The sequence below is a fragment of the Trachurus japonicus genome, chromosome 10 (assembly GCF_045865225.1).
Source record: "Trachurus japonicus isolate A0001 chromosome 10, Traja_1.0".
Classification (NCBI taxonomy): Eukaryota; Metazoa; Chordata; class Actinopteri; order Carangiformes; family Carangidae; genus Trachurus; species Trachurus japonicus.
The window spans coordinates 23,716,888-23,861,066 of record NC_140916.1 but is presented as its reverse complement, the minus strand read 5'-3'; the positions used below and the strand labels follow the sequence as shown (position 1 = coordinate 23,861,066).

Sequence of the window (144,179 nt, the reverse complement as noted above, 5' to 3'; positions counted from 1 at the left end):
TTAGTGAATATATTCAGTATAGTATATAGGTTTTATGGAAAGGGCCTTAGTTCACAATTAGAATTAGCCAATAGGTAATATGAAAGTAGACAAAGGGAGGAGAAAAAAAGGGCAAGAAACCAGTTGATTCTTTGCTCTCTGCTTAATGGGTCGATACTGTAGATGATACAAGCTCCAATCCTCTAAAAAAAAGTCCAAGCCTAAGGCTCTCTTAATGGCTCGTACAGCCACCCAGTTTAAAGTGGTTTAACCAGACAATACTGACATCTTATCACATCATTTTATTTTGGAAATTGCAAAGACAAATTTAGGTTGCTAGTACTCGAGTACTTTGTCCGTCTTGGTCAGTCCATCTGCTTGATAATCCAGTTTTGCAATGATTGAAGTGAGATGAACAGAGAGCTTTATCTTATTAGGTAAAAAAAAAAAAACACATGTTGACAAAGTTTAAGAACAAAATTTGCACTTGTTAAAAGGTAATAAATCACAACATGTCACAACATATTTTTGCAATACTAAGGATATCACAAAATGTTGAAAAATGCAATATTGAATTGTGACTTCAGTATCGTAATAAGACTGTATAGTGGGGCCCCACAGGTTTACTACCAAAGTTTAAACAGTAATTTTGTAAAAATCACACATGTACAGTAGGACGCCGCAGTGATGTGATGAAGTAGCCCACAGTGGAAGGACAACATCCAGCCCCAGACAAAGTGACAGCAATCGAGCTGAAAATTCACAGGGCAGTCCCCGAAGCATGGGGCTCAGGTAGATACGTGGACTTTGAAGGAAAATTTCCTACCAGGCTTTCAAGCTCTGCTCAGGAAGCTTATGCCTACAGTCCTGTACATCATCATACATCAAGGAGGTGAAGCACTTCTGGGACAAACCCTGCAGGCTGTGGAGATCCATCAAAGTGCTGAAGTCAATTATCTTTTATATCCTTCCCAATATCATTTAAACATACTGTAATTTAAGTTATGAGATACTTTAGTGTATAGAGACGGTTTCTACCTCCCTCAGTGTATAATGGTAACGCTGAGATGTGAAATAATCATTTATGATGCACCTTCATGTACAGCTCTGAGGTTTTGTTTTTTGATTACGACTGGTTCACCACATGCATTATTAATTAAAAGGGAACATTAAATAAAAAATTACTTCAACTATATCTGAGTAACAGAAATTACATTTTTTAGATACCGAAGAAGCTTATTTTTTAAGAGCATTGCCAGTGAAAAATCAGAGGGAGGCTACATAAGCCCATTTACAGTATGAACAAAGCACAATGTCTCTCATTCTCCTGTTGTGTCACATTGTCCTTATCCTGATGGTCTGAAAGAATTCCTGCTAACGCTCCACATAACGGACACAAAAGAGCAGCTCCTGTGTAGGTGATAACTGATGAGAATCCTGCAAAGATTGCATGTACCAAATTTGTCCAGCACACATCTAACTAGGCACTTCACCTAAATACGCTGTCTGAAGATATTAAATAAAATTGTTTCTGTTATTTCAAATAGAATACTTGGAAGCAAGCTCTTTATTTCGTGCAGTGAAACATGTCTGTGAAATCTGAATTTCAAATTGGCATCCTTTGAAGATGAAGAAAAAAAATCCTCTTGCATTTGAAAGAAGTAGGATAGGAAGAAGGATATGTCCCAGTGGAGACTGTGTGGCGTTGTGTAATACAGCGATTCTCTGTGGTCAGACGGCAACACTGGGTCAAACAGGTGCACACAGACTGTGCTCTGGAAGCGGATAATGATCACAGGGTCGAAAGAGTGTTACGATGTACGCCAATTGAACAGATGGACGTCGGTGATTGAAGATGTGGCTTCAGCGGCAGGCAGAGTTGTCGTCTGACAGGGAAGCTGAAGACTTCTGGATGTGATTGCGCACTAGCCTAATAGAGCTAGTTTCCAATGCAGTGGCCTCCAAATGAAAACATTATTAAAGTTACAATGGGAACATCTTTTACATCCAGCTTGCATGGAGCCATTTCCATTTTCCCTGACATCACCGGAGATGCTTCACGGTAAACAACACTCTGAAATATTGGGGTCATTTTATGTATAGACTTGTTGTCCTTTCGTCTCCGACACCTTTTCTTTAGTTGAGTGGCAGAAGAAATGAGAGTGAACAGGGAGTCACTATGGGTGTGTTACTGCTGGCAGTATCCGTTTTATTCTGCTGTAGGGTTGAGCACTGTCAGGTTAAAAGATAAAGAAAACTTCATTTCCGGGAGAAAATTGTCATATCTAAATTAAAAAGGTAACACTTTTAGACTAAAATAAAAAAGAGGAGTCTAAAGTGAAAATTAAAGATCCAAGTTTCCAAATTACATGTCTGGTGATACAATGGGCAGTTAATAACATGTTCAGGATTACTAGACTGCATTCTGATTCATAATAGACTCCAATTTTTTGTTACTCAGAGAAAGGGACTGCTCCTGACCCGAGATGTTCAAAGAGAGATTTAGAGCCAGTAGAGGAGCAGTGCATGAGAGAACATTATAATTAGCAGCTCAAATGTCACCGTCACCAAGGAGCAACCAATTTAGCATGCAGACATCATGTCTCAGCCTCACTCTATTGAGAGCAGTGGCAAGAGAGGAAGATTCGCTCCCCGAGTATCATCCTCTGTAAAGTAGAAACTATCACGGGGAACAACTATGTCTGTGGAGGATGTGGCCGCCACTGCCAGTGCACTCCTCCCCTGGGGGTTTTCCAGCCTGCCTGCCTCCTAGAGGGCTTCCAGTTTGTAGGCATGGCCAGAATCTGCCCACCCTCTGGGGGGTAAGAGGCCACACCTGCTGCTGTGCTCATCCTCTGGAAGATCTCCATGAGGCAACAGTCAGCCTGCAGCTCATTTACAGTCAGAGCCACGGGGGCCGTCATTCTATTACAAAAAGTTTGACAATGCGATGTTATCCTAGTGTGTCTGCAGCGGCACGTCACCCGTTTGAAGTGAGGACTTAATGTCAGTATGTGTGGCATGTGGCGTGTTGTAGAGAGCCATCTAGGAGTACAGCTAGGCAGAGTAAACTGCACTCAGGTTTCCACGCAGGGCTCTCATGATTAGATTCTCTAAAGGCTTCGGTAAAGATAACACTTGTGAGGATAAGCCTTTGCATGGCGTGTACAGGGTGTGTGTGTGTGTTTGTGGGGGTCACACTCCTCGCCTGGTGAGCGTGTAATATTGTTGTCAAGGCCACAGACACCTCCACAGAGCAAAGGGAGCACAGAGAAGATGAAGGCTGACGCTTCTCTCCCGCCATTTCTAAGCAGATTATTTCTCCTCTGTATTCAGCTCTTCCTGTGCGCTTGTTGAACCTCCACCAATAGACACACACAGACAGCAAGTAATGCTAATCTGGAAAATTCATCACAAAGGTTAAAATGTCACCGTCAATATTAAATGGAAGCCTATTCAGTGACTGCTGCTGAATCCTGCTGAGGCACTTTGTGACATCAAGCCTGGAGCGCGGGCAGGATATCACACTGCCACAGGTTCAGACTATTGAAGTAACTATTTTTATCACATTAATCAGCTGTGGCCATGAGGAGCTGCACCTGGTATTCACTTCATATATTAGGTAGCAGCAAGATGAGGCAGGCAGCGATGGAAGAAAATGAGATACAGGCACGAGTGCAACTGAGACAATGCTGTTGACGTAACAGTAATGAAGTGAACACCGTTTAGCTGGACCACAACAGCGAGAGCAGCATTATACGTAGATGCCGGTGCCATGTGCCTGAATAATAAGCTTACCATTGGTAATCATAATTTTTTTTTTTTTTTTTTTTTAACTCATTGAGTGCCAACCACGTAATTTCTCGTTTTTCGTTCCCATGCGTTGAGTGCCAAAAACGAAATTTTTCGTTTTTTGCTTTTTTTTTAAATTATGAAAATAGACACTTTAATACACATTATATGTAAATTTGGGGACTCTACGACGAGGAGAACTGAAATAGATGACGATCAAAGTCACATGACAGCTCATGATCTGGAAGTTTTTATCATAACTCAGCTTCTGCAAACGGAGTTCTGCATGTGGATGCAGCAGCTGCTCCGCTCTCACCCGCGCTGCTGCAGCAGCTGGGAGCTGAACCAGGAAGCTCTCAGCCCACTGTCCCGCCCGGTCTTCATCTGGAGCAACACCGTGTCCTCCCCAAAGTCCTCCCGCGGTAAAATCTGATGGTCTCTGGGTCAAAGCAGACCGGCATCACCGACCCGTACCACAGACGGACCGCGACCACCGGCGGGACCGGTGTTCGCGAGCCGCTGTGGCCGGCAGAGCCTCACGTTCCGCGGCGAGAGGCTGTGACACGGCACGGTGCGTCTGTGTTATTGTTGTTTAGTGGCGCCCCCCCCCGCCCCCGATGGTGGTTTTGTGAATAGAACAACAATTGTTGTGTATATTTATCTTATACGAGCCCTTTGATCCAGAAATGCGAGTGTCTGAAGAGCGACAGGCACAAACAGCGCACCTTTCATAAAAGACGCTCTATCTCCTTTTCTAGAAAAAAAGGAGGGATTTTGGTGAAACCCAGCCATGTTTAGCTTGACTTTTCTCAGGAACGGAGGCACGTAGAAACAAACGGTTTGTGGCCATTTGAAGGATAAAGTTAAACCTTTCAAATGAGCTACAGTATGTGTTGGTGGCAATAATATAGAATACACTATGGCTCTAAAATAAAAAGTCAAATATGGTCTAATTTGCCGGTACACTTGACTAAAACTTTGGAAAGGAGCGCGGCACTCAATGAGTTAATAAGCACAAACAACAAGCAGTATTTGCCAACTTCGCACCTTTTCGTCAATAGATTAACCAACTTGTGTGACCATTCAGAGCAAACCTTTTCTTCAACATTTGGTAATTGAGTCACCATCTCAGCAACTTGGAAATGGCTTGGAAATAATTGTGAGTGGTGATTAGCATAGTAGTCTTAATGGACTGTGTTTGAGTCATTATTTCAAAATGTTAATGGTCCCATATTATGCTGTTTTTCAACCATTTCACATGGGTCTAAGTTGTCCAACCACATTGTATTCATAGTGTATTGTCCCCAAATCAATCTGCAGGTCTGAATCTCAGCAATCTAAACGTGGCTCTCCAGAGCTCTCCTGAGAACGAGCCGTTTCTGTGTCTGCACTTTGAAATGCAAGTAAGATGTGTAAACCACGTCCAGTCCACAGCCGTCACAGGGAGAGGGTGTGGTTTTTGCTACAGGTGCATGTGTCAATGTTGACATTGGAAATAGGGATGGGGTCAGGCATTGATTTCCCAATGATCAAATAGATGATCAGTTAAAAAAAAAAAAAAAAGTTTCCGAGACTCACTTGTCTGAAAAAATGTAAATGTTCCTTTTTACTGTGGCAGAAGAAGGAGAAACATGGAGAGACTCAGAAAGTTCTGTGTGAAATTGTCAAATAAAACAAGTGAAACTGAGCAGCAGCACAGACTGTGCACGGTGCGACTGATGAGAAGCTACCGGAGAATACTGACGTGGTTTTACGCCGGGAGAGGAGACTTCCTCATTCAGATGCGCTCTCATTTCGTGATGAGGACCACTGCGTTGATGAGAAGCGATACCGTTTCAATATTCTCCGGTACCGATTCTCGTTATGGTCCGCGATTTCATTTTTAAATGACAGATGGCGGTTTTTCAGTCGGTGATTTAAAATGATCGTCTGGCGGACGCAATCCCGCTCCTCCCTTACCTACCGCTTCATGTCAAATGACGGACGGGAGAGAGAGTGAGAGAATGTGTGTCGCTGTTCAGGAAAAGTGTCAGCGGGCAGAGCTCACGTTTTTCCAGACTGGCCCAGGGGGAGTATAAGGAAGTACTGGGAGGTGGAGTCACTCCGAGTTCGGTGCCTCGTGACATCAAGTCTCACAGCACTTCCAATTAGCCCATTTGGAGACACAATCTCAAAAAAGTGTAGCAATCAATTAAGGAAGTGAACAGACTTTTTTCACCTCCAGGCATCATAGAAAGGCCACAGGAACACACAGGACCGCTACAAAACCAGTATAAAGTGGATTTTGCATAATATGGGCCCTTTAACAGGAGCACAAACAGCTGTATATGAGAACTGTGTTAAAATACCGTACATGAGAGAGGCAGATAATGAACAGAAACTCTCTGATAAAAAGCAAATAGCCTCTGACGTACAGTCCAGCCTCGTCTTGTTTGACTTCTATAGTCACTTTGTTACACCATCTACCATCATCTATCTATTGATCTGGTTCTATTCTATGGTGTTCATTACAACAGAAGTCATTTTCCTTTTCCATTCAGTTAAATTTTGCAGGTTCACAGGGCAATATGGAACAAAACAGAAACTAAAGTACATAGATTTTCCAGTGAGAGTCTCAAGTGAAAAACATTCCGATTCCAGGGCGACTCTGTCCAATTTAACTTAACAAGGTAAAAGCACAACACTTCTACAAAATGCAATCCATTCTCCTTTGTGAATAACATTTTGGGACAATGGTGTCCATCAGCTGCACACTCAAAGAGAAAATCAAATTTAGAACAAATACCGGCACCTTTAAGTGTACTGCATTTCATCTGTTCCAGTGCGGGTTAGGGTTTTGGCAGACATTTTCTCTGTCTCCAGCGTTTTCAACTGATGATGATAGAGAAAAGTTCTTCTGTTAAAACTAATTTTGATTGTCCAGCAATTATATTTCACCTAAGCTCATATAAATGCACGTTAATTTGTTTTCACATATTTCAGCTGTGGCTTGGTGCTCATTATTCTCTACTGGAAGGAAACAATTGGTGGATTTGCTGCTTAAAAATTACATTTTACCTGGTAAAATCTTCAGTATCAGCCGTGCTGTAGTAAAATGACTACATCCCAGAGTGAAGAGCCCACACCTACAGACAGCACTGATTCAGCACAGGGGAGCCAGGCAGGTGCTTAACACAGTATTCTCACCGTTGTCACACACCATCAGCTGTGGGTACCCGCGTGACCACCGTTAGAAGATGTGCAGGCACAGAAGCATCCCCAGTGGCAAAAAGAAAACCCTCTCTGTTTGGAGATCCAAGTTACTCAGCTTTTGTAAGCACACCAACAATACTCTCAGATATACAACGGAATTAATCAAAAGTATGTTCATCTTAAATTCACACTGATGTGCATCGTGTCTCAACACCATGCCTGAACTTCTGAACTAACTGTATATTCTAAGAGGCGTGAATTGGACTCGTGCATGCTCCAGCGGTTGAGGCAACCGGCGCTGGTACATCTACACACCACGTCACCATGCTGAGGCCCCAAGGCAGCAGTGTTAGCAGTAAATTGACAAAGCAACTAGATGTGACAGGAGGAGTCATAAAATTGCATTTTGTAGGATCAGTGTTTTCTCCTCCTCTCTTGTCCCTCAGCACTTCAAAAATTAGATCATTGCTCAATTTAAACTGATATGATTTATCTTAGGCTGGATCCACGTTACCCACTCGTTGAGCTAAGATGGAAGAGGATGAACTGCAGAGCCTCTGGGGACAGAGCATGTAGATTTGATGTGGTCGTAGTCACTGCACAACATTGCAATTTCTGTCTCCTCTTTGACGAGTACACATCATCTTTAGCACTGTGACTGTAAGATGTTTCATCACAGCTGATATTTTGAACAGTGCCATTTCAGGCCATTTGCAGCTCTCTGGTACAACAATGAGCTTTTTTCCCCCTTTCATATTATAAAGGTGAGGTAATGACTGCAGTAGAGCCGTACTGACAGCAGCGCACATCCATTTAGAGAGATTGAAAATGTTTGTCATTGGCATCAGATGCGTTCACAATATGGAAAATGGTCATGCGGTATACCACAGTTGTACATGCATTCATTACAATGGAATAATTGTTGCTTCGCAAGGAATAACCTATAAAACCCAAATGACCTTGCAAGGATACATATCTCTTTTTCGCTCACCACTCTGGCTGCTGGGCTCCAGCTTTGTGATTGCATGGGAGAGACAGCCCTCTGAGCAAAGATGAAATGTATCAATGCTACTGTAGCCCCCTCCCTTCCCTAATTTCATGGGTACTACAGTGGAGTAGTATTGCAGAGAGGCTCAGTGAAGCATGAAGCATTGTCTGAATACTGGGTCATCTAACAATCTCAGACCATACAGATATAATATAGTGGCCTGAGTGGCCCACACCTACTGTCCAGCAAGCTGAGATAGAGCTGAAAACACTAAGCTGAAGCTTCATGACTCAAAGCCCATCCTACAGTCGTCCTGTCACTGGTTTCCAATGTGCACTGATGTCTAATTTCCTGATGCAATTTTTTTTAATCATCTTTTTTTTAAAGGGAGCTGCGCCACCACTTAAAAAGGTTTTGACATGCATGTCTTTGAATTGCTTAAACAGCTCATGGTGTAAAAGGGCCAAGACCTCCTGCTGTCAACGATCAATTATGCTATAGTCTGATCATGTAAATTATCTGCTCTTTATGCAAATCCACATCCACTTAATAGCTGCTGATTGTTGTGCCATTACCGATTGATGATGTTTAACATGATCACAGTAAAATACTGCAGCATGCAGATGACATTGTCTTCCATAACCACCACCTCTGCACAATCACATACTAGGGCAAGGGCATTTTGAAACATTACCATCACAGGTACTAATAAAAAAAAATAACAATGTGATAAATATGATGTCCTCACATTTGCTGGGCTCCGAGACAAGAGGACAAAGCCATTTCCATTTGCAGTCAGATTCTCCGTAGCTGCAAGCATACATGAGACGGATGAAGTAACATTTGGCTGCTCAATTAATTTTAAAGGTTTTTACACTATTAAGCACAATTTATCCAGCGGCTATAACATCCTTCGCTCTCTCTTTCTTGTTTCTCTTTGATATTTTTGTTGCACTAGCAAAATTCCTGTATTTTAATCTTGTGTATTAATATTCTGGTGAGTGTAAGACTGTTTGTCAGCACAGTCCATTTGCAGGAGCAGAGCAAAACTACATTTTCTTTTAATTTCAGTGTTGTGCTGGAAGCATGGCCTCTGCTGCAACAAACACTTGCTCCTCATCTACATGATAATCATGAGTGTGATGATAAACATGTCAGAGATTAGACTGAACAACTTTACTGTTTGTTTCTGGGTAAAAACATTTTGATTGTTAAAAACAATAAAAAGGTTATTATCTAGGCTTTATCTCATTTTCTGCTATGAACCGTGATATTTTGAAGACATTTTAACAGGGTAGCCAAAGGGATGAAGCTGATTTTTTTCCAACACTGATCCTTTTATGAGGATCCTTTCAGTTTCTCTGTTACATTATCAAACACTGAGCATATGCTGCCGAGGCTGAAAAATGCATTCTATTCATTTTTCACTGCTATTAGCAACACAAATAAAATCTCAAATTCAATGTGTTGGGTCTTGCAAAAATAAATGAAATAAATAAAAAAGACAAACTTTAATCTTGTTTCAACAGAATTCAGAGAGTAAAGGAATATGGCCTTGCACCCTTTGTACCTGCCTACTGCCTCAGCATCTGGTTGTAACTACTTTCCTTTTTTCATCTAAAAACAGATTGCTGTCAAAGTAAATATCAAAAATCACCACCATTCTGTAGAGTAATATCCGGTAGTACTATTTATCTTGGGCCAAATAAACATATTGACAAGAATGCAAGAACTTTTGTATTCATGCTTTAGAAATGTGGAAAAATGTTTCTGAATTGTGCTTGCTGTCATTTTGAGATTTAGCGAAAATGCATGTGTACCGTAAATTCTCAAATAATAGCCAAGTCTCAAATAGAGTGTCCCCCTGTTCTGGCCAGGTCTGCCGACGGGTTAGAAGCTGGGTCTATTTTCTGTGGAAGTTCTTGTGAATTAACAAAACCTCTCAAAGCCCACTAAATGGGCGTTTGAGCAGTTTCTAAGCTGCTTAATTCGTGCATACAATAGTTAGACGGCACTGCTTAACTCACTCTTTTTCCCTCAATGCCACTCCTTTTGTCAATGTGGACTCGCTACACATCATTGTCTGCCAGTCTGTGGAGGAGTACCGAGGAGTACTGAGTGTGTTAGTTAGTTAGTTACAGATTTTTAAAAAAAAAACGTCTTTTTTTTTAACTGGTATATTATTTTGAGACGGGACTTCTTGTAGGCGGTGAAAATACGCTGATTAATTGTCCTTCATTGACAACAGTGTTTTTTGTTTTTTTTTAAGTATATTTTGGGGCGTTTTTGCCTTTATTCGACAGCACACAGTGAGATAGACAGGAAAGGGGGAGGCAGAGAGAGGGACAATGACATGCAGAAAAGGTCTGCCCGATGCGGGATTCAAACCGGGGACGCCTGCGTTGAGGACTGTAGCCTCTACATGGGGCGGCCGCCTTAACCACTGCGCCACGCACCGCCCCATTGAACAACACACAACAGTGTATTGCCTGTGTCTTGGTCCAGCACAATGCACCGGTGTTTCTCAGTTGGGGAGAGCAGAGACCTTTCTACTGCATCTAGTGTACTTAATGGGCATTTGTAGCTCATACAACCCCACTTCAAAAAAGCTGAACTATCCCTTTAAAGGTTGGAAAAATTATTTTGGAATTAACTGAACTTTCACATGCAAATACCTGGGACCACCTGGGGATAACTGACCCTTCAATGCAACCACTTTATAAATGCAATGCTGCCAATGAGCCTGTTTGAAGGGTTAGGTGCTGTGTGTCAACAGCTGCGAGTGTCGTCTATGAGGTTTAATGCTCAAACCTCAAAGCAGAGGCAAATGTTTAACAGGCACATCCTTGAAAGAAAATGTCATCTGCCGCCAGCGCACACAGGCATGTCAAAACAGAACATACATTATTTATCACATCTCATGCTCCCATTCCACGTGTCTCATGTATTTCAGCGAAGAAAATAAAATCCAACATAAAACATTTCAGACTTACATGTGGCTGTAACAGTGGGCGCCACATTTCATCCACAGATTGAGTTTATTATAAGGCTGCTGCTTCTTGCTAGGCTTCCTATTCAGCTCTGCAGGGAAGAAAATGGTACGCTCATTCACACCTGTACTCCAGAACTGTGATAGCAGCAGGATGATTGGGAGGGTGATTTGGTTCCATTGAATCTGGCTTATTGGCAGCCATTTAGCCAAGCATGTCTTCAAAACCTTGACAGAATAATTCATCAGTCGGTCGTATGCAGCGGTATTCTCACACAGATACAGTGCCGAACGAAGAAAACGTGGTAGTGGTGCTAGTAATGTCAGGAGATTCCAGATACATACGTATGTGGACATGTGGTTGTGACACTGGGGATTCAGCTTCATCCAGTTTTTGTGGGAAATTCTATTTTTTTTTCTGGTAATGACATGTAAGATAGAAGTGAGATGAATAGCAACTTAATCAATCCATACTTGCTGATACAAACACGTGACTCTAAGCCACTCTTTCCATTGCTTCCTTCATTCGTTTCTTTCTTTTTTTACATTCTTACTTGAGATATCACATTTCATTAGTGAGGACCCTACCCCTAATCCTAACAAAAAAGCCCCATAATGTGAAGTGGCCCATGTTAAGTGCTGCTGAAATGTGAAGGGAAAGATTAAAAGATGAATCCTGCTTCACACAGTCCTTTTGGCTTGTGAACAGTCCGAGAGCCAGATTAAACTGGAATCCAGGAATCAAATGAACTTTAGTAACACGGTGTTCATCTGTGCTGAGGCTCACCACAGGTTCAATGACAGGAAAGCTGGAACATCACTGAGCAGCCATGTCAGCTCTGCAACCCCTGCATCATTTGCATACTTTAATGTGAAGTGGTGCCAGCGTACAAATAAAAAAACAACAACATCAACAACTACACTTCACCATCATGTAACATCTCTTTGCTCGAGAAAACCTCACAACACCCTGCATGTGAACACATAGCATGAATGACAGTGTTTCTATTTACAGTTATTTACAATGTGCCATAAGACGACAAATCAAACACCCATCCTGCCCCGTGGCACATAAACAACAGAATGGATTTTATCTACTTGAAAAAAAATAAGTGAAGAAATCTGACTTTCCATCTTGGACTTAATCTGTTCATGCTGCCTGAGGGGGTTGGTGTCCAACCTCAGGGGAGCCCCGGCAATCCCCCGACTCTCTCTGGAGACCAGCAGAGAGAAATGTGCAGCAGAATGGAAATCTCAACACTCTCAGCCCTCCCAGATTGCTATTGAAAGCATTTACAGTACAGTGGGTAAGACACGCAACCAAGCATTGATAATGAGGGAGAGGGAGAGTGTTACTTGGGCAATATTTGCAGGCAAATACAAGGCATCAGAGTCGACTCTTGTTTTTATTTACCCCTTTAGTGGAGTTGGCCATCAGCTGTGGCCTTTGTGCTGCTGATGCAGTGTTAGCGATCTCATGACCATCACAAGGCAGGTGTGGAGGGATTTCAGATGCAGCAGCACTGAGAGAATAAGAACTATGTTTCAGTACGTCTACCTGAAACATGCAATCATCTACTGCAGAGAGGGGCTCAGAGTCAAACACAGAGAGAAAGGGAGAGTGCCATCCATGAAACAATTATCATAGACAGGAGTGACATGCATTATAGGGCTGATTGCCTCCCAGTGCTGATACCAGGGGGGTTTCAGAGGGAGTACACTCTGCAGATGACTACATTATTTATAGATGAAAGAGGATCCAAAACAGAACGATCAATGCACAGATGAGACCGGCTACCAAATGACTCCAACCTGGGCATTCGAGTGCACAGCAGAGTGAGATGTGAGCACTGCAGAAGAGGCAGGTGCAGGACTATTTTAATGGCTCCCTGCCCCCTTTCCCCTAAAACAACCAGCCATTAAACGACCACTTACATCATTCTGACTGTAGAGAGAAAAACTCCAGTCTTGTCCTCATTTGGGAGAACCAGCAAAAATCGGGTCGGCATGACCACTGAGGAGTTACAGCCATTGGGGCAGCTCCATCAGAGCAGTTTGTGGCCATGTTTCTGCATTTGAACACGTTCCTTCTCACATCACCAAAGTGGTTGCGGTGAAACCACTACGCCGTGTTTGATATGGACTGCTCATACTAGCCAGGGAGGTGCAAAGCGATCAGAGGTAGGACCTCAGAGAGAGTACATTAACCTGCACCGATCTGCCAAATACAGCAGCAATTTCACACCTGAGTGGATAAAAACATGACCAATCATTTTTGCTGGTGACAGGGAAAACCTCACGGCTTAAATTCTACCATCAGACATATGCTCTCCATCATTCAAGAGATGCAGCAGCTGGAGAAGACATGTTTACTTCATTACAGTTATCTATTAACTTATTTCATCAAATTAAGTGTCATCATACAGACCTCTAATGTGTTTAGATGTCATAATGCTGAGTGAATCTTTAAGGATGACTGGCTAATTGGCCATGTCTAATGTGTTGGACGGTAAAGCGCAAAACAACAGCTGATAGACAAATCACTCCTGAGTGTTCATGAATCCAACAAAAAAATCTCAGCTTTTCCCTGTTGATTGAATAAAATACGATTTTTTTTGGAAACCCTTATTTGATTTGAGGATTGCAGTTGTCGTGCCAACGCTGAACTACATAAACACTGTCTGCTGTACCATGAACCATTTGCCCTGAGTGGAGGGGAAAATCTTGTTTCTTCCAGGATTAAAGGGCATGTGTCAGGTCACATTGGAATAATAAGTGATCCACAGTTTTCTTACACAATCTGTGTTTACATAGAGGCTCTAAGCCACTCACCATGTCCAAGCTCAATTATAAACTTATTGCTTTCACAAACAGTTCACAATGATGCCATGGGACTATTGTTTTGCATGTTTGTTTGTTTGTTTGTTTTTACATTTTTATGTTATTTTAAATATTAAATATACATTTTCTTTTTTTGGGGGGGGGCGGGTGATATCAGAACATGATTTGACTAAAGGGTTGAGAAGAAACTATTATATTAACATAACATTGTGCTACATTATACAGCCCATGCAAAACCATCATAAAATACACTGCCTGTAGTAAGTAAGTCACACACTCTAATATTTCGTTGGACCGCCTTTAGCTTATTACCGCATGCATTCACCATGGCAACGTTTCGATAAGCTTCTGCAATGTCACAATTTATTTCCCTCCAGAGTTGCATTAATTTTTCAAAGATTCTCAGTGGGGTTAAGATATGAACTCTGTGGCTACATTGGACCACATTTCTTCCTTGAAGATGATGGTTCCTCACCATCTTTCCAGTTTTTAATAATTAGTTGGACAGTTTTTAACCAAATTTTAGATGTTTTATTTGCTTGATGCATGCCAATAGTTTGACCTTACTGACACATATTAACATATTTTCCACAACCACAGGATGTGTCTTCCGACATGGTTGTAATGAGACTACATCAGTTAGGGTTAAATAAGTTGTTGCCAGCTGAAATATAATCATTCATGCAGTAACTATCCAATGGGAGGCTCTTACCCAAAGTTTGACTTGATTTTTTTTCATGGATTTTTTAACAATATACAAACACAAAGTGTGTTTCAAGTCACAGGTTTTAACTCATTGAGTGCCAGCCCTTTTATAAAATGGTCAGTGCCCTGTGCCAGTGTTTTGGGGCATTTTGAGTAATATTTCAAGACCCAGAGAATATTTTGTACTATGACTCTGAAAACTGACAGACTCTCTATTTAACTAGGGAAAAAACCATTCGTTTGTACCTTGTTCCATTCTTGATATATCTTAAGTTGAATAGAGCCTGGTTGCACCAAAAAGACCACTTTTTTTCTAGAAAGCTGAGAAAAATACATTTTTGTGAAAGAGAGTCTCTCAAGAAAAACAGTGATTTATCTGTTTTAATTTTGGCTTCAAAAACATGTAAGACATCTGAAAATTTAATTTCACATGTTTTTTCATTTAACCCCCCCCCCCCCCCCCTCCCTCTCCTACTTCTCCTCCTGCTGCATCGTCTCTGAAGTAGGGAGGGAGACGTCATGGCGTCTTCATCCTCTCTGCTGGACGCGGCAGCGACTCACCGCGCTGATCTCTCGGTTCGTCGTCACGTCGGTTTCAGACAGCAACTGGTGAAACTGACTCCGCGATCCGCTTTCGCTTCGGCATTTTGGTGCTGATCATCTAGATGAGTTTACCTTTCCTGCCTCCTCCGATCACTTCATGCTGGAGCTATGCTAATAGCATCCGTGGCTAAGCTTTCCTCCAGCTCCATGTTACACTTGTTCCAGGCTCTGCCCGTCGTTTTTCTCTAGAAATAGAAACTTTTTCCACCTTTTTTATCTCCGTACCGATCGCGCTCGTCTTCTCCTTCTTCTTCACTTCTTGCTCTGATCTACAGTCTTCTTCGTTCTACGCATCCCAGAAGCCCCAAAATTACTCACAGTGTGCGCAAGAGCGTCCCCATTTACCAGCCGCAGAAAAGTGCATTTGACGTCTATGGACGTCATTGGCACTCAAGCGTTGGATTTTGATTGACGTCCATAGACATCAATGGCACTCAATGAGTTAAAGATGATCTTAAAGGGCCCATATTATGCAAAATCCACTTACTACAGGTTTTGCAGTGGTCCTATGTGTTCCCGTGGCCTTTCTATGACGCCTGGAGGTGAAAAAAGTCTGTTCACTCCCTTAATTGATTTCTACACTTTTTTGAGATTGTGTCTCCAAATGGGCGAATTGGAAGTGCTGGCAGACTTGACGTCAGGATGCGCTGAACTCAAGTGACTCCACCTCCCGGTACTTTCTTATACTCCCCCTGGGCCAGTCTGGAAAAACCTGTGCTCCGCCCGCTGACCCTTTTCCCGAACAGTGTCACTTGTTTTTTTTATTTGACAGTTTCACACAGAACTTTCTGATGGTAGTAGGAGTCTCTCCATGTTTCTCCTTCTGCCACAGTAAAAAAAAAGAAAGAAGGAACATTTACATTTTTTCAGACAAGATGCCAGTCTCAGAATTTTATTTTTTGGGGGGGAAATCAATGCCCGACCCCTGTCCCAATGTCAACACTGGCACATGTACCTGTAGTGAAAACTACACCCTCTCCCTGTGACAGGTGTGGAGTGGACGTGGTTTACGCATCTTATTTGTATTTCAAGGTGCAGACACAGAAATGGCTCGTCCGCAGGAGAGCTCTGGAGAGACACTTTTAGATTACTGAGATGTAGAGCTGCAGATTGATTTGGGGACAATACACTAGGAATACTATATGGTTGGACAACTTAGAACCATGTGAAATAGTTGAAAAACAGCATAATATGGGACCTTTAAAGAAATGATTTAAGTACTGTGTACAGTGTACTATGTACTGTGGATATAATGCTGGCTGGCTTCAATTAGCCATTTTCTCCTTCTTCCCTTTACGCAAATTTTTTGATGCCCAGCTCCTATCAGGTCCTCAGTGATATGAACTTTAAGCTAGCACTGCAGGAGATGAGATTTTAGATCATTTGATGTGTGATTTCTAGTGAACAAAGGCGAATGTGATGTACATGCGAGAAAAGACACCAATTAAGGAAGGCGCCACACTCCAAGGGAAGTCACACCATTATTTCTTTGAGACCCACTCAAACTCTGACAAAGGGCATGAATCAAACCAAACCCTCAGGCGAGGGCAGGAGTGGAAAAGTGTGTGTGTGTGTGTGTGTGTGTGTGTGTGTGTGTGTGTGTGTGTGTGTGTGTGTGTGTGTGTGTGTGTGTGTGTGTGTATAGAACATATCTGGCACAGTCGAGCTTTGAGACTGGACAGTAACAAACAAGATAAGACGGTCAGTGAAAGAAAAAGGGGAAAAGAGGGGAAATTTTCCAGGGCAACTTGAACCAGAAGAAGCTTGTGAGATGAGCCAGGTGACGCCCGATTCATGAGGCACAGGGGAGCATTTTCACACCAAACTCTTAGTGGCTCTTTACTTGAAATCTGGAGTTTGCTTCTTTTAATTGGCTATTAGGGTGGGTGTCAAGAATGCCATTATTTGGTGCCTATCAAATAATTGCACTATACTATTGTCTATGAATGTGTGTCTTGTGCCTGCACAAGATCAACCACCAAACATTTGTAACTGTATTAATAACATGATTGACTAATACCTCAATGTGATCTAATTTCTACATGACAATCATTCACCGAGTGCATTTTTATTGGAGTCATCAGGTGCTCAACAAAAGACAAAGCAACATTACATCATGTAATGCAGACCAGAAGATATTAACATAAAAATAATAATAATAATCTCAGTGATAAAAAAGGAGGTTTGAACCAAACATTTCAAAATTCAGACCAGGTGACAAAAGTAAAAAATAATACCAATCATAAGCAGAGCTTATTGTAATAGCAGTTGCAGGGTAGCAAAAATGTATATAACCACTGAAACCAACAACACTAGCTGTAAGATGAAAAAGGTCAAGAAAATGGCATCACAAAACCTATCGCATGCAATAAGGATCCTCATACACATGCATCCTCATGCACCACAGCCATCAGGTTCAAGGAGGTTACAGAGGCTGTGTAAGTCAAAGACGACACAGGTCTGAAGATCATTGTTTCTATGTCCAGTGGCACATTCATGAAGCTGTAGCACATAAGCTAAAACACTGTTGATGTGACAGTTTCATATAAGACACTGGCATGTTTATATGGGAGAAAAAGAGAATCATGATATAATGAATTGTGATTCTCATTTCATCAAGAATCATCCACACTCGATTTCTTAAACCGTATTTTAACCAGAATGAATCACAGGGGCAAACTCAATCAATTGCATCATGCTTTAGCTATGATAGTGGTTCAATAGCCTTGGGACGTCTACTGTGGTTGTTTATTTTACCCTTCACCTCAAAAATCTCCACATTTTGGTTTGACAGTTCACCAAGAGTCAGTCCATTAAAAGGAGTGAAAGTAGGTTACACTGACTTCCTTTTGATTCATCTTCGCCTTGTTTGGCTTGTATTTTTAGAGAACACATCTATGCTGCACTCTGTTCCAAGGAGAGCTGTTTTGTCCATGAACAGCATAAAATAGGGCTGCACAATGATCAAAAAAACAGGCTGCCATTCTATGGACAGATACTGTTCTCATAAAATACACACCTGTATCACTTGTTGCGCTAGGAAACATTTAAAAAAATTTTTTTAAATCAAACAGAGCTTGTTCTGACACTTTTTCATACGGCAACTTTCTCTCGTGAGAGTAAGCGCAAGGTTTTGACTGGTCCGGGTGTTCATTGTATCAATATGTAATGAGGCGCGCATTGATTGGCCGCAGGAAGGACAGAGCCGGAATGGTGGCTGGCCCAGTGGGCTACATGTAGGCATTGCTGTATTGGAAACCGCATACAATGCTGCTCTCTGTCGTGTACCGTAACCATGTTATAGGCTATAACTTAATAAAATAAACAAAATTTAATCGGTTCATTGTAAAACATGTATTTATTGATGCAAATGTGGTGATTTCTGTACGTAGGCTACAGAGCCCCAGGGCAGAGCTGCTGCTCTGTGTGAAGCAGCAGCTTCACTTTTCATTCAAACAAAACTAATACGACTGCCACCATGTTAGATTTCATCAATGAGACCAACATTTATCTCCTAAAAAAAATGTAACCCGTCGGCGGTAAACCTCTACAAACCTACGGGTAAGTTAATTAGCGATCGTTTCCTCCCGCGGCATGACGACGTAGTTTGGCCGGTTAACGAGCGCTGCAGGCGGGCTGCTGACAGTGACTCCTCTGCTCCTCTGGTGCTCGCTGCAGCTCGCTGGAGCTTCACTTCTCCCAACGTCGGAGCAAACTTCTAAACAGCCGTCATTTGGATAAACTAACCGCACATTGGGGATCTAAACCCTTACTTTCTCGCATGAAAAATTATGAAAACTTAATAAAGTGACGAAATAACAGCGCTACAGTGGGAAATAAAACAATAAGTAATGGCGGCGCGGCGGAAGTCGGAGTGGTGGAAGAGAGGTGTGTTTATGAAAGCTAGGGATGGGTACCGAAATTCGGTACTTTTTTGGTACCGACCGAATTCCCACCAAAGTACCGAGTATCGATTCACATAAAGTCAATCGGTACCACATTTCGGTACCTGAACGCACCTTCGTCGTGCGTCAGCAAGAGTGCAGTCTGCATGAGCACCGCACACTCACGCCCGCCCCCCTCCTCTCTCTCTCCCTCCCTCTCTCTCTCTCTCTGAAATGAGTAGGGCCCGACCGATTTATCGGCGAGCCGATTAAATCGGCCGATTATACCCCGTTTGAGAATAATCGGTAATCGGCCAAAACTCGCCGATTGTCGCCGATATTTTCAGAAATAAAATGCAGGGAATAAGACTTGGGGGAACAACCATTTGAAAAGCTCCCCCGACATTAGGTTATTTATCCTGTAGAGGGCGCATCCAACTGCATCCACTAACCACCTCACAGCACACAGCAGAGTGACTGATCTGCAGCAGGACACGCTCCGCCATAGCCTTGTCACTCACACACATCACACAGCTTATTAACAACTTGATTAACTGTTAACTGTCTCAAAACCAGTGTTGCTGCTGGCTTTCTTTTAACTTTTTTTTTTTTTTCTTTTTTTTACACCGCGGTCGGGTTGTGAATTAATTAATTAATGCTCGTGACTCCGGCCGTGTTGGGTCCGAGATTCAACAAGCCGGTCGGGTTTTACAGTTATTACCGGCAGTAGCTACGCCCGTTTATCAATAAACACAGTGGATGAGGAGGGTGAGTGACTGAGCTCAGGCTGTGTAGACTGGGGGGCGTGGGGGCGGCGGCGGTGCGGGTTTCTGACTGCAGCGGGACAATCATGTCTCTGCTCCGTGACACACTGAGCGCTGTGGGACCGGGGCTCGCGGCAGCACCCGCTAACAGCGGTGATACGTGCTTCCACTTCGAGATCAACAAACCAGAAACGTCTGGAACAACACTGGAAAAAGTCGCTTTTCAAAAAAAAAAAAAAAAGAGAGAGAGAGACCGCCGTGCCGTGTAAAAACAACAACAACAACAAAAAAGTGTCACGTGTCATGACTTCCTGTATCTGGCCCTTCAAATTAAAAGCCCTATAGCCTTTCACAGTTCAGTCATGATTTTGACTTAATTTTGACATGACAGTACTCCAAATGTTGTTGTTTTTTCCTGCAACCAATTGACCAATGAAAATTTGGCAGCCCTAATTTATATTTTATATAATATATGTAGATATATTACTTAAATTAATAAAATTGTAAAACTTTATATAAAAAAAAAAATAATCGGCCGATTAATCGGTTATCGGATTTTTTTCCCCCTAATAATCGGCATCGGCATCGGCCCCAAAAAATCCATATCGGTCGGGCCCTAGAAATGAGACGTGGAGAAGCGGTAGAGCCAGCCCGTCGTTTAAAACCACTACCTGAAAAACAGCTGTCCGTCATTTAACGTGAAGAACGGACTGTTGTGACAATCCGTACCGAAGCGGTCCGGTCCCGAGTCCCGCTTCTCATCACAGCGGCGCCATTCAAGTCCTCGTCACGTAATGAGAGCAGATCTAAACGAGGATGAAGTCTCCCCCTCTCCTCTCGTCAAAACGTGAAGTCCACATGTTGCAGAGTTTACACTGCAGTTTCAGTTGTTTTTTTTATTTGACAAAGTTTCACACAGAGCTTTCTGATGGCTGTAGGAGTCTCTCCATGTTTCTCCTTTTCCCACAGTAAAAACGGACATTTTTTCAGACAAGATGATAGTCTCATAAACTTTTTTTTTTTTTCCATTGAATGACTATTCCATTATGTGAAAATCATTGCCCATCCCTAAAACATGAAATACTCTTAAAGGTGGGGGGTTGTGATGTTGTTAAGAGGTAAATATTAAAATTTTAGATATTTTGATTTTTTTTTTTTTTTTTTTTTAATTACCACACACACAAAAAGTACCGAAAAAAGGTACCGATTGGTACCGATATCGGTTCCCAGGTACCGAGTATCGATACCGTATCGATTCAAATGCGAAAGGTACCCATCCCTAATGAAAGCAGAGTCAAAATCTAGTAATTTTGCGGTGCGCAGCCTCAACGAAAAAAACTCAGCCACTTTCAAACCCCAGATTTTCAGGCAAGTTTCCACTGAGGTCCAACACCAATATACATGTTTTAACAAGGAAAAATGTAATTTCCGGGTGATGACTCCTTTAATATCACATATTGCATTAAAAAATATATCGCAATCTTAGTTTTTTCCAATATCATGCAACCCTAATAGACACATATTAAAATGCTCAAAAAAGAGACAAAATAATGATGTATTGTCTCTTTTCTGTACAAGGGATTCATTTTTATTGCCAGCTTGCAAGTATGTGCAGTGACAGGTGGGTGAGCGTAGGCCTGCCACAAACCAGCATGCACCGAAGCCTTGGCTCCACACATACACTTGGCACACCTTGCTAGATTAGCCAGCAGTAAGATGGAGCCAGACACTGCCATGATGGCAACAATGGAGCAGCCCACTGTGAGCTGCAAAACTGTTCTTCAGAAACCTATGGGTTACATCACAGGGGCAACGGCCATCTTTAGAAGGTCTGCACACACCCAGCTAACATTTTTCACAAACCACAGGGTGATTGCAATACTATGTTAGTAGTATACTCTTAGGAGCTTTCAGCAGTAAAGTGTTTTAAAAAGTTGGCATCATGAGAACCAACTTCAAAAAAGAAAACAAGCGCGCTTTGTAAATGAGCTGTGTCATGGTTAGCAATGATTGGCTTGTGCAGTGGAAGCGACAGCCCATCAATAACCTCAGCTATGGCAGCTGGGCTGCTGTTATCCGTGTGAGTCCAATACATCAGTGCTACTAACCAGGTGTTTGTCTTGTGCTTATTCTGCATTAGTAAATAACTGCAATAAACCCTATACAGTACATTCAGAAAGTTTTCAGGCCTCTGTGAAGACAGGATTTAGCACATTCATTAAACCGGCTCGTCTGACTTTTCAATAATAAAAAGTCTGATACTGAGTTTTGGTGTGCAGGCTCTACGTCTTTCTGCACTATTAAAGGTTAAACCCAGCACACACGGCCGATGTGCGTAAAACCAAACCCAACTTTCAGGTTCAATTGACAGGACATGATTTGGAAAGCCACACACTTCTCTAATTTCTTCCACTGTGTGGTTGTTTTTGTTGCCATCCCCAGATCTGAGCTTTAACACACTCCTGTCTCTGAGCCCTGCAAGCAGTTCCCCCCACCTCATGGCTTGGTTTTTGCTGATATGCATTGTCAGCGGTGAGACCTCATATAGACAGGTGTGTGCCTTTCCAAATCATGTCCAGTCAGTTGAATTTATCCACTTCTGTCTGCCTCAGATGTCATGCTGTTCAGCTGTGAAGCTACTTCAACACAGACACGATGTAAGTCTGTCCACAAAGGGTTGAAAATCGGACTGAAAAAAAGAAACGTTATCAAAATACACCAGACCGTCCCAACTGTCCACCATGTTGAAGTCTGAGGACTGATTGCTGAAACCAATCTTTTTTTTAACCTTTAAACTTAAAAAAAATACACAACCCAGTGTATGATATTGATGTAGCATAGAAATAGAATATACGAACAGAGAGAGACCAGGAGCTTGTATGAAATTCAACTCCTAAGTACCATTTCCCATATTAATTACCATGCTTTTTGTATGAATGGTCACACTGGATGAATGTCTAATACGCTGTGCGATTCACAGTTTTGTGTGTCGAAGTGGTATAAGACACATCTGCTGAGAGAGTGTCACTAGTTGTCAGAGAGCCCAGAATTCATAGTGGCTCTCCTCCAGACAGTGCTGCATGGCTGTGCAGAAAAGACATCAGATATAAGTCACTTCTACATTTTAATAGCCTAAACCTTAATGAAACAATGTACTCTCTGTCTCTTACATGAAGTTACAAGTCATTTACAAGTCAGTCAAGTCAATCATAATGACTTCACTTCATTTCTAACAACCTTAAATCAGCATATCACAAAAAGGATTTTATGAGTCAGGGTTCAGGGAGAGATGGGGAGATAGAAATTCACAACAATGAAGCCACTGCTGGGTTTCCTTCACACTTTCCGGAGTTTGATTGGATAAATAGAGAAAAATAATGACATTTTTCTAAACCTTTCAAGTGGAAGAGGTTTAGCAATTGCTAAGTTACGGTTGCTATGGTAAAGAATAATGAGAGTGTGAACATGAGGGTGTGACTCAGCACTATCAGTGTACGAATGGGAGTCAGTGAATAAACATTAAGAGGATGTGAAATAAAGCATTGTTTATGCAGCTGCTGCCTCCGTCGAGTAAGTAGCCAATGGCAGCATCTCAATTCTATTCCTGTTCGAGACTGTCCAAAGAAGAAGGAAGCAAAAAGAGCAGAAACCAGCTTTTATGGTTGCTTATATAAATGCAGATGAGGGGTCCAGAGTCCTTAAATCTGTGGAAAAGTGAGCACACCCTCCAGATAAGATGCAGGGGTTTGTGCTTTGAGCTCTGAGAATGCAGCGATCTGTTCACAGCGTTGGTATATTTAGCAGAGATTAAAGAACCATGTGATGCAACAGCAACACAAATGGTTGAAAGATGCACTTTCTGTTTTTGTGATTCTGTAAGGTTCAGTGCGTAATTCAGTTAAAAAGAGGACGAGTCGATTCCACACAGTTGCAGGTAACATCAAAAGATGAGTCATTCAGCACTTGTCTGCGACAAGGTTCTCTCTTCCCCGTTTCTTTTTATTAGACAATAATACCAATAGGTAGCCTATATGACGCTAGACCTTTATTTCCTAACTTACATCGTCTGTATTTTTCCGGCTTTCATTTTCGTATAAGAATATCCTCTCTCACATTACATTTCACTTAATGGTATATGTGAGGATGTATGTCCCTGAGGATTTTTCACACTGGAGCCATGTCATAACCACACAGTGAAAAAGCTGCTGCAAAATCCATCTTTCCCTGCTGTGCTCTGATCCAGTTTAAACACTACTGGTCTTTGGCAGAAAAGCAGCACTGAAATGAACCTGACATTGCACACTGTCACATGATTCCCTGCTTAGTGAATGTGAGAGTTCAGGACAATGGGGATGAATCTGAATAAGCATGGCAAACTCTGTGCATAAAAACTTCTGTGTTAATGAAATTTCATGAGGCCATATTTTAAAATCAAAGTTTTGTTTCATCTTTGCCCCACGTTCCTGTCATGTAGACTGTATAAGATCTGAAATGTCAGGTACTTTAGTTCATATCTGTAAATCCTCAGGGTCATCCTCAAGAAAAAAGGCAGCATGTACTTTAGTGGAAGCAAATGGAGATCTACCGGTGCGTGACCCAATCAATAAGTGAGACAGACTCCGAGGGTGGGGCGTTACAGATTTCTTTGTATTTATCCATTTAATTCTGCCAGCAGCAAAAAATGCATCACTGTCAGTCTGTAACTGTAAGCCTGCGATAAATAGTGAGACTCGGCCAGTTCCAGGTCACATGCAGCGATGCGCTGGACTTCACAAAACTCTCTGAGCAGGACGAGCACAAACTGCCATGGTGGCGTTAAGCAAAGCCTGGAATCACACCCTGCTGGAGAAGCTAATTGGCTAGTAGTGGGTTTTAAGTCTAGTCTGCTCATGATTTAACTCTCTCATTAATTGGTGCTTGCCTGTGTGTCTTCTCCGCAGTCGCAGGAAACTAAAATTAAAGTGTCTATGGAAATGATGCATTTACTCACCCAAGAACCTTGTTTATGAAACACCCAGTTGAGTAAGCACATTGTGTGCTGTGGCAGGACACAAACTTAAACTGCTGTCCTCTGAGCAAACACTTCATGCTCATGTTGGTACAAAAACACAAGCATAGATTCAATTTAGAGAGAAAAGTCTAGTGGGAAATTTGAATTAGCAGATTCCTCAGATGTGCAGGTTTGGTTGCAGAGATGCATAGTGAGACATTTTAACAAGGAGCGCAGGTCCAGATATCGACCAAACAGACATTGTGTATTTATTTCAGAGCATGGTTGTCATGTCAACCAACAGATCTCAAAAGGAAACTCATCCATTGCTCTTTGAAGGCCAACACTTATTAAGGGACAAACTAACAAGCTTTGGGGATGTAGTGCTTTACTGTTCCCCATTTCAAAGTTTTTGCCCTGAACAGATCAAAGGAAAAAAAAAACAGGACAATGCCTACGTCTATTTATAAACATGGCAGCTTTTCAGGGCATATTTGGATTTGTCTGACCATGCAGGGAGGCAAAGATGGGCCGCTGACCGGAGTTACTGCAGGTCAATTAACCAATAATTTTTGCAGTCATGGACACTGAGTTCAGCACAACATCAGTTATGATGTGCAGTGACGGCTGCCAGTGCAGCTGTCACACTGAACACCAGTGCACTTCAGGTGGCCACTGGCCGGCCATGGCTGACTGCTACACAACATTTCATTTTACAAACAACACTATCACACCTCACTAAAAAGGTAATTTGGATAGATAAAACCAGATGGCACAACAGTGAATGCATTCAAAGATTAAGCAGACCGTTTGCTGTTATTCACGTCCCGTCATAAGGGCGCAACTTTGTGTCTAAAGTAAAGTACACACTTATGCAAATGGTTGCTTCGTGTAACGTTTAATTCCAACTGGTGACTGTATCCTTATCACATATTCATGGGGCCACTCAGCACGCTATGAAGTATTTACATTGAGGCCCTTTGTAAAGGATTCTACATACTGAAGCACTTCAAGTTAGTTGCACCGCCTGGGGCAAGAGCAGAAGCAGCAGGCCTCTGCCACCGTCTCACTGATTACCAAAGTCCAAAAATCACTGCTGCCACAGGAAAACAGTGAGTGCTCTTCATTTTGCTGCACACCTATTACTTTGCACTCTGTCTGTCTGGGCAGAATCTATAGGGCAACAAAAATTACCCACACGCAGATGTTGGAGTGTTTCTCCGAAGCGTTTAAGGCTTGATGTATGCCATTATAAAAGCAGTGTGACGGCGGCTGCATCGTCAGCACTTTGCTGTTCTACTGGCTGATGGGGGCTGGGGGCTGTTTGAGAACAGGCTGACTGAGGATATGACAAGATAAAGAATATTAAATTACACACTTCCAACAATAATTACATTTTTAAATTAAGCATGTACGTATTAACGGATACTAGTTAATTTTTGATGAGTCTCTTTAGACAACTTATATTTCTATTTTTTATTTGACATGGTAATTTTAACTTCTTTTTTTTTTTTTTTACAAGTTGATGGCTAAAAAAACAATCCATATCCAACAGGTTTAATTTGCTACCAGAGAAGCCCTGAACATATTCATCAGGGGCCGTATTCACAAAGCCTTTTATCTTACCGCTAGGAGTGCTCCTAACTCACGCTAAAAGTTTTTACGTAGGAGTTTTTTCTTAAAAGCTATTCACAAAGCCGCTGAGACCTACTCTTACTAAGGATAAATCACTAAGAGCAAACTAAGGCCTTGGAATCCGCTACCAAGTGACGCAATGCACGTGTGGAAGGCTGTTTTAACCAATCAAAATACAGTGGAAACCGCTTATGGATCAAAAGGCTTGGGATGGAATCATTTCTATACAAATGCTGTTTAAATAATTCGTTATCAAGAAATCCACTTATAGTGTTCATTTTTGGTCATTTTATGGATGAAAACATGCGCAAAAACAATTTCAAAACTACGTGTGTAGCCTATTTATTTTATTTTCGGCGGTGTCCCTTTGACGTGCACTGCTGCAGCAGCCTGCACATGTTGCTGCGCTGTGTCTTGACTCTTGTGCTGTGTGCGTCACCTGGCTGGCTGAGCTGTCGGTGCGGCGCAACTCATTATCACTGGCTGTTGTGTTGTCTGTCAAAACATGGATGAATGAAACATATCCACGGACGTCACGAATAAATATTCGGCTTTTGGCTGGTTCCGTTCATCTCCGCATAGGCTCTTTTTATCACTGCATGGCAGTGCGACCCCCCTCCCGTCGTACCCGGTCTGACAGTGACATAGGCTATTGCCTGTTCATTCATGAAAATCATCCCGAAAAGCTCTCAATCAAACAAGGTGGGGAATAAGAAACTGCGGCGCTACTGTAGTAGTTCTGTCATTTTAAAAACACACCGGCAGCAGCCCCGCTGATCTGTAGCGTCCCTTCTTACTGTAAATGATGCTGTGTGGAAAACCAGCTGTGGTCTGTGATTGAGGGTGAGTTTGGAGCTGACAAGAGGATCGCCCTGACGACCGTTTCGTCTCATCGAAAAACTATACAAATAGCAAAGATGATGTAAAAAAAAAAAAATTTTTTAAAGTGAAATAATAAAAACCCACTTTGTCACCTCCATTTTTGCGAGCTCACGTCAACTTCTGCAAACCGCTGCAAACAACCTCTGCGAGCTGGCATTGTTTACATCAGCACATGTGCAGCTACTGTGACGTAAACGAGAAAAACAATCACGGTTGCAGTGTCCACACGCACCCGGTGAAACCACCCCCGGCCGAAAACCCCACCCTGGACTCCGGTTTCAAAAAACCACGGTTTCAGGGTTCCAAAAGCGCGGTTGCGTGTGGACAGGACATACAACCGGGAACATATGTTCACGGTTTCAAAAATACCCGGGATGGATTACATCAATTCTTGTGCACGAATTAGAGGCGCTCAACACGGTGATTGGTTGTTGAGTGCCAGCTCACCCAGACTTAGGAGCTACTTTTAGGCCTAAAATACTTTGTGAATTACTCTTATTTTAAAAAACTAGGAGTCCTAAATTTAAGACTGACACGCCCACTTTTTTTAGGAGTTTCTCCTAAATTCGGCCCTTAGGAGCTACTTTTAACCCTAAGATTCTTTGTGAATACGGCCCCAGGTCTCCTGCAAGAAAACACAGAAAAATGTCTGTCCCATTAGCTCTGAAAAAAAAAAAATCCTATTTGTTGCTTTTAAATTGAAGATGTCTGCAGCATCATCCTCCACGAACCACTGTGAAGTGCCTCTAATGAGGCAGAATCATGCTGTAATATATGACTCCATCCTAAGCCTATTTCTGTGCAACGGAATCAATCTTCAGGAAAAACAGGAAAGGACTGCCAGTGCATGCGTGTGTGCATGTGTGTTGCCATGACAAGTTCACTCAACCCTTCGACAAATTTAATAGTACTGCCCCCCTCTACTTCCATATTGAACTGCCGTCCATATTACAGAGCCTTCGAGGAACACAGAGCAATCAAGGCAAGAAAGCAGAGACTCCCGGGGCAGTGCTCCAAAGCAGAGCCTCATTTCGTGGTGTCCTGTGTTCTGCTTCAGACAGACAGACGTGCAATCACCCTGATTCACTCATCCTGCAAGGGGTTGCTGTTAACAGGAGGGGTGGGGGGGTGGGGTCACCAATCCAAATTGAATGTTAGGGGTGGTTTTCTTAGGTGAGATAAACACTTCCCGTCTGATAAATAGAGCTTCTCATGTGTGCATGATGATTGAAATCAGGCGTGGAGAAGAGTACCAGGTCGCACAGCGAGGCTGAGCCGAGTTCACGGCGTGATCACCACAGAGAAATTATTTAACATCACTTCTAATTAAGTCAGCCTACACAGCAGCTCATTACAATAGAAGGTTGATTTACTCATGTATTTCGAGCTCGGTGCAGTTCAGTGGCATTTACGCCTGTGTCTCTGTCCACTCGGACTCGCCCCCACGCTCGCTGGTGCTTCTGCAGGCCTACAAACATTACAGCTTACTTGACAGCAGTAGTATGAGAACTGACAGCAGAATAAGAACAGCACTGGTCTTTGCAGTGCATTAGTCTATATGACCTCCAAAGAGATGCTGAGTAAAGGCAGAGCCATTGTTTTTCTGAAGGTTAAACCTGCCCTTCATGGCATTAATCCATTCTTAATGCACCAGCCGGGATCTCCAAAATATTCTTGAATGATGATGTATGTTCCACGCGCAATAAGTGAGAAATTTTACTCAGCGTTAAAAGGAACAGTGCTGCAGACACTGGACGACAAGTGTAAAACAAGGGCGTAGTGGTTGGAGGCATGAATCAGTCTGCTTTCATCTTCAGCTCCAACTCCCAGCGTGTACCATAAGTATTTCATTATGCCCGAGGCTGAGCTTTTTTAAATTTATTTATTTAACACTGTCCAAAACCAAAACCCATCTTGGTCCAAATGTTATAATAATATAGCACAATGAGGATCATTGTACAATAACTTGGGCTTATCACTGGCAAGATCTTCATGCAAGTATTGTGATAGCCGGTATTTCTAATTATCAAAACAATAACAATAAACGAATAAAGTAAAAGAAAGAAAAAGAAAGTAAATTGCCTGTGCAGCCATGAAGCTCAAACACACCAATAAGCCACACTGGTGCACTGGGTGACACACTCTTTCATTGTGGGGAACGCGGGCACCGTTTCTTATTTTGAGTCGATCCCACACACCCAGTTCAGCTGCCATAAATGCTCACCAGCTTACTAAATCTTGAAAACAGTCCCCAGCAGATGCAGTATTTACTTCCGTTTGTGTAACATTTGCTAAAAACTACAGCACACAGCTGTTTAGGAAATTATTTGTGACTTGTTTTTTAAAAGATTTACATCTTCAGTAGGAAAAAATGGGCTTGGAGCTGAGAGCCAGAGATATGCACAGCAGTTCATAAAGTATAAAGACTCAGATTAAGGCAGTGTTGGTTTGGGGCTTTTCATGGGATTTGTTTAAAATTACAAATAAATAAAAATAAAGCAATCTATCATTTAATAAAATGAAGGAAAAGAAAAAAAAAGTTCATAATAAAAGTTAATTATTCTTTGATCAAAGTTTAGAGGCTCAAATTAAAACAGCCACTGAAACCACAACTGTTTTCCGGTTGCCTACACTTGACCACTAGCTAACACTTCCACATGTCGCACAGATGGAAATAGCTTGTCCAATCTGTGTTGTTACCAGCATCCAATTTGTGGTGGAGGAACATTATCTTCATATAATTTCTGTCCACGAGAACTAATTTGCATCACAGGGCTTGTGCTCATTTCACAGACTTTTATGAGACTCTTTTGGAAGCATTGGCATTTAGCTCATTAAATATTGAAATACACATAACGTGTTAACTCCTCACCTGAGGGCTGTATTAGGCCAACACAGCAAAATAGCTGCTTATATCGCTGGCAGAGAAAGCACTCTTAGTGGGGAAAAATACATAAACAACGCCAGTGCAGAGGGACAGGTTTCACAGCAGATAAAACTGAGAACTGGGGAGGGATTAATAACTGAAAAATAAGCTTTGCTGCTGGAGTTGCTGTTGCAACCAGGTCTCACCAACAATAATTAACATTTGACACACGCAGCAGACAGCATCACAGGAAAAGAAACGGACCAATTAGTGATGTATATCTTCACTATCCCCCATCCATCACTTATAATTCCAGCTCTATCAAGAATAAATCTGAACTAATAAAGTGGTTATCATGCATGTTCCTGGCCGAATGGCACAACTTTCAGAGGTAACCATGGCGACAGAGGAGACTGGCTGATCGGTAAATCATTTTTTTTTTTCTGAGATGCCACAATGCTGCTCTCCCCTTTGGTATAGTTACCACACAACATGCTGGTCTTTTCATCTGCAGTCTGCACTACATTAGACAGCCTTCGCTCCCCGTCTACAAAGGAGATGTTGTCCCGCTGTGCATCGTGGCCTTTGTTTCACCACCAGCCAACTCGCTGCCCCCGAGCAAACACAAATTTTTGTGGTCTAACTAACTCTCGCCCTAATTAGCCACAAATCACTGAGTGCATTTGAAAATCATCACTAGCCTTACCTATAAAGAACACCAATAAAAATGAGCAGGTCTTCGATTAAAGCATTTAAAGCCCATATGTAGAGTGGGGCAGTAGAGTACATTAAGTGATTGTAGTGGATTTCTATTGACATTGTGCTATGAAGAGAGAGGAACGCACCCACACCCACACAATAATGCATCCATGACCCATCGGGTCCATGGTTTCCCTGCTAAATTACTCCATTATGGAGGGCAAGACTCCAACTCTCAGAGTATTCCTCGGTCTTCCTCTTTACTTTTCAAGGTCCAAACACATATTTCTTAACTGAGGACCAGGTATAATTCAAACCCCTGACTATTTACTCTACAAACAAAAGAATTGAAGAGTAATGTGCTTTCAGATGGAGTCTTGACATAATTTTTATGCTTTTCAGTATTGTGTGAACACACTGCAATAATACAAAACCAAGACAAATGAGTGTGATATTAATATAATTGATAGGTCACAATCATGTCTCCCAGCGCTATAAATAACCTTCACGCTGGCTCACAGTCAGAGCAGCTCACTGAAATCCTCTTGCCCCATCAAATCTGTGTACAGTATTTGTGAGTCGCTTACTAAACAAATAACTGCTGCTTCACAGCCTGTTACCACAGAGGAAGACATGTAGGACACATTCCCTCAATCTCCAAATGTGGAGAATATGTCTGGCTATTTGATTAATGCTGCAGCTGGGAGCGAGATCTAATTGTAAAAGCAGGATAAACACTTACTCGGAGAAGGAGGAGAAGGAAACGGTGCAAATCAGACCACTCCCCTGAGTATTGGGGAAGGAAATTGGTTTAAGGATGAGACACAAGCTTGCGTACCAATGAGGAGCCCTGTCACCCCTCTCTTAGTCTCTCCATCTACCCCTCTGCACCCCTACTAAGGCACCTTTGATTCAAATTTTCACTTAAAAAATGGTGGTGGATGTGACACACTTCTTTTTCCTCCCCTCTGTATTAGCTATGCTTGTCCAGAAAGCACCAAGTCAGATCCTTGGATCTGATTGTAACTGATGACTTGAGAAGATATAAATCACAGTTGAATTGCAGCCCTGAGATGTCAGCCATTAAAATACAGTGCTGGCTAAAGTGGGTACCCAGAATACATATGAGATGATTGGTAGTCAGCAACGATGTATGACACTGCTGGATTACCTTATGTGGAGGTGTTCGACTGAATATTTATTATCAGATCTGTTTAAATAGCTGTCAGAATCTATTTCAAGTAAAGCACCTGATCGTATCATTGTGGAGATCTTAACACACGTGTGATCTAAGAAATACACAGTATATTCAAAGCAGGTGCTCCTCGGGGTTATAGAAATCACTTCCACACAAGCGAGAGCTCAAGAGCTGATCGAACGAGTCCAGCTCAAGAAACTGGATTTAGGTGTTTGCAAATAATCCACTGGCCTTGACTGAAGACAACACCGTGCCATGAGGGAAAACCTGATGGCAACAAATCACTCTAGCCAAAAGTCAATTAAAGAGCCAGCTAAAAAGCATTTTACATCCAATTACATCACACAAATCGTCCCAGACAGCACACACACATGTTCACCACAGCCATTTATTTGCAATACAATGACAGCGGCCCACACTGCGAGGCTCATACTATTAAGCTTTCTCTTCCTTGCTTGCGTTGTGAAAGGAGTTTTTAACATAATTACCTATGTCTGTGCCACTGCTGATTCTATTACTTTTTACTGCCTTTTTTGTGATTCCTTGGGAGCTGATTATAAAAGTGACTTGAAATGAAAAGATAGTGCTCTTTTTAATGCTGGCACCATTTCACTGGATTACATAGCATGCAGCTCGGGTTCTGTTTTCAGACTTACAACCCCAGGGGTAAGTACTCTGGGCCTGCACTCACATTAGAAAGAGGTGATTTTAGGATATAGATTTTATGTAACTGGTCTCAGAAGCCATGCCATGAAAAGGTGAAGGTATGAAATTGTGTTTAGTGAGACAGTTACATGTGGGGGTGGGCGGGGGAGCGTCTTAATGCGGGGGAAGGTAATGGATTTTATAGCTAGATGAGGCATTTCCACCAGTATTTACTACCTGCAATCTACTGTGGAACTAAGATTTTCAGCCTGAAGTCAATATTTCATTTTCAGAATCATCACAAATATCAAAAGCACCATCACAATTCTCATTTCATACTGTAGAGTTCAGTCACTGTAACTAATGCTGACAGGCCGTGTAACAGTGCTGCACATAATGCTGAACTCCTCTCTGGCTTTAGCTAACATGGCTCACCATGGGCAGAGTCATGCCTATAAACAGACTGACCATAAGACTCAGCAGTCACAATAAAAAATCTCTGACCAGCTTACAGGGGAGGAATTTTAAACTTTATGAGATGAACGCCAAGGAGATTGAAAGCCCCGTACCACATCACTAATTACACTTCCACAAAGAAGAGCAAAATGAAATCCCCCAAAGGACAATACTTCCATCAAACATGATAAGTGGGTTACTGTGCTACTATAAACCTGACACAGACAGGCCAATATACAATTCAGTGCCTTACAATACTTAGCATTTCTCCTGCTGGCCCTCAGCTAATTAATGTTCTCCCAAACTCCCAGCCCTCAGCCTGTAGCTGTGGCTCCAGGGGACTTGCAGGAACCTTTTCCTCCAGACAGCTCCTGGCCAAAAATGGTTATTAATGTGAACGTGTCGTTATTAATGATAATCTGGTCAGGGAAACTGTCGGGAGACCGACACTCTGGATTAAAAGCATCCTACTTAAGGTTTCGACTGTGTTCAGTTACCTCTATTGTTTGTTAAACAGAGGAGAGATTTCGCTGCCCGCGCTATGACTGTTAAGTAACTAATCTGAATAAGCAGACTGTGATCCAATATCTCATTTGGTTTGATATTGCACATCTGAAGCCTTTTCCAGTCAAATGACTACACAACAAAGCAGCTCAAACAACAAACAAGAGCCGCCCTTGTCTCTTGTCTGAAGAAGCTGAGGAATAGAACAACTTCACCACAAAGGACAGTCTCCCTGGGTCCTGCTGGACTCACTGGACTCTTGGACCCTGTGGAAAGCTATTGACATTTTAGAAAGGACTACCTTACATGCACTCTGGCATCTGTGTGTGTATCCATGTGGTTGACTGTTCCATTCAACCAGTCATATTTAACATTTATACTCCAACAGAGCCAAGTCTATCTATCTAGGATGTCAACCTCGCCACTGACAGCCCAGCAGCTCGTGTTTATAGCCATTTCTCAGGGCTAATACTTCAGAAGCTGCTCTATGCCTGTGTTTATGTACAGCAGAGCCTGACAGCTACAAGACAAACCCACCCCTTTCCCGACAACCCACTCTCTCCATCCACTCCCTCCCGCCCCCGTCCAGCTCCTTTAATTTTAAAATAATGGAAATCTCTGGCAAAACTTACTCTGTTGATTAAACTGTCACACTTGGCCACTGTGATTGATAAAACTTTGTTCAAACATGTCATGTTATGACATCAGTTTGAGTGACACAGCAAAAAGCACAAACAGGAGGACGCTACAGCGAGGGTTTTGACACGAGGGGCCGTTTGATACCGTGACCTTTGCATTGTATCTGCATTAAAGGTCTCGTGCAACTACACTGTACAGTATCATTTTACTCTGCAAGGTCACAGTTGATTTAGGTCTCCAGTTTCACATCTGAGGAAAACCCGTCCTCTTATGGATGACGGACTTAAGTACCCCTGAGTGACCAGCCATATTTACAGAGATGTCTGCGTCAACAACTGTGGTGGGCTCCATCTTAAATATGAGGTGGGGTTACCCATAAACCTCATACTGAACCCGGATTAAACCTAGCCACATAAACATTCATTACGTGCACACTCTTATCATACCTGACATTCTAGTTATGCTTGTATAACATGAAATGCAGTTGCTTAATGGTCATGAGTAAAAAGCATTCAAAGTGCAGTAACACTGTTTTGATGAACCCAGATATAGTAAAACTGTATGAATGCAATTTGAATATAATTTATACTAGTTACAAAAAGGTATAAGTACCACAACATAGTTAAGAGCTCCGACTCAGATTAACTACCAATTCTATTGAAATTAAACAGTGTTTAACATGTAAGTGTAGCACAGACTTTTATTGATCTGGGATTGAAGGCAGCGTTTGTGTCAACAGAATGTAATCTCAAATAACCCTATATAGTAACTGTGACAGTTTAGCTGTCATATTAATATTACTATAATACAGCCTCATATCAGATCATAACTGAGTTGTAATTGGACCACGGGGATTTGTGTTTGTACTGATAAGGACCTGCACAATGATAGTAACATCAGTCAACTCCGGGGAAAACGTCTTGCAAAAGAATGCAAAGCTTTTTGGAGGGAAGGCACAAACTATTAGATGGGAATGCAATAGTTATTTTCACAGTTCTCTACTATGCCCACGAGGGAATCCATAAAACATGAAGGTGTATGTTGTGGGTGTATGCAGACATTTAAGGTTGTTTCCAAGTGAGACAAATCAATAATATTTCTCAGAAGGTTTGCTTTTCAAACAGTGGTTGTTTGAACAATGTGCACAATTCAGTCACTGATACTACCTAATATACTGGATTGGGCAGAGGAAATTTTGGAAGTTTATGCACAGATTAGATACTTCATTATTTAGTCAAAAACGTTATAGTTTCAGCATAGTAAATTGGATGTGTTTTTCTAGAAATCAATTCTCCCTCACCTTAAATAAGTTTTTGAGTGTTGCTGAATATGCAGCTCCCTGTGTCGGGTAGGGCTGCCACGATTAGTCGACTAGTCACGACTACGTCGACTATTAAAATCGTCGACGACTAATTTAATAGTCGATGCGTCGTTGTTTTGTTTTTTTTACTTTGTTTTTCTCTCAAAACTGCTGCAGCACCGTCCACACACGCACCCGCCGCCACAGCCGCGCATCACACACACGTGCACTCACTCATTCAAGGCGAGTACACATAGGTGTTCTCTCTCTTTTCTCTCTCTACCTGTCTTGTCCCTCATCAAGCGGCACCGGTGTAGCCCCCCTCCCTCCCCCGCCGCCGCCGCCGCCACTGCCGCCACCGCTCCTCTCCCTCTCTCCCTCTCCCTCTGCCTCTCTCTCCCTCTCCCTCTGCCTCTCTCTCTCTCTCTCTCTCTCTCCTGTCATTTTAAATGAGAAGCGATACTAGCGGTACCGCCGCTCCATCGTTTTAAGTCACGGACTGAAAAACAGCCGTTCGTCATTTAAAAATAAAATCGCGGACTTTGAGACTCGGTGTTGGAGAATATTGGAACGTTACCGCGTCTGGTCACAGCGTCCTCGTCACGTAATGAGCGCTCTAATCTTAACTCATTGAGTGCCAACCACGTAATTTCTCGTTTTTCGTTCCCATGCGTTGAGTGCCAAAAACGAAATTTTTCGTTTTTTGCTTTTTTTTAAAATTATGAAAATAGACACTTTAATACACATTATATGTAAATTTGGGGACTCTACGACGAGGAGAACTAAAATAGATGACGATCAAAGTCACATGACAGCTCATGATCTGGAAGTTTTTTTATCATAACTCAGCTTCTGCAAACGGAGTTCTGCATGTGGATGCAGCAGCTGCTCCGCAGCTGCTCTGCTCTCACCCGCGAGGCTGCAGCAGCTGGGAGCTGAACCAGGAAGCTCTCAGCCGACTGTCCCGCCCGGTCTTCATCTGGAGCAACACCGTGTCCTCCCCAAAGTCCTCCCGCGGTAAAATCTGATGGTCTCTGGACCAAAGCAGACCGGCACCACCGACCCGTACCACAGACGGACCGCGACCACCGGCGGGACCGGTGTTCGCGAGCCGCTGTGGCCGGCAGAGCCTCACGTTCCGCGGCGAGAGGCTGTGACACGGCACGGTGCGTCTGTGTTATTGCTGTTTAGTGGCGCCCCCCCCCCGCCCCCGATGGTGGTTTTGTGAATAGAACAACAATTGTTGTGTATATTTATCTTATACGAGCCCTCTGATCCAGAAATGCGAGTGTCAGAAGAGCGACAGGCACAAACAGCGCACCTTTCATAAAAGACGCTCTATCTCCTTTTCTAGAAAAAAAGGAGGGATTTTGGTGAAACCCAGCCATGTTTAGCTTGACTTTTCTCAGGAACGGAGGCACGTAGAAACAAACGGTTTGTGGCCATTTGAAGGATAAAGTTAAACCTTTCAAATGAGCTACAGTATGTGTTGGTGGCAATAATATAGAATACACTATGGCTCTAAAATAAAAAGTCAAATATGGTCTAATTTGCCGGTACACTTGACTAAAACTTTGGAAAGGAGCGCGGCACTCAATGAGTTAACGAGCAAGTCTTCTCTACCGGTATAAATCTACGTCAATATTTTCCGGTAGCTTCTCATCACAGTCCACACCTTGCAGAGTTTGAGCTGCACCTCAGTTTCACTTGTTTTCATTTGACAGTTTCACACAGAACTTTCTGTTGAGTCTTTCCATGTTTCTCCTTCTGTGACAGTAAAAAGGCACATTTACATTTTTTCAGACAAGACGATTGTCTTATAAACTATTCAATTTTTTTTTTAACAGAACGACTAGCCTATTATTTACACTGAGCACAAGTTATATTTGAATAGGCCTACCAAAACTTTATTATTGTGAATAATTCCTTAGTTTCAGGTGTCTACCTTATTTTATTTAAATGTAGCTATGTTTAATGCCAGAGACAAATGAAGGAAAGAAAAACCTATAAAACCTTTAAGTATTTATTTTGGTGTTGTTTAGGCCAGTGCCTTATCTTTATTTTACTGAGCTGTTTGCACTTTATGCTACAGTTAAAGCTGCATATTTCATTAAAAGTTTAATGAACTATCATCTTAATTGTCTTTATTTTTAGTTAGCATACCTTAAACACTTCAAGCTGAAAGCTAATGATGGTATATAAGAGCAGCTGCATGCTGGTGCGATAAGCTGTATGTTTTACATTCAATTTATGTATGATCCGATTAGTCGACTAATCGAAAAAAATAGTCGGTGACTAGTCGACTATCAAAATAATCGTTTGTGGCAGCCCTAGTGTCGGGTGTCATTCATGAATTTGTTCATGTTTTTAAAGGGACAACAAGGAGTTTGAATTTGGTTTTAAAAAAGTCTCATATTAATGTGGATGAATCTACGTTACCCACACTTGTTAATGGGTCCATTTTCGATAAATATATTGTTTTGTCTTTATCGATTTAGTTTTTATTATTAGTGGTCGGCTCGCCCAGCATTTCCTACATTCGGTTTCATGGACGCTGTCCGGTGGGTCATGGGAATAACGCCACCGAATCGCCGTTTATGGTCGGAACTACGAAGGTATCTGATCGTCTTCGAACCTCCGACTTTCATTCTTGATTTGAAAATATTCTTGTCAAATGTTTTCGCTTTCATCCGTCTTGCGCCGGTCCAATAATTTCACCGTGCGCATGGAGGCTCATGAGAAATGTGTGAAAACACTGCACTTTCCAAAATTCCTCGTTGTCCTTAACCTGTTTATGAAAATCATATCACATCCATACAGGGTTAGAAGTTTACAGCTGTTTTTTTTTTTTTCAAAGCAATGTTATCAGATCAGTATCAGCAGGTATGATAAACAATGTCAGCTATCAGAAAAGAAAGAAACACATTATCTATTTTCCCTTTTCCTTCCACTGTGACTGTCACAATGTTTTCGCCCACCCTGGAGGTACAAATATTAGCAAGGTTTCCCTTGTAGTTTTGCGTAAAAACTATTTTTTTGTTGTTATTTTTCTTTTAGAGAAGTTGTTAAAATGCAAATGCAAATTATCTGCACTGTCTTCTAGTGATGTTTTACAAATAACGCTGGGTTTCCTCCTCTCTTGATGTTATTCCAATTAAATGTGCAATGGATTTCCTGCAGGCTGCCTCTCAGTTGGAACTGGCTCCCTGGGGCACAATACGGCAGACGCAAGGACTTAAATGCGAAAAGTGCCAAGAACTGCTTCATTGACAATTCTTAAAATCCTCCTTATGCAAGCGGATAATTTTTCGTGACATTTGAGTTCTTTTTTTTTTTCCAAAAAAATTCCCGTTTCCATTACTCATTCTTGGGGTCACAATTTCAAATTGCACATTAAGCAAGTTAATAAAACCGCACCTATTGTAGGGAGAAGACTTACTCTTAACATGACCACTCATGAGAGTGAGGGAGTGCCCTCTTTACACAAGGATGAATTGAAAGATTTACATTTTCTCTATTCATAATAATGAATAAGGATCATATTAAATTGGCCATTATGGAACTCCAGTCGTACAAAGCTTTAAGGACACAGGCCTAACTACCACTGAGAAATATGCAGCTCATGTGGACTAAGTCTACCCAGGCAGTTCTTCCCCCTCCTCTTTTTCCATTTTTCAGGTGGTGAAAGTGCTTTGTAAATCATTTAGGCTACTTGAGTTGCAGTAGCAAAATAAAAATTAAAAAGTCGTGACTTAAAAATCTTGTATTCAAATGTTAACTTTTTGTTGGAAAAAGCTGAATTTACATGCTTTACCACGAAAAAGCAGACAGATACTCAGACTTCTCAGGTACACAGTCCTCATTCAGATGCCAAAAACTGTATGCCAACACATGCACCAGACTGTGCAACAAGAGCACCCCATTGTTTTACATTGAGTGCATGATTTATGGTCAGGCTGCCTGCAAGGCTCCTGAACACAGAACAAAAACCACACTAGACAAGGTAATCAAGGGCATTCAAACCAAATCAAAACTAAATTTGCAGCACTGTGCAAAAGTATTTTAGATGTTTCAACTATTATTCATCACAAAAGATGACTGATTGGCCCCCAAATTATTCCTGAAGCATGACAACACCACAAGCCCAAACACACAGCCAGAGTCACATCTTCTGACACAACAGGAACAAGGGGTCCCACAACCGATGGTATGGCCCCCACAGGAGCCCTGATCTCAACATCATGGAGTCAGTGTGGGATTACATGAAGAGACAGACAGCCAGAGACAGCAATAAACCCACAGGAGGGCTGTGGCAAATTCTTCAAGATGCTTTGAACAACCTACCTGTCAAGTAGCTCCAAAACTGTGCTAAGGTGCATCAGTGTTGCTTTAAAGGCAAAAGCATAGTCAGAACAAAAGAAACAAAGAAAAGACTATAGGCCCCATTTCTGACAATATTCTTGAAAGCATCCTCCTTTTGCTTTCAGTCCCTCCAACTATTTAAGTGTGTGTGTGTGCGTTCAATGCCATGCTGTGTTTACATCCAACAATGACAGATATAGCAACATCAGCGTTGACAGCAGAGCAGACAGTAGCTAACACGTGTGCGCGGTGTGGAAAGTAATCAGGAGAGCGCAACAGAAGCACAACAATAACAGCAGTGACGGGAGAAGAATAAGTTTCACTTGCCGTTAAGAAGTGCTGAGGGTAGCAAGTGTAGGCGTTGAACTCATCTCCAGATAACAGCCATCCACTCATTAGTGCAGATAATGTTTCTCTGTCAGGTCAGCTGCACTGGTCCTTCAGACTGCAAAGCACGGCCTGCTGCTGCTGCTGCTGCTGATGTTATCTGTGGCTTTACAAGTTGAAAAGGAGAGTTGGAGCCATGGACGGCATGATGAGTCCAGCCTGGGTCCAGCACTGAGCACTGAGCACTGAGCTCCCGCCAATACACAAAGTTATTCCCGCCCGGTGTGGTGTCCGCTTTCTGGCATTAACTTTAAATTAATTAATTACTTGGAACTGAGCGTCCTTTACCTTTTGTGAACACACAACGGATAAACTCACTGGGCTTGGTTTGTCAGTCGGTCCCATACAGTAGGTCGCTCCTTTAGGTGGCTCTCCTCCGTCACTACTAGCTAGCACAGGTGTACGAGGGGGAGGGGGAAAAAGGCGGGGGATAAATAAAAATGGCGGAGGATAAATAAGGAGACATGTGGCCCCACAATCCCTTGCCGCTGCAGCCTCGAGCATCAATCATGTTACAGACATAAAAACAGTAGCTGTGTTGTTCCAACATTTACGTGACAGGCATCGTTGTCGTGTCACGTAAATGTAGGAACAACACAGCTGCTGTTTTATGTTTTATGTAACATGGTTGAACTGATGAGTCCTTAAAGAAAATAACTCTTGCTTTGGCCAAACAAATGTATCAGTGCTCTCAGCACAGGACAAAAAGACTGAACCCTATGAAAGGAAGCTAGAGCACTTGATAAATTCTGAGTCTTCATCAACTAAAGCCCAAATCCATGGATTTATTCTCTAGATACCTGATTAAAAACCACATCTAAACACATAGCCTAATAGTTAATGACAACAGTAATAACCTGTGTTGTTGTGTGTTGTTCAGTAGGGTCTCAGTCCATCAGTGCAGTGAGATGAGACTTTGGCTGCAGCTGTAAATCGCTCCTTTACACAATGTGTAGCCATATTAATTATAGCGACCATTATAGACACATAGTCCCTCCATTACTTTACTCTTTGTCATATCATTCAAAGAGCTGAATTGAGCAATGCTGTTTTATGGCACCTACTGCATCCTTCCAATTCACTACTCACTTATACTGTATGTTTTTCTGCAGCTGTGCACCCAGTCCTTATTGTTTGCTCGAGTCTAATTATAGTTAAAGTATAACACTAGGTCACAGGGGATGTTATGTCATATAATATAACCCAGGGATTTTTGTAACAATCTCCCAGAGCACATTTATTATTATGCAATTGCAAACCATGTGGAAAAAAACAACCACAATATGAGATGAGTGATGTATACTCCGGTTATAAATTCATAAACCTTTCAATTATGGATGTAGTTTTAATTTTTACTTGAGTTTATGATCAGGGTTTCCATATATTTCCTAGCGATCCCAAATTACACTTAGGCACCCTGAGTGATTACCGAGCACCTCTGGTTTAGTAATTCATCTCATCCTTATTTATCAGCATCAATGTGTTTACCTCTGATCTCACAAAGCAATCTGTACTATATCCTAAAGTAATTCAGTGTTCAAGAGGAGTTCTCTCCAGTTTCACATCAGTTGTCTGTGGGTTGTCTATTTGTTCTGGGAAACTTGATAAATAGAGATCTTAAGTGGATGTAGATAATGTGGGGTACACGGTCTACGTAATCAATGCAATAAATAAAAACCATCACAAAACATAGGGATACTTAAACTGCGTTGTGTTAGAATATGAAAAGGTGGATTTGTCTTCTCAGTGTCCTCTCAGTGATTTACGACAGACTCTGATGTGCGATTAACACAGCACTTTGTGGGTAAAATAGACAATTCATCCCAAAGACTTTGTTGCTTTAGATATATTTATCTTCTCCCAGAACACTTAGATCTACTGCTGCATTTTCTTCACAGGGTATTGTTATAAAACACCACCAGAGGACTGAACTGTGTGTTTGATGTTAAAGGCTGCACTTACTTTTCTAAAGGGAAAATAACCCACAATAGTACAGCAACCCAATTACAGGAATTACAAGAGCATATACTGTATATAGTCCTCGATTCAATAAAACAGGCTATATGATAGTCAGGTATACAAAATATAATGCCTTAATAATGCACATCTGCACATTTGGGGTGTGTATTAAAACTTATTTTACATTTTAGAGTGAAAATGACTCCTTAGGGCTTTATCTAAGCTTTTTACTACAACACAAATCTGGTGTAATGGCAAAACAAAGCTTGTAAGGGAACCATTGGTTCAAGTGAGAGCAGGAAACATGACTGCAGTTCACATGAAGACACGAAAACCATTTTGATTCATTTCAACAGTTTATTAAGATATAAAGCAGGCACATGAATATAAGAAACGTGTGCACTAATAAGTCAGCTCTCAATAACAAAAATCCACAGCAAAGTAGTTTGATATCACTTCAGATTCAAATCCAAACTCTAATACAGCAAAAGATGAACTGTGAGGAGAAACGTACTGAAAACACTCCAACTGCTCAGTTCTACAGTAAAAAAAAAAAAGTCCACCTGTCAAATATCCATACTTTGCCCATCCTGCTGTAGTTCACAGATGTCAAACGAGCAAAACAAAGATTCAGCCCTGAGGCCAAAGCAGCAGAATTTCAAAGCCTCGCTGTACACCAATGCACCACTATGCAGCACAATGCTACGTATGACTGGAGAACAGGCTGCAGAGTGTGCACCCCGCAGTTGTTACCTGAAGTGAAAAGTAAAAAACAGTCTCCCACTTCATTTTAAAGCTCCAACACCCGGCAACATGTTTGTAGGATTCGTATAAAGATTGTGCATGACATAACAAAATCTTGATTAGTGTTTAAGCCTAAAGACAAGGTATAGAAACACAGACAGTTTAAAGTCAATGGAGTCTCACCCATTCCTCGCCTGCCTCCAAGTTGAGAAGAGAAAACATATTGATCCCTCAGTTTGGACACATTCTTAAGATTGTGGAGGCGTTTGGTCTCAGTGACAGTTAAAGAAGCCTGTCAGCTTTGGAGAACACAGACACATGGTCTACTCATCGTTTAGCTTGCTGGGCTCTCCCAGACCCAGAGGCATCAAGGCTTCTTTACAAAGTTGGACTAGGTTATCTGTGTGCCTTGAGTGTAGGATCGAGCAGTCAATTAGCAAAACAGAAGGCTGAGAAGAATACTCTGTCTCCTTTGGTTTGCTGCATCATGTGAACATGAAAAAACATATATCAAGAAAAAAAATAATGTGAGATGCTTAAATTATTAAGGAATGACATTTACCAGACCAAATGTTACAGAGGGTACAAATCATTAATTATACAGCACTGAAAATAGCATTTAACGTCAGTTTAACCATGACTGTTTATAGTGGCATCATAACAATGTATACAGTTAGAAAAGAGCAGGCACACATGGAAATATAATGACTTTGTATTTTTTAAGGCTGAGCCAAAACATGCCTAAATGTTAGCAGTTGAACCAGCACAACCAAATCAACTACTATTATTGCTTGAGTTAAAATAAGGCAGTTGAGATTTTGCATAGTTGATATTAGCAGTACAGACAGTATTTTGCTATAATCAAACATTATTGTGTAAAACACCAGAGTCCCCACAGTATTACTATAAAACTGGTTAGAATACAAAATAATCAAAAGCCTCTTGGAATTAATTCTCATAATATCTATGAAATCCACTCCCTTTCCTCCCATAATGATGAAAGAAAAAGGAAAATATATATTTTTTAAAATGCCTTTGTCCAGTTGATTTCCCTCTAACTGTATTTTCCAGATAAGAGACAGTTAATGGTGCAGACTAGAACACATCTAAACGCATGGAATAGAAATGAGGCAGTGTAGAAATATAATGGGTCAAACAAACAAGCTGTCTATGCAAAGATACAACAAATATGTTAAAACCTTTTCTTTTTGATAGAATGATGAGCTCAACCTACATGGAAATTCATTGGTCAATTTTTTTGTGTTCTCTTGAATCAAAAGTCTAGATGCTATCCATGGCTTTAAACTCACTCAGAGCCTGCACAGGGTTGATATGTTTCTTGTGTGAGGATCTCTTGACTCTGTTGGTTTGGCCGTCATCCTGCTTCTCTCTCTTCACCAGAGGTTTCTTCTCAGGAGCTTTCATCCTCCAGGAGACAGCTGGCATATTGAGGGACTCCATGCCTTTGTTCTTCTGGTATTTAGTAGATGCAACATAGGAGGCCTTGACAGTGGACACCACTGTGTTCATCAGGTTCTTTGCAGCCTGAATGAGGGACATTGCGCTGTCCAACTGAGAGAGAGACATGAGAAAAGAGCAGGGAAACAATTAGCCTTGTAAAAATGGTGAAAGCAGAGCCTTAACATCCTTAAAGAATTTGTTGAGTTAAATTAAACTGCTCTCGCACTGTTTCATACTGCAAGTTTTCCAGGGGAAACCAAAATCAAAGTATTTGTACTGAGGAATTAACGACCTTTCCAAGTTTGTCTGGCATACAAACAGATGTGAGAAATTGGAGAGTATGGAAAAAGGTCACACCAATTTAATCTCCACAGTATAATAGCCTCAGAGACACTGGTGACACTTGACTGGAACTTTTTGAAGAATACTTGGCCCAAGAGAAAGGACAGATGAATTAATTATTTCCTGCACGTTGAGGCACTGTGTTTTAATGTGACTGGCGAGGAAGTAGTTAATTAATGCTGAGGAGGTCTTTCAAACGTTACCTTCAGTACTGAAAAATGTTGGAAACATTAATGCAACATCAATCCCTGCTATCTCTAATATATATATGAAGCTAGTGCCATCAAGTCCTGGTATTTTTCATCATTTGGCCAACACTGGATAATAAAAGTATCGGGTGCATTTTATTGATTTATTAATCTTTCTAGTCAGGAATTACAGGTATCCCGTTGAGATTCTGCTAAAAACAAACAGTTCTGTTTACATTCATTGTTTCTCACCAAAACAGCAATGTCTCTCTATCCTTGAGGCTTCAGACAAACACTGCTTTTTTTTTTTTTAACTCTTTTGTATTATTGTTTGAAACCTACACTGTCCTCTTGCCCTCCCCTCTAATGCTGCTAACTTTATACCTCTATTACTGGCACCAATGAAATAGAGAAAAATCTTTATTTTTTAAAAGCTCAACTGCTCTTTAGTTACCGTGGGGCCTTTGCATAATGAAGACTGCAAATCGTAGACAATGTCCACGGTTAAAGTGAGGTTGAACTTACCCCCGAGACAACCAGCTCTCCTCCCAGGTTCTGAACCTCAGCCTTGACTTTGCTGCAGATGTTGAGCTGGTGACAATAAAGAGCAATACGCTGCAGGTAGGCAAGCAGGTCCTGCTTACAGGTGGAGTCAGGGCACTGTGAGAGAGAAAGACAACATGTGTCAACTAATGTGCACATCGATTAGTATCTAAGCATAAACAGGTTTGTGTATTATAATACTAGGTGCTTGCAGGTGGTACAATGAATTATTTTTTGTCACTTATTCATTTGCTGCTACTACTCAATCTGAATATTTATGCGATTCTACAGACAGAATGATCTTGCACTTTATCAAGATGAGTTAGTACCAGTGTGACAGGTAAGGTAGACACCCACATTAGGGACGTGCTCAGAGCCAAAATGACAAACGCACGCCCACAACCTGGTAGACTGATAACTCATCCTCACAGGGTTAAGCACAGTCAAGTCACACAGAATGCAAATTCTATTACGAGCCAAATATTGCTGTCAATCAATTACTTTTGGGTGGTGGTAATCATTTTGTGTGAAATCTTTTATACATAAGTACTTGCTTTTCAATATGAACAGCAGCCCTGAGCATTGTTGAAAATAAAACATGTGTGTCAACATCCTAACTGTTGTGACACATATCTGAGAAAGACTCCGCCCTAACAACGTAAATATAACTTTAGGTATGAAGGTGCAAATAAACTGCTCAGGGCTGGAATGGCACTCCAACAGGTTTCACTAAGTCCAATTAAATATCTGGGGAAATAAATGGATATGAGGTAGCATACAAAAAACAAAACATTTTTTTGGACTACACGTTCAGTGTCATGTTGAAACGCATCTTGTTGTTTCCAGCGACGCATAACAATATTGTCAAAAGTCAGCTAGGAACACAAAAACAAAATACATTGGAGCCATAAAAAATCCATCAACCTCAAGAAATCAAATAAATTCTCATAAAGCCCACTTGAAAGTGGCAGGATGTGAAGAGCCCCACAAGTGCATCTCATTTAGAATTGGCAATCTTTTTGAATTATTTCATCCCATTATAATCAGACGTGGACTCTACCTTGGAACACCATTTCCAATCCCTTTCCTAGTTTGCTAAACAGGTCCCTTGCCAGCATAGTAATTAGGCCACAGTACTCTTAGTTACTGTTCAAGTGAGGGGCGTGAACACCTTGGTAGGGCCCTGACACAGTACTTCAGAGCATCACAGTGACCTGACACAATCGAGGTATGTCGCCAATGATCACTGCACAGCTCGACTGACTCTGTTGGGCTGGCAGCTTTTCACATCACTAAACTAACTATACCCGTGAAAAGCACTAGCGTGACCATGAGAGTGAGCGACGCCAAGAGAAAACACTGGCTGAAACTCCAGCATTTGCAGGTGCCTCGCTGTCTGAAGAAGGAGACCATTGGCAGCTGTTAATTCTGAGTGCAGGGAAAAGGTGAAAGGGAGAGAATCACAGCCAATATTTTAATTGATGGATTCTCTACAGGAAGGAGCTGGCGAGGTCAGCACTGTAGAACTTAAGTGTTCAGTGTGTTTGCATGCATCTAGATGAAATGGAGAGGCATTTTATCTGTCTATAAGAGGGTAAATGACACAGGGGTTGGTTATCAGAGTTTTACCCCCTCCCCATTTTTCAATCATGGCCACTACCACCATTAAAGTGAACTAATTCACAGACAGTGAGGAAATCCCCTGTTTACCTTTTCTCTTTGCAAACAGAGGAAGAGGAAACATATTTGGGATCGTAATTTTTGGACACATCAAACAGTCTAGGACTTATGATGTGTCTAATCCTGCTGAGCGTGCCAGTATCCCTGGGAGTGTAGAGCGCTCTGCTGAATATAGTGCACTCACTCACAGACATACAGCCATGCACGCATGCGTTTACACACCGCCCCAGCTAGAAGAGCTATGCTTATTCATACAGTGTAAATCAGAGTGTGGGAGACTAGAGCCGAATAAGGACACCAAGAAATTCAGCAACACATCTTTTTATCATACCTACAAAAAAATCCACTCCTCTTATACACTTGAACACCAATTAAAATGTGACACAAAGAAACAAACCAAACCCATAGCAATCATGCTTTTCCTTACTGAGAGCTCTATAGATGCACTCTACTGCCAATATTAATAAAATGATCGAAGCTATTACTACCATCCACTCCTGATTAATAGAAGGATGAGCTAAGTAGAGAGGAGGGAAATGTAAGAGTTGGCATTCTATTAAAGAAAGGTATGCAAGAGGTGATTAGGGGAAAGGGAGCTGGAGGGGATGATCATCATACAGGAGAGGACTAATACATGACTGAGACTGGAGAAAATGGGAGAGGGAGGGGGGTGAAAAAGAGGAAAGAACCAGAGAGAAATAAGTAGTTGGAGAAAAGACGAGGATGAAGAGTGAGCCAGAGGGGAAACAGTATGGAGGAGTAAATAAGGGGGAGAAATCCAACTGGGGAAAAGGGACGCAGACAGGAGGATTCAGCTGTAGTGGGGAGGGGGGTATAAGTAAGTAACAGTGTGTGTGCGTGTGCTTGTGTGTGTGTGAGAGAGAGGGAGAGAGGAGAGTGTGTGTGGATGCACACATGCAATAGCAAAGACCTGGGATGAGGCTGAATGCAGCAGCCATGCTAATGAGGGCTTGGGGAAGTATTCAGACGGCTGAGAGCAGGGCACTGTGAAAGCATCACTTGTGCTCATACTCAGCTCAGCTGCTGGCTTCACTCAGCACTCAGGAAACTCTGTAAGGCGGCTCTGACTGTGACATGTGAATACATAAGTTGCACAGAGAAGAGATAAGAACACCTTAGATTGTTTTGGAAATCCAAACAAAAACCCTGTGTCAGTGGCTAAAAAACCCTCACTGACCTTCTTCCCTGTGGTGCAATAATGTTTGCAGAAGCCACATACGAGTAAATAACTCACTCACAACTCATCAAGAAACCTTTTAGATTACTGCTTTTTCACTTAAAAAGGTATGAATAATTAATAGAGCAAATAACAATTAATAAATGGGGCATGTAATGTAGGTGTATGCACAACCTGCGCATTAACGTTTAAGTTGAGCAAACACCATAACGCAGCAGTTATGCTGAAAATCATGTATTAACAATTTATTTCCATTTCACAGAACAAGATTTCCTGGTGTGAAAAACAAAGGGCCCCATCATTCTTGTTCGCACTGAGCAATTCTCTCCTCTAATAGTGACTCCAACCATTAGAGTCCATCATTGTAATTTTTTTTCGTCTGGTCTGAGTGCTGCATTGAAATGTCCCTCAAGCCTGATGAAATAGCCTTTTTCCACATGCTGTGTGGCCAGTTATGGAGTGGGACAGTTAACCTTGCTTGGTCAGCTATTACTGAGAGATGGCAAAGCAGGAAGAGGGGCACTGGAGACTTTATCACAGGGGTGTGAATACCTTTTCAGGGCAAACTAATACGAAAAGGTAAGTCGCCATATTTCAAGAGGAGCCTGGGGACAGGAGGAAATGTCAGTGATTCTTGTGTAGTTGTTGTCCCTTCACTCATAGCTACATCAAAGCCGTGTGAAAAGGTAGATCATTATTCTAATTAGCCAATTCTTTTAATTTTTCAAGTAACAAACCCAAACATGATTTAGTATATTCCATATTCATAAGGGTCTCAGTCTCCAAGTGTGTGGGTAGCTCTTCCTTTATTTTTCATTCCTTAGCATTTCAGCTGTTGCTCTAGTGAAGGTTCAGAGCACAGCACAAACAAAAGCATTAAGATTCCCACATAAGAAAAGCGAATGAGGCAGCAAGAATGACAGAGCAGGATGTTGAACAAAAGGATCTCACTGTGCTACGTGTTGGGTAATGTCCATGATATAAATGATGATCAGGAAGGTCAGGTCCCATCATTGGAAATGTCATGCAGTTCCACTGAATTCCATTATACAGACCAGAGACAGTGGTAGAGCCACTGTGCTGTGCCGCCCAGCACTGACCTTTCAGGACGCATCACCCACAGGAAATGCCAATTTACAATATTTACTGACACGGCAGCATTCTAATGTGGGGCTGCCAGCAACCTGTTGGGGGGTGTCGCAGGACAGTGTACAGAGAGGGTGCGTTCTGATATGGTTTTGATTAAATTGATACTTACACTGTTCTCAGATCGAAACAAGGTGATTTAGAGTGTTTCTCTGGGGTGTCGGTTTGTGTTTGTGTGTATGTAGAGCCGGAGAATATAAAGCTACATTTTCTCACTTATGACTCCTGTTCCATCAAGGCTATATTTAATTAAGCTGGGAAACTAAATGGAAAAAGAAAAACAGACAATGTCATTTCTAAAAAAGGTATACTGATAACTAAGTCTTAAATCCATAAATCACCCTATATCATAACATACTTAACTCAGGCAAGCTACAGGGTGTGGTGTCCTGGCTAAATCAAGGGGAGTTCAAGGGGAAGACAGATCCAAAACCTTACAGCCAGCACAATTCAACGTGATGCTTTACTGCTCTACCATAAAAATCCTCGACCAGGGGAGAAAACAAATATCAGATATTTGTGTTCCTGTGTGTGCTAAAGGGTTGTGGACAATTAACTGTACCTAACCTGTGATAGGACCTTCAGTGCAAACAAGTCACAGGGCGCTTTTATCCACCATTACACCTAAAACTGCCATAGGGGTTACAGGGAAGGACATGCGCATATGTGTGTGTTTTACAGTGTTCTGTGTGTGCCGCTACAAAAATACTGATGCACATCAGACTTGAGGCTTAACAGTTTAGGCAGACATGAAGGGCCTCTGCAGGTATAGGAAGTGATCATTTCCTGACTGTAGTCCATAGACACCACAAGATGAATGTTCTGTTGCATACAAAAAGTAAATGTAAATGTAAATGGAATCCAAAAATTTCAAAAACAGCGGCGCCTGATGAAAAAGTGAAAATGTCTTTAAAGTATGAGTAAAAATAGAATTGAGGGCTTCAAAAGCACTGGAGGAAATTAATTACAAAAAATCCAGCAGTGAGATTTTTTATTTCTGGATAAAACCTAGAGTATACTTCCTATTCACAGGACATGTCCTGAAATCTAGAGTTTAAAGTGTTTTCTGTGTACAACCTTGTTATAGGGCTTCACAGTTAATGTGCTGTACATTAGATTTCTACTGTCTGTAGCAGATTATATTACTGTTAATGGCTAAATATAAATCTCCCATGGGCTACCAATATCAATCAAGATCTATTTCGAACAAAATGATGATAGCCAGATCTCTTCTGCTCACTACATGTGCTAAAAAGATGCGCCATATTTGTGTGGGGCCAATTCAATCACACTGGCACTTAGGACTGTTAATGTGACATTGAAGCAGACAGTCTGGGTATGACAGGAGAAAATCAAGCTGGGGGCAAGCCAAAAAGACCAACTTTAGAGGTAACCACAGGGACCAATTAAATGGCCCTCATCAATTTTTAATGTTCACGCTGCACCTGTCACTCAGGCATTTCAATGTAGCACTTGTAAGCAAAACTGATAACAACTTTAACACGGCTTCTACAGAATAGCTAAGTGCAACTTTTGACATTGAGACATTAACTTTAACTTGGTCTGACCTATAACGATTTTTGTCTCACTTAATACCCAGCTGCTCCAAAACCTACGATTTGCAGCTGGAGGTTGAAAGACAGAGACCTTTTTAACTTTCAAATCTATCAAGTAGCTATACACCATTTAATCTTACCAATACTGATCCACTTCTCTTTCCGAAATGCCAAATGTCCTGCACACAGGTAAGGAGCCGATGACTTAATGGAGCTATTTCAATATGGTGTTTGGCTATTGTGAATTCTCCACCTCTAAGAGCTCTGTGGTTACACAAAAGTGGTTGTTACACAGTCAAACTTCAGAACACGCACACGCAGATATTACTGAACTACCCAGGGTAAATGCCTTTCAAAACAATCCACCAGGAGTTTATACATTTTCTCAACCAGCAAAAAGGTGGGCTTGGTTGGACTGAACTGCAGTTGGCTGAGGGCTGACCCTTGAACTGCTGAGCTGAGAATTTGTGGGTTCTCTGGGTGATTTTGCCTCTCCACTGCAGTAGGTAATTTACTACCCTGTCTGCTGTAAAGCGTCTAGGGCCAGAGCTGGGACTGTGACCAGCTACAGAGCCCATGGATCACCATAAATCTCCACTGATTGAATGCAAATTGGAGAAGTACACTATGTATGTCAGTATACATCATGAGAATAAAGCTTGCACAACAAACACACACACAGCAAACACATGCCCATTCTCTAAATATGCAAGCCTTAGTTTATGTGCATGTGTTTGTACGTGTACATGCAAGTGTTTATGTGGCGAGCAGGAAAGCAGAAGAAATTTATGGGCTACATAGTGGCTAACACATTTGCATTATAAATCTCAATTACATAGCATTATTTGTTTACCAGCCTGCTCAGATGGAATTCTCATAAGGTGCCCTGCAGAGGAGGGTCATAAATTCTTAATAAACTGCAGTGCAGACCTTTGTATGGCACTGACCTAAATCCTGCAGCTCATCTCTGCACTACACTCATTTTTTTAAACTTTAATAAGGCTCTATTACACATATTTAACTGTTTTTCTCAGATACCCCAAAGTAGACCGACCATGTCCACCTGCTAATTTCTCTTTAACACAATATGCACGTACCAAAACATGTCTTGACACAGTCTTGCAAAGGAAAAGCGCAGGGTGAGATACTGTGCTATCAGTCTGGGACCATCTGCCAATGTGTTTTATATAAGGAATAAACCCTCATGGGCCCCACAGGCCAGAGGCACGGAGCACAAGTGATTAATATGCCTAGGTTAATGAGCAGTCCTAGCATTGCCTTTTCTCCTCTGACTCTGTCAGTATGTGTGCATCTTAGTGGTGACTCACTTAACGACTGCTGCTCAAGTATGTGGACTATCCCAACATGCCATGCCTTGACTGAAAGTAAGCCTGTGGCATCTCCTGCTTTGTTAGAAATATGGCCCTAAATAAACTGCCGTGTGAATAATTAAATAAATAAATAAAATCTGCCACCTGGCAATTATACTGCTAATTAAAAGGCGAAGCACTCTTAATGGATTCATCTCTCAGGAGGGATGTTCCTCTCTCCACACAAATGCACTGCCCTCTCTTTTTACCTCTCCCATCTCTCCATCATTCTCCTCCCCTCTACCCCATGTCCATCCCTGGGAGCTCTGGCTGATGTGTTAGGGGTGAGTGTCGCCTGGTCTGCTAGTGTTTTGGTCTCTGCTGTGAGAGAAAGGCTAAAAGGGACAGCTGGATGGGTTCAGAGGCTGGAGGGGTCTTCACTCCTGGCAACGACTTGTGTTCCAACAGCCAAAGCTCTTCATTTATTCATACTTTGAGTGCTTCAAACCCCCAAATCCCCTAATAGTGTACACACACACACAAACATACACATTGGCATAAAAAAAAAGATAAAGAAACGAGTACCTACAAATAGTTTAGGATGGAAGAATGAAACAGTCAACTACATCCAAAACGTCTATACACATGTGCCTGCAGAGAGGCAAGCTAATCAACGGACATGTTTGTATGTTGGAATACATATACACAAACACATGCACGCTCACACACCTACACAGTTTCCCATCTGTTTTCTTTGGGGGATTACACTGTTTTCATTAAAGTGAATAAGCATCTTCAAAAGCGGCAGTGAGGCATAAAAAAAGTCACTTTCCAGAACAGCTTATTCCCTGTTCAAATGATTCGGATGCAATTAGGTCAGTACAGGTAAGACTTTTACTTTGTGATAGACATAGGCCTGTAATATTAAGGATCTGAGGGCACCTTAAATAAAATATCAGACGTGAAGGGTTGTGGAGGCCAGCAGCTCATTATGTCTCACTAAGAGGGAGTCATCTCTGCTGAAAGCTAAATGCAGATGTTTCAAGCATGTGTTGGCATAATTGAAACCCCCGGTTGTGCAGAAAATCGGACAAAGGTAACTGACATACCTTTTACAACCCCCTTAAATCTGAGTAAAAATTTATGGAGAAGTGTTTTATAAGCATGAGCGGTACATGTGGAATATACTTCACATGTGGCCCAGCAGCCCTAACACATCTCCTTTCATTACACAAATAACTGGTAAGAAAAAAAGCTATGACATTAAAGTACATGATCCTTATATCAATTATTCACTACTGCCTTGTGCAGGAAACACTTGACTATTTTAATGTGGTGCAAAATAGACTTAACTGAACTGATTTAAATGTGACTGATGCAATGCATTTAAGTCTACAGTATGTGTTGTAATCACCACTGAAAGTTTATATCTGAATGAACATATCAGCTGACTTACAGAGTACATGCTGTTATGTTTTGTCAATATCATATCAGTAGAGATGTCAACAAAACTGAGTAAAACAGAGATTGACAATGTAATCTAAATTCAAATCTTACAGCAAATATCTTAAGTCAGTGTGTGTCTTCTTGGCTGTGTTCTTGGGCAGAACTGTGAGAAAGCCACAGATGGTACATCTCAGCTACAAAAGCAATGTCTTTACTAGGGGCGGCCATATCTTGTTGCAAACATCGCAAACTAAACTCTTTCATGATTTAACAAAACATATACATATTACAGTCACAGAGGCAATGGGCCACTGCTTATGAGATGGCACATGAATAAGTTGGGGGATAAATCATGTACAGTGTCTCCCTGAGGAGTAGTACAGTGCTAGTATTTAAGTGAAATATGAGGCCATGGATAATTGAATGTGTGTTTCCCTATGTCAAGGACCATAGTCTCTAGGGTAAGGGATAGATGTGGAGGGATGATGGAACTGGGAATTGGGGAGTGGGAGATGGAAGGATGGGTGAGGGGGGTGGAGTGTTTGATCCCGAAAGAAATTGGTAAAGACTGGCAAGGGTGTCTCATGAATAACACAAATCATAGCAGTTGTTCACATTTGAGGGACTTTGCTGTGCAAGCCTTTCACTTGGATTCAATCCAAATGTGAAAGAAAAAAATGAAATAATAAAATTTAAAAAACGTGCACAAAAAAGAAAAGAGAATGTGTACCAAATGCCCTTTTGTTTGTTTAGCTTATCTTTTTACAGGACATGGCTTTAAGTAACAAGTGCCACTAGAATATTTCAAAATAAAATCTTTAAATCCAGCTCTGTTAAGGACATCATTTAAAAACAAAAGCAAGGCTGTCAAAATTCAAGGCTTTGTTTCAAACCCAGTGTGAGCGCTAGAGTTGTAGCAATATCAGTTCCTTTGGCAACAGGAGCTAGGAATAAGTTGTGCATGTTTGCTGGGGGCACTGAAGCATCACATTGACACACGTTTTCAGTGTCATGTCTTCCTGAGGATCAGGCCACAAAGCTTGGCCCATCGTGGTTGCCTCTCCTGTGTTGTCTTGGCTGTATGCAGAGGCTCATTGTACCGCTGAGAAGTGAATCTTCAGTCCAGTCTAATTTCTTGACTGCTTTGAACCAGGTTTTCTTAAAGGATATCTCTGTTCTTTGCTTAGTTCAAGTTGCACCAGTACTGACCAGTCACCTTGTCCGCCCAGCTGCTAAAATCCCAACAGTGCCATGCGGCCATCAGCATGCCTCCCCTAGGGGATAGTCTTGGGCAGAGTCTCGTTTCCTCAGGGCCATTTCTTTTTTTTCTTTAGAAATGAGGCGAAAGAGTTCAATCTTGGTTTCATTAGACCAGAGAATCTTGTTTCCCAGTTTAAGAGTCCTTAAGGTGCTTTTTTTTTGCAAGCAGCTTTCATGTGTTTTTCACTAAGAGGCTTCCGTCTTGCAAATCTTCCATAAGGCCCAGATTAATGGAGTATTGCGGTGATGGTGGTTCTTGTGGAAGTTTCTTCCATCTTCACATTCAGCCCCTGGAGTTCAGTTAGTTATCATCAGGTTCTTGGTTGGGCACCAATCTTGCAGAGATCCTTTTCAGTTTGGCCGTGCAGCCAGCTCTAGGTAAAATCCTGGTTGTTTTATTTAACAATTATGAAGGCCACCATCCTCTAGGGAACAAACCTTTTTTGTATCCTTCCCCCAATCTTTGCCTTAACACAGTCCTGTCTCAGAGCTCTATGCACGCAGTTCCTCTCATGGCTTCATTTTTGCTGACAGGAATTGTCAGCTGTGTGACTTTATATAGAGAGGTGCATGCCTTTCCAAAACGTGTCCAGTCAACTCATTTACCACAGGTGGACTTCAATCAAGTTATGGAAACATTTCATTAACTCATGTCAATGTGATATCTTGGTTTTACCTCGTAATACTACATCTGCAAAAATGTCTAAAATTCTGTTTTGCATTTGGTAAAGAAAGAAATGTGAAGGAAAAAAAGCGTAGCGGTCGGAATACTTTTTGAATGCATCTATGTAAAAAGGTTGGCGTTGTGAAAGCAAATAACTTTACTGGGTCCTGACGGTGTCTATTTGGCAGGTTGCTCCAATTCGAATTATACATTGAGGTCGCAGGCACAAAGGTGTAGTCTACATCAAACCCTTGGGGACAGTGGTTCATTAATGACTTACATTGTCAGCGATGGTGCGGCCCAGCTTGTCCATTCTTGATCCTGCCTCTGCAATTTTCTTGGCAGCGCTGATGACATCAGATGTATTCTTCAGTGGCCCTTTCCCCCTGGGGAGACAAAGTCAAGGGATCAGTGACTGTTTCTGATCTGATCTGCAGCCTCATTCAATATACAGAAGCTGCATCTCATTCATGGTGCTGTTTGTTTTGGAATGGGTGTTTTTCGGTTAGAGGCAAGCATGGATACTGGATAGAGTAGCATGTCTTATGGGAATGGTTCATGGCAGCTCCACAGAAATACATGTGTGCGCTGATCGGCTGATGGACAGATGATTCCACACGCACAAAATATGAGGACACTGACACCATATTGTTCAGCCAGAGTTAAGGGTGTTTTATAATCCATTAAATGCACAGGGGCAGCTTTCAATCTCTGCTGTGACCAGAATGGGATCATGGAGCTGGACTATGACTATCCTTTGTAACACCAGCATACCTCTTACAAACTAGGGTAATAAACCCATTTTTCCCAGTAGTTTAGCATATGATGGACAAAATATATTGATAATGGGCTTTTAAGAAACTGGCAGCACAATCATACTCAGGAATCAAGAGGCCATTGTATTATTCACCACTGACACATACCTTCTCTTAAAACAGAAAGTCTTAGTTTAATCTATTTGGCACCTTTTATTCAAGCAGCTTTGAGTCAGACTGGTTTCCTGACGGTTGGTTGAGAAATATTTGTTGCCTCAAAAGACTCACACCAGGGGGTCTAACACAAAAGTGCAGAAATGAAGATAGACATCACAATACAGTTCAATTTGCAGCACTGGTTATTGTCTTAACATAGCACACCCATACCACACCCTTCTTGAAACAAACAAAGCCAGTCCTAACATGGGTCAGTCCAGCCCTGACCTGACCCACTGTAAAGCTCGTCAGTTTTTCCATTTTTTTTCTGCCCCCACAAGGGACTCTGGGACACAGTTGGCAAGAGGCATAAATTGGATTCAAAGCTGCTCTCTTCAGGCTAAAAAGTGAGCCATCCAACACAGAACAGATGGAATTTTGTGTTCTGTTCTCTCGCTTCCTCTTCCCTCCCCTCCCATCTCCAACCCTTCCCCTGCCTCTACTGCTCTGCTGTAAAGCAAGTCAGGGGCCTTGTGGAAGAGGCCACGCGTCAGAGCACATACTGGAAGCTCTCTGGGGACAAGTAAACCCCTGGAGACAGAGTTGGAGGCGCTGCGATGAGTTCTGGGAGAAAAAGCCAGCAGAGTGGTTTTAATAGTGTTTCTAGTATAATGCTACAGTTTGTCCCAGTAAAAGAAACCATCACATCACAATGTTTAAATATAGCAACCACTGATTTCCCCCATACCGATGACTTCTAGCAGGAAGACAAGAGGAGCTAGATGCTTATTTTCTTACATTTTCCAGCTCTGTTTGGGTGGCCAAGTGCCGTCTGAGAAAAGCACAAAGACGCCATGAACATAGGCAGAAGACCTCCTGACAAGGAGACGCTCTTTCATAGAGGATTTATACATGGAGATGGGTCTTAGGACTTCAGGTCTGGTGACAGCTGCAGGCCTCCAGATGGGTGTAAGCCACATTGAACTGAGCACTCCACAGCACAGAATGCTCTAAGACAGGTGGCTCCCAAATATGTTGCATGTTTCCAAGCCACACATGCCTTATTCATGAGAGCCGCCATACAGCCATAAGCGATGAAGGAGTCAACACGAATCTCTCTCATCTCCACAGATTTGTCAGGAGTGAGGTTCAGATCAATTACCTCATACAGCATTAACCTTGGCAGGGCTTTGTGCCAGCTCAAGGTTGCAGGGGCAATAATTTGGGCGTGGGCTGAATTAGCCAGCTACTGACCTTCTATGTGCTGCTGCTGCATACAAGAGTGAGGGCATAATATGAAGATATATATTCAGCCCAACAAACATCCATATGTGTTCTCTCAGACACACACCAGGATACAGAGTACAAACCAAGGTCTGAGTTTTGAAAGTAACCGGACAAAGTTTTGGTATTAACCTCTCAATTTCGCAGTGATGTCACTGTTAACACAGACAGGCAACTCTTTATTTTACAAATGGCAATATCCAAGCATAGATAATATAATGGACCAAATTAAGACAAAGGTTTGACCATGATGACATTTCTTAGTGCTATCTTTAGTGCACTTAGGGTAAATATTGTTGTTCTTTTGAAAGGCATTAAAAAACTGTGCTTAAAAAAATCTGTGTACATACAGTACAAATTTAATGAATCCTGCATTATTTATTATTTAACAAACAACTAACTCAAGGAATGTCATCTTAGTTAGGTTTCTAAAATGTAAATCGAGATCTGATCACATGTGCTGGGTGAATCTCTAAAAACCCTGTGAATAATGCACATGTGATGAGGTTGTGAGATGTAGCCCCAGTTGCTAGATGACAGTGGTCAGCCATGGTGAATAATTTCTGATACACATTTAATTTGGAAAACCTTTGCCGTTGGTGAGATTCAACAATGGAACTGCAATTTCAAATTTAAAACATCTTGTTCCTCAAGCCGATTTAGGCTGGCGGTTTGTTATTAAATCCTTGATGAAATATGCAGGGGATAAGAAGCTTGGGAGTTGTTTTTTTTTAGTTCAAAATCCAGCCACTGCCTATAAAAATGTCCCATCAGGCATCAAATGCAACATAGATTCTATTGTATCTCATCAAGGTTAAACTAATGTGGAGGGGTCCACAAATTATCATTCTCTTTCTAATGAGTAAAACTCAAATCATGGTTGTTGGTTGTAAGCACCTAAATTGGGACATTGACACCAGATGTTCAGCCGCAACTAAATTTTTTGATGCTGTAGTATAAACAGCTAAAAGCTGCCTAAATATTCACATCTTTCTACCTGTCTAGCTGAATTGTTTTTGACTGGAAACATCCATGTTGATAGTAAGCCTGTAATTGATTATTATATATTATAAATTATAAATGGAGAAAATCTCTGTAAATTCTGTAGCTGAAAGGGATTCAGTGGTCTGTTGACATTTTGGACACCTTATTATTTATTTATTTATATATTTATTAGAATTCTTTGGGGCAGTTTTATAAGAAAGAAACTGGTGTGATGTTCTATGTTAAGATGTCACTGCAAAAAAACAAGCACAAAAAGGCCTACAACATGTGTGCTACTTGTCTCTAACTACTATCTAATGTACTGTAGTAGTACATATGTAATTTTTACAGTTACCATTTCATTTACATATGTGTCTAGTTAGTATGCCAAGTATTTTTCTTTGTGCTTGGGGTGAATAGGGAGTAAATAAAAATGATAAGGTTCTGTGCAACCTCTGTCAAATCCTGGATGTGTTAATATTTTCAACTCTGCTACAGCTTTCCAGTATTGTACCTCTTTGGCCAAGGAGACGGGATCTTTGAACCATTTCGAAGATGAAGGCAGAGTGGCAGCATTTCATCATCATTACGGACGTGACTCAGAGTTAGGCACAAAATGTCCTCTGAGTAATTCATTCGAAAATTTAAAAAGATAGTCATACAAATATAGTCAGGCAGTTCAAATGTCCCCTCACATCCTCCTCACACTAACACTCAGTGGTTGAGCTTGATGGTCACAGAGAAATAGAAATGCTATCCATCTCTAATCAGAAAGTGCACCCACCCAAATTCCAATATCAGGTTCTATGCATTCATACTATGATACACACAAAGCTGAATGTTTAGACCATCTGTAAATGAGGTTATAAGCAGCTTCTGTCTGATTAAAACAAAAACGTTTTCTGGATTCCTTCGGGATTTTGTGTCAGATTGGATGGAGGAAGTACAAACCATGGACAATAATACTATGACAAATGTAGTGCTATTCAAACATACAGTATACACTCACATGGATTAAGTTCATACTTGTGCAGCCAGTTTTTGTTTTTTGTTTTTTAATTTAGGTGGTGGTCATACTATTTTGTTTACATTTGGATCACAGACTTTGCTTGAACCATTATAAACCCGTGGGCCGTTGATTAAATAAATACATTTTTCCTCTCTTTTAAGTAGTCATTTAAAATTGACAAGATTCGCCAAACAACAACAGCTTTTCTGGAGTAATTAATGCTTGTAAAGTCTGAACCAAGTTCAAAATCCACAGCCACAGAGAATCTTTCACATGTGCACCAATTTTAGTGAAGTCATATTTTCTGCAAAGATGTTTTGAACTCTTCCAGGGCACATCAATACTTAACTTTGTTTTTTGTTTTTTTTCAGCCACTTATCCACCATCTTTGTCTCAGCAAACCACTGACAAGGGTGAATATGGCCACCCTGTAGCAGCTCTGCATTTTAAGATTTACAGTACACATCCAGCTTTATTCATGAACCACAGAGAGGGAGATTTGACGCACTGCTTATGCTTGTGCATATTAAGATTAAGGAAGGATGGAAAAATAATCAAGAAGAAAATCCTACCTACAGTGCTGCTTAAGGAAAATGAAGAGCATTGATGCATGAATAGTGGTGTTAAACTGGGTGCATAGCATTGTGCAGACACGGGCAAATGCTGGGAAACAAATGTAGGCTTATTGGGTGATGTTCGGTGTATTTGACACAGGCTTAACTTAAACACGCATTCTGTCTTGGAGGCATTTTGCTTGAACTGCACAACTACTGGAATATTAATGCGAGGAGAGGTTAAGATGCCATATGCATATCTGCCCTGTGAATGAAGAAAGTGCTACAAAGACTCAAGGACAAAAACATAGACTACAAACTTTGACTCACATTGATTTTCAGTCAAAGTGATCATCTCACATCTACAGCCATACAACAAATCATTCATTCATATCCATTCTGAAGCCCGAAAAACATCTATACAGGGGTGCAAACTCATCAGGGGTAAAAAAGGTGACAAGATACCGACCCCCTAGGGGGGTCCGGGGGCATGCTCCCCCGGGGATTTTTTTTTAAAAACCAACTTTAAAGGTGAATTTACAGTCAATTTTAGCATGAGACTAGGGTCCAGATTTACTCAGGTTTGCACAGCTTTTGCTCCTGTTAAACCTGCACAATCTGTCTCACTGTGTTTGGTTTTGAAACATGTGAAGGGGGTCTTCAGCCTTTGCAGGTTTAGCATGAGCAAAAGCTGTGCAAAACTTGGAGAATCTGTCCCTTGATGTCCATCAGATGAACCTTGCAAACCTTGCCTTCAAACTAAATAAAATTTAATACAGACTGATTGGTTCATTGTGAAACATTTATTTATTGATGTAAATGTGTTTTCTGTATGTAGGCTATGCTCCAAGGCAGCGCTGCTCTTTCTGTCCAATAACACACATGAAGCTTAAAAATGCCATAGGTTACATAAAACATATTAAGCGGCAATATGTATTTAAAAGATGTTCAAGCAAACGGTTCGGTTCACGGTTTTGTGGTCATGGTTTTCGGTTCGGTTTCGTTTACTTTGATCGTTGGGAAAATCAATCATGTCTCGTATATTCAGGTTAAAACTGAAAGAATGAGGCAGTCTGACATCTGATACATCATTGTGACAGTCTGAGGTTAAAAGTAGGTGAGATTCTGGCTGCAAGAGAGGAGACATTGATAGTTCCAACATGTTTTAATTTATTGGGCAAAGAAAGTTATCTAACAAATGCTAAGAACAATTAGATATTCACTGAAATATATAACCTATATTTATTAATTGTGGTTCTTACAAAAAATATATCTTATAAAATATAAAAGCTAAATGTCTCTTGCTCTGCCCCTTTAATTAGTGCATACAAAATAATTTAACTTTAGCCTACTACTTTTACAACCACATTATTTACCAGCAACATAAAGTGAAACAGAGGCAGAGGTGTCCTGCCACAGTCAGTCAACCTCCTCCTGCTCCTCCTCCTCCTCCTCCTGCTGCTGCTGAACAGGTCGCTCTGGAGCTAGTCTCGCTCGCCAGACCCTCCTCCAGAGGAGGAGACACTGGAGTTAATAAATGCTAAACGCGCTAATCGCTAATTGGCCGCGATCGCGATCATCACACACACGCGGTTCCATACAGCACCTATACAACGCTGCTGGCGCATCTTCTTGCTCCGACTCTTTCACTCGCCAGGCTCAAAAAGTCGCGTTAGTTAGTCTGTATTAAAAGTGAAGCTTCAGGTGTGTATTGCTGGACAGAAGAGCAGCGCTGCCACCACTCGTTGTCATCCAGATAAGGTGCACACGCCTTAAAGAGACAGGTGCATTGCTTCGCCTCGCCGGACCCCCCCCCCCTCTCAATTTTTTTTTTATTGCGGATTTACACGAATCACACAAATGACCAATTTGGGATCCAAAACGGCGAATTTCGCCGAAAGGTGACAAGTTTGCACCCCTGTCTATAATTACAAAAGATGCCATATTTTGCTACAGAAGAAAAAAAGCTCTGGTTGTGAGCCAAGCTGTTAGTCCAAACTCACCTGGTGAAGTCTGTCATCTCCATCATGATCATGCACATCTGCTTAGCCAACACAATGATGTCGTTGCCGCTGTCATCCCACTTGGATACCTCAGCATCCAGCTTGCTCTTCTCCTCCTGGAAGCTAGCCACCTGCTCTGCAATCTTCGCCTTCTGTTCCTGGGGCAACTGGGCCATGATAGCCTGAAGGAGGGTTATGGAAAGAATAGACTTAGCACGCTAGACTTCGACATACTGTTAGTGAGGCCATTTCTCTATCTCCAGGGCATTGTGTTTTACATCATCCCCTATGGTTTCCATGGATGCACAATAGTTTTCTTGCCAGGGAGGAGCATGAACCACTGTGCTAATGCAGTGCACTATACTACAGTGTTCCTATTTTGACTTTTTCCATGCATTCTTACATTTGTACACATGCTTGAAAGAAAGCTAGACATTACTATTCCTTTTGTCCAGTCTTATGCAATCCAGTGGTGAACAGCTTTGCCATATTCTTCCCTTATGATCCTCCCCATGTTCAGTTTAATTTAATACATCGCAGGAGGTGTTAATAAAACTATGATGATTATTATTCCTGAGGTTTTAGTTGTTGGTAGCACATAATGAATGTGTCTCTAAGGCTGGAAATATATATATATATTTTAAGCTTTATGAATTGCAATCTCTCCTCCTCCTCCTGATAAATAAAAGTTAACGCTGTAAGATTGTATATCTATGACTGGCCCAGGTTATTTTAATACAATAGTTGGGTTCAAAAACAGGTTCTCTGCCACTAAGTAATATTGTGTGTCCTCGCCTGAAAAAAAATCTTAATTTATTGAAGTCAGTGCTAATGGTCACTGCTTTTGATCTACTGAAAAAGATCAATGTAAGCGCATTTGTTTAGCCGTAGTTAATATCATGTGCAAATGTGTTTAGCACCATTTCTATCCATCCTCTTAGACTTAGACTGGTTAAAGGGCCGCTTCCAATCAGGCAATCAGACATTCAACGAATGAGCTTGTGAGGCCGAAGTCGGCAGACACTTAAGAGCAGGAAATCGAATATCATCGCAAGGGCGTCCATTCCATTACTGGTAAATAGGACTCTCCCTCTAGAGTCTCCTAAGCTTTAGCAAAGCTGCCCAGGGAAGAGCAAAGATGAAAAGCTCTTACCTATCAAAGCAGTCAGGTAATCTTCGTAGAACAAAACAAACATCACAGGAATGTACTGGGGGATCACTTCATCAATTATTAAGATTTTGAGATCAAATCATTACTTTGTATCTTTAAAGTCATAAATACAGTTAGCATCTTAAGTTCTGGTTGTTTTTTAAAGCTAAAATGGACAAAAGCTGTTGGTAAAAGGAGTAGAAACAACCACAGATTGCAGTTGCTTTCACACATGTACTGCAACCCTAAGCTCGTCCATAGAAAGCTTTAGCTAGCCCTATGTGAAAACGCAAATGCCTGAATCAGCTGGGCCAGACATAAAACAGACTTTACCCTGCCAGCTCCCTTGTATTGATGATTTGATCGAGGTGTGTGACTAGAGAAGTTCATTGTCCGGAGAATTCACTGGGAGCACAAGGACAATGTTGATGTCATTTCTATTGTGCCAGTAGCACAAAACCGGCAGAAAAAAACATCTGAAAGGATCTGAGAGGATGGATGATTCGTTTTTTCTGGAAACACAAAATTGCCTAAAGAGAGAGACAATGAGATTCTGAAACCCGTCAGTAAGGACAGATGCCAAAATCGTCTGACAATTCTGGGAAGGGCAATACACGTTTTTTGAACATTGTCTAGAATTCAGAGGAACCAGCTAATGACAATGCTGGTCTATCAAGTCCATTACTGTGCAGAATAAGCACTCAAGACAAAAAAACAGATTAACAATCCAAGCACACCAGAGCTTAGAGTCCCTTCTTTTATAAAGAGAACAAACAACAGCAGACTTATTATCTGCTGGGAGTCTTTTCAGGTAGTGTCTGAAAAGTGAGCAATCAACATGATCAACATCAATCGCCACCATGAATTCGCTGGTTCAGAGAGCTACGTCATATCTGAAAAAACAGTGTACATAATCGAAATAATTCTAAAATATTGAAAGGTGTGATAGGCAAAATATTTAGTCACTGCATTTATTCTCTTATGGCTACTTAAAGCAGAAGTAAGTGATATATTTGTGTTAATATAAGTCTTAAATAGTTATATCTTCCGACAGCAATCACTTACATAGAGTGTTTGGACCGAAACACGGGTCTCTCAGTCCCTCCGCTCTGCTCTGAGCCGAGGAGAAAACATTTATTGTATCCTACAGTTTTTATCCAATGAGGAGAGAGAATGGCATGCAGGGCTGTGTGTGTAGCCAAGGGACGCCGTGAATGTGGTGACGTAGGGACGAGGACTGTTATGGTGCGTTCAAGGAAACTCGTAACTCGTGATTTTCCGACCTGTGAAGTCATACCAGTTCGATCTGGTACGAGTTCACGGGTCGGAAGTTACGAGTGGCAGTTATAGTGACTTTCAGGGGTAAAACAGGTCGGAAAAACACGAGTGGGTTGCCTGGAACGCTACAAAATCGTAAGTTGTGACTTGAAGCTGTAATTTACGGTTTCAAAAGCCTGCCTGGAACGCAGCATTAGCGAAAACGACCGGGTCGCTTACTTCTGCTTTAAGAGCCACAAGCAAGGAGTAGACAGAAGAGATGACATAATGTAAATAAGGATACTTCTATCTTCTCTCTCTTTTGTCTTTAACTCACTTCACATGCAGGTCTTTGAACTGTGGCACTTTTTCTTTTTTTTTTTCCACAACAGACATGTAGGAGTTGTAAAAGGAATAACTTCATACAAATACTTGGGTCACATCTTCTGAGGTTGCGTCATGCCGACTGTGCATAACCCTTCACCATCATCGAGTATGAATGGGATGTATTGAAAAGAACAGAGGCTGGCACACTAACATCTTAGTCAGTTCTGCAATACATCTACAATGTACTGAGGGACAATAAAAGAAAAAAGGATGGATATTACTATGTACTGTAATGAAACAAATACATCTGTACCGTTATTCTCTAAAACCACTGTGCTGGGCATGAGGTATCAAACTGATGCAGACTGAAATGTATTTCTTTGTACGAAGAGATGACATTTTTCTTCTAATAAATTGTCTAACATGCCATATTAATTAAGTTGGATGGCAATATTCAACTCAACAACTGAAGCATATGAGACAAGCTTGTAGGTCAATTTTTAACCACCTTCACGTATGTGTCTGACTCTCTCGGGCAGTAGTGAATGCAGATTTCTATATTGACATCATTCATCAAAAATCATCTTATGTGTTTTTAATCTGTTTGTGTCCTTTGCAAAAATTACCCTTTTCTCACAGGGTGCTGTGGATGCCATTTGACAACTTAACATTTTCGGTGTGTGATATCAGACTCAGAAATGTCAAAATACTACAAAAGACAATGTATAACTTACACGTGCACTCTGGCCAGCAATTAGTTGGTCATCCTCTGTCTGCACACTGGTCCTGCTGCGAACATCAAAGTCCTCAGTCTCAAAGTCAGAGTCATCCAACTCCTCTGGAGTCTGTAGGGGTACAACAGAGAAAAAGTGAGGGAGAGAGTGGACAAAGATCATAAGGGTGGGGAATAAGAACAAGAGAGGGGTAAAGTAGGAAGAATGGGTTACGAAATAAGTTTTGTACAGCGCACATGAAATAATATTGGCATACTACAGCTATTGAGCACGATTAAATAACCAACCTGCTTACTGTCAATGAGAAATGCCTTGGCGCTGCCAGCCAGGGCAGTGTCAGATAAATGTCTTCCTCCTCATAGCTTGGTACAAGAAATTGTAAACTCTAGATGAATTTGTAAATCAAGTGTAATGTGCTGCCTGTGCATTTTGAGAGGGAAAATGAAGGTACGAGCTGGTATGAAACATATTGGGAGCAAAACGCTTCAGAGTTCCATCTGTCGCTGTTGCTGTAATATGGTGGGTGACGCATGAGTTGTGTTCTCCTCAAGTGTTGCTACTTCATTTCTCTTTCTCCACCTCTTCCCTAGCACTGAATGCAGAACAAGCCACAAGCAACAATTTTTTCCATAAATATTAATATTCAAAAGAATTTCTATCGCAACAGGTCATGCCTACTGCAAAATACAATACTGACTGACAGGAAAATGTATTTGTTGGCAATACGGGCAGAGGGAAGATGATGTGGACAGATAAAGGTGCATTATCACGCCCGTGCCGCTACTTGTGCTTATCCAGCTGTCTCAATACCTCCCTTCTGTAATGGATTTGGAGCCCTCACATCTAAAAATAGCTGAAGGTCTCTGAACAACCTTACACTGCTTTATGGAATGTAGAGATGCTCTTGTTCTCAAGGGAATAGGGGTATGGTTTCAGATACAAAGCTGTAGTGACTCATAGGCATCTCTTTCAACCCAGACAATTCTGTTCAGTGGGGCAGAGATATCACCTGCTGTGGTCTATGCAACAGATAACCTGTGAATGTGGGAGGCTCAGAAGTGATAGCTCATTGTGCACACCCAATGGGAAATAAATATGAAGATGCAACAATAGCCCGCAGTTTAATAAAACAAAGGTTTTGACAAGGTAGTGGTGCTTTCATCGTTACTTAATTGCCAATAAAGTTTTTCATGTCGTGGCCAAATAGATTAGTAGATATTTACTCTGGTATTGTTCGGCATCTCAGGGCGTCCGAAAACTGTAATGTACAGTTTTACCTCTCTGGGGCACATATGACCAGATGGTAAATGATGTGTGATAGTTAATAGAAGACAGAGGCAAAGTTGAAATTCCCTTATATTCATCATGACAATGCTAGGAAGTAGACCATAGCCTTATCTAATATTTCTGTCTGCTGCTGCAGATATGAACAGGACAGTCCAACACTAAAATCCCCCATTGTTATTCTTTTGTGACATTCTGCTCATTCTGCCTCTATGAGTACAGCATTTTTTTTCTTCTTTTTTTCCTTTTTGAGGACAGAGCCGGTAAAATCACCTTGGGCTGTGACGCACTGCACAAATCATAAGGTAACGACAGCTGCCCCCTGTATCTTGCTTTCAGCGACTCCCTGACTTTGACACGGTTTGATGTCTGGCATATTCTATGATGTGGCTGTAGGTGGGGAGAGGATTTTACCCACCTGTCAAATATCCGAGGAATGTCCAACACAGACTGCATGTGCACCACTTACAGAGGTTAAAGACTTGTCTATCTTAAGTAGCCCCAACCACACACTTGTCTGTTCTGATTTAAGAGGAGGCGACTGCGCAGCGCATGCATGTGAGGGTTTATAGAAAGATGCCTAGAGAGTGTGTGCTTGTGCGGGTAAGTGTGTGTGGACATGCCCGCTAGAAAAGTTGTGTCATAGTCCTATCATGCTGATTTGCAATATTTCCTATTGCTTTGGACTTTAGGGTTGAACATGCCTAGTTTCACGTATAAACTGTGCCACTGTGGGACAGTTTAGCCAAGCAACTGGCTGTTCTGGATTGAAATTAATGGACCTGATGCATTTATCTGACCTCAATACAGACATGAGAAATTAAAGGTAGAGTCTGGAGGGTTTTGCTCAAAAATAAACGCTAGACTTGTACAAATGAAATCCAGCTTAATCATCACCTATGGGCTTCTAGTCCTGTGTGGTGGCCCCCTCCCCCCACCTGTATTTTGGTCTTTTGCTTTGTTTTGTTGTGCACGGGTCGGAGAGTCGTGTTTTCTCTCCAGCCAATGACAGATCTCAGGTGAAGTAGGAGTGCTGCTAGCCCCACTAGCTGTCCCAGATGCTAGCACTCATCCAGGAGTGAGAAAACAGGTCAACAGAGGATGCTGTCATGATGGCGCTCCACACAGCCCTCACTCACCTGGACCAGAGTAACACCTATGTGAGGATGCTATTTGTAAATTTTAGCTCAGCATTCAACACAGTCATCCCCCAAAAACTGGTCATGAAGTTGGGCAACCTGGGTTCAGGCAGTTCACTGTGTGCATGGATATGGGACTTCCTCAGGAACAGACCCCAGCACGTCAGGATGGGAGACGGCACTTCCTCTACACTCATCCTGAACGCTGGAACACCGCAGGGGTGTGTCCTCAGCCCACTCCTCTTCTCCCTCTTTACCCATGACCGTTTCCCCATCCATCCCACAAATACCTTTGTTAAGTTTGCTGTTTACCTTGTGCTTAAATGCCAATCTCCATATTTATGGAGACTTGTTTTTATACTGTTTATACTGTATTTTTATATATTGTATACTGTCCTGCAGCCATGTGGAGCTACTAAAACAAATTTTCACAGTAAATGTTGGTGAAAATGTTGATAGTGACAATAAAGGATTCTAATTCTAATTCTAGCGGCGGATGCCATCTGCCACCTCTAACACCAGCTAACTCGCTGCTAACTTCTGCTAGCAGTGGCAGCTAGCATCCCCTTCCCAGCTCACCACAGCGGCCGGCCATCCTACTCATTGCAGCGTAACACTTGAGGCTCCCATTGTTGTGGATTCCAGCGCTTCACTCAGACTGCATTTCCTCTTCTTTGCAGTCCTGACAACTGCTGCTGCTGTCAGGGGCAGGAGGCTGCACAGTTGAGCCCGGGAGGAGGGGCTCAGTTTGAATGCTTTGTTTACAAACTGCAACGAACAAACCTCCAGACTCTAACTTTAAGAGTGAGCTAAAGGAAACTGCTGTGTAGATGCTGCTAAAGATTCAGTATATATACATACACACACACACACACACACACACAGTATATCCTCAGCTGAATAATAATAACTACAAAACTTTTTTTTAAAAAGTGAATACTTCTCAAAACTGATCAAAAAATCCTGGCAGACCCCGGGGGAGATGAAAAGAAGAAAATTGATAACTGTTTTTTAAGTCATTGCTGTTTCCTGCTCTCAGTTAATGTCAGTATGGAGCTGACAAATGATAAATAAGCAAGATTTTCCATAAATCCTTTTTACCACACATGCATACCTACAACACAACCACCCACCAGGTTGTGTTCAGTCCACCCCAAAGGCCCAGCGTTTAAAGCTTAATCAATCTGAATAACAAGAGTGTAGCTGGGGTAGATGGAAATTGAATGTAGCTCTCAGGTTTGTAGTCTGACTTAAGAATGCTAATTAAAACCTCCATCTTAAATCAATTTCTTATTATAATGCAAATACTGTACAATGGTCTCTCTCTCATTTGGTTTTTGTCCATGTCTGTGCAGCATTATTAATGAGAGCCCAGGCACAGTTTGGGAGCCACCACGGTGAACACAAAATGTGCTGTCAAGACTAATGATTCCAATTCTAAAGATTAAAGTGTTGGAAAACAATGACATAATACAACCAGCTAGCACATTGTAACTCAATGTAGTAAATAAACTATTAGGTATGTTACACATAAGAGGCTGTTTAAAGAAATCATGACACTTAATATATGAGAAATTAGATTTGGCCATTTGAAATAGTTAAGTAGTTAGACTATAAAACCTTAAGTCCTATCAATTTCTCTTTACAACTGGAGTGGGTTTTGTTTTCAGCTCATTGTCAGTCAATTAGGTAACGCTTGAATGGTACCCAACTACCATCTGTCTCAGTTATAGTTCTACTCAAGCAAAGGCCATTAACCCACAGACAACTAAGGATGTTGTTACACTAGATTGCGAGTCTGGTCAATTAGGTCAGCTCTTGCCTGAGACAAGTTAATCATTGGCTTCTAGGACTGCACGCACATACCGTTTCTCACATACTATTAAAAATAGCATCTGGTGTACAGACTAATAGCCATATATTTAATTACATTACACTACAATAACCACAATGTGGAAAAAATGATTCTGTTGAAATGTTTCAAATTAATCCACATCAAATGAGTGCTGCCCATGGTTAAGGATTTGTATTCTTTTTGCAGGGTTTGTGTTGTGTTTGGGGTATGCACTGCAGCTCCTTAATGTGAACTTAAACCTTTCTATAAACTCAGAAACATCTAGAAATGAGAGGGTATTGTTAATGTGTGACATCCAAAAAAGGCATACAATACAACTCACAATGTCAAGACTTAATAAAGATGAAGGAAGAGTGAAAGGTGTTATTTAAGCTCAATAGTGATTTTAAAAAAACAAAAAACAGTGCAACTTACTCTGATCATGAGGACAGCCTTGCGAATGTCACGAATGCCATCATATACCAGCCGAGATGCGTCAATGAACTCATTCTCATCCACAGGTAGTGTGGGGTTTGCACTCAAGGCCTCTACTGCAGACTCCACTTGTTCTGTGAACCGTGGCATGACTGAAGGAAGGAGTGATGAAGGGTGGCGGGTAGAATAAAAAAAAGAAAAGAAGGAAACATCAGTAAAACTTAAAACAAAAAAACAACTGAGCAATCACACATTAGTAAAGACAGAATGGCATAAATAACAAACAATAATCACACACCTTAAGTGAGACATTGCTTATGTAACATGAATATTTAAATGGAAAATAAAAAGAGTGATTTGATTCATAAACCAACTGTCAGCAACTACCAACACAAAACCTAGTGAATGGATTTACGCATTAGAAATGTGATTAGCATTTATATCTCTTCCGGTTCAATACTATTCTCCTAACACTACAGGTCACCAAACGTAATTGATATAAACCATCAAAAACAGTCAGTCTATTCAGGAAACTGCATTTGTGATAATTATCATTATCACTGATCCCCTCAAAGATACTAGTAAGATGTCATTCTGTTTTGTTGGGGAAAAAAACATATTTCTCTGCCAATGAAAACAGTTGCCAGAAAACAGAATAATTAATTAAAAGTTTTGGACCAGAAACCGAACAGCTCACATCATTGCACCATCTTACAGAAACATAAGCTTCTGAGTTGGGAGGATATCATAAAATATAGGAACATCTGTCTGGTCTTTAAAATCCTGCATGGTTTAGCTCCTCCACCATTGAACTCATTCATAAACCAACGCAATAACACTGGTCAGATCACTAGAAGCGCCACTCGTGGTGACTTAACAGTCCCATTCAGGAAAAGTACATTTGGCCAGCTATCATTTTCTGTTAAAGCATTACAAAATTGGAACTCACTTCCCACCCATATTAAAGAAATACATACATACTGTACTTTTACATCCAAACTAAAAACATGGCTCGCTCATAATTACACCTGTACACACTAAGATATTGTGCTATTTGCGTTATGATCATGCTGCCTGTCTGTGTTCTATCTGTCTACGTGATGTCTGCATGCACCCCTGTCTGTCTGCATCCCAGAATGTGTAGTACAGTATGTGCTGATGTAGCCTATTGTGTGTGATTACTGGTATATTGCATGTGCTGCTCTTGTATGTTTCTATGTGCTGTCTTTGCATGATTGTACTGATGCCTACCTGTTCTATCCTATCCCTAGTGATTATTTTTAATCATTGTGTTGTAATATATTGTTGTTGTTGATTTTTAGGTTGCCCATTGTCATCTGGCCGGGGACTACAGCAGGATATTAGCCATGCTGGTTAAAGCTGCCCTTTTTACTGTATTTAATGCAGTTGATTAACTGGGACTGTCCATGTACAATAAAACCCTAATAATAAATAAAATAAAATAAAATAAAAAGTGCAGAGATTACATTACAACTTTGACAGATGTAATGTTGGACCATTGATCTACGTACTTACTCACTGCCGTATGTGGTTGCAGGAAAAATATGTAACAAAATGCTTGAGGGAAAAGATCCCAGATTTGGTATAACAGAATTTTCCAATAGAAAGTCCCAGCAGACATGTATTTTGCTCCACTGATGATATAATAACAGCCCCAGAGGGCTCTCCAGCACATCTCCATTAATAGTATTTCAAATTCACTACTTAGGATTCAGCTGGGCCTTCATGGGAGAGGCATGGATGTCAGGATGCAGATGTGGTAGCAGAGAGCAGCAAGAGTTAGAAAAAAACAAACAACCAACCAAAAAAACCAAAAAGCTTCTGTGTAAAAAATTATGTTAAAAAGAAATGTTAAAATGTGGTCATAGTGGGATTGTCACGGTCACAGTGATCATTCCCCTCAGCATGTTACTGATGGCATATTTAAATTCACGCATGGTTCACCATGTCAAATGTGCAGCTAATCAACTTCAGGGGCTGCAACCAAATTTCAGTCACATCATTTTTTCTGTCCTACAATCAAACTCAATATATTATACTGAGTTCATGCATATGTATTTTTCACCACTTTATTGGCAGGACAAGAAGGAGTCTGACAAAAGGTCTCAGAGCAGTTGATGTCTCTAGAGCTTCTCACCCCTGTAAACCAGAGCAGAAATCCTGCTTTCACTACAACTACAACTGAGCAGTGCCTGCTGTGCAGATTAGTAGTGTCGTGTGAGTTGGTTGGATTTCACAATGTAGCATCCATAATAAATAAGGGAATGGCTGAAAGCAGTCTTTTCCACACCAGTTATGGGTATACCTGAAAAACGTTTGCCCTTCATATTCGTACTTGAAATAACAAAGTTGAAGGTTCAAATAATTTGATTAATTTTGGGTGTTGGATGTGTTAACTTGTAAATGAATTCTGCTCTGGATCCGACTCTTTTCTACAATTCTTACTCTTTTAAACAGTGACAATAAAACGATTTGAGAGGATTTTCCTTTTTTCATTTAGCGACTTTTAGTACAGCCATTAGCGACTTTCCTTACTGAGGAGACAGCAACACTGTATGAGAGATGAAAATTTGCGCACTACTTTGAATTTTCAGGAAGAAAAGAATGTGACGGTGAAATGTAAGCTGTGCCCAGGGCAGAAACAGTTACCCACCGCTGCGGACATGATGATGTCATGGAGTAATCCAAAAGTATTGTAACTAATTAATGTAAACTGTGAGTAACAGAGTAAAGTAAGGCATTAGGCAGTTTTTAATAAGGCAGATTGCTGTTTTTTATTTACATTATTATGTTTCTGTAGTACCTGTGTCAGTCAGTAGCTTGGTAGCCTCCAAGACCTTCTCTGTGTAAACTCCAGGTTCATAGTTGTCCATTTCCGAAGTGACCACATGGACAACTCTGGCAGCTCGGCCTCGAATAGCCCCAGCTGTGCGGTCCAAACCATCAACATCTTTCTCTTGCAGAGCGATGACGCACTTATTCACATCCTCCAGGATGTGGTTCTCTGGGGACACAGAATCCTGATGCAGTTAGTGGTGTATACTTTTTATTAGATCAACACAAACATGCCATCAGCCTGCCTACACAAGGTTTATATTCAAGTTTAAGTGATATTTTCATTCCCTTCATCTATGACCACAGATTTCTTCCATGTTTGTATGTGTTAAAATGAGAAAATACATATAGTCAGGAAACCGTCAGCCCTAATTCTGTGTTTGTACAGTGCTGAAATTAAGAGGGCCGCTGGGAGGCTTAAGTGTAGGATGGGGAGGGCTGAAGACAAATTCTCAGATTGCTTATTAATGGGGAGCCTGTAAAATGCAAATGTCCACTGTGTAAATTACAGTCTGTCCTTGGCTGGAGGTGAGAGAAGTCACTCTGCTTAATGCTTAATGAGAACTCTTTAAGGGTATGCCTGACAAACCATTTGTGTGCTTTAACACACGTGACAGGATGTCAATTTCAGACGTGGTTGTGCTGATGCTTCAGTGCTTTCCTCTGTGGAACCCACTCAACCTTGGTATGTATGGCTCTCATCAGAAAAGACTAATACTACCGACCCTTTACAGCTGTTTTAACTCCTCTTAAATTATTTGTGCAAATCTCTGTTAATTCTTACCAAAAGTGATCCCCACCAATAAACTGTTGCACTTGTTCACATTGTAAAACATCACAAAACCTGATCATCCCAGCAGTACAACACATTCTTTTGTCCCTTGACATGTAAATGGACACCACTTACCAGACACACAAAGGAAGTCGTCAATGGATGTTATGTCATCAACGGCGTCAGTGAGGACACGGACCTGCTTCTCCCACTGCTCCTTGAACAAATCCATATTGTCCTGGGCCACTTTACTGTTGGGCTTGGCAGCAAGGGCTAACGCTGCATTAATCACCTGTAATCACCCAATTATAACCATTAAAGCTCCATTACAGCATAGCCCTCAGCCACAACATTTGCATAGGTTGATTGCATGAAGCCCCCCACTCTTCCACCTCGGTGTTGGGGCTGCAGCATGAAGCCAATTCATTTCTGGCAGTGATTATAGACACAGGGTGTTTTGAAGGATTGAATGAAATAAAACTAATAGCTGCTTGTTTTTGGGGAAGAAACATCTGTGGGTATCAAAGCTCAGGATGAATGGGAGTCATTAGATGAGATTAAAAAGAGCAGTGGCAGCTAAGTGGAGAGAGCTGGTGCAGCTCAGAGCTATAGATGAGAAGCTGGTAGCAAGCATGGTAAAGATATATGATAAATGGGCTCAATGGTGGACACATGGTCAACAACACTTCAGGTATTCATGTTTTGATTAATTCGCCTTGCTTTACCTGGCTTTTTCTACTCTAGTATTAATGAAATCCACAATGTAAAAGGTAAGTGTGTATTTTTGTATTGACAGTGTTACAACTGCAACTGCAGTTTTACGTATATTGTTTTTGAACTTTTATTTGTTTAGTGTGAACCCTAGCAATGGTTTGAGAAGACAATGTGGCATACTCTCAAAGAGGCACACAATCAATGAAGTGGGTAGAAGTTGAAAGTAAAACTGCATAGGTACCTGGGGGCACAGAGTTTCCAGTTGAGATGCTGCCATGCGGACCAGTTTCACCCCTTCCTCATTGTTGGAGATGGAACATGCCAGGTTGGCCACCTAAGCAGAAACAAACAAACACACAAATCTACTTTTTAGCCACATTTCAAGAAAAACAAAGAGCAATACATAGATACATAATTAAACTTAGCTAAGTTCATTATGGGAGCCTGGTTTAGAGATTCTTCTCTATCAGAAATGGAGCAGCTCTACAACATAACTAATCCCTGTGGAATACAAACCCACTGCTGAGGATTAATTTTTAAAGCTGCTAAAATGATACAATATGATGCACAGAGGGGAAGAGGCAGAAGTAGGAGGGAAAACAAAAGCTATGCTGCTGAATGAATAGATAAAATAAAAGTTTTGCATTTTTATCCCAAAGAATAATAATTTTTTTTTTTTTTAAATCCAAATGTAAATTGTATCTAGTGACTCAAGGACTCTCGGTTATTCTCGGTGACTAAATAACAAGGCTGCCAGATTGCCATTACACCCCTGGAATCAGAGAGGGAAATATTCCTGACACTTTCAAAAACCATGCAGTGGAGCGAGAGCTGGAGTGCTGAGGTAGGCAAGCCTTGCTTTGTGGCTGCCAACATTTATGGTTTGTGAGTATATTTTCATGTACTGACCAACAAATCAAGCTCTCGAACAATCATTTCTAAATATTCTTTCATCCTCCAGAATAACATTATGCATCTACTTGTATTGAGAAAAATTTAGGTCAGATACTCATGAAGATTCCCATTGGGTGGTTGGGATGTGCTGGCAACAATACTGAAACAGAATGCCTGGGATGTGAGGAACTGTGCCAAAGTAGGATTATGCAATACACAGAAAATGTGCTGAAACATAATCAATTACAAAGGCAAAAAACAACTGCTGATTCCACTATAGCAGGAATAAGGACTCAAGGGTTAAAAAAAATAGGGTCATTTTGGAAGTTGAAAACATTTAACTGTTACAATCATCTTCACAAATTCAAATCCTGGATCTGGGTCACACTGCAACATAAACAGTGATCAATATCTTATGTGTTATAGACAAATCCCTAGTTTGACCATAGCATCAAAAACTGTCAGTTATGATCATATGCTGCATTCAAGTTCTACATAGCTTGTCAGTCAGATTGGGCAACGCCAAAGCAAAACTTTCCCAAATCAAATGAAGGTTTAGTGCTGACAGCTTCATTGTTAATCTTAATAATTATAATTATTTTCATTTCAAAACAAGGTTAAATACTACTTTTTATTCAACTTGTGTGCTGCACTGATTACTCATGTTTGCCCTTCTGAACTCTGCCGAGTTCTAGGGTCTTAAGATTTAAGCTGGTACATGCTACTATAAAGGCATAGAAATGTGGGGCAAATCTATGTAAATAAGACTCTGGATCACAGAAAAAAAAGAGTTGGTTGTGGAATGCCTCACTGGCTCCAAGAGTGGCAGAGTGGATGAGTATGCCAAGGATCCTCTCCTCCTCAATTGCACAAGATTTGCTTGTAGAATTCTACAATTGTGCTGATGAGGAGCACTTACTCCAGTGTGCTGGTGATGCACTGAAACATTGATATAAACACATCCCACATCAGTATGCAAACACGTGCAGAGACCAGAGGGAGAACCTCCAGTGGCTTTGGAGGACGGGTGAGAGAGCAGGTACATCATGGCAAACTGGCACTTTGCTTTTACTCCATGGCCTTTCATATAGGGTTTTCTCTTACTCTCCCATGAAACCACTGTGACAGCAGCCATTTTACAATAAAGGGACTGGAGGAAGCCAAACAAAAAAATTCGATCCAAGAGTCAACTGACACCATCACACTTTTTTTTTTTTTTTTCAAGTATTTTGGGGGGGGCTTTTTTGCCTTTAATGTGTAAGAGAGTCAAGAGAGAGACAGCAAATGGGAGGCAGAGAGGGGGGAATGACACGCAGGATAAGACCGCTCGGCACGGGATTCGAACTGGGGTCGCCTGCAGTGAGGACTATAGCCTCAACACATGCTAAAGCTAAACACCACCCCACACCATCCCACTTTTAATTCTGCATTATATGATTTAAAGTGTCAGGGGGAGTCAGAATTTTTGAAAACAATTATCTCAAGTCTTAATACCTAGTTAAATTCCAGGGTAAAAAATATGAATAACATGCATTTCATTCAGTGACAACAAAAATGAGCAAGGACCAGCACTTACATTCATGCTACCTAGGCAGACACACAAACTTATGGCTGCCTGACATTGTACCATTTTTGTTCTAGCATCTCTTTCACTACAATTCAGTGCACACTGGCTTGGTAGAAGTGCTGTGTGCAACTATGTATAATGTATTGTATTTTATACAGATTAAAATAGATGAGATGACAGAGCTTGTTGTGATCAGAAACATGTACCACCACTGTCTCATTATTCCAAAATTATGCACCGACAGCACGTTCAATGAATCACACTGTGTTTCACATATCATGCAATATAATTTGTTTTCTTCCTCACAAGAAGACTTTAATGCTCAGAAAATGCAGGCAGAAAGCTAAGGAAGTACAGCCAGACGGGGTAGGTACCACGTCGTAAATACTTCCCCTTGCTTGCCAGAAGAGGAAGGAGGACAGGAGGAGAGGAGGGGAAAGGAGGAGACTGTGTTTTGGAGGCTAAATACTTTATGCAATGTCATGATTGTGCTAAAGAAAATTAGCGTTAAAAATGTGTTGCTGCCTTTCTTTTACCTCTCTTAGTAAAAAGGTTAGATAAAAGGTCAGTTATGCTTAAAAATATCATCATGTCATTTCTGTTTTGCCTTATTTTTAACCTTGTGCGTCTTTCATAGATGTACAGTACATATCTGCATGTATGGAAAAAAATTTTTTTATCCAGTTTAACATACAAAAAAGTACACTTCCAGATTGAAAGAAATATCTGGCACAAAAAAAATTACTTCAAATGTATTTTTGGTATATGATACGTACTATGGATTGCTGTTTACTCAGCTGCCTTTCCAGTTTACTTTCTCGCTCTGCTAACTAAGTGCTGAAATCTCCACAGCATCCTGAGCACACTGGGACCTTTAAGAAGATGGCCTTGAGGTAAAAACACTAGGCTTGGTCTATTTTTTTCTCCTGCTCTTAAGATGATGAATTTCACTGCTTAAACAGCCTACAAACATGGGAAAACCATTAACCCACAAAATTTGGCAACAAATGTCATTATCAACATTTAGTGTCATAGTTTTTTTCCCCAACGTGACTACATTTGATGAAATCTTGCAATATGGAGTCTCTCAGCCCAACTCCAAAAGAGAAACGGCCCCAGTGTCTGTCATGTAAATAATCTTGATCTAAATTGATCAGACATGAGTAGAATTGTATCACTATACAATTTCAAGCCGTTGTTTGATAGCTTTCACAAAGGCCATCAGTAAAATTGTTACGCTTCCAGTACATGAAACCTCTAATTCGGCTTCATTTAATGATATAGACACTAGGTTTCAAAGAATGATGCTCTGACAAATAAGTGTAGAGAAGGGGCCTACAAATGTGGGTCATTCATTATGTTGCTTTACAAGTGTGTGGATGTGTGTGAACTAATGGACCATTTGCCTTTGGGCAGTCTACACTTGCACAACTCATGTCATACAGAGCCTGAGATTGGTGGCACTTTTATGTTCTTACCTTGAATAGACTAATAATACATATTCAGTGTCTTATCTGATAAGTAAAAAAACATTTTGTTACTTTCTATTGTGGGCCTTGGAATACCAATCATTTACATTTGTTGTGTTTGGCCATGGCTCTTTTCTTGAGCAACTTACAATCCATTCAATACTCTCTTTGCACAATGCATTTGATGGGAAATGTCAAACATTTTCAGTCAGAGGTGAAAGCCGAGAGTCCTACTGTGACTTACCTCTTTGCTTAGCTGACTGCATTCATGTTGAATTGCTCTACATGAATATTTTCCATTAGAAATGCACCCAATTGATCTGCTGGCGATTACACAAGGCCGGTTTCCAGCATGATAGTCTATGATATGTGACTGGCCAATCAATCTCATGTCAAATTTACAATACTGGTCAAATTTACCCTCCTGTGCCACACAGTGGTTCACACCACAAACCACACACAATGGTTACAGGTACATGTGTACACACACACACACTTTTCTACAATATGTCATATGCCACAATGACTGCATTCCAGCGTCAAACCTTTGCAATTTTATCACAAACAAAAACATAATTTGGAAGTAATAAGCACTAAATCGGCTCACCTGTAACTGACAGTAGTGCATGATTGAAACTGTATTTTTTAAAACACAATGTGTTTGTCGATTTACTCATAACGTTCTCACTACACTCAACTCACACAGTCACATCCCTGCCTCAGTTTGCAACAGCAAGAATGAATCAGTGCCTGGCTGCATCTGCTCTGCCTCTACATCGCCTTTGGATGCAATCACGCCTCCTCAGGAATTCATTTAGCATCCGAGCATACCTTAACATTAATTCAGTTGTCTACATTCATGTCCTTCCTCGTGTGTGTGTGTGTTATTATTATCTTGAAATGTTATTTAAATGTGATTATGAATTCTACATACAGTCTAGTGGGGCCATAATGTGATTTGACTGTTGCCACTGAGAAAAACAAACATTTAATAAAAACATTTCAGATTCCTGGAGGGTTTTTAACCATCAGCAGTGAAAGATTTTAGTACAGTGTTTTGAGTTTTATTAATTACAACATTGTGGTAACAACTACACTAAGCCACCAAGCAGTTTTGAATGTAACCAACTATCAGAGATATGCAGGGATATTTTTTATCTATAATTATAAGGTAATATTCTAGAATCTAAAATTGTGTTAACTACTTTGCCATTTGATATTGTGTTTTGTTATCTTAACTTGATTGTTTTCATCAGTGACTTTTTTAAAATCCTTGTTTCAGTTCACTGAACATACGTATCCTCAGTACGGCCATGGGTTAGGGTTAGGCCATAAACGATCTGAAGTACTGTATATATTTTTCCTTCGATTTCAATGTTTATATTTAACTGCCATATTGAGGTTAGTAGTCCGACACTGACTAAGACTGTCCTTTCAATGCACATGTCTTCCTTGTGAGAGGAACTCATCATATCCAACCTCATCCGAGGAAGCATTTTCTTTTAATGGCATTTATGTGTCACATGAGTAATTTTTTTACCATAGCTGTGCAGTTTCATATGATCCATCCAAGTGTTCTAAGCAAAAGTACTATGTGAGCATTAGGGAAGTCCATCAATGTCATGCTCTAGTGCCACTACTGACACTCTGGCCTTCAGGAACTACTTAAGGGTCTTCTCCCCAGTGTGGCCCCCTTTTCCCTCTGATGCTTCAACGGTTTCACCAGTAAATGCTTATGCTGCCCTGCTCTTTCTAAACTAATAGATCCAGCCACACTCATGGTCATCTGCCCATGGGGAGAAGTCACATTCAAATGTCAGCACATTAGGCTCTAACACAGGCATTCTAGAAATTGAAGGAAAGATCACTAATGAGGACAGTGTTTTGTTTTGCGTTTTTTTGTTCGTTTGTTAGCTTGTTGCTCGTCACTTTGCCGTGTGGTTGCATCTGCATCCCTGTTGCTATGTTCACAGCATGGGTGGCATAAAGAACCCTGTCATTAAAAAAAGCGCTGTTTAGATGTGAGAGCAGCTGCAGTAAGGGATAAAAAGCAGGATGCAGTAAGATTTTAAGTATCATTACAGCACACATGGAGTTGGTCAATAAGAAGTCACTCATTTATCAATCTATCTGTTGTGACAAGGATGACACTTTTTCAGAGCCAGCATTTATCCTCGAGTTGTGGGTCTTTCACAGTTTTAGTTCTGCTTAAAAAATGTGATTTGTTGCTTGCTATAACCACAAATGTGGCCTGTTGTCTGTTCACAATAGCTTCACAGCATCAGATTATAGTCAGCATTGCCTTCAATTTACAAAATGCTGCTAGACAGTGTTGTGTGTGTGCCTGTGTGTGAAAGACACACACGCACAAAGTGAAAGACAAAGACAGAAACCGCAAAAAATAATTTCACTGTTTACAGCTTTGTTTTCATTAGGGAAAAAAGATTCCAGATTGCTGTTAATCCTAAAGTTGTATCACAAGGGATTCTGTCAGAACAGAGCCACAGAGAGAAAACAGACGCTGGATGAAGACTGACGTTTACTATAATCTAAAAGTTAAAATGTCCATGACCAATGGGATCAAGGGGAAACATATGAGGTGTGTTATATTTAGGTCATATCAGATTTTGACTGTGACGTTCTCAAAATCCTACATTACCTCGATCAGCTTGTTGGCATGCTCACGGAACACCTGTGCATACTCCTTGACTTCTTTCTCGTTGCCATTCTTGGCAGCTTCAATCAGAACCAAGAGGGGAACATTGGTCTCCAGGAATGAGTCAGAGACATGGTCCATTACAGCTTTACGCAGCTGTGAAGTACAAAAAAAAACAAAAAACAAAAAAACAGCACTGTTACAATAATCCACCCCCTAGGGTATAAGTATTGACATCTTACAGTTTGCTGACCTGACTACATAGCATAACTTCCATTCATTTATCAGATAAACACACAAACTTCAACAGACAATAGCTGGTAAACTATATTAAAGAAGTTGAAGATATAATGGACAAATAATTCAGGTAGAAAAAAAAACAACCAAAAAACCAAACCAAAACAAACATAGCACAAACCTGTCTGCGAAGGTCTCTGGTCTTCTTTGTCATCCTGTCGATGGCTGTGTTCAGAGCATCACTTCTGTCCTTTCTTCCTGCCTGAAACATAAACATGAAAGAGGAGTTAGCATAGTGGCAGCAGCTTCAAACATATCCACTGTGGATACTTACGGACATTCTGCTGAGAGAAAATGGCAATGTATTGAATCAATATTCAGCTTTGTTTTTTAAATAAAACAAATGTTATGCAGATAAACGACCTGATCCATTTCTGATCCTTTTATTTATTGTAAACCATTGTGCTCTTGGTGGACCAGCTGTCAAAAGTGCCCCAGTGCTCTCTGTTAAAACACTGGAATCATTTCGCAACTCGTGGCATTGCGAGAGGACCATGGAGCACACAAACAAACAAAAGGCCAACAGTTTCAATTAATAATATACACACACTGAAAGCATGTATCAGTAAAAGGAACAGCTGCTTTGGGTTATAAAAAACAACAATAACAACAACAACTGATTTGCATCTGTATCAGTGCAATATTCCATGGGCAAATGTTAAAAGTGCTGCTGTTGTTTGCAAACTGCATTTACATCTGGAATGTAATGCCATAATTAATTCATGGACAGATAAAGAAAGGGTATCTAAATCCTGTCCAAGCCGTTTCATTACTGCAGCTCTGTTCATCAGTCAGTGTTTCCCATACATAGACCAATGTGTGGCGCAGCGCCACAGAAACAAGACCATGCGCCACAAACTGATTCCATTTTTTTCCTCTGAACACAATATCGTCGGACGGTACCTATTTGCCTTATTATTCTTAATTAATTTGCCTATCCACTTGCGTAACTAATTTTGTAGTAAGAAGTAAGTTATTTGTGTACGTCAGTAACATCCACATTTTTATGGGCCCTAGAGACAAAGAGCTGAAAAAGAGAAAGAAAAGACAGAAAGAAGAAAAGACCTGACTTCCTAACATTATTACCAAGCAAAAATACTCCAACCGTGTTTGCAGAAAGGTTGACATGCTGACAATCATGTCCGAATTTTCAAATACCTCTGTTCTCTCCTTCAACTCTTCAATCTGAGACCACTGTTTTACCACATCTCCCTTTATGGCTGTGAAACACACTCACTTGTAGACCATTTGTGGATGGACACTCTTAATAAAATGTAGCTGTACAAACATTAATTGCTGTTGACACCAATGACAGTTTATGGTAAAGCTGAAAGTATTCAAATATCTTCTCCACATTTACATTTTTCTTATCTTCAATGTGGTTAAATGTGTAATCTGTGTACAGTAACACTTTAACACCACTGGCAGTTGTCATAGTTAAGCACTAGGCAGGAGTTAAAGCTCTAACCACTGCTCCCCACTGAGAGCAGAGCGATGTTCAGTCACATTCTGCAAACTGCTCAAGCAAAAATTGAACATCTAAAACTTTCAGGAGGGGTGGAGTGAACAAGAGGACGAGAGGGTGAGAGAGAGACAGATAGATGGACGGACGGACAGATACTAGAGAATTTTAAAATTAGATGAACTGGCAAGAGAAACAAAAAAAAGGCAAAGATCCAGCTGGACTCTGGGCTGTTCATCTCCCTTATAATGCTTAAATCAACTGCGACATAACGCCATGGACGGTGGTGGCACTGACCTACCCCATCCCCCACTGCCCTTTGCCCATTGGGGGGTTGTGTACATAGTTATGGGCTGGGGAGCTCCAACGGCACTAATCCCCTGTGATTTTGTGCCGACTAGATGCGGTGGCGTGGTAGGGCTTTAGTGTGCTCTGCCCCTACTTTCTCAATCCTATTTCATTCATGCCTAGCCCATATTTCATTTCCATGCCAGAGGGTTCTAAAGCACTTCTTCAGGTGCTTATTATGGAAGCAGTTTCTCTGCGGCATCTTTTATGATACTCAAGTGAGTCTCTATCCATCTCCTTCAGGACAGATTTAGGAACATCCCTTCTCTACAAAACCACTAGTCCACTGGATTATAGAAAAATTCAAATGGAAATAAAGTATGCTCCAAAACTCAAATGATCAGTGAGCTCAGTGATATTGCTTTTTGATATTTCTGCAAGTTTAGTTAATTGGATGTCCATTTCTAATTTTAGATTTTTTTTTCTTCTTATTAAATGCTTTTTAAAACAGCTTGAATCCAGCCAGCTAACACCCATCAAAAGGAAAGAATATCCATCATGCCCCCGGAGAGTTAAGCATTTTTTCGCCATGTTTTCCACTCTCACATTGTACAGAGGAGTCCCAGTGAGACATGTAGTCTGCCACAATAAATGTGGAGAATGACAGCAGCATGCTGGTCAGCTGACCTGGAAAATCACAGCCAGACGTATGTTATGTTACACCATCTTACAGCCTGAGAATTATGTTAGAAAATTAATTAGGGGGACATATTTGGTAATAAGAATTTTCAGGTTCTTTTCATAGTTCAGTGATTTGTGATGCTAGTTTGCACTTGAGTATAAATATTTCAATTATAATGAATAATAAATAAAAAAAGTTGCAGTCACAGGGAGAATTTAATTATTTGCTTTTGTTAAGCACAACTGTAAAGGTGCAACAACAGTTATAATCCAAATCAAATAACATCACCATGAGTTAATCAAAGCAGGGGGGGGGGGTTCTGCTGAGGTCATATTCAAGTAAAAGGTGCTTAACAAAGTCGAGATATGGGGTGGATCAAATTTACAGTACAGATCCTAGAGAACGGATTAGATATGTACGGCTTTAAATTTAGTGCATTGCAATTACCTTCACATCGTCTCCTCCCACGTTAAATAATTAAGAAAAAGTCTGCATTTTCATGCAGTGCAGCACAGACATCACATTCTGTTAAGCACTCTAAAGGGTTCTCAAAAGCAACCTCCATTTAACAAAACCACAAATCATATCCATTTGCTCAATGTCAAAAAAAATATATTGTTAGCACCATTTTAGTTACTTTGATCTCACCTCATGGACCACACCATCAAGCAAGTATTCAGCCCTGTCTATTAGATTTTAAAAGCTAGCCTAATTTAACTTCTGAGCAGCTGGCCATACATCATATGGCAGTGCTCAAAAATTAAAGCACTGCACTCAGGATATGTAAATTATGAATATAAGCCAGACACCCTATGTTAGCACGGCAACAGCATACTCCTATGGCAATGCAACACACCTTTGTTCATCACTCCATGTCATCTTGAGCCACATGTTACAAACTAAATTTTGTTTTGTTGTGGTGTTTTGTTTATTTCTCAAATATATTTTCTCATATATATATATATAGCACGTAGTGTAGAACAACGGCAAGGCGAGGCTAAGATTTACAGCTGTGGTTAATTTCAACAGCAAGCTGCCGCAACACGTTCAAGATATCAATATTCCGATGGTGACGAGTCAGTGGGAGGGAAGGGGGGGGGGTGCCAGAGGGAGGTGGAGGAAGACTGAGGTGCACAAGCAGTGTGTATGAGGCAGAGAGCAAGTGACTGAGGGTGTTTGTGTGAGTGGGAGGGAAAAAGAGAGAGAGAAACAGTAGTGATGATCGACGCCAGGCTGCCACCACTCTGTAGCAGTGAGTGGCTGCAACAAAAAGCTCAGAATAACATCCCTGACTCCCTGCTCTGCTTTTTTCTCTCTCCCTGCGTCTCAGCTAGCAGACGAGGGCTCCGCTCACAGCTCTGCAGAGGCTATGCTGAGACTGAGCCGGCATCGGAAGCAGGATCTCTGGCTGCCATCAACAAGTTAGGGTTGGAAGAGCACAGCCATGAAACAGGAACGCTTGATCTTCAATTAACCATTTGAGCTGACATCATTGCGGTGGAAGGGAAACAAAAGGGTAAAAAAAAGAAAAAGAAAAAAAGGAGAGGGGGGGGGTCTGTTCACTGGAGTCGCTCTGGATGCAACTGATCAACTTAAAAAAAAAATATATCAATATTTGTTTCAAGGATCCGTGGGATGAAAGAAAAGATTCAACCCTTTCTTTGAGCTTGGATTTTAAAGGACTCTGAGCAAAACAACAGGAATAAACATAATCTTGGGACATGGAATTTCATATTTTGTTTCATTTGGGTGGACTCAGAATTGCTTTATTTCCAAAGAGGCTGATTCCTTTTGTGCTTACTCAAAAGGGTTTTTTCCCTTTGGATTTTTCTTCCATCTGGTTGCTCCAAGAGTCTGCGGAAAAGGACAGTTGAATGCAGCCTCCGATGTGCACAAAAGAATGGGTAAGTTAGCCCCTTTATAAGGCAGGTCGGGACATGAATAGGGAATACTAAGAGCAAGGGAGGCTGAGGACTAAAAGCTCTTCAGCCTAGTCTATTTACTGCAATTGTCCTTCATTTTTCCTTCTCGACTGACGCATGAGTTGTGATTATATACTTTTTAAATATCAGCAGTATTCTGTGGCAGATGTCTTGAGTGATGAAAAAAACTTGATTGTTATTTTAAGAAAGAAAGTTCAAAAATTCAAAGGATAACAGCATAACCAAGCTTCCCAAAAATGAAAAAGACACAGCATAAATGACCAATGACAGTAATCAGCAGAAATGTAGTATTTAAATTATTCAATTACAGAGCATGCAAAAAAAAAAAAAAAGACCAAATACATGCACCAAAATTGAGACCAGCTCATGATATATTTGATCATTAAATGCCAAATTAAATCCACGACGATCCATTAAACCTAAAGCTCGAAGCAGTTATGTTTGTCAAAGTTGTCGATGTAGAATTCTTAAACTGGCGTATGTATGGAGAACAGTAAGAACAGCCAAAAAAAACAAAAAAACAACACAATCACCATCATGAATTAGTAATAAGTGCTCTGCAGAGATTAGCTTTCCCGCCCCACAGTTCATTTTCTTATCTTTGAACCCACCCAGGTTTCCATTCAAGGTGGCCATTGGTGGGACCTGCACCAGCGGCTCTGTGTCTGTGTGTGATCAGCATGCTCCTCGTGTGCCTGCTGCCTCCTGCATCGTGCACAACCTGCCCTCAAAAATGCCGCTGTGAGGACCTGCAGTTCTACTGCGACACCCAGGGGCTTCAGGCACCCCCAGATGGCGTGGACAAGGGGGCCCTGGGGTTGTCACTACGCCACAATAGTATCACTGAGCTCAGCCCTGATCAGTTCTATGGATTCAGCCAGCTGACCTGGCTACATCTAGACCACAACCAGATTACCACCGTACAAGAGGATGCCTTTCAAGGGCTCTACAAACTAAAGGACCTCAACCTGAGCTCCAATCGTATCACCAAGTTGCCCAACACAACCTTCATCCACCTCATCAACCTCCAGATACTGGACCTGTCCTTCAATCAGATGACTTCATTGGAACCAGAACTTTTTCATGGACTGAGGAAGCTCCAGATACTCCATCTTCGCTCCAATTTACTTCGCACCACACCTGTTCGGGCATTCTGGGACTGCCGCAGCCTGGAATATCTGGGCCTGAGTAGCAACCGTCTACGGAGTCTGGCTCGCAATGGATTTGCTGGGCTCATTAAGCTTAAAGAGCTCCACTTGGAGCACAATCAACTGACCAAGATCAACTTGGCCCATTTCCCTCGCCTTGTTGCCCTGCAGTTTCTATATCTGCAATGGAACAAGATCAGCAACCTCACATGTGGCATGGAGTGGACCTGGACCACTTTAGAGAAGTTGGACCTCACAGGGAATGAAATTCGTGTCCTGACCGCAGATGTGTTTCAAACGCTGCCAAATTTAAAGATTTTGCTGCTGGATAACAACAAACTAAGCAGTCTGGATCCCCAAGTCATGGATATGTGGCAGTCTCTGGGCACCATTGGGCTATCCAGCAACCTTTGGGAATGTACCAAAAGGATTTGCTCTCTGGCCACTTGGCTAAGCACCTTTAAGGGAAGGTGGGAACACTCCATTCTCTGCCATAGTCCTGAATATGCCCAAGGTGAGGAGATACTTGATGCCGTTTATGGATTCCAGCTTTGCCAGAATTTTTCAGCACCAGTTGTTCAGACCATTAGTACAACCACAGACGCTACTACAGCTGCAGAGATCACAAGCTCCTTGTTTGGGATTATGCAGCCAACCCCCACACAGGACTATGCAGAGTATTTTGGGAGCTTTACCACAGTCACTACCACAACAACCACAACACAAACACCACGCACTGCTCCAACAACTACTGCTACATTCGAAGAGTCAGCTGTAACGGACGACTACGCAGCAATGGACAACACTGTTATGACTCATAGGGTTATCATTGGAACTATGGCCCTTCTATTTTCATTCTTTTTCATCATTTTTGTTGTGTATATCTCACGGAAGTGCTGCCCTCCCACCCTGCGTCGGATACGCCACTGTTCGGCTATACAGAACCGCAGACAGATGAGGACCCAGCAGCGGCAGCCTATGGCAGATCTAGCTACACAGGTACCCTATAATGAGTATGAGCCCAGCCATGAAGAAGGGGCACTCGTGATCATCAACGGCTATGGGCAGTGCAAGTGTCAGCAACTGCCTTACAAAGAGTGTGAAGTATGAACTCTTATTTATTCCTAGAGCATAGGGTTTGCCATTTGACCATTTCAGATGATACAGGGTTTGCTTTTTTGATTTTTTTTTTCCAGTTAATGTAAAAAGCATAATTTCTACAAGTGAGATTTGAGAATATGTGAGAAATGTTGAATGCTACAATGACAGAGGTTGGACATGGCAGTTTAGGGATGAGGTAGAGATAGTTACAAATTTATTTTTCTATGAATGCAACGTTGTTCATATCAGGCAAGGGGGCAATCATTTTAAACAAAAAATTGTAAACTGTGAGATTTGTCTCCACATTGTCTCTATATTCTGCAGCCCAGAGAAAATACTTAGCCAAATGGCCCTCTGCTAACAGAATACATTAAGTGGAGAAATGTGATTTATGTCTTATTTCTTTTACAAAGTAAATATTTGAAATTATGTGTCTAAATGCACCACAGACACTGTAAGCCAATCACTAAATCACTGGGGCAAATGAATTGGATCAGTTATCAGAACGTCTTTGATTTACAGTTTCATTGTTTTAGAAGTACACATTATACATAATAATACATTAAAGGAGACTGAGACCAAACTCAAACCCTGAATATGAGTGGAAAATAAGTGTCATTATTATTATTATTATTAGATTACAAATAAAACAGATCCCCTCTTGAGGAAGGAGGAACCCTAAAAATGTATCTAGTATACATTAATGGAATTACTTTTGCCAAATCAGAAATCGGTCAACTGGGCAAGCCTATAAACTTTCATCAGATCAAAGGGCTCTGAGTGTTTCCAGTTTTAGAATTTATTTGGACAGCTCACCCCACAAAAATGCTGACCTTAGTATGAGGAGGATTTTTTTGTTTTTTTAATTTTGGGTTTCTTCCAAAAAAAATTCTCACTGCAAATGCAAGTAAAAGTGTATAATGATTGAGGAGACTGTCGGAATGGTAAATTTATGTTCAATTATATAAATTGGAAAAATGACCTCTTTAATCAGACGTTAGCTCGTAATTGAAATGCTGTTTTGCAGCTGACTCTCAAATGTCGGAGATTGGGGCTCCAACCCATGAGGGCCAACTGACACAGATAGATTCTCAACCTATGAAACACTGAGCACTGGTCGCCTGTAGTTAATCTTCAATATGCTACACTGCTTAGAGAAACAAATAGATGTCCTCCTCACCTTGGGCATCACATACAAAATTATTAAATGTTCCATGATTTGTACATGGATTCCCAGCATCCAAATGCAATGCACACTGTGACCATATTATTTCCGACAAATTCACCTTGTAAGTACAGTTTGTTGATCTGCTATTGTAAACAAGGATCGATATACAGACAAGTTAGTGTGAGATGTGAGGGTTGTGAGTGAAAGGGTAATGAACAGCGCAAATGCCAGATAGGAGAGCATTTCACTCTGAAAATAAAACCTTTCTCGGTAGCCCAGGCTCTTTACTGCTTACACTCTAATCAGGACTGACAGGCTCAAGATTGAACCAATTAAGGCAAGGCAAAAATAATCTAATATTCTGTCACCCACACCAGTGATCCAGCAACATTTAGCTTGTTCAGCCACTCAAAAATAGTTCTAGTAGATTCATCCTCCACACCATACAAAATCACTGAAGCCTTTATTTTGAGACACTGTTCTTGTTAGGGATACTGAGTTGTCATTTACGGTCTTAAAATGTAGTTAGGGTGAATAATAAATATCAAAGCAGTTCCTTGGTAAGCAGTCACAAGTGACAAGTTAAACTGTGGTCAATACCCTGAAAGCAAATGGAGATTCAGTGATAAGCAAACAGCAAGCCTGGGTCAGGGCACATTTGTATGCAGCAGGGAGAGGATGTGCATTAGCATCAGACTAAAGCTGCTGCCGCAGCTCCGCACTTCTTTGTGTTCAGTTTGGTGGTGGGGGCAGGGTGAAAGAGAGAGGAATTGATGGGACGATGGAGAGGGGCAACTATGGGGTAATGTCATAGTTTATCAAAACCAATGAGCATCTCTCTGGCTAAGTAATGGTAGTGGAGAATAGAATGAAGAATATTGACTGATAGCACATTGGGCTTGAAATATACACTGACCAATAGCAGCAGCAGTTTTCCTACTAGAGAAGTGATGAGCTGCCCAGTGTTATAAAAGTAAAAATCCAAGTAAAATTCTTTACATCGGAAATCAACTTCTTCAACAATGTTAAACAAAGTCCATTCAGAAGACAGCAAGATGTTTATGAGAGCATAGCATTTTAAAAGTGAGATGTTTGGTTTTGAGCAATTAAAAAGCAGTTGGTTGGCTAGTGCCCCCTAGAGGTAGCCAGAGGGTACACTTTCTGGCTTTGTCTCACGAGAGCCTGCCAAATTTGGCTTCAAACTTCTAAATGAATGTTTGTGTCAATGTTTCTCTGCACATGCTCCTAGGATGCCTACAACATCATCTCAGAAAGCGTGTAAACCAAAAATTGTTCCACCTCACATTTTAATTAAATGGAAAAACATTTCAGACACCGATCATACTTTTTTCCAAAGCTAAGCACCTCCACTTTGTTTCTAATTTTATTTTCTTCCAGCTTCGCACTGCTTTTACTGTTGCCCTTCTAATCTGTCTTGCATGTTCAAAAGTCAAATTGAGTTGAATATTTCTTGTCATACAGTAAACATTATGGAGAACTCATCTTTGATAACACAGAAATGGGGATGTATGTGAAATTCCTATGAAGTTCTGTCAATCATTTGACATTTCACTGTTTAAGACAAAGGTTGTACTAAGTGACTGAAAATCCACAAAATTTGTAGAAATATGCATCCCTTTGCACTCTGGCTCTTTGTAAACTGTTTTTGTTTCCTCTTGTCATCCTCTAGTCCTGGTCCCCACCCTGCCTAAAAATAAAAATAGAAAAAACAAGTGAATCAATCCCCTCTCTCTTACCCAACCTCTTTGTGCAAAATGGATGCTTTTCTCTTCCCATTTTCCTTTTGTATTGTAATATGTACAATTTCATATCTGTATAGTGGATAAGATGTGCCAAACTGAAAAAAAGAAGAAAAAAAAACACCCCCTCCCCCCTCAAAACATATATTTTTTAAATAAAATGGTTATAATTTACACACTGTTTGCTAAATGATGGGTGCTCACAACATGGTTTGGTCTTTCATCACATTTTGGTTCAATGTTTAAATCCGTAGCTCAACGTTTAAGCCCAACACTTGACATACAAATAAGTATTCTGTGAAACTTCATGAAGTATGTCAATTGTGACAAATATTAATTTTCTATAATGTGTGCAGAAAAAAATTTCATCACTATAACTAAAATGATTTGTTCAAGTCCATTACTTGTCTCCCAGTAGACAGCAGTAGCTACATCGATGAGATCATCAAGTCAATGTGATTTTGAAAAAAACAATCTTTCATTGTTCCGTCGAACTCATGTTTCACTAAACCTGGAAAGACACTTTACTTATTGGATCACCCAAAACAAATGAGCAGATCAAAACTATAGTACTCTGTCAGAGAACTGGGGTCCAGAGTGTAAACAAGCAGGAAAATCCTACCTTCAGGTCAACTGATGCAGGGTTTTTACAGGTATGAATGGGAACATTCAAATAAAAGAATGATAAGTATATTTTATAATGACTTGGTTAGGTTTCAGAAACTGGTTTCAGAAAAGAGTGACAAATTAACATCAAAAAAGCACTCTAGGCACTTAGAAACCAAGATGTAACAACGCTACCTTGCAGGTGTCAAACTTATAGTATCAAAAACAGAGAAAAATTAAATCTTGATATTTTAGGAGATAAAAGCAGAACATGTTTGGACACATTTTGGCTGACTTTCTATATCAAATAATTGATTAAGTGTCTCTCCATTTCTGCTCTACTTCAAAAGCTAGGTTAGGCAGGCAATGAAAACAACACTGTGAGAAATGTCACAGACATCAACATTTAGATAGCATTTAAGATTACAAATTCAGTGCCGAGTGCTTGCACAGAGAACTAACTTAATGCTCGAATGAACTACATTTTTATGATGTCTTGCAGTATAGCAATACATTGTTTTTACATAAATCTGCATTTTTGGACAAATAGACTATTCAACACTGACATACTATCATTTTTGTTCTTTTAACTGACTAGACATTTTAGGAAATTGAAACAACATTTTCTTGATTTAGGTACTGTGAGGCAAGCAACACCTTTTATTTCAGTTGGCTGTTGAGAATATTCGTTGATTAGAAAGCCCATTGGTGTTTCAGAGCAAGGAGGTTAAAAGGACCTCTGAAATACTGGCTTGTGCATAATGTGAGGGTAATGACACAAAGTACATGCACAGGTGCAACTTTGGATTTTCAGTGTTGGCAGGCTGGATGCATATTAATAAAGATAAATTCACTAATACTACAACGTAGCAGTTTCAAAAACTGTGGCTGTGTGATATCCAGCAGGAAAGTCATTGAACCTTATCATATGCGAGTATAAATTCATGACCAAAGCATACACTTAACTTCATCTATAGAAAATGTGAAGTGTTTGTTTCAGTGAAAAGGTCTTAAGCATCTTCCCTTGGACCAATAAAAGAAACAGATCCTCACCCATGTAGAAGGAAGAAATGCCAGTTTTCTAGATGTTGCAGTCATTTAAATGAATTACAAGAGGGATAACAACATCAACATTTGCCTGGTTATCAAAGTTACTCTTCGAACAAATATTTTTGCCAGCAGACATTTTTTTTAATCAGACAAATTATAGATAACACATAATGGAGATCAATAGCAGCCTATGCACTGCTACGTGAGCCTAGCCTATCTCACTGGATAATCTGTGAAACTGCACAAAGATGTTCAAGGAGTTCACTGTGCATCAAATGAAACATTTTGAACTTCAATTTTGTTTTATTTTTGACTTGAAATTTGAAATTAACTGTTAAGTCTCTATTTTAGACTCACAACAACAAAGCTCAGGTATATGGACAGGGTAGAACTAAAGTATGTAGCCTCAAACTGCTCTATGTATCTCATCAATTTAATCTCAAACCCTCATAATGACAGAGCAACAACAGAGAGGGTTTTTCAACTTTATGAAAAAGGAGACACTGGAATTTCACATTGTCTCAGGTATTCAGACCTTTTCTGCTATGACACATGGCATTTCGCTGTGGTGCCTCCCTTTTCTCTTGGTCATCTTTGAGATATTCCCACACTTTGGCAAATTAGACTAGTCCACGTTTAGCAAATAATGCATATCTGAGCACAAATCAAGCCCTGGTATGGATATATTATGTGTGAGGCATAAAAGGCCTCAAAATGTCTGCAGCATTCAAGGTTCTTCAGTGGCCTCTAAGGCTTAAATGGAAGAAGTTTGAACCAAATAGGATTTCTATCTAGCTGGCCAGTGGTCATTTCTGACTGAACTCAAAATATAGAGATGGCAGAAACCTCCAGAGGGACATCCACATGTACAAGTTGTGTCTTAAGGAAAATAGGCATTCTGCATACTTCTCTGTCAAAACAGAGTTTTAAAGACGCTAACTATGTGATGGATATTGGTATACATGTCTCATAACTCCAATTTTACCTGCTCTTTTTTGCTGAGGCCTACAGAAAATAAGCTTCAGTAATTAACCTGCACAGTGTATCCTGGCGGGGGAGGCACTAAACTGATGAGTCTGATAGCATGGCCTTAGTAGTCTGCAGGGTTGAAGGGGTCAGAGCTCATGTATGCTTCTGATATTCCTTATGAGTCAGTGTTTCCTCTACATTAATTTAGGAGTGGTGGGCCGCCATTCCTAAATCCTAGTCGGCGCTCCTTCAGAATTTTTTTTTCTTTTTTCTTTCGAATTGTCGCAAATACACCACTGCTGCATGTCTCCACCTTCACAGCTGAGTCGTGCACTGGGTCCCGTACACGCAAGTACTAAGGTAAACTACAGATAACTATCTTGCTCAGTATCTACTGTTTGCACCTCGTCTGCACTTCGATGACGGACCACAGCGTGTTTTTCCACAGCATCATTTAACTCAGGTGACAGAATAACAACAGTCTCAGTACTAATCAGTGGTCGCTGTTGCCGGTGTGTTGTTAAAATTCACGGGTTTGATTCTCATGTCGGACGCCGCGTTCGAGTGCCCGTGGAAAAGCAAAAAAAAAAACATAGTGTCTCAGTCTGCTGGGCTTATAAATAAACAACATTGATGATTGGGGCCACGGGGCAATCGCACCAAGCACTGGCCCCTACAGCTATGAAATAGCTTATAGGCAAAAGTTTCAAATTGTGACACACAAGCTCCACCTGAAGTCAAGACAACCTATGAACGAAATTTTTAAATTATCGGATGATAACAAATATCTACAGATTTCCCTGAGGTTTCTCCATAGTTTTTGGTTCTACTATAGGTCAAAGACGTGTTGGTCAGGTGAACAGAAAACACCTGATACCAGCAGCTCAGGATATAGATGTGTTAGCCTAGTGATCCCTGTCCATGGCATAGATCTCACTGAATGTGTGCTTTAATGGGCCCCACTCCCCAAGGTCCTGAGCCAGATGTAAGGTGTAGATTATGGATGGATATTGTAAAATATTTTATCAAATATTTTACCTTTTGAATATGTAACAAACAACAACAATGACAAAGCAACAAAAATACATTTGGAAAACAGATATAAAAATGTCCATAATAATGTGCATTATGTTTAGCATTTACTTACTATTTAAAGTAACATAAATCCCATTTTACATTTAACATCAGAGCTGTGAGTGCAGTAATTTCCTGTTGCCATGGCCAGAGCCATGTCTGAAAACAAAAGGGACTTGCTACGGCTGAGTATCTGAGTGAATGTGTGTGCATGTGTTAAAACATGCATAAATGTGGTTTGCCTTCCAGTGAGACACATTTATCACAGCTCAGTTCACTGCAATTCGGTCCATCTCACCTTCAAACCAATGTAACTGTCTGGCTCAACACACCTGCAAACAGCAGATTGTAACCTCTGTCAGGGTTAGAAATAAACCCAAAGGGTAGTTTTGGTTTCTTTTTTTTTTCTTCTTTTTTTTATCATCTGTGAATGTAACAAATAAGTGTATTAGTGCTCCAAAGAGAGTGGAACAAAAGTGGACAATATATTCCTCTATTTAAAGCAGCTAGACTCAATATCTATAATCTTGTATGTGTGCATTGACAGAGAATAATCATCCAGCTCGAGATTGTTACAGCTCACAGCTTTGAGCCTTTTAATTTTTTTGGTTTACTCAATATGAATTAGACTGAGGCAGCATCACATCTGCCACGTGTCCACAAAAAGGGATAGTTGAGAGAACTTAAGTACAAGTGTGTAAAATGTATTTTTATTCATTGTTAGTGACCAATCACCGAAAACATAAAAAATAAACATTGGGCCTAAAACTGAAAGACACAAGTCGATGATTAGTCGGCAGAATGACATTTGAATATGAAAATTCTTAGTCAAGGACAATTTGTGAGGCCATGGCCTCATCATGTTCAGCTATTGTGGGGAAAGGCAGTGCATTTCATCTTCCTGCTAGAAAAGCCAATCAAAAAGCCTAGAATTCACCAGCAAGAGATCAAGGGCCACAACTGGGAAACCTTGCCTGACAGGTTGTTACTGACAGACTAGTGTTTTATGGAGGCTGTAAATATACGAAAAGCCTTGGGGACACTAAATCTTTTTCCCGTTACATTGTGGAGTGTAATTTGTTTTAATTATGCATTTAGATGAGATTACAACTAGATAAATTGAACTCTTTTCACGCTGGCCTTGCATTAGGTCTTATCCCCTTGAACCATCTTCCACTTTTAAAAAAAAAAAAAGCAGACAAACAAATGAAAGCCAATAAAATACACATGAGGTCATCATATTACATTCTCTGATACTTCCCCTACCCTATGCATGCATCCTATGTATGCCACTATCAGCTTTTTTCCAAAATATAAATGTACCACCTGTTTTTTCGAGAAGTCAAATTATTGACTTCACACTCTGGCATAATCATTTAGATCAGACCCGGCCTAAATATTTTCTCAAAAGGATATTCAGAGTAGATCCTAAGATAGTCAAGGAAACTTTAATCAGAGACTTTATTAGCAGCACGGACAAAAGATCTAGAGTTCTTAATTTCAGCCCAAGCCTGACCTGACAGGCCGGGTTCCAAGCGAGCCAAGGCAATACTAAAACTTGACGTGAGCCGACTGCCTTCCACTGATTGGCCAGAGCGTCGACACTGGAAGAGTCACGACGTCGGACACGAGAATCAAACACACTAATTTTTAAAACACACGACAGCAGCGACGACTGATCTGTACTGTTGTTATTCTTTCACACGAGTTTAATGAAGCGACGTGTTCGGTCTATCTCTCCTCCACAGCTCGTCTCCATGTCAGAACCATGGATAGCGACGCTCCTCTCTATGACACTTGTATCTTGACCAGCATTTTTGTTGTTTTTATATGGTACACAACAAGCCCCCTTGTGGCGCCAGGTGTAAGCCTGTCAAGGCTCGGGCTCAATATTGTATGAATGATCTTGGGCAAGTCGGGCTCGGGCTTCCACTCATTCAGGTTGGGTCGGCTCAGGATTTTCAGAAAAGTTCCATCCCTACTAAACCAGTAGACAACAAACAACAATCCTTGATATTTGTGAGTGATTTCACGGTGAGCTATTCTATTATAACAAAATTACATTGCTTAAATGAGATTTGCAGTGAAGGGAGTTTGAACTGATGTGCTCATCCTCCCAAAAGTCTGCCACTAAACAGCTGTTGGGATGAGTACTGTTAGGATTTCATCTATATGCTTTCCCCTTATTGATCCAGGTCATACAATAACTGGTCATTTAAAAAAAGCAATTCAGAACATGTTTTAAATCAGTGGAGCTTGGAGCATCCCTTCTTCTCCTGGACAGCAAAGGACAGAGAAGGATCAAAACCATAAATGATGAGTAAAATAAATAGCAATTATTAGTGACTGGCTGCCACAAAAAAAAAGCAATGCATGGTTAAGGATTCACTGACTTAAAATACTGATATTATGTTCTTCTCATTCTTGACATCAATTTTGACAACTCAGCAGTAGGGTTGTAATCAACTAATTCTTGGTCGACTTAAAGCAGATAACAGCGGCACGGCCGTTTCGGCTAATGCTGTGTTCAAGGCAGGCTTTTGAAACCGTAAGTTACAGCTTCAAGTCACAACTACGACTTGGTAGCGTTCCAGGTAACCCGTAGCTCGTGTTTTTACCGTCCTGTTGTCTGTGAAAGTTCCCTATAACGGCCACTCGTAACTTCCGACCCGTGAACTCGTACCAGATCGAACTGGTATGACTTCACAGGAAGGAAAAACACAAAGTACGAGTTTCCTTGAACGCACCATGAGTTAGCAGCCCCCGCCCTTGTCAGGCATCAATTGGTCCTCGTGCTACGTCACCACATTCACGCGCATCCCTTGGCTGCACACACAGCCCTTCATGCCGTTCTCTCCCCTCATTGGATAACACTTGTATCCCACAAGGAAAATTTTCTCCTCGGGTTACAGCAGAGCAGAGTGACGGAGAGACTCGTGTTTAGGCTGAAATACTTCATGTAAGTGATTGCTGACGGAAAATAGGACTATTTAGGACTTATATTAACAAAAATATTCCACTGATATCTGCTTTAAGCCCTGAAATTTCGACTAGAAATCACCTAATCGGTGTGGGGTGGCAGTGCTTGGTAACCTTGTCCGCTGGCGCGGATTAATGTACAGGCTTGCCTAGGCAGCAGCCTAGGGGCCCCACGTGTGGAGGGGCCCCTGGATTGGTCAGATTATGTTGGAAACACCTAGTCTGTGCACCCCAGTGTTATGATGAAGGAAAACCCTGGGTGTTTTTGCTCCTCATGTTCCCAGAGAACTTGTTCTACCTTTCTTGTAGCACTGCTCCCGCAGTCGGAGCCAAATTAGAGGTAATTTGGTGTGCAGTTGTTTTTAGCTTGCAATGAATGATCATTTTCTGTTGCGTTATACACAGATCCTATATTCAGGTGGGCAGGGTCCAAGATTCTTTCAGCCTAAAATGTGTTTAAAATGAGAGGCAACTTCATAGGCACCGAGGAATGGGGATAAAACAAAATTCTGTCACTCAGTGTAGATGCCGGAGGCAAAGACGGCAAGAGTTGAAGAAAAAGTGAGCTGTCGAGAGAGAAAGGGACACAAGGAGAAGATTGCTAGGACGGAGAAAATGGGAAAGAGGATTTGGCTAGGAGAAAGCAAGGAGTATGAAATGCTGAAGCACACAGTGGAAGAATATCCTGAGATACAAAAAGGCAAATGAAAAGAGAGGCAGGGGTCCCACTGCAGTGAACATGCATGTCCTTTTCATGCAGGTCCAAATGATAATGTATCACTTCAAGTTGAAAGAATTTAAATGTCAGTAGCCTAATATGTCAAAGCAACCTAGCATCAACTCCCTCAAGCTGGGAACAAGAGATGCATTATTAATAAAAAGTGGCAGAGACAATTACACTCAACACACACCATGCCAAACTGTCATGACAATATGGAATAACTGAGGTCATAATATGTGACAGTGCTGGGGCAACATTACCCTCACCAGTTCACCAGCTGAGTGGACAAGCTACGGTAGTCTCGTCTTGTTAAATGATAAGCATTAACAACCTACACAATTTCCACTTAAGGTCCAGGAACATGAAAAAAACTCTTGGTCTTACCACAGCAATCCAAAAAAATGTTTTCTGTGTAGACATTTATGTTTCATGCATCTCATAATCCATCTTCCTTTACCCAACAGCAGTTTAACCCAAGGCTATTTTTCTACTTTTCCTATCGATGTGCGCATTAATGTTGCAATATTTCTCATGAAAAAAGCAATGATAAAGAAAAGTTAAATAAAAATCCACATGACTTTTTCACTCTGAAAAAAAGGAAAGTTGTTCCACGGTCTATTAAACAGAGTGAGCTTTTTTAGCCATAATACTAATTGCTTTAATTAGTCTAATCCTTGCTCTATGTAAAATAATGGAGTGATTTTTCTCAGAGCAGATTCAAAAGTCCTTTTTTAATAATCAATTTAATTCTCTGTGTAAACATGACTACAGGTGGATCATATTTTCAGGGAAAATAATTTTACCATTGCCCTTTTTCTTCAAGTAATCTATGTTCAAGGGCCTGATTTGTTGGATTCTGTTACTTTTTCAATTCTTCAATTTGTCTTCTCTAAAAGGCTACGGCTACTGTATGTGTGCTAGAGAGCCTGTATGTGTTTCTTTTCTGTTTAGAACAGTGATCTTAGCTGATAATGGTCTTGATATAGCCTTAATTCTGCCATGGCAACAAATTTAATTTTAACTTTCAACAAGAAACTAGAAATCTGCAATCAGCCATTTTATTCACACAAAGACCTTAAGATTTCAGAACAAATACTTCTCCTGTGTCTTGTAATAAGAATAACAATACTTATGTAAAATACTTGCAATTTTACTACACTATATGCTGGGAGTTTCACAGGTTCTGACAGGGTCCAGTGCGTGCAAAAAAAAAAAAATTAGAAAAAAAGTGACCATCACTTGCTAATCTTTTCTTATTTGAACACTTTATGTATTTTTCTGCAGGTAACAGACAGTTTCAGTTTTTGAAACACCTTTCAAAATATCTGGTAAGGATCACCCACAGAAACAGTGAGTGAGAGAAAGGAAAATTGAAAGAGGGGACAGAAACAACTTGTAGCTTCAGGGAATGAAGAAGCAGAAGGGATTAGACCAAAAAAAGATAATTAGTCGGGAGACCATCCTAAAGCTTTGACATGACTTTTTTTGGCTTTTTATGCTTTTATTGATAGTACAGTTGAGTGTCACAGGAAATGCGGAGGCAGAAAGAGGGGAAATGACATACAGGAAAGGGCCGCCTGATGCGGGATTCGAACCAGGTCCGCCTGAAGTGAGGACTGTAGCCTCTACACATGGGGCGCCTGCTCAATCTACTGCACCACTTAGCGCACCTGTAATGGCAACTTATTGTGTTTAATGACTTGCATTGTCTTTTGTCAGAATCAGAATAATATGTGGACAAAACCATTGCCATCAAATTGCACACTCTATATTGTCTGGCAAAAAGAAAAACTAAAATCAGCATTGGCCTATAGTGAAGAATCTATTCAATAGGCTATTTTCTTTCCTGTGTGAGTTACATATTTCTTTACACCTCTGAAGCTCTGCCTTAGAATGACAGAAACATCTCCAACAAGCCAGTGTGGTGTTTGTTTAGTCTGTCAAGCTTAATCACAGACACAGCCAGACTATCTGTCACAGTGTTTACCACCGGTTTAAAGCATCAGGTTGGAACACCAGCCATCTTACTATGCTCACTACATATCAACCACAGTCCTCTGAGGCAATATAGTAGGCCATTAAATGCACAAGGTGGACAATGATATATTATGCTGCTCATCTGTTTCCTTCATCTGGTCAAATGTGTAGCCAAATCCCTGTCATGTCCACTTATCATTACTGTGGTGATGAGATGTGTTCCTCTGTAAATCTGAGTCCTCAAGTCATGGAGGAGTCCACTGAAGTAGAAAACTTCTTTGAAGCAAACCAGAGATGTTGCATGATTGGCCTGAACCCTAAAATAAACTGGCAGTGTTCTGGATGAGCAATGGAAGCAAACAACAGTTGTTATGCCTGAGCATGGACAGGACAGCACCAAGAGAGAATGATATGCAAACCAAGTCTGTTGATTTTGTTTATGAAAACATATTTAAACACAAAACAAAAATGTGTTTGATAGGTATCAACAGTCAGCAGTTACTTCAAAACTTGTCATAAGTTCCCAAACTCTATGGGTATTAAAGTGGATCTTAAATATCCAAGTACAACCTTGATATGCACACATTATCTCTGCCTTAGTTACTTTGTAGAATCTCTCAAAAGCTACTTAACAGATGTCAGTGACATAGTACGGAGCATTAGGCCAAGGGCCAAGAAGACACAGTGCACACTGGGTGCATATAGCACATTAATTTGCTCACCTTATTAAGCAGGCAAACATAGGCCATTTCCCAATTCTCAGTCATGCAGAAGTACTAACTACTCCTGTCACATTTGCTATATTGACATGACATTAGGCTACTAGTTACTAAAAAGTCGGTTAGCCAGGCATGCTTAAATGAGCATCCGCATTTTCATGTTAAAGCAGGTAAGTATTTGATGCAACAAAACGCACAGTTCATTAAAATTCAATTTGTAACATTAGTGTTGTTGAAATACTGGTGCTAAGGTGGAACACTGTTGTGTACATGATCTACCAGACCAGACGCCCCTTCCTATCCTAGCCACAGGATTGTTGTAATATTCCACAAATGAAACAGACAAGCTGCTAAAACAGAGAAAAGTTTAAGCAGACCCCACTTAACACTTCCATTCATGTGTCTTGGGTGGGCCAGACAGCCAACCAATCTCAAAAAAAGCTATGTATAAATGAATCCAAGAGGTATTTACAACTCATTAAATACCAAAAACTGAAACCACCTACATTTGCGGTTTGAGACGCATTTCAACTTGAAAAGGTGTAAAGTGATCCCTCTCTCCAAAAACAACATATTATCTGTTCTCTTCCCAAAGAGATGTAACAATGTTAATGAGCAGTCCCACTCACTGCCAGATTTTAGTACATCCATGCTCTGTCTCCTCTGTCCTTGTGATAACAGCAGAAGTTACACTGAATTACACTGAAATTAGCTATTGTTCTCCATCTCATTAAAGCAACAAGGGAAATATTGCCAGTCATTTTTATGACCCCCCCCCCGTCAGACGATCCGGTCGTGAAAGGGGAACTATGCAGGATTTATATCTTAACTATGCTATATCTTTGCCTTAATTAAACAGCTTTGGAGTAGGGCTGCCACGATTAGTCGACTAGTCACGACTACGTCGACTATTAAAATCGTCGACAACTAATTTAATAGTCGATGCGTCGTTGTTTGTTTGTTTTTTTAATTTTGTTTTTCTCTCAAAACTGCTGCCGCACCTTCCACACACGCACCCACCGCCGCAGCCGCCCACCACACACACATACACACGTGCACTCACTCACTCACTCAGTACACATAGGTGTTCTCTCTCTTTTCTCTCTCTACCTGTCTTGTCCCTCATCAAGCGGCACCGGTGAAGCCCCGCCCCCCCGTCGCCGCCGCCGCCACCACCGCTCCTCACCCTCTCTCTCTCTCTCTCTCTCTCTCTCTCTCTCTGTGTCATTTTAAATGAGAAGCGCTACTAGGAGCGGTACCGCCGCGCCACCGTTTTAAATCACGGACTGAAAAACAGCCGTTCGTCATTTAAAAATAAAATCGCGGACTTTGAGACTCTGTGTTGGAGAACTAGAACGTTACCGCGTCTGGTCACAGCGTCCTGGTCACGTAATGAGCGCTCATCTTAACGAGCAAGTCTTCTCTCCCGGCGTAAAACTACGTCAATATTTTCCGGTAGCTTCTCATCACAGTCTGCACCTTGCAGAGTTTGAGCTGCACCTCAGTTTCACTTGTTTTCATTTGACAGAGTTTCACACAGAACTTTCTGGTGGAGTCTTTCCATGTTTCTCCCTCTGTGACAGTAAAAAGGGAACATTTAATTTTTTTCAGACAAGACGATTGTCTTATAAACTATTCGATTTTTTTTAACAGAACGACTATTATTTACACTGAGCAAGTTATATTTGAATGATAAGCCTACCAAAACTTTATTATTGTGAATAATTCCTTAGTTTCAGGTGTCTACCTCATTTTATTTAAATGTAGCTATGTTTAATGCCAGAGACAAATGAAGGAAAGAAAAACCTAAAAAACCTTAAGTATTTATTTTGGTGTTGTTTAGGCCAGTGCCTTATCCTTATTTTACTCAGCTGTTTGCACTTTATGCTACAGTTAAAGCTGCATATTTCATTAAAAGTTTAATGAACTATCATCTTAATTGTCTTTATTTTTAGTTAGCATATACCTTAAACACTTCAAGCTGAAAGCTAATGATGGTATATAAGAGCAGCTGCATGCTGGTGCGATAATCTGTATGCTTTGCATTCAATTTACGTATGATCCGATTAGTCGACTAATCGAAAAAAATAGTCGGTGACTAGTCGACTATCAAAATAATCGTTTGTGGCAGCCCTACTTTGGAGTAATTGTGTTGGTTTAATAAATGGCTTAAAAATCAACATTGTGGTTGGTTGAAAACCAACACTGTAAGATTGGGGCCGCCAACCTAGTGTCCAAGCTCTCATCTCTGCACACAGCGACACAAACGTGGCCCGTAACCCGTAATTAGGGCTGACCCAAAAAATTTGAAGCTTCGAAGCTTCGTTCGTTGCCATGGTAATCGATCATGAAAGTCCGTGATCGACTTTTTTTCCTCCTTTTTGACACCGGTTCTCATCGGCAATTGTTACATTAAAATGAGTAGGCTACTTGGCATCCTGGAAACCGGCCGCCGAAGCTTCGATTAAAAACGATTTTATGTCCGCGAAGCTTCGATTATCAAAATATGATAATCGGGTCAGCCCTACCCATAATCTCTTGTTTATGACAGATTAAACTACACAAATATACATGTAACATCATATAACGTTTTCTACCACTCTATTAGTTGATTCTTCGTTGAAAACCAATGCACTTGGCCGGGAGGAGGGTTAGCAAAACAGCGGAAAACGACAAGATTTTTCCAGCAAGAGCAACCCTCGAGGAAAACCCCCAAACCACTATCCTCTTCCTGTTTAGGTTGAACAATAGCAGGCATACTTCCTTTGTGCTGTAAATCAAGGCTTTTCCCCCAGGGGACTTTGTACCCAGTGGCAGAAAAAACTCCATAGTGAGAGTGGAGCTTATAAGGAACCGATCTGAATGACGATGGTGTCATTATTCTTTAGTCATTGCATTGTGCCATCAACATTTACTTCATCATGATAAGTTAAACCAAAAGAACCTATTCATTGCCTTTTGAATAATAACTTTTTGAGCATTGAACAAGATAAAAATGACTAAATTTAAATTTTCAGAGTCGATTTATGAGTTAACTACAAACATCTGATCAAAAAATTACATGCTACTGATTTCACCATTCAATTTACTTTCTTGCAAATTGACACATTTGTTTTCCATGAGTTAATCATGTTATGGCGAGAGGTTTCTCTAATTTTTTCCTGTTAAAAGGGTTTCCAGGAGTTTTTCCTCAGCCGATGTGAAGGTCTAAGGACAGAGGATGTTGTTATGATGCCATGCAAAGCCCTCTGAGACAAACTGTTTGTAAAAATGGGCTATACAAATAAAATTGCCTTGCACCATTAAAAAGACAATGGCCTAAAAGAAAGATTTGCATTTGTTCTCAAATCCACTAACTCTCTTAACACAGGATAAGTAAAGGTGAAGTGAGGACAGTAGTTGTATTATTGCCCAGGCCAGCACACAAGTCAATATTAGATGATTTATGACAATGAACACAAGATGAATGTCTAGATAGATTTATTTCCCCACAGCATTTAGTGGACCATCATGGAATCAAGATCATGAAAGAGAGCTGTTGTGGATACACAGCTGAAAGAACGGCATTAGAAAGTAAACTAGAAAATTTCCTCTCGGGAAATTTTGAATGGGCCACGGGAGCTACTGCGGGTTGTGCCATCTCTGTCAACATGGGAATCAAACCCACGATCTTAAGGTCAAGACAGAGCTGATCAGACAGACACATGATCATCTTTCTATAAGCACTGATATGGAGGAGCTGTAACCACATTAGGTTACCTGTGTGTGTGTGTGTGTGTGTGTGTGTGTGTGTGTGTGTGTGTGTGTGTGTGTGTGTGTGTGTGTGTGACTGTAATCACATGAAGCTGGCTCTAGAGTCTGTGTGTGTGTGTGTGACTGACTTGACACATAGTTAGTTAGTAGCTGCATCCTGTGTCAGTCTGATTTAGCTGTGTCTGTGTTTATAAACATTTAAACGAGCGCCAGGTGGATTGTTTATGAAGTTAACGAGCCCTGGCCTGAGGATCAAAGAGGTTACCACGGCGATAGGGGCCCCCGCAGGCTGAGACAGACAGAAACGTGGAGAAAAACAGCCATTTTCTGCCTCTAAACCGGCCTCACAATTAGGCTTAGCATGACAAAACGGTAACTCCTATCAGAACAAAACACAGATCAACGTTGCTCTAAGGACTTACTGAAAATTTCGGTACGATTTGGTGTTTCTACAGTAAATATTTTGGCGACGCTGGCAGTTTTAAAACATCAGGCCGTTCTGCTCCTCTCAGAAAATATTTGTATTGGACTCAATGAGGAGCAGGGACAGACGTGGCCGCACTCAGAGGCTGATTCTGTAAGTTCTGTAAGTCTCTCTGATATTTTGAGCACATGACATGAGAGATAACAAGTTTGTCTTACAAATTCTGAAAAAATTATGTCTGTAGAGTGTAAATTGTGGCCGTGCTCACAGTTTATCCAGAAAAAATACAGAATGTTTCTTCACTCTCTCCCACTCTAACCGATGATGTCACGCACTCTGACACGAACATTCTATGCAATACACACCCATTATAAACTCATAATTTCTCCAAAAATGATCATGGTCATTGATCAGGGATTGATCAAAAACTATATGACCTATCAAAACGTGGAGTAATACGACAATACACAAGACTTGTGTCTACTGTTTAAAGTTTAAATGGAGTCTCTAGGTGAAAGTATGCCTGAGCAGTAGACTTTTGTTAAACTCCAATGATTGGTCTTTTTCGCTCTTTTTTTCCCGCCCGTCCCATTGACTTACATGCAAAAATTTTGCGCAGTAAATCGCGACTTACGTCGCGAATAATTCGTACACTGTTGAGAAAAGTAATAGCACACCAATCCCGATCAGGACACACATTTTGATATATAATTTGTCCTGCAACTCTTCGAGTTGCAGGACTAGTAGCGAACCGAAAGTTGGCCGGAAGTGGAAAAATAACTAGAAAAAGCATTTCCAAGAATGGAAATGGTGTGACTGCTGATAGCAACTGAACGCTGTTGCAGAATTAGCAAATAGTGCAAGCAGTGATCACCATACAAATGTTTGACCAAGGTCAGAATCGAACCCACAACCTCATGGTCATTAGACTTCCACTCTGCCTCTAGGCCACAGTGCACACACAGTCGCAGAGACTGTTGTCTGTTAATGATCTGCACACTGTCTCACTCTGACATCAAGAAAGCTTGAGAGTCAAGCTTGAATGACTTAGAATGAAAATTTCTGTGAATTTCAGGCTGAGAGCAGCAGTTTCAACATGAAGCAAGTTATCAGAAGTCAACAGAGGACAACTGGGAAAATAATTCACTATAATTGTTGTTGAGGCAAGATTTGAACCAGCAACCTTCAGGTCTCCAGACCAGCAAGCTAACCACTAGGCTACAGACAGAGACAGTATGTGAGGGGTAAAGAAAACCTTTGATAAGAGGATCACTGGCTTCTGCTTAAAAAAAAAAGTAAGGAATCGAACCCATGACCTCATGATCAATAAACCTTTACTCTGCCACTTCGCCACAGAGAGCACAGACATAAGCATGTTTCAGACAGAGTTGTGGAGAATTCTCAGCATTGGGCTGAATGAGAGCAGAGAGCTCCCTGGCTGCATTTAAAAAATATTTAAAATTATTATCTAAGTCTCTTTGCATTTTTGACCAGAATTTTAGCCAGAAGACAAGTGTGGCTACAAAACTGGAGAAAATAATTTGTCTAGAGTTTAATTTGCAGAAAAAGTTAAATATTTGAAAAAGTATAAATAGTTAAAAAGAGAAAAGTAATGCCGATAAAGTTCAAAAAAAGCTGCACGTTTTGATATATGAATTGTTGAAATAGCACAACACCTAACACACTAACCATATGGCCACAGATAACCTGAGTTACAATGAGCTTTATACTATGAGGAATCAAAGACTGTCCAATGACAGCTGAATAATTGGAATCAAAAGTCAAGCAATGAAGTGAAAAGACTGAGGCAGGAATCGAACCCATGACCATATGATCACTAAACCTTTACTCTGCCACTCGGCTACAGAGAGCACACTGCTTTCAAAACTGTTGTCATTCATTGTAATGTGATGATGTGCTGCAAACTGGTATGAGTAATCAAGGAGATAACAAACACCTGTAACCAATTGAAGGCGGGGGAGGAGAGCAGAATTGAACATAACATAACAAGAATTCTTCCCTTGGATTCGAACCAGTGACCTTAGGGTTGGCAGGCAATTACCCTAACCCCTACACTACAGCGGAGTTGTGAAGAAGAGAGGTTGAGACTTTGATGAATGTGAGATTTTTTGTGAAAAAGTTAAATATTTGAAAAAGTATAAATAGTTAAAAAGAGAAAAGTAATGCCGATAAAGTTAAAAAAAAGCTGCACGTTTTGATATATGAATTGTTGAAATAGCACAAAGTATGAAGGACTAGAAGAAGACCGTAAAAAGGCGGAAGAAAATGGCCAAACAGAAGAACAATAGTGTGACTGCTTCAGCAGTCACACTAACTAGAAAAAGCATTTCCAAGAATGGAAATGGTGTGACTGCTGATAGCAACTGAACGCTGTTGCAGAATTAGCAAATAGTGCAAGCAGTGATCACCATACAAATGTTTGACCAAGATCGGAATTGAACCCACAACCTCATGGTCATTAGACTTCCACTCTGCCTCTAGGCCACGGTGCACACACAGTTGCAGAGACTGTTGTCTGTTATTAATGATCTGCACACTGTCAACATCAAGAAAGCTTGAGAGTCAAGCTTGAATGACTTAGAATGAAAATTTCTGTGAATTTCAGGCTGAGAGCAGCAGTTTCAACATGAAGCAAGTTATCAGAAGTCAACAGAGGACGACTGGGAAAATAATTCACTATAATTGTTGTTGAGGCAAGAATTGAACCAGCAACCTTCAGGTCTCCAGACCAGCAAGCTAACCACTAGACTACAGACAGAGACAGTATGTGAGGGGTAAAGAAAACCTTTGATAAGAGGATCACTGGCTTCTGCTTAAAAAAAAAAGTAAGGAATCGAACCCATGACCTCATGATCAATAAACCTTTACTCTGCCACTTCGCCACAGAGAGCACAGACATAAGCATGTTTCAGACAGAGTTGTGGAGAATTGTCAGCATTGGGCTGAATGAGAGCAGCTGCATTTAAAAAATATTTAAAATTATTATCTAAGTCTCTTTGCATTTTTGACCAGAATTTTAGCCAGAAGACAAGTGTGGCTACAAAACTGGAGAAAATAATTTGTCTAGAGTTTAATTTGCAGAAAAAGTTAAATATTTGAAAAAGTATAAATAGTTAAAAAGAGAAAAGTAATGCCGATAAAGTTCAAAAAAAGCTGCACGTTTTGATATATGAATTGTTGAAATAGCACAACACCTAACACACTAACCATATGGCCACAGAGAACCTGAGTTACAATGAGCTTTATACTATGAGGAATCAAAGACTGTCCAATGACAGCTGAATAATTGGAATCAAAAGTCAAGCAATGAAGTGAAAAGACTGAGGCAGGAATCGAACCCATGACCATATGATCACTAAACCTTTACTCTGCCACTCGGCTACAGAGAGCACACTGCTTTCAAAACTGTTGTCATTCATTGTAATGTGATGATGTCCTGCAAACTGGTATGAGTAATCAAGGAGATGACAAACACCTGTAACCAATTGAAGGCAGTGGAGGAGAGCATAACATAACAAGAATTCTTCCCTTGGATTCGAACCAGTGACCTTAGGGTTGGCAAGCATCCACCCTAACTCCTACACTACAGTGGAGTTGTGAAGAAGAGAGGTTGAGACTTTGATGAATGTGAGATTTTTTGTGAAAAAGTTAAATATTTGAAAAAGTATAAATAGTTAAAAAGAGAAAAGTAATGCCGATAAAGTTCAAAAAAAGCTGCACGTTTTGATATATGAATTGTTGAAATAGCACAAAGTATGAAGGACTAGAAGAAGACCGTAAAAAGGCGGAAGAAAATGGCCAAACAGAAGAACAATAGTGTGACTGCTTCAGCAGTCACACTAACTAGGAAAAAATCCACACAATAACAGTAGTGCCCGGGCTTCGCCCGGGCACTGGTCCCTGCAGCTATTTCATAGCTGTAGGGATCAGTGCCCGGTGCGATTGCCCGTGGCCCTAATAAAAAAAGGTAAGACTTACATTGCCCATGTACTCAGACAGAAGGTCCTGAAGAGCCTGGCGCACAGAATTGCATTCAGCCACGATGCGCTCCCTGCGGTCATCACGTGTGCAAGAGGAGTCCGCCATAAGGGCAGCACCACTGATAATGCTCTCCAGGCGCTCCTCCAGGGAGGGACGGAAACGCTCCTCACTGAACGCCAGAGGGTCCACAATGATTTGTTTCTGAAAGGAAGGGGCAGACGGGAAAATTACACATGGAAAAAAATCTAAAAAGTCATCATGGTACACTGATGTCTCCCACTCCAAGCCCAAAGAGAGAAATCTGGCGGGCAAGGGGAGGGCAGATTTGACAGACTGACAGTCCGGCTGGAAAACCTAAAGGGAGGAATGCGCCAAGCTGTCTTTTTCATGTCTGTAGGCCAGTAACATGTTTCAGAAACTGTATCACAGTGGCCACATCCTTAAAACAGAATTAGAAGGACTGGAACGAGAGTACTGTGATGAAGGAATGCAACATTTCTTGACCCTAACACTTGACTAACGATAGCAAGGACATAAGATGCAGTCACTTTTGTCTTCAATTCAGAGAAACTGCACTTAAAAAGAAATGTTGACAATCTAGTATGGCAAATAAAGAGACATGCTTAAAAAAAGTGAAGTCACACACTCATAGCTACGATGTCAAAAGTGTGGAACTTCACTTTTTTTTAAAAAGTCAGTTCTGCTTCCATTGTCGGCACCTCATCAGCCCTGGTGTGCGCTCCCTCTGTGTGCCTTCAAATAAAGAGACATAAAAATAATTTAAAAACTATCATTATATGTCTCATTAAGTCATTAAACAGGATGATTTTTTTTTTAAATCAAACAAGTCTATGAAAAAGGAAAATGGAACAACATGCTTTCACTGCCTTTTCTGTAATAAAAATAATTTTTTAATCACTCAATTTAAATCAATTAACAACTGAGGCAGCTAAAATAACTAACCATAAGCAAGAGCATGGAAACAGGAAATATGGTATATGATTTCTAAATCAAAATTCTACGGTCAAAAAAATGAAAAATGCTATTCTGACATGTGCATTGGTCTTCCAAGGTTCCTCTGTTTAATGCAACAACTTTTATGGTGTAAAAAATTCAAAAGAATACCAGGCCTTTTTACTCGTATCTTACATGTATATGAAATTCGCTCTTGTGCTCCCTCTGCTACTTTTTACTACCTTTCATTTGAGTCAAAGAAGTGTTACAGCAACCCACTCTCCTCTCTTCTATATCTGAAGGATGAGCGAGGACACTTAAATGTCTGATTTCACAGGGGCAGGCCTGCTGAGAGAGGCAACTAGTTGACATGCTGGAGAGGTACTGCAGCGGGTTAAGGTGTCACCATGAAGCTTGTGGCATCAAAATCAAAAAGAGACAAATAAAGACTACTGCCTCAGTGACAAATGAACTCTAAAGATGCCTTGCAACAAAACATTCAACAATTCAGCTGTTAGAGCTGCGTTTTATTAGGCCTCCGTCACAGCCACCTCCAGCCCCCTCCATTCCGTCTCATCTGACCTCCTCTGCTTGCGTGTCATATCACCATGGCAACAGGCACATGAGAGAGAGACACAGGAGAAGACAGAGAGCGAGAGAGAGAATTGGGGTGGGGGGTGGGGGGGTGAGTCATGTGCTAATTTTGAATTGCACTTGAAATTGAGCATCAGAAAGGAGCTCATCTGAAAAAGGTCTGCAGTGAAGTTTTTTGGGGAGCGACTTTCTGCACAGTTAGCTCTCAAATGATCACTGATGCAACAGATCAGATACCTTGTGAACACTTATTCAATGTACATTAATCAATTGGCTTACCATCCATCATTTGGATGCTATGCTTTTATAGCTTTCAACAATTCAATATAAATTCCCAGTCCTTACAAAAAACAAAAATATTAGGAGGCCAAAGCAATAAGTGCACAGAATTTCTCTTAGTTTTGCCAAACTACTCTTGCCCTAAAAATAAGAATTTGCTGTTTTAATTACCCTATTTTCCGGACTATATGTCGCACCGAAGTATTAGTCACATCTGTCAAAAAATACATCATGAAGAGGAAAAAAACATATATAAGTCGCATCGGTCTACAAGTTATTTTTGAAACATTTAATTAATAGCCGGGTCCCGTATAAAGGCCGGGGCTTTGTTTACATGAACAAATAAACGCCGGCCGGCACCAAATAGGGCCGGGACAAAAAAAAAGAAAGAAAGAAAGAAAGAAAGAAAGAAAGAAAGAAAGAAAGAAAAAAAGAAAGAAAGAAAGAAAAACAGAGCGGTGCGGGTCTCTGATCGCAGCGGGGACAGCTCCGTGACACTATTGTGAGGCTGACCACCGGTGAGTGCTTTGGAACGGGGGCGGGGCTCACGGCAGCACGGGCTGCTCGTTGACGTCGGAGTGTCCAAACCAGAAACGTTTGTAACAACACCGAGAAAAGTTGCTAGATTTGTCGCTAGTCGCTAGGGGTGTCACGATTTCGATTTTTTATCGAAATCGATCGAAATTACGTCACGATCTCGAGCATCGAAGTCAAAGAGAGGATCGACGATCTCCCCCCCCCGCCCGCCCGCCCGCCTGCCCGCAAAGCTACAACTGCCCGTTGTCCCCATTGCGCACCAAGCCTCTTGTCAGTCACTGGTCCGAGTTCTCCTTTACTTTTTATTTCGAGACAACACTCACTCATTCTCTCTCTCCCTTGCTCTCTCTTTTTTTTTTTTTTTTTTTACCGGCGGTGTCAGCTGCTGTGCACGTCTGCAGCAACCCAAACAAATGCACATGTTGACTGGCTCTATTCCAGCCACATGATTGGTTCGGCACGGCGCAACTCTCAATATAATTGGCTATTTGCCAAAACATGGATGAATGAAAACTATCGACCACGTCTCATATTTCTATCGAAGAAAAGTTATTTCACAATTTATAGCGTTTTATCACCCAGCCCTGGTGGGTTATTGTCCCCCTACCTGGGAAACAGGAGGGAGACACAGCTCCAACTACACAACACCGACAAGCACTGAGAGCCGCATGTTAGACGTTATAAGATTAAAAAAAAAAAAAAAAAAAAACCCGCAAATAATAAGCCGACGAAAAGGTGCAACTTGCCACTTTTTGTCGATGTATTATTTGCGGGGGCTTTCGGGGGATCTGGTGACGGTGGAGGATCTGGGACTGATTGACTGTGGGCCAGCGCCAGTCTGATCAGGACCTGATCATCAGGTCCATGGCAGCACAGCAGCTGCAGCTCTGCCCCGCTGTCTGTCACATGACTCTCCGTATCAGCGCAATCTCGTTTACATTACGCCGACATCAGGAGAATAATGAGACACGACGGTAAATTAATGAAAATTATGATAATTATGATTGACATTATGATAATGTAAAGATATAAATATATTTGTTTCAAAACCTTTGGGGCAATTTTGGCCCCTGGATCATGATTTTTGGGGGCATGTTACCTTTATATTGTCAAGAAATTATTTAAATGTGACCATTAGTGCCTAATGTGACACATTATGGAAATTGCATCACTTATATGTATCCCATCTTTTGAAATAAGATTTACTGTACAACATTTGATGAATAAAACCAATGATCGTAGACTAGTCTGAAAATAGCATAGGCGTCTGTGCTGTAAGAAAAAGAAAAGAAAATCGAGAATCGAATTGAATCGTGACCCTAAAATCGAAAATCAAATCGAATCGAGGATTTGGAGAATCGTGACACCCCTACTAGTCACTTTCGACAAAAAAAGTTGCCAAGAGGGGTTGGAAAGTCGCCAGATTTAGCGAGAACGTCGGCACACTGTACAGCGTCATAGACGACATGGCGTATATGTTTGATATATAATAAGTCGCTTCTAAATATAGGTTGCATGGCCAGTCAAAAAAAACAAAAAAAAAGCACGACTTATAGTCCGGAAAATACGGTACTACATTTTGCTACTTAAAAGCTTAGTTTAATTATTTTTTCATTGCCCTTGCTAAGAGCTACTGACTCATATGGAGATGCTAAAGATGGGCCTAAGAATTTCTGCTGACACGGACAGAGAAAAGCATGGGGGCCTGTGATTGACACACACCAGGCCCCTCTTGAAAATAAGATTAGGTGTCAACAGCGCTCCAGGTTAAATAAAAGTTCAAAACAATTTAACAAAGGCAACAAAAGGTAAACTCATCTGGCTGTGTGAGGAGTCAATCATCAACTTTTTAATGAGTTTACCCGCATTAAGGAAACCTCTGGTTTTACGTGCCAATGTTGGTGGTTCTCGAATTGCTGAATTGCGTCTTTCAGCATTGCAAACCAGTGTGGAGCCTGAATCATGGTATATTAAATATTTGAGCACATTTATTTACTACTCAAATTGGACTTTCTGGTCCATACTTTTAACGTCAGCCCTGTTTTTTTCTGAATGCCTTCTTATACAATGCTACTTGCTAAATGACTAAACAATGACTTAACACAAGATGAGTGCCTAGTCTAGCAAAAGACAGCACACAATGAAACTTGTTCTTCATTATTGAGGATCTGTTCAGCGTCTTTGGAAACTGCCTGAATATGAACAATCTCCTGTAACTAAAAAGGTTCTTTGAAAGTCTGACAGAAGTCAGTGGCAGCACAAAACAAATTTAAGAAAAATCAGGTTAATCGTCTTTGTCTTTATCACTACAGGCAGCATTGAGATGATTACATGATTATATCCAGCTGTTATCCTGATGTTGTTTCATGTCAATATTATGATGACTAATGTCACATGTATATATCTTTATAGTGATATATTTTCAATGATCATTGAGCAATCTTTTATTGAATAAGGTCTTAATTTTCTTTCTATTAAGTATATAAAACATAAATAACAAACAAACCAATCAACAGTTGAGCAAAGCTCAGCGGCACTCAGCATGACAAGGGGTTTCTATCTGAAAGCGAGAGGAATACAAATCCCTCCATTTGACAGAGAGATAGAAGCAAATCAAGGAATGAAGTAGTAGTGACTCATAATCATATTCAATGTACCCTAAAGCCATGTCCCAATTTGTACACATATCTCAACCTAATTTCCACCTCAACCCAAAGCCCTTAAAGGGGTTTGGTCATTTTATGATTCAGATGGCTTAGTCTATGAACCAAAAATGTGACCCAACTATACCCTTTCCAAAATGGTCCTCGTCCATCTCTATTAGTAAATAAATATTTTTAATATACATTTGGAGCTGTGCCTTACTGTTGCTGAGGAAATATGATCTTCAAGTTTATGTTATTAATCGATCTTGCTGTGATTCGTATACTACTCATTTGACTTACATCAAAATTGTTGAGGGCATAGGCCAGCTCTCCACCTCCTGCTGGCTGATTGAGAGCCGAGTCCTCAGTGGCAGTTGCCTGGGCGGCGTTGGAGATGCCAGAGACCGCATGCTGCAGCTGCTTGTAGATCAGGTCACGGTTAGCCTTGTACGCTGCCACGTCAGGGTGCTGCAGGCAGGCGCGGGATGCTGTGTACAGCATGGGGATGTTCCTCTGCAGAACCCCACGAGCAGCAGCCATTTGGTCTTTGTGGTGGACATCCTTTAGTTCCTAGCATAATGAGATAAAAAGCAATGAAGAAAAGGATGGGGGGAAAAAATCAAGGGTTAAACTGGAAGACAGAATACCTAAAGGGGGCGGGGTGGTAATGTACTTTGGATTCAAAATGGGCCTGTCATGCCCTTATGGAGACACTAAGTGTGACAGAGTTTGTTCTGGATGACCCAGATTTATTTCTGTCCCCTGCGGTAACACAACACAGTCATAATCAGGCCATTATAATATGCCTTTGCAATTTAATGCGTTGCTATTCAGACCTCAGCATTATATTGCAATTACATCTTCATAGGAGGGAGGAGAGGAGATAGTGATCGCTGGCATAGATTTATAGTGTTAAAAAAACCTGCTTGCATACACAAAATGAAAATCTCTGCTTCAAATGGAACACTCCCAAGGCTTTTTTTACTCTACTGCTTGAGACATGCTCCGAGGAAAAAAAACGTCTTTAAGCCCCATTACTTCCTGCATTCACTTTGCTTAAACACATTTTGCTATCCATAAAAAAGTGCAATTACAAGTAAAAGTAATTTGCTCACAAAATCATCAGTGATCACTTTGGCAAGTTTTCCATTTAAAGAGGGGAAATATGGAGAAGGACTGTCTTGTCTTGGGGTGGATTTTCCACTTATGCATGTTAATCAAGTGCTTTTGAAGCATGAATCTGCTTCAACTTTTTTGACTTGATGCAATTACATCATTCAAATATTTTTCCAGTACTATATGAAAGCTGGAAACCCTGTATTCGTCATCTAACTTTGTCTGAATCAAGGTTGTACATTGTACATAGATCCTACAAATCTTATCAGGAGTGGGGGCAGCCAAGTGTGTCAGTGGGGCAGCAGTGGAGAAAGCTGGTGTGAGGAGCTTGAAACTAACATGAGATAAAAATCAAATACTGCTGTAATGTTATGTGTGGTGATACAATTATCACCACAAAGTTGTAATTATGATTGTATTATCTAAAGTCACAATTTGACCTACAAGTGGCTGGCCAATGTATATTCTCAATGCTCTTCTATACTTTCAATTCAGAACAAGGTCCTACTTATAAGGTTTTTGTAATTAATTAAAATGATTTTATTATTAAATTAATGAGGCTGTGAACAACATGTAGTTAACAAAAAATAGTTAACTAGGGTGTATAAAATCACATTTCACATTTAAAAAGAGGATGCCTCCTGAAATGCCTGGTTGACTACTCTTTATACCACGTAGGAGAGAAAAACGATGGAGGTGCCATTTCATATCACAAGGAAATGGGTTTTGTCATATTTTTGTCAAGCCTGTATGCTACTGCACACTGAGCCCACTTTACTGCAACTGGTAATTGATTGTTCATGTCCAGATTCTTCATGCTTACTGCATCTTACAGTCCAGACAAAGCATGGGGAACTCTTCTCTGGGTTTGTTTCTTGCTTTTGGTTTACTAGCATTTGTTATGTCACGTGTTATGGAAAATAAGACCATTAACATTCAGGTACCAGACAACTTCTCATCCCAAATAAATCCACAGGATTCATCTGCTCCCACACTCTGACCTTATGTCTTGTTTTTTGCCAACTGTGAATTACCTGCTGTCTTTTTGCAGCCATGATGTTCAGCTTGTCCACCTCTGGTATCAGTGCCTTATATTGGATTCCCAGGTCCTGCTCTGTTCCTGCATTACGCACTTTGACCAGATTGTCTTCCACCTGAGCAGGGTACATGGAAAAGGTTACACACTAGTTCACACAATACTTCACTGCAAATTATCAAATTGTAAGAAACAGAATAATCAGCGTGTCATTTTAGAGTGAAATCATATTTATAGACCGGACTCGTATTGGTTTTGATACATTTATGTGGAATGGGCTCTTTGCACAGCTCCATTACTTCCTGAACTTAATGCTGCTCATTTGTTTCCTGTTTTACATTATTGGACAAACTGATTAATCCAGGTGTGTCTGAGTAGTCACAATGGTCAAACACACCTGGATTAATCAGTTTGTCCAATAATGTAACAGGAAACAAGTTCAGAAGTAGTGGAGCTGTGCATAGAGCCCATTTAACCAAATAAATTATAAATTTCTGTTTATGAATTCATTACCTTTTTTTTAATTATTATTACTCCATTTATGTGCAACATGCAGAAAATGCAAAATATCTCACCAGTTTAAGTTGCACTAGAAGTTTGTAGACATCAGACATGTCTGCCAGCACCAACAGATGTGTGACCGCCGACAACAGGGCTCTGGCAGCGCGAACCATATTGCCCCTCTTCACAGAGGAACAGGGGTCTTCTGCAAATTCTCCAGAAGCCTGGCGCATTGACTCACCTGAGAATGAGGGACAAAACAAAACCTTTGCTGTAACTGTAAAGTTTAAACTCTACCCCAAAACCTCAATCAAATGCAGACTTTTAAACCAGTAACTGTTCAAAACCATCAAGTGTTCTGACCACCGTGGACTAGCTTTCATAACACAACAAAGTGCATTTAATCCATGGTGGGCGAGGAGACAGAAAAGAAGAAACAGTTTTAAAACTCTTTGCGATGAATACAGTAACCATTGCCATACCCTCTACTTCTTAACATTTTAATTTCTTGGGAGCATACCTTACTGACAGGTTGTGATATGAAAAACTAGGCCAATGTTGATTATAACATAAATGCATTGCTTTTCACTGCAACTAACTGCCTCCCCCTGTTCTCTATTAAGTTAGAGAAAATGCCTTATTTATAAAACCTGTTTCAAGACTATTACTGGTTTCAACAGATTTAACCTATATAAGCAGTTGTAGTAATAGCAGTGGTAGCAAAATTAGCCCATCGCACCAGTAATAACAGTGATGGTGGTAATAGCAGTGGTAGAAGCACCAGTGATAGTAGTTGTCAAGCAGTCAACAGAAGCCGTCTGAGAGCAGTCACGGTCAGTTTCAGAACAGTGTGCAGGAAAGATGCAACAGTCTGGTGCGTCTTGCTCGACTAGGGCCAACAGCGAGATATACACACACAGACACCTACATCCCTCCAGTGTCCAGTAATAATTTCTGCTTGGAAACTGGCATGCACACACAGTCCTCTAAAAAAGACAGAGGTCAAAGCCATGACAAAAGGCTTACTGTCTGGGTTGTCCAGCACCATGCTTTGCTACATTGGCTGGGCCTACACAGTTGACTGGGCACACAAATAGACTTTGTACGCTCACATTATGAACAATCCGTAAAGTTTATTTCAGTGGAGGCACAGCCAAATTCAAACCCTAAAAAATGATTGCTGTAGCTGTTTTACAGCTCCAAGACCAACAAAAAGACAAGTACTTATCTTGTCCACTTTTCTATGATGTGGTATGGCTTCATAGAGACTGACAAAAAAAAACGATAAAGGATGACAAGCAGCAACATGAATAATTTTCTTACACCGATGAAGTGTGCTCTGGAAAAAAAGATGTCTGAAAATTAATTTAGCAGCAGTTTGTTCGCAGTCAGTTGATACCATCATGCTAAATACTTTTACTGTGACAACGTGTATTTAGGGAGCAGCTGTATTTTTCTGGCACCACTACGTAGAGAGAAGTGCTTTCATAGACAGTGTACTTCTTTGCCAGAACAGACTCCAACCACCTTGACCCTATACAGAGTAGCCTAAGCAGTTTAGCTAATCACGGATGGTTTAAACAGTAGGTTGCCAATAGAGATGTAACAGAATGCTGTAGTGTGATATATTATGAAACAAACCTGCAACACTGAAAAATTAATCACAGAATCAACTAAATCCTATAAACTGGCTGCGTGAGCAGTGTGGAGTGACTGCTGTAAATTGTATTTTTACGAAGTCAAAGCATCAGTGTACTCTCTCTCACTCTGAGATAACGAGCAAGCTGTATTTAGACACAAAGTGAAGTGACTTCTTGGCTTAGACCTCTGGAATGTATTCAAAGGCCGAGCTGTGGCCACAAGCAGTCACTGAGTTCCCAAACTGACTGAACAAGAGGCGGCTGTATGTGTGACAACTCAGACAGCCTGATTTCCAAACTCATCAGGAACTGCACTTTCTTTTCTTTTACTTCAGACCTTCTCCTTTCTGCCCCTGCTGCCTTACATTCAGTGAGTCATGCAAGTGCAACTCAGAATAACTACACATTTTCACTCAAGCTGAAACATTTTCAACCCAAGCAGATATGTCTTTGGTGTAATTTGCCCCATCCAGAGCTTCCATCCATGTTCAAATTTACCCAGACTTTGTGTGCATGTCACCACATAATATCACTTAGCATTTTAAAATCAAACTCAACAGCAGCATTTATCACATTTACATGGATTTATGTCTGTTGGTGAATCCAACCAAGTTCAGTGGTAGTAAAGCCTTCAACGATAACCTAAATGATTTTTTATTCATCAAATATTAATCTGTGGCAAGCTAAAGCTGCAAAGCCACAGGAACAATTGGACTTACTGTTGGGGGGGAAATAGGTTTGAATAACTGAGTTTAATTGAAACATCAATATCAACCCATCAATAGAGCTCCCTCCTTGGAGTGAGTAAACTGACAACCTGTGAAGACTACCCCATTGCCATGTCAGGACTGTGAATGCCCTCTAGCACTCGTAATGGAGTTTATGTTTTCTTTCAACAATTTCACTACTTCGGTCTTAAATATTAAGAAGAGAAGATGCCTTTTATAATTTTTTAACAGCCCAACCTGACATTCGAGGGCATAAAATAATACACTAGACACATACACTAGAACAAAAAGATATTAGTTCACTAATACAATGGACAGAAAAAGATCTTCAGCAACATCAAGGAAGAATACGACGCCATAATGTAAATATCCTATATTACTTTTTCTGAAAAAGTTACTTTTGAGTGATAATATAAAAATAGTTAAATACTCTTTTGATTATAAACAACTTTCATCATTATAATAGTAAAGAAAACGCGTTCGCAAAGCACATTTAGAGATTCATTTCAAACTCAATGGAGCACTGCTTGGTTAAAGAAAAAGAGCAGGGGGAAACTGCCCTATCAAAATTGTACAACAAAGATCTTACACAGATTCTGACCATTTTACCCCAACAGAGAGCTAAAGCAGTTTGTGCAAATGATCGACAACTCAAGCTTCAAACACAGTCTGCACCTTCAGGCTGTTATACCCCCCTGTGAACAAAATCAATAAGGCCATTTTCAGGGGGCAGATAGTGATCAGTGCTCCTTTAATAAACTTCCATCTATCTAATGCTCACCTGCGGCCAACCAAGTGCATGATGAAATGATTAAAATGTATATCACACAATAAGCCTCCCAAACAGCAGGACAACAAAGACAGGGAGAGAAGGGCAAGACGAAAGGGCGAGGGCAGACTGAAATGGCTAAGTAAATAAAATATTCTACTGTAGTAATGCCTATTGGTCAAGTCTATGATAAACAAAATGCAATTTAACATATTAAGAAAGTGTGTTAACAAAATATCCACTGCCTTTCCCCTGGGGAAAATAAAACTCAGTCCACCAGCCACTTTAACATGCGCTGTCATACTTGATGATCATATCAAAATTTGTCTCCCTACTTTTAACAGCTGTTAAGCCACAGCTGGTTGGGAAAATGTTTTCTGACTCCAGCGAGGGTGGGTGGTGTGACCCTACTCAATGGCTGCATTATCAGTCCGGGCACGCTCCACTGAGCAGCGTGGCATAGCTGACAGCCAGGCCTAGGCACCAGCTAACAACAGTCACTGAATTCCTGCCCAGTGACAGCTTACCACAACTACAGTAACATTCCTGGGCGCTGAGCACTGTGCAGGCTATCTAGCAACATGTCATCTACCTCCCCAACTACTCAGAGCAGTGGAGGAGGGGGCATCTAGCTCGCCGGGCATCTGGGGAGAAGAGACACAGTGACACAGATGTCTCTTCACTAGGTGATAACAGCCAGCCTCAAGTCATAGCTCCCTGGTCTCAATGGTCTGCTAGTGTGTCAAAAGAAGGTCAGGTATCCGGAGCTGAAAGGAATAGATGAGACTTGCGAGTGTGGTTGTTAGATGGTTGACACCTGCTATTGGAAGACAAATAATAATTTCACTGGTGGGTGAATTGATGGTGGATTCCTGTCTCAAGACTTGTAGAAGGGGTGAAATTGAATTGGAAATGAACCGTGGTTGGGCTGAGTCCCAACAGGCAGGTGGATATAGCCATTCAAATACATCTGACATCATCACTGACATGTGCACACTGTCACCCCTATATCCCTGAAGTACTTGCACTCCCACACACTCATCTCCCTGGCAACAAATAAAAAGGAAAGCATTTTGATTCTAAAACAGAAACAAAAACTTCTGTTGACGACATTTCATACCTTGTGTGATACTTCTGCCATACAAGGAGATGGCACTGCACTAGATAACCTTTTACACAGAATGTCAAACAAATCTCTTATCGGATTGGTGACGCTCAAGACCAAACAGAGGAGCGCACACACACTTCTGAGGGGAAGTATGGCTCAATCTGATCCTTGTAGAAGGCAAAGCAACGACAGTGTATGGACTGAGTTGAAAATGTACCGCTGACATGGTTAAATTAAAAGTCTCTATTAATGGGATTTCTGAAACCCCCACAGCAAAAAGAAATCTATCAGACTTGAAGCATATTCTTATTTAAAGGTCTTCTACTGGGGCAGATGACATGTACATAGTTTATAATTTATTTATCATCACTCCTATCTTAAGAACCACTCTGTACGAGCTGGAAACCACACACTGTTGCAATATGCATTTTCAATATACCTTGCTTGCGGACATCCTCCACAGCTGCAGTTAGCTCATCCTTAAGGAACTGACTTTCCTTTGCAATCTTTTCTCCTTTCTCCAGGAAGTTCTGGGTAGCTGTCTCTACTGATGCAGCCAAAACATGAGCCTTCTTGGAACGTCCCTTCTTCTTGTTAGATGGACCTTTGTTGCTGGAGTTGACCAAAGTAGTAACCTATGTGGGACACAGATACAAAACAGCTTAATTTGACAGCTTACGTTACAACCATGTAAGAATTTTAAATAGAGTTAGCGGATAATGGCAATGGGTCCACATATCAAACCTATGACATTATTGCATTAGATTTTAGTTAGTCCATCATCATAGGATGAGAATCTACCTCATCAGGTTAACTACAATACAGTATATGGACGAACCACACAATAATCATAGTTATGTGGTGAAAATGTAATCATTGTATTCTCAAGCATTTTTTGTAACCAAGATGCTGAGCCCACCTCAACTACAACCATAGCCGCGTTTCCACCGCAGAAACGAGTTCCTGGAAATATGCGTTTCCACCGCAGGGACCGGTTGTTTAGTTCCGGGTTAGAAAAGTTACCCCAAAAACGGCGCTTGTCGGAGGTAGGTACTTTCGAAAGGTTCAGGAACTATGTGGGCGTGGTCTGCGCACTGAACATCTCCGACTGGATGAGCACTCATTTTACCCGGCATTATATTCAATTCCAGCTGCAAGCCCACTGTTTTGTGTAGATTTGTTCAATTGTTTTCCACCAGATATAAATAAAAAATTAATCCGTTAGGATGCCATATTCACAACATTGTGGGAGAAAGAAGGGATGCGGGGTGTTCGCGGCTGGGGGCCGATCACTGCCTGACGGCATAGGAAGGGCCGTCATAAGACGGCCGAGGCAGATGGGGTGTCTCGGTCTAGCTTCCCTCCGTGGTCCTGGTGCGCCACCAGTCAGCAAGACCGAGACGCCCCGTCTGCCTCGGCCGACAGACCTCACACTCCATGGCAGGCGGTGATTTGCATAATCTCCCCGGGACTTTGGACCTGTGGAAACTGTTTGTGGAAACGCAGACAACAGCGGGCCACAGGAACCATTTAGTTCCAGGTACTAAAGGTTCCTGGAACTTTCGGTGGAAACGCGGCTCATGTTCATCATGCAGTTTACTTTACCTGGGTGACCAGAGGCTCCAGCAGCCTCTCCACTGCCAGAGTACGGATCTCCAGACTCTTTGGGTCCCATTTAAAGTTGATGTTAGCTGTGTTGATGGTTGTCATGGTGTCTGGGATTCTGGGGGGAAGAAATGGACAAAAAAAACAATCAAACAAAACATCTTTTCTCCTCCAAAACACTGAATATCAGTTTTCAAATAAAATGACAGTGGAGAGGTTTAAAATATAGCTTTCCACTTCAGCGAGAAGAACAAACTGTAATAAAATAAAAATGACGTGACTAAAAATGCTGAAAAGTTTGCTTCCTTAATGGTTCTTAGAGTGGTCTTTAAGAGTTTGTGCAATAGTTAAAATATTAAGGTCCCTGTTAGAGCCAGCAATGCCTCATCTCTCACAGAATGACTGCCAAGGGCAGAGCACAGTAACACTGTGGCCCAATTTCGATTTCTCTTTTCAGGCAGTGACTGCAGCTCCATTGATTAACTATCAAACATGGAGTGGCATGGGGTAATCAGCAAGCCCTGAGGGCTGGGGGGCTTCAAATGAAAAGCTGGTCCGCTTTACTGTAAGAACATGTCGTAGCTTGCCATTAGCCTATACTGTCAACAAAGAGGCTAAACTATCAAAAACACCACAAGGACATTTGAATGATGACTATCTAGCATTACATTGAACTGCTATTTATTAGGTGGGCGTGCTTTCAATTTTGGCTTCAGGAATCCTGATTAATGTTTACATTTGGATGAGCTATACTTGTTCTGATCTACGACACCTTTTAACCTTTTAATCAAATACAGGGAAAAATGCCAGCCGGCATGGACAGATGAAGATTGGCTGGCACAGTTGTAACTCATTTTATCACTAACCAAAGTCTTAGCACGCCACTCGCTGAGCCTGGAATTTACAGTTACTTAACCACTGCATGGTTTAACTAAAGGTCCCTTCATACAAGTCACCAGATGTAGGAATATACAATGTGACATCCAACAATTTATATATTTTGATTTGATGAGGTAATAACATATTCAGTGCATACAAATCTGTAATATAACATCAGTGACTGTAACTTTTTGTGGTGCCTGAGTTCAATTAAAACTTTTTTTTTTTTTTAATCACCATTAGAAGTTGAGCCACCTATTATACACATAAATTGTGAGAGACCACTTTTTTTAAACAATTCACACCAATGAATTAAGTGAATAATTATTCCAGGCAACTCTGAGATCGGTGGTTACAGTCAGTTTACTTCCTCTGTCTGGGTGTGGCAAACGCAGATTTTGAGGTAGCTATCTCCAAATCAGCCCATTTGAAACAGAAACAAATATCAAGGCTAGATGCCGCTGAGGGTGTGTGATTTCAACGATAAAACCCCTTAAACTAATTCGGCTCTAGAGAGACTAGTTAAACAAATAACGAAATGACCAGTCAAACCAGAAAACACCCAGTTATAACAAACATTAAATGCAACGCTCTTCAACCGAAGGGGACAGGGCGTGTTCACACCTGAGCTGCTAAGTGCTAACACGGTAAGTTACACCTGTTGTAGCTAGTTTGACCTGAATTAACGCTGTTTGTTTTTGTTTTTTTTTACCCTGCTTAAGTTACGTTAATTGGGACTGTAATACAAAAATGCTGTAGCTGTGCACTGTCGACTTGGTGCAGCCAAAGTCAAACTATTTTCAACAGGTTTTTTCCTTTCTAAAAGTCACCGTTAACCTTTGAGCCGACTTAGCATGTTACCTGCTAACCGTCCTAAACACGGCACCTTGCTAACGCTAATGCTAGCCGACACAACAAACACCCAGGGTGGCTCCGTTGGCCTGTTTTAACACTCACAATGAAACTTAGCCGTCGTGTTACCGGGATGCCAAATTAACTATCCCCGGTTGTAATGGCAAACATGTGTATCTTAACACAAAGTCGCGGAAAAAACGCGATAATAACTTATAACTTACCGACGACGGTCCACCAGAGACAGAAGTTTAAAAGTTCAAAATGGAGGAATGAGAATTACGGAATTCTTTGCCTCCAAAGTTTTCCTCCCTTTTCCTCCCTTCACTTCACTGACTCGGCTGAGCTCTGCTCGTAATCAGACCTCACAAGACACTTCCCCTTGAAAAGTATGTCGAAAACTTAAAAAACAAGCTTCTGAAAGGATTACCAGCCGTTAGTTACCTGGAAAGTTTCGGTGAATCTTGTTTCGATGTCGCAGTCTATTGCCCAACAATGGATGAGGCGGAGGGGGGGCTGGGGCGGTGACCGAGTTCCTGAACTTCCTGGCAGCGGGGCAGGGCGACCACAGGACACAGCAAGCCCGCAAACGAGGAGGTGTTCTGGGCGTGGCGCTCCGTGTGCGTGTCCATATATGGATTAATTACTGCTTCCATAGAACTAGTGTAGGAGTTGGCAAAGCTGATGGTCACCAGTTTATCTCCTAAACATTAAGCCTCAAGAGGGAAGTGCGGTAGCCTACTCGTGATAGTCATAAGATTGACTAATGTCAAATTGTGATTTAACAACCCTGGTTTGTGCTTTTTGATTTTAGAAAGACTTTAGCTGCACTCATTTGGTGTTTTTGATGCAGTAGCCTATATTAATTATCTCGTTTAATCATATTCATCGAGTAGGCTAACTGGAAACTAGCTACAAACTAATCTTATAATTCCTGACTATTAGAGAAACAAAGAAAAAGAAACAAACAAATCACCATATTGACACCCTGGTCTGTAGCCTAAATCACTTCCCATTGTTAGAGAGCTATGCTGAAGCAGAATCTCTTTTCTTCGTTTTCAAATTCAGTCAAGCTGCCTCACATCACTACCAAATTTATTAGAGAATTAGATCCATTGCTCAGTAGGCTACTATCATAACACAGCAGTTTTTCTCACTACGGAAAAATACAATAGTTCACGTTTAATAATTCATTTTCAAATCGTGTAGGAACACCTTTTATCTATTATTAAATATTTTCAAATTCTGTGATTATGTGTGTGGTGTAATCTTCAAAGTATTTTTTCTTGACATTCAGTGTTTTGGCAGTGTAGCCCATGTGTCATATTTTGTAAAAGGTAGCTAATATATAATTTAGGTGGCTGTTTTATTTTATCGTTGTCTTTTTAAGATTTTGAACCCTTCCTCACAGGATGCAAAATCTCTTCTCGAGTCTTTTCAAACTCAAACTGGATTTCTGTCAATTTCAAAGTGTCAGATATGCTGTTTCAATTGTCCACAATTTAAATCCACATAGTGGTTCAGTCTATGTTCACTGGCAACATATGGCCCAGTATGTTCCCTCTAGAGCAGCTTGGTTTCAAATCCTCTTGGAAATGATACTACTGCAGTCTGCATTCATCCTATGTACTAAAAATAAAAGTGTCTGTTTTGTTTTTTTGTTTTGTTTTTTTTAAAGCTAATGAGTCCATATGTTGGGTTAACAAATTCAAGTAACTAACTGACTCCAGAGGCAGTAGCCTACTCCAAAGTTGGCTGATGCAGCATCAGGTGCACACACACGAGCAGGTTGTAGCTGTGGTTCCTCATATTTTATTAATACATAATAAACATCCTTTTACAGCAGTGCTACCATTTCATATGAAACTTTTATTCAGACAGCTAGCCTAAGGGCTTATATATGTCCCAATTTTTCAAGGTCAAGAAAAACTATATAAGCTGAGCTAATCAGAATGCAGTAGACATAATAACAGATAGGCTACATTTGATGAACATATTCAAGAGGCAAGTATTTTGGTTTGGGCTTAATGAAGTGTGAAAGCCATAAATAGATTATCTGAAGAGGCCAGGTGCATGCCACCCCTCATGCCTTGTTTTTCCATCCTGCACACACAAACACATACACATGATGACACAATGGATAGCCTCTGTCTCTTTAAATAGTGTAATCATGGTAACTGATGGTTGGATATAGGTAGTGACAGGTTGTAATTTGGTAAAAGTTTGTACAGCTTGCATCCGTTTCTGCACTGTCAGTGGCCCCAGAGTACAATTATAACAATAAAGGGAAAATATAATAAAACTCGACAAAGTCTGCGCCATTGGATAAGTCACATAAATGTAATTACACGTAGAGAAAAATGCTGGAGAAAAGAGAGGGTGGTCATCCGCAAGTTACAGTTGTGGCCACAGAGAACATTACAAGCAACAATGGTTGTTTTGTTCTACGGCAAGTAGGCTATAGAACTAACACACATGCTATTTGTTGGCGGGAGTAGGTGTTAATTAAGAAGCCCCACCACTGCAGCATGAATTACAGTCCTCCTGAAGAGAATGAGCTAACAAATGTACTCATGAAGCTCTTTAATGAAGGTCTCAGAATATAATTATCTTCTGGAAAGGTACTCCTGAATATTTTTTGTGGGATAATAATTTGCAGAGTGATTGTTTTCTCTCGGTAGAGTTTTGACCATGCCAAAACTGAGGGGTCACACATTAAACAAGCATATGAAATTCCCACAAAACAGGAATATATCACTGAATTATCTTGGGTGTTATATTAATTTCAGTCAAGAACAGAGGGGGAAGCCACATACACAGTGTAGCAAAGATTTGTTTATCCAATTAATACTCTGGTGGAGAGGGATTAGATGTGGTGCAATGGTGTGCTTGAATGATGAATGTTTGTCCAAGTAACAGCTTGCTGAGAGGACAAGTTTGGGTGTCCTTGAACTTCATCTTTTTGTACCTGTTGGGCCCGACAAATGATAAGAGCACAGCATGCTATAAATAATTCCTTCTCATTATTATGAGGAAGTGCACATGTTTGTCACACTGAATGTATAATTGAGCAAATGCAAATGTGTGGTGTGTGTGGCACTAGAAAAATAGAAACAGTGATGAATATATATATATTTGCATTTTAAATCAAAGCATCGGCTGTTATCTGTCCAAAATATAAAATATACATTACACATACAGTACATGTTACCTTAAATGCTTTCTCTGAGTATTCTGCTGAGTAATTCTATAGATTATTTTTTACATTTCTATTCAGAAAACACAATTTCTTATCGAAAGGCAGCTCTGACACTGCTCCATCCTGATAAGCTGCTTTCACAATTGTGGAACTATCTATTGTTTTGCAGACATGGAAGTTACTGTATGATATAGCTTCCTGTCATATTAGTTACTCATCCACTGACGTTGACTGGACTGGAAGCTCCCTCACTGCAGGAGGATTTTGTTCCTTGACATAAGGAACACAGCGACTTTCAGTCTGCCCACATTCACCTGACTCATCCTGACAGCTGTCTATGGATCTGCATGATGTCATCTGCAGGCTCTCCCTTCCTGAGCAAGGCTGTGTACCTTCGCCATTAGATATGAGTGCAATGCAATGTAGGTGTCACTCTTCCACAGCAGCAGCCAGGGGGTGGAGGGTTTAAGTCAACAGACGACTAACACTGATGATTTTCCTCAATAGCAGTCATTTGCCGGGACTTTCCTTGTAGATGTGAGAGGAAACATACACTAATATGGTGGCGTAACAAAAAGACCAGTGGAAGGACATATCAGACATGTTTACAGTGAGGTGTTTGGACAGTGATGTAATGGTTTCATGACATCTGATTGGGCCATTGAGAAGATTGCAGTTCCCATGACTCAAATGTTGCTAACTCATTCTTGGCAGTCAGCTGAGCTCCACCTGCTGGTTTAGATTATGGTATCAGACTGCTGCATTCTGTTCTGGCGTAGTTAGTCTGTGTGGTACTTTTCCTTGGCAGGAAGTAACTGGATAACATACTGTACTTCTGCTTGTTGTGCGACCACTGAGTAGCCTTTCATTTGTGTAAGTAAAGATGTTCTGCTTTTATCCAAGTGTAGCTTATGAAACTGTAGATCTGTTTAGTCTGAGAGCAGTCATCAAAGTCAGGCAAGTGTTTGATGCACAGCAAGAGTCCCACTCAAGGAGGTGATGTTGACATTTCAGGGGAACACTGCTGCTGACAACAGTGCAACAAGAGCATGCGATTACCTGTTTCTGCTCTCCCAGCAGCTCCTTATGTGATCATATTACCTCTGCTTCTGGATATGTTTCACAGACGGGGAGACAGTAGTGTGTTGATAATCATTTTTACACAATCAATGATGACTGTCTGCAATGCAATTACCAGCCGACCACCGACTGCAAACACACTTGTCATTCACAGTGCATGTACTATTCCAGAAACCTTGTTTCATACCAAAATTCTCCCGGGAGCAACTGCCCCAATTTCTGGCTCACCATGTGGGATTCAGGCTAAAAGGAAGGTGAAGAATCTGGGGGAAGCCGCGAAATGAAACATAATGCTTTTCAGAGCTGTAATGAGTCAGATTCACATTATTCAAATCAGTTCAAGTAAACATATTATACATAGATCTGGGTGCTTCATAAACATAACAGTACATGTTACTGGCTTGTATGTGTTTAAGGTCATAATATCATTGAAAAAGCTGAAGAGAGCTCATCTGACAAAAGTAGCTCTGAGGTTATCCAAGTGCCACTGTCTTTTTCTTCAATAAGCTGTGACTTTTGGTAGCAAAGTCCAATAAAAATAGAATTAATAGAATGATTTGGGCAGGTAGAAAGTAAGACTTCTTTGAGGTTTCAAAACTAATTATGCATATAAAAGTACAACTGTAGCCTAAGGTTCCTAATTAGAAGACTACAAGGCAGCCTGAAAAAACAATAATAACAGAACTAGTTATTTCGGGATTTGTTGTTGCTGCTTGTGACTTCTAATTTTGCCAAAATAGTGAAAGCAGATGATGTCACCATATGGGAAATAAAACAATAGAACTTGATAATATTTTAATGAAACCCAGTGCATTTCTGCTGTTAATAATGTATGTAACATTGTCAATGTCAGTATCACTTGGTCAGGCTTTAAAAGTAAGATATTCACTGAAAATGTCATGAGACTATTGTAAGTGGACAGTGGATGATACATTATGCTGCCCGTCCAAGTCAAGGTCTCCATAGGAAACAATAAAAGAAGTAGTCAGCTAATTTCTAGGGGTATTTTACAACACTTTCCCCAGATAAATAGTAAGAATGACCCGGGCAGTCTTGTGGCAAATTGGAAATTGAACCCAGTATGTGATAGACACGACTTCCAAGTAGGGTAAATGACCTTTCAATATTAATGATGCAGAGAGCCATGACATCATCAGGACCTGACTGGGTCCACGTGATTCATGGGAAATGAACAGAATACCAGCTCACCCACAGCCCTCATTTATGCCATATTTACTTTCATAAAAATTTATCATACCAACTACCACACTCTAAGCCCGAGTCTCTGTTGAATGCAGCAGCAGCAGCAGCAGCAGCAGCAGCAGCAGCAGCAGCAGCAGTGTGGTAATTCAGTGAGCACAGTCTCCAACTCTCCTCACAATTCAGATGATGTTTTTTGAAATACAGTTATTTCTTTGTCTTGTCTCCAGCTCAAGCATAACTGATACCCCCAAACATTTGTTTGTTTACTGGCCTGCTTAGAAAGTACCTCCCACATTGTACTGTAAAATCACATTTTCTCCAAATATAAAATATGCAATCACCTGCACAGAACCACACAAGTCTTTTTCAGACAGCCAAACAGCGGGAAAAGGGGGGAAGTAATGTTGTTATTTCAGTGTACTGGTCTGTGCCTTGTTTTTGATACAGTGCAAAACACGGGTCATTGAAAGCATAAAATTCTCACACATCACAGAAAATGCAGCACGGGAAAGCGATGCTCTGTTGGGCTGACATTTATTCTTTCTGATGTAAGGAGTCCTGGTGGGGGGATGTCACCAGCATCATCGTTTATTTGTGGTTTCCATCTTAAGGTGTTGTCACTCACTTTCACCCGATGTGCTGCACCGACTTTAATGGATAATGAGCTGAGGAAGTGAGTGAAAGTTTTTTAGCAGCACCTGATGGAAGCAAAAGGCATCTTCCATGTTGAGGACTTTAAAATTCAAGAAGCATTTCTTGCAAAAAAAAAAAAAAAGCTGTTTTGAATAATGAATATGAGATGAGGAAAAGCTGATCTAGTGATATGCAAAAATCTTGTATGAAATAAAAAATACACAAACTACAAATGCAGCTAAAGTAAATGTTTTACATGCCTACCATTTCCCAATACCAACATGGCAAAGCAGGTTCAATTCATCTGAAAGTACTCAGAAACCTGAGGGGAATTCAGTGAAAATGTTGATCGTCAAAGTGCAATGCGTAATTACCCATAAATTATCCAGACTGACATTCCTTATTCTCTCTGTAAATACGATATACCTGCCTGTGAAAATATCAGAGCTGCAGTTTAGTCACAAAACCAGCAGTGCTTTCTTGGTAGTGTTTGGTGTGGTGGCTATGAACCTGCTTGCTGGTACCTCTGAGGAGTGAGATACAATGTTGAAATACTGCTAGACCAGACAGCAATAAACGTCCAGTCGTTGCCAGGGTCCACCACAGTAAACAATTGCAGGGTATCTGTCAGCTGGATGTCTAATCAATCATGAGAATGTGTCCACTTTAATGCACTGTCAAGAGAGGTTTATGGATTTCTATTTTGACACGTCAATGTTGCCAATAACAGGGAATCCCATGCGTCTATTATCAAAATTTCACCGTATTTCATTGGAAGAGATAAATTGTGATGAAGCGTAAAATCAATAGACAGATTTCATAGACTGGACATTTTCAATTCAGGGATTCTGAACTCCATATTGTCTTATCCAACCACACAATATAAGTAAATATGTACAACCAGAAAAGCTGGGACCAGTTCTTTTTTTTCCTGCAATTTCTGCCCTAGAAAACAATCAAACAATCAGATTATGGTCAAAATGTGAATAGTCTGTCAACTGAGAGGTAATTGATTATAATGGTTACAGCCATGGAGTCACAGAACATCCAAATCAATAAGTTATTGAGACACATTAAGGCAGAAAAAAGTATAACAACATGAGAACTGAGGACATTTTAGGTTATTTTAACAGTTAAAGATCAGCAGAACAAATCAGTGTTTTATTATGTGTTAGACAGAGGACCATGTTTGTCAAATTCTCAAACAGACGGATAATGTTAGTATTAGTAATATTGTTCTCTACCTAAAAGTTTAACGCAATCAAGATGTGTGGCAGAGGTTGAATGCCACAGTCCTAACCCTAACACTGATAAACATGCGACCAGTAACAATGGATGTTCCGAAGTGACATTTCATTCACTGACCTTTCATCAAAAACCTCTCTAATTACACTTTGGTGTGTACAAACAAAATAACCTGAAAGACAAAGATTTATATCCAGAGGAAGATGATCACATCCTGTCAGTTTGCATTTTGTGTAACAGAGCTGACATTCACTCTGCAGCACCAAATCCGCACTTGGAGAAAGTACACGGCAGTGAAAACTAATCCCAGGGTTAAACTTCAGTTGACTGTGGCCTGACATGTCTTTGAAGACAGACAAAGACAAGACGAAGTGATAATAAAAGACACTGTCACACTGCAGTTTCATCTGAGAGCTATTGTTGCTCCATTTAACAAACCAAGGTTATGTAGTGACAGGAGACGAGGCTGAAAAAAACAAAAACTAGACTGAGACAAATATAATGCAGCTTATCCAAAAAATGTGTCTTCTCTTAAGTATAATGAAACCATTAAGCGTGAAGCATGAAAAGATGAGAATAACAATTGGAAGGAGAAGAGCAACCCAGCTGTGTTTTTACAGAATAGGAAATGGGTTTGGAGGGGCAGAATGAAGGGAAACACAAAGCGAAACTGGCTCTAGTTAAGAGGAGGCACAGGAATATGGAGGAAATCTGCATCCAGCCTTGATGTTGCAGCATTCATCCCCCTCATGCAGATACAGTATGCCAAAGAGCTTTCCTCCTGCAAGACCACAGTCTGCACCTTCGACTCATTTCTTTCTGATTGCTAAGCTTCATTTCACTGATTGTTGTAAATGTTTCATACACTATTGGAGGGTGTATGCTCACAAGGAGGACTTCCTTATGAAATATTTATCCGGACAGATGTCTAGGTCTGCCGCTCCTGCCATGTAAGACTCAGCTAGGCCAGCAGAGAATTGATTAGAAAGCTATCTATACTCGCTGTGAAGACAAATTCTTCAAATGCTGCCTGCATAAAGAATACAACACTGACTCACACAGAATGATTGCTTGCATATAGTAATTAATATTCAAGTTATCGAGCCTGCTAAGTTGATGACCACAAATTAGACTGGAATAATGCATATTAAGATACATTTCTAAAAAGATACTAAAACAGATACTGCAGCAAATTCTCACATTTATATCCATTAAAATATGTGCAATGACGGTGTTAAAATCATGGAGAATAAACACTTGAGTCTTTAGCTTTACAGGATGTTTTAATGAATTGTTTCGACTTCAATATATTTTTCCTCACCTTTATATTAGTAATTGAGATGAATTTCTCCTAACAAGCACTTATGTTGACCTGATGTCTGCCTGATGTGACTGTAGACACTTGTATGTTACTGTTTCTGTTATGTTGCTGACATAATAAGTGTATAAAGCTATAACAAGGTAGTGACTGTGTGTCTGTCAACATGTTTTGATTATTGATTATTCTGCCCCTTATTGGACAGATATTCACATTAGTTATAATAATTAAAATGAATTCTTTGTGGTTGTATCCTAGTTGTCTTTCATTTAATTTGTGTGTCGTTCACCATCACATCATCACGGAGTGTACTAAACACAGAGATTTCCTCACTTTCTGTTTATATTAAGATTTTGACCTACACAACAACGTTAACACCCACAGTATGTGGATATGTGTATGCGTGTTGAATGTGTGGGTGTGGGTCTCTTATGGGTTGGTAGATCAAGACAACCCATTTAAGTGCCCTTCATTTGTCAGCAGATACCATTCTTTACGGAAACATAAGACACTTCCTAATCTCTTAATGAAAAAAGTAGGAGGACAGTTAATACTCTTGACAGATTCCAGTCTTATTTAATTATTTCAGCATTTTTGTCCTTTCACTGTGTTTGAAATGTCAAACTGAACACCAAACACTGGGAGTGTGCCAAAGAGTGCAAGTATGATGTCAGTTTTTCAAGTTTCAAGTTTGTTAGTGGATGCTGATGAGGCCTGGCTCTCAAGTGTTTTGACTGCGGGGGCAATAAGACATGTTGACTGGTCACTAACTGCCAGGCTTCACAACTGGTTACTGAGATAAACTGTGAATGTTCTTTAGGACTGTTTTGCTATTTCATGCAGTTTTATGAATCTAAAAATACATAAGCCTATAATGTATCTAATCATAAACTCGCCTCAATTCCCCATAAGAGGCTAATTTAATTTATATCTATTTATGTATTCTTACATTGACTGGTAGGCTACATTGAAATAAACTATGCTTTAATGCAGTGTATTTTTTGTTTAAATGGGCAATGGGCCAAATTGGCAATGTCAGTTTTGGATTTAAAAACTGGGGCTGTATTGCTTGTGCAACTCGGTTGTGGATTTCAATTTAAATAACAATGAAATAATTGCTCCTCTCCCCCATTCCCCACTCCAGGTTTTATATGGCCTGACCAAACAACCAGGTATAAATAAAGCTTAAATTTTTTTGGATAAAGCAGGGCAATTTGGTGGGGTATCTATTCAGAACATTTGCATACAGGCCTGCTGTTGATCCCAAGTTAACCTCAGCTGTTGTTATGTATCTTTTATTTGTTTAAGCAAAATGCAAAGAATTGGCACTTCATATTATTTAGTTGAACCTGTAACAATTTTTGTCCAGTAGGAGATTTGTGAGAAACTAATCGTTACTGTCAGTGTAACATCTCCAACTGCACACTAAATAAAATTTGCTGTTTCAAGATTGTATCTAAACACATATATACTGGAGACATGTTTGTTCTATCCCTTACTTTGAGAAATCACTCAGAAATAAAGCTTATATGCTGATGACACTCAACTTCAACATTACGCATTAGAAAGACCAACTTCTTTACAGCTTCTTGTCTGAGAAATTAACTCAGTGAATCCAAACCATCAGAGAGGCTGTATTTTCAGCCCTGACTCTTTCTTTTTGTTCACATCCATGTGTTTTATAGGATTTCTCATTATGTGTTTTGATTCCCTCTCACAGTCCAATGACCAGAGTCCTTGGTTCAATCCTGCCTGGGAGGTGACCTCAAGGCACAGCTATTATGAAAAGACCTAATACTTGGACTAACATCATCTTGCATGAGATGATGTTACACCATATACACTGTAGCTACTGCAAAGTGAAAGCAGGTAGCACAACTAATGGTTACAATACCCTCTTTCATTAGACTGGTTTTCCTGTCGAGGCTGGGGAGACAAACCCTATAGACCTCCTTTAAGCCAAGCTGGAAATGTTGTTTATTTTCACAGTAATGTGGTCAGCCACAGCTTTACACAGTTACTGCAAGTGACTCAGTACCAGGTCGGGTTCCCAGTGATTGGAATTGATTTTGCTTTTTCCAATTTTGTGTGTTTCTGTTGATTAAAATTAATACATGTCTTTCAGTTTGAATGAAAGCCAAGCATAAAAGGCTAAGTGGACCTGTTGTGTGTGTGTGTGTGTTTGTGTACCTGTCTATGAACTCATTGTGTAATAATTACGGTGCAGTGCTATTAGTTTGGCTAGTGTTGTTAAAAACAAGGCATGATTAAAAATATATTTTTGAAATGATGGAGTCAACTGAGGTAATAAGCATTCAGCCTTGTAATAAGCCTTGATATATTATTTAAATGGTGCAAAGTGTAACACCTCCTGAAACTAGTTTTGCTATTTGGAGTTTGAACCTTATACTGCAGCCATATACACACATTGAGTTACCTTTATGTTTTGGTATTTCAGATTAGGCCTTCACATTTTGCACATTGTTTGAGAATTTGTTGTGAGAAATTAACCGAAGCAGTTCGATCTGTAAAACGAGATGAGCATGAGGAGGATGAGCTGAGGAGATAACTCTGACACTGGTTTTGCTCATTGACAGGCTTACAGTATCGTCTCTGCACTGCACTGAAATGCAAAGTTGTTCACAGCAGAGTGGACAGGAATGTTGAGCAGCACAGGAGCAGAGTTCAAAGACAGATACGATAGCCAGAGGTATGAGTGGGAGAAAGCAACACTATTGTCAGTTCTTGTTAGTTAATGGTGTTAAAAACAACATATGTTTCCCCTGGTGGAGGCAAGTAATCTGAAACACAGTGTCAGAGCCGAAGAAGCAGCTGCCTGCGCAGTGATTGGTAAGTATTTGGCACATTTTCTATTGTAGAAAAAAAAATTAATGAGGCGGACTATTTTTTAAAATTAAATCTATCGTGCTTTGCAAGTCTTATATAAATGTTAAAAATATGGGTTTTCAGTCAGCAGTCAGTGATGTTGTGATTCTGTCTGGAGCCTGGTATGATTGTGCTATAATAAACCTAAGAATGTGGCAAGAAAGTGCTGCTGCTTTTTCTTTGTGTTAGTGTTTGTGTACAATATGAGTGTTTTTGGACCTGCATGACTAAAAGCCTCCACATGCTCACCTGATGAAAAAGCAGTTCTAATACAGCAAATCACAGTATATCTGCAGCAATGGTGTGAATTTCATTATCCAATGTGAAAATAGTTATAGACTATTGAAAGTTTTCACCGATTAAAATGAAATCCCACATCAGCATATAGGGCACACTTCCTTTGACCAACAGAGTGTCAGAGGCAGATCTAATATTGCCAAAAAAATGAATACAAAATTATGTTAACTGAGACATAATTTACCGTGCAGTGCTGATGCTCACTTTCTTTTTTCTTTTAGCTGCTGTTGGCGTCTCAACACTGTCAAACCTACAGCACAGAAATTGTTGGAGCAAATCTGTCATCAAAAAGAGTTTTGATGGCATATCATCCATCACGCTCTGATACAAGGCTATTGTGCTGCAGTCATGAATGTGTTTACTGTGGTCCATTTACAGTGGTAGTGAGTTAATGTCAATTGTATACCCTGTGCTTTACCTGGAGGTTGTAAATGCATAGGTAATGGACTGTGATCATTCTCTAGGGACATCATAGCTGGCCTCAGACATGTACCATACCATGTACCAGACCATTTACAGTAATGTGCTGGGTTATTGTGAATAAATGACTGGCCTTAGAGGTGTAAAGCCAGTGGGACACACAGGTAGAGAGCCACAAAAGAAATCACACAAATAAGCGTTACATAGAGAGGATTTTCTTCCTTTTTTCCTTTCTTGTTCAACAAACAACTCAAGCACTGGATTGTAATCTTCTGGCCTAACAAAATTGAGATTTGGATTTATTTTATTTTACGTTATCTGCCTCTTGATAACAACAAGGTGAACTATAGCTGCTGCGTAGCAATGGTTGGGGCTGGGCAATTGGCAAAATTAGACAATTTGAAAGTGAAAGTTCCAAAGCTGTAACCACATATGGTTGAATTATTATGAATTTTCAAAATTTTGAAATTTAAAGGTGTGCTGTGATGCCACCATCAGGACTATTGTCATGTGTTTCCAAGTGAGGACATCTAGCATTTTGATGTGTCATCATCATTGCCCTTGCTGGGGATTGAACTCACAACCTCTGACACTAAACCAGCTTCTAACTCATTGAGCTAATTGACAGGAAGTGGCTTCTCAAAGAGACTCGGAGAGTCACAAGCCAGGCAACAGTTGTCAAGGTAGATTTGAAAAATTGTCAAAATGTCAGAAACAGTGTTATCTAAACAAAAATCAGTCAAACGTTTTCATGCACTTTAGGCTCAATTTTTGTATGGATCGTTTGTGGAGGACAGTCTTTGGGTTCAATTAAGTTTGGGGTCAATTAAGCAAAAATTGTGAGAGGAGATAGGTTTAATAAGTTTTACAGTTTTTGAAAAAAACAGAGTGATGGACTTCATAATTTGTAATGAGTTTAAATGGACAAAAGTTTCAGCAGTATTGGGGCGACATTTTGGTGAAAGTTTCAAAACTGTAGCATGTACCGTTGGTTTGGTAGGAATTTCAAAATTTAAACGCTTATTGCCCCTCCACTCCCCTGCAGGAGGAATATTTACATGTCCTTGGGGTTGAGCAAATCTGGCATGGAGTGGGACATTTCTGTAAAGTTATTTTCACTGATTATGCATGGGAAGTAGGATTTCCTCGGAAGACGAAAGAGGAGGAAGAAAAAGAAGAAGAACATTGAGGAAAACAATATGCTGCCCAGCCCCTAATTATTTGGTGATTATGGTGGATGGGGAAGCAGTGAGTAGCATGGACTCAATCAGTTTCCAAATGGAAACTGGATGAAACAAATACAAATTGAATATGTAGAATCTGTCTCCAGGGACAGGGCAGATAGAAAGACGCTTGGTCAGATTCTCAGCTCGCCGAACATCTTTTGCACAATTCTCACTCACTTATTCTCACAACTCGTCCAACCGATGGCACCGGGCCAATTCAGCAGACAGTATAAACAGCAAAGGTTAAAGCTATATTGAGACCCCGTGAACCAAACTAGCAGGGGAGAATTTTCATTAAAAAACAAGAGAAAACTAATGACTTTGCATGGACCCTGGCTATAGCCGCGGTTGCCTCACAAAGCTTTCATCACTATTCTCTACTGACTTTGATAAATTTCATTCCACATAGCTTCAACCCAATGATGCCCCAGCACCCTACGCACACACACACACACACACACACACACACACACACACACACACACACACACACACACACACACACACACACACACACACACACACACAGGGGTGTTGCATGCACGGTCACATAAACACAAAGAAAGAGAAAAAGGGAAGAAAGCGAGGCATAAAATTCAGTGCCTTCAGGAAGGTGAAGAAGAATGAATCCAGGTCTCCTTGCTCACCATTTTGTTGCCAGGAGAAAACACACTTTCCTGTGGCTTTTTTTCTGTCACCCCTCAGGGACCAATGCTCCCTTCTGCATGATAATGTCTGTCCTATATTTGAGCTTTTTCATATCTGGTAACTATCTGGGAGGACTTCTCCTGCTCGGCACAGCGATGTGATAAGTTTTCGCTATTAGCGTGTTCTTGGGTGAAATCCTCTCTTTCACCCATTCTTCTAAACCCTCCTGCAGAGCTGGCATGCCATAACTCACACAGCCACCCATGCTTTGCAGCCAAGCCTAGGAGCTTCCCTGGAGGAGATTAAAGAAGAAAATTCTGAACGCATGGAGAAACATTTGCTACTCTGAACACTTGTCTTCACTGTCAAAGGAAAACACATGCACAATAACATACGGAGGCAGAGGGAACTGTTCACATGCAAACGAATGCAAACAAAGTGAAGTCATGTTTTCTGCTACAGAGATCACTGAAATTGCAAACTGCTGTTTTTTTTTCTTAAACAAGAATAATAGTTCTATAAAACTATAATCTACCCACTCCTACATTATGAATACACTTCCCATCAGCTATCACAGAGGAGACACAGGCCTGCTAAATTAAATCTAGCCTGTTGAGAATAAAGCTATTTTTACCAGCATCATGAGACTGAGAGCCAATCCAAGCTGGAGCTGCCTATAAAGAGGAGAGGCAATCTTGGTTCTGAATGGGTCTGAACACTCAATCAGCAATACACTGCACTCCAAAGGAAATAAGGCAACCACTTCAATCCCTGACATTGATTTCTTTTGCTGTACTGTCAAACATTGTCTTCATGATCACAGACAGTCACATAACTCCACATTACACTCACAATAACGAGTGTCTATGATTTTTTATTTTTTTTTTGCTCAGACAAGACGTCGGCACTATGCACGTACTTGTATTCCTCTCATGAATTGCAGATTCTGATGCGCAGCTCCAACTTAGTTTCAGCCTCTGCGTGGTTATCAGAGGCTCTAATGACTGGGAACAGTTAAAAGCAACAACTGCAAATCAATGTAATATTGAATCAAACCACAAGAGGGGCACCACCACCACCTATTTTGTTCCCAACAGCTGAACATCAAAGCAGGTTTGGATGACAGGCTTCATGTAGAATGCTCCTCAAACGTGGTCTACGCTCTGTGTCGTATACTGTTTAAGAGAAAATTTGCAGTGTGGATCAAAAAAGGACATGGTGGACAAATTACATGCAGGATCACCTGAGAACAGAGACACAAATCAACACAGGCCTAAACCACCCTGTTTTTTTTTATTTTTATAACAGCCATAAACCTTAGAGGCTGCTGTGATATGCTCAGCTGACTGCAATCTATTATATAAATATGCAAAATTTTTACATGCATGTCTACTATCTATCCAGATCTCTATTTTGCAGCAGTAATTTTGATTTGCATCATAGGATGAAAAATAAAAGGGGTTGGGAATGATGTGCAGTGTTATCGCTTGACCAGTAGGTGGAAATACATGCATATTAAGTGGCTGAGTCAGTGCCAAAGAGCTTTTACTGCAGTGCCAGCAGCAGGCAAAGGAACCTTTAAAGTTTTAGGGCAAACAAGATAATAATTAAAAACTAGCATTGCCTTGGAAATCGTATAATACATCTTTTTTTAAATTTTTATTTTTTTTACCATTAACACACAAAAAACGAACACTGTGCCACAACAACACACTTCATTATTGTCTGTGTTGGTGTTTCTAGGTCTACTTAATGAGCTTGTTACGGCCTTTCCACTATGCCATGTGGTTCTCATCAGTAGATTGAGTTTGCTTGGTTGCTACAGAAACGTAGATGTTTAAATCTTTAATTAATCTGAGAGTCTGTAAGACTTTTCATCCGTGTTGACTTACAAGTCGAGCTTGACCTTGAAAACAACAACAACAAACAACCGCAGCTCAAGGTCGTCTCACTGCCTTGCTCTGACCAAATCAAACAGTCACCCTAACGTGATTTTTTAGTTTGCTAATTTAATTTGCTATTTTTGTTGTGTCGCTCCAGCCTGCATTTATTGTTTCCTGTGATCTCTGTGTGTGTATGGCAGTATGACTAAATGACTAAAACGTGGCCTGAGTCACACTTTGAGGTGGATGAATGTCTGACAGAACAAAGATTGTCACTTGTCTGTTAGAAACCATTCCCCTCTGCGGTGTAAAGATCTATTATCGACCCCCTTGTCCATACCTCTGTGGTGAAAACACTAAAGTCCACAGAGGACAATGATTAAGATTGGCTGCAAGTCGATCTGCAGTTTGTACAATCTGTAAAGAAAGGCAGCCAAAAGATTTGTTGCTTGAGACTGATGTATGAGATGTTGGACATATGCGTTTTGATTTTAAAAGCTCACAGGCTCACAAGAGGACGGCTGCAGACAAACACTTTTACTGTATTTATGACATTTCCATGTGTTATCTGTGAACATGTAAATTGAGCATAGTATATTTAAAAACAAATGACTCTACCACCGACTCGATCTGCATCAGCACCTGTTCGAATTATGCATTCAATTTTATGGCTAGTGGAGAAAAATTTGCACAACCCCTGGTTGATTGGAATGACTGTGTTGGAGCCTGTATATTACTCATAAATATAGCAATAAAATATAGATCAACAAAAGGGCGGGGTGGCTGGGTGGGTGGTGGTGGGATGCCACAGAGTTATTTGCAGACCTGCAGGCATGTGTGCTGCATACTGATAATGCAAAACCCCACAGACACTGTATGAATCCTCAGATGCTACAGAGAGGTGAGAGCTCTTGCTGTAGAGATGGTGAGCACTAATTCATAAAGCCCACTGGGCCCAGCAGGATCAATACAGCATACAGATTTTTTTTTCTTCTATTTTTTTTTTTTTTTTTTTTTTTTACATCTTGGAGGGGCAAATAGGCTATTTTACTTTTGCTTATTTCTGAAAAGCTGATTGATGTACACTTATAATATTTACAAAACCATCAAAAGATGTACCAGGGTAAACTGCATGGAGGCATTTTATATTCTCCAATAAAAACACTTTGATGACTGTCAGGGGAAAAAAAACATTTGTACCCACCCTGAAGTCAGAAGAATGGAATAATTATTGCTTTAAAACTCAAAATGACATAAAAAATAATAGCAGTAGATGTCTGTGTCATTTCAACAATGCGGCATTTGGCATGCTCGTGGCAAGAACAGCAACCGGCATGGCAGGAAGACAAACTGTGATTTTGTGCTTTGATTGTACTTGCAAGAAAAATATGTTAATAATGCATAAACAAATGTTGTGCACACAACCCTGCTGTATAACTCATATAGATTTTCCACATCCATAAAATATTGTAAAGATATTAATAAATATAGTTTTTGGGAGACAGGACATTAGGAGCCCAGACAGGAGGACGGTACAGAAGATGTGATTAACGAACAAGTGATCAAGGTTCTCCACCAGTGGCCTTATTGAAACAAATGACATGCTGTCAAAAAGCCTGAGACAAGAGTGTATTTATTAGAACAATTCTTTTTCTTCAACATAACTTTGGTTGATTACCACTGGCTGTGCTTCTTTTTTTAAAAAGCACAGCCAGTGTCTTTCACAGGAATGAGTCAACCCCCACCACTTGTAGCAGCCATGTCATACACACAACAATAGATATTGGTGATGCTTTCTATATATATATATACTTTCCGATATCAAATTAGGGATAACAATGTTTACCCTGGCCTTTACGAGGCTTGGACCGGTCATAAATGGTCATAATTAGCTCAATTGGATAAACAATTCCAGGGATTTTATGTAGGCTTTGTGTATGTAGCAAACTCACAGTGATGCTTTCTGTCCTGTTCATATGGTATTTTGTTGTTCCATGTGCTAAAGTGAGAGGGTGGAGGAACAGGGGAGCATCTCTGGCATCCTGAAACTACATTTTGCTAACAATGTATGTGTGAATTGTGTATGTCTATAAAGAATTAAGAGCCTATCTACAACTCTAATTGTACTCGTATTTGTGATAACTAATACACCATATTTATGCGTCAAAACATTTATGCACAACCCGTTAGGGCAAAGGATTAAGTTGGCTGATATTATCATGCACTCTTACCAGAAGTTCAACATGGAGGAAATCATGATCACAATATTGTTCTCTAACATTCATTTTAAAGAAACATTTTAGTAATTTTAATAACTATAGTTATTAAAATTACTAAAATGTTGCTTTTTTTGACCCAACAAGTGCATACCTGACTCTGAACACAATGATTTGTAGTGGTTTTGTTAGGCAAATGGTGATAAATGATGTTGTTTTGCCGATGGGGGACTGATGGTGAATGTGTGCTCAGACACTGGAACTTATCATTTAAACAATCTTGGAAAAACAAAGAATTTTTCAGTTCAGCAGGAAGTAATCTACTTGGGCGACAGTCCGCATTTTATCTGGGATGTTTGCTACATTTACTCTGCAAGCTCCGAACAGGTCATCAATGCGCTGCATACCCCTACTCTGTGCTATTTTTGTCACTCTTGTTGGAAGAGACTCATAGACAAATACACAGCAACATTCACAAATGGCAACGCGATTAAATCTTTAGCATCAAGCATAAGACCACAGAATCTTTCATGCTTATCTGCACGTTAAACTGGTTGGTCATGACTTGCTATTCTGCATGGTTTTCCAGATTATGCAGTGAGCAGCTGAATTAAAGGAATTCATTACTCAACAGACAATAAAGCAAGCCATTATGGAGATGTGTCAGTTCAAGCAAGCAAGTTAAAGCCTTAAGGCCACCTTCCACACATTGTTCACATAGCGACATTTTTGTTACATGTAAACACAAATACAGTGAATCGCTGACAACCAGCAAAACCCAAACCCATCCAGAATAAGTTCGCAGGCTGTGCAAAGTAACCTAGAGGTGCCTCCCTCCAGCCACTTCTTCCAGTAGATCCGGAGGCTTTCCTCGGCTAGCTGCTGCGACATATAACCTCTCCAGTGTTATCTACTATCTATAGCTTCGA

At 40.7% G+C, this 144,179-nt stretch overlaps 2 protein-coding genes across 3 annotated transcripts; one reads left to right on the top strand and one right to left on the bottom strand.

Annotated features, from left to right (window-relative positions):
• Window positions 1–42,596: 42,596 nt before the first annotated feature.
• Window positions 42,597–125,497, bottom strand: ctnna1 (catenin (cadherin-associated protein), alpha 1). Of its 2 annotated transcripts, none has more exons than XM_085790205.1 (18): window positions 125,221–125,497; window positions 123,266–123,383; window positions 122,100–122,295; window positions 117,490–117,656; window positions 116,913–117,032; window positions 115,063–115,332; window positions 109,751–109,954; window positions 82,049–82,129; window positions 81,634–81,786; window positions 75,286–75,378; window positions 74,466–74,622; window positions 73,527–73,727; window positions 70,703–70,854; window positions 66,011–66,121; window positions 62,543–62,724; window positions 56,078–56,183; window positions 45,520–45,654; window positions 42,597–44,575 (listed from the first exon to the last, which is right to left on the bottom strand). In XM_085790205.1, the coding sequence occupies exons 2-18, from the start codon at window positions 123,368–123,370 to the stop codon at window positions 44,285–44,287; spliced, it is 2,724 nt and encodes a 907-aa protein (XP_085646331.1). In that variant the 5' UTR covers window positions 123,371–123,383; window positions 125,221–125,497; the 3' UTR covers window positions 42,597–44,284. The 2 variants fall into 2 exon arrangements, with proteins under 2 accessions (XP_085646331.1, XP_085646332.1); XM_085790206.1 differs by having other exon boundaries at window positions 125,441–125,497.
• Window positions 85,465–91,653, top strand: lrrtm2 (leucine rich repeat transmembrane neuronal 2). Its single transcript, XM_085790207.1, has 2 exons — window positions 85,465–86,263; window positions 86,918–91,653. The coding sequence occupies exons 1-2, from the start codon at window positions 86,260–86,262 to the stop codon at window positions 88,558–88,560; spliced, it is 1,647 nt and encodes a 548-aa protein (XP_085646333.1). The 5' UTR covers window positions 85,465–86,259; the 3' UTR covers window positions 88,561–91,653.
• Window positions 125,498–144,179: the final 18,682 nt, after the last annotated feature.

Coding starts and splice junctions, on each gene's coding strand:
- ctnna1 (XM_085790205.1), bottom strand. CDS start 123,370: ATGACAACCATCAACACAGCTAACATCAACTTTAAATGGGACCCAAAG. Junction 73,728..74,465: donor CGACTTCCTTTGTGTGTCTG/GTAAGTGGTGTC, acceptor CTGTGTCCCCAG/AGAACCACATCCTGGAGGAT. Junction 45,655..56,077: donor GCCGCACCATCGCTGACAAT/GTAAGTCATTAA, acceptor TCTCTCTCACAG/TGCCCTGACTCCACCTGTAA.